The sequence below is a fragment of the Mustelus asterias genome, chromosome 29 (assembly GCF_964213995.1).
Source record: "Mustelus asterias chromosome 29, sMusAst1.hap1.1, whole genome shotgun sequence".
Classification (NCBI taxonomy): Eukaryota; Metazoa; Chordata; class Chondrichthyes; order Carcharhiniformes; family Triakidae; genus Mustelus; species Mustelus asterias.
The window spans coordinates 4,119,787-4,238,062 of NC_135829.1; the positions used below are offsets into that span (position 1 = coordinate 4,119,787).

The following is a 118,276-nucleotide window of genomic DNA, read 5'->3' on the forward strand; positions in this document are numbered from 1 at the left end:
CAACAAGTGTCAGCACCTACAGGAGAGGAAGAAGACTGTTGTGGGTGCGGGAAAATGATGTACAATTATAAAGATCTTGCAACAAAATTGCTTCAAAAACATCAGACTTTAGCAAATGCAACGCCTCTACTTTCTCAGAAGACTAAGGAAATTTGGCATGTCGGCTACAACTCTCACCAACTTTTACAGATGCACCATAGAAAGCATTCTTTCTGGTTGTGTCACAGCTTGGTCTGGGCTCCTGCTCTGACTAAGACCGCAAGGAACTACAAAAGGTCGTGAATGTAGCCCAATCCATCACTCAAACCAGCCTTCCATCCATTGACTCTGTCTACACTCCCCGCTGCCTCGGCAAAGCAGCCAGCATAAACCTAACGTACCCTGGACATTCTCTCTTCCACCTTCTTCCTTCGGGAAAAAGATACAAAAATCTGAGGCCACGTACCAACCGACTCAAGAACAGCTTCTTCCCTGCTGCCATCAGACTTTTGAATGGACCTACCTTGCATTAAGTTGATTTTTCCTCTACACCCTAGCTATGACTGTAACACGACATTCTGCACTCTCTCCTTTCCTTCTCTATGAACGGTATGCTTTGTATAGCGCGCAAGAAACAATACTTTTCACTGTATGTTAATACATGTGACAATAATAAATCAAATCAAATGGTGCAACCTATTTGCTGTGAATATCTGGCCATTGTGATATCAGGCACACTGGTCATTACCTGTGCTACTTTGTTTGAACCTTCAGTTAGTTCAAAGGAAATGAAATGCAAAACTTAAATCTCATTCCGACTCTTTCTAATCAGTACAGTATCAATCATCCTGAACTTTTTTGCATGTAAATGAGATCAGCGCAACGGATTAGATATTTAATCATGAGGTGAAACAGAGAGCTGGAAGAAAGATTAAAGCTATTGGCTCTAAAGAGTACTTGAGGGTATTACATACAATCTAGAGCACAGAAACTGACAGTCGAGAAATTTATTCGCACAGAGAGTGGTGAGTCTCTGGAATTCTCTGCCCCAAAGGCTGGATTGTTAGAAGTATTCAAAGTGGAGGTGGGTAGATATTTGATAGATCGAGGAATAGAGGGCCATGAGGAAATGGCACAGAAAAGGGACAGGCCGGCATAGATCAGCCATGATCGTATTGAAGGGCGGGGCAGGCTTGAAGGGCCGAGTGGCCTAATCCTGCTTCTATCTCTTGTCTTCTTGTGGTTTGGTCCAACTGGTCTGTGCTAGTGTTAATCATAAGTCCCCAACCGCATTTCATTGCGCACCCTAACTGTCCCTCATTATTCTGTTCCCTGCATTTCTTTAAATATTACCTGCTTCAACCATTCCAAAGTAACGTTTATTTATTTATTAGTCACAAGTAAGGCTTACGTTAACACTGCAAGGAAGTTACTGTGAAATTCCCCTAGTCGCCACACTCCGGCGCCTGTTCGGGTCAATGCACCCTAACCAGCACGTCTTTCAGATTGTGGGAGGAAACCGGAGCACCCGGAGGGAACCCCCCACAGACACGGGGGAGAACGTGCAAACTCCACACAGACAGTGACCCAAGCTGGGAATTGAACCCGGGTCCTGGCGCTGTGAGGCAGCGGTGCTAACCACTGTGCCACTGCGCCACCCACAAAATGTTGAATGGTGTGACATGAAAAGAAAGTCCTCCTTAAAGTCTTTGATTTGTTGGTGACTATTGTGTATTTCTACCCACCTTGTCCTGGACTCACCCGTCAGTGGAAATATCCCCACATTTGCTCGATTGGATCCCTCCACAATTTTGAAGACCTCTGTAAGTTCACTCGAGTGTTGTTGGAGCTGCACTCATCCAGGCGAGCGGAGAGTTCTCCATCACTACACACTCTACATGACTCTACATCAATTGCCAGTGAGTTCGAGCTCAGAGCCCCAGTTCGTCAGTGTGAAAATTGAAAAATTGTTACACTGGCCTACTCCTGCTCCTGTGAGAGAAAAGACAGGCTAATACTTTGACTTGATTTATTATTGTCACGTGTATTAGTATACTGTGAAAAGTATTGTTTCTTGCGCGCTATACAGACAAAGCATACCGTTCATAGAGAAGGAAAGGTACATCGATGACTATTTTGGTGCCACTTCATGCTCTCGTCCAGACCTCGAAAAATTCATCACCTTCGCTTCCAGTTTCCACCCCTCCATCGCCTTCACCTGGTCCATCTCAGACACTTCCCTTCCCTTCCTTGACCTTTCTGTCTCCATTTCCAGAAATAGACTATCTACCAATATCCACTACAAGCCCACTGACTCCCACAGCTATCTGGACTGCAGCTCTTCACACTCTACATCCTGCAAGGACTCCATCCCTTTCTTTCAACTCCTTCGCCTGCATTGCAAAAGCTTTGACAAAGGGTCGTCTGTACTAGAAACATCAGCTCTTTATTCTCCTTACAGATGCTGCCAGACCTGCTGAGATTTTCCAGCGTTTTCTCTCTTTGGGAAAGGGGAGAGATACAATAATGCATTAACAACTGGTAAAAATGGCATGCAGAGCAATTTCCCACCAAGCATTCATGTACAAGTTATTAATATCCCACAGAATAAGGTCCTTCTCATAACATAGCTCAATGGGCTGAATAGCTTCCTTCTGCACTGTAGGGATTCTATGGACAGTAAAATCCCTTCAAAGTCCCATTGTTAGCCCTTTCTCCACCTGCTGAACCTTTACCTCTGTGTTTACCACATAGGATACAGGCCATCAGTTCTCTGGTATTGTATTGGGATCAAGTCTGGGAATGAATAGCACGATGAGACGTGGTTTCAAGCAGTTTCCTGTAACTTATTTGGAAACAATCTTGTTTTAAAAAGCAGGAAAGTAAAAATTTTAAAAACTTGTTTTAAAAAGCAGATAAGTAAAGATTTTTTTTAAAAGTTCTGTATTGAAATCCAAAAGCATTTGATGGATTTACCTTCTGTGTTGCACACAAGCTATAGAGTCAGGCCAGGATGAAACTGAGCCACTGCTGACCAATTTCTGCTCAGTCTATATATTCTAAACGTATACTTCATTTAAATAATAGATTAGCACTCTGAAATGCCTCGCATGTATCAATCTTTTGTTTTCCAGTTTGTGTTGTTTCGTGCCACTGGGACACTCCAGGCTCCACCAAACACCTGGGCCAGGGATAAGGCAGAACAAATTAGCCACAAGGAACCGTTGGACCAGGGATGGGAAATATCGCACCGGGGCCTCCCCACACACCTGACTGCTGTCCAGCGACCTCTGAAGTGGAAAGTGTCAGTCTATGAAAATCAGCTGAGGACTCACATGGTTCAATAGCCACAAACTGAAGAGAACATCGAATCCCTACAGTACAGAAGGAGGCCCATCGAGCCTGCACCGACCACAATCCCACCCAGGCCCCATCCTCACAACCCCACTTATTTACCCCCAGCTAGTTCCCCCCCCCCCTGACACTAAGGGGCAATTTAGCATGGCCAATCAACCTAATCCGCGCATCTTTGGAGTGTGGGAGGAAACCCGCGCAGACACGGGGGAGAATGCGCAAACTCCACACAGACGGTTACCCGAGGCCGGAATTGAACCCGGGTCCCTGGCGCTGTGCTAACCACTGTGCCACCGTGCTGCCCCAGACAGAGATCACCTGAGGTGGGGGGGTGACTGATGTCCTTGGAACTAGGGAGTTAAACAGATGGGAGAGGTGGAATGAGAGATAGTATATCTCTAAAGACAGTTAGAAAAAAAAAGCAGAGTGTGGTTTAATTCGGAGATGGCTCAATGTTTCCATCACAATACCAGTTGTTATGTCTCTCTGGTGCTCACAATGTAACAATTACTGGCACAGAACAAACAGTAAGGGACTGCGAGTTTCAATCAAAACCTTGAAAGGATGGCTTTAGATCCTGAAATAATTTCATTTTATGGTCACGATGAACCCAGAAAAGTGGCAGGGTGTTCATTGTACACAAGAATCATAGAATAGAATCCCTACAGTGCAGAAGGAGGCCATTCGGCCCATCGAGTCTGCACCGACAACAACCCCACCCAAACCCTATCCCCGTAACCCCACATTTTAACCCCGCTAATCCCTCTAACCTACGCATCCCCTGACACTAAGGAGCAATTTAGCATGGCCAATCCACCTAACCTGCATATCTTTGGATTGTGGGAGGAAACCGGAGCACCCGGAGGAAACATAAGCAAACACGGGGAGAATGTGAAAACTCCACACAGACAGTGACCCAAGTTAAGAGTTGAACCCAGGTCCTTGGAGCTGTGAGACAGCAGTGCTAAACACTGTGCCACCATGCCACCCTAAGATACCGACAAGATACCGACAGGATAACTAAACATCTATAACTTTAGAAATTGCACCAAACACCTGGGTCAGGAACGGGGCCAGTCCTTCTTACTCAGGAATGGGGACCAGTCCTTGTCCACATGGGTGGGCTGTGAGGCCCCTGCAGTCGAATAGCACCTGCCCCTGAGAAATGGGCAGCATGGTAGCACAGTGGTTAGCGTGGGTTTCCTCCGGGTGCTCCGGTTTCCTCCCACAGTCCAAAGATGTGCGGGTTAGGTTGATTAGCCATGCTAAAATTGCCCCTTAGTGTCCTGGGATGCGTAGATTAGAGGGATTAGTGGGTAAAATATGTAGGGATATGGGGGTAGGGCCTGGGTGGGATTGTGGTCGGTGCAGACCCGATGGGCCGAATGGCCTCTTTCTGTACTGTAGGGTTTCTATGATTTCTATGATAATGCTTCAGAGCACCAGGGACTCGGGTTCACTGTCTGTGCGGAGTCTGCACGTTCTCCCCGTGCCTGCGTGGGTTTCCTCCGGGTGCTCCGGTTTCCTCCCACAGTCTGAAAGATGTGCTGGTTAGGGTGCATCGGCCATGCTAAATTCTCCCTCAGTGCCGAACAGGCGCCGGAGTGTGGCGACAAGGGGAATTTCACAGTAACTTCATTGCAGTGTTAATGTAAACCTTATTTGTGACTATTGATAAATAGACTTAAAGAAAGGACAAGGGTTCCCGCTGTGTTGAAAGTTGACTTATTAACTCCAAGGCTGAATCTTTAGTTTGTTCAAACATCAGTCCAGTGTGTAATGGACACGGGAGGAACCTGTTTGGAGAATATTTGGAGTCATTGCAAAATGGTAAAACTCTTAAATAAAGAAGTGGGAACTCAGGCATGGTCCCGGTTGCTGGGTGAGAGTGATAGCTGCCAAGGGAATGACTTAATTAACATGGAAATATCATTAGAACGCACCTTCCCGGGAGGGAAGGCTGCGAAATGAACTGAACATCAGCTTGGTAATAAAAAATAATTCTCAGTCTGAGTGTGGGTTGGAAAATGCACTCGGTTAGACCAGAGAGCAGTGTGTACACCCGGAGCAGACTGAGAACTAATTGAAGCGAGCTCCACCGCAGCCGGGGTGAGGGTGGAGGATGCCACTGGGTGTTGCCAGCGGCTGGGGGGGGGGGCAGAGATAGCTGGTGATGCCGGGCAGCGCTGAAACTCCAGCCCAAACCAGGAGCAGCAGCGAGCTGCCTGCCAGCACCTGAAGCAGGTAAGGTCCATCTGGAGACAGAGGAACAAGCCAGCACTTGCGACTCAATCTGGTTCATTCCCTCGGCAGCCTTACACCGCGAATCCGGCCAAGTTCCCATCTTTATTCATTCGGGTGCACGGCAGCAACTTATTTTTATTTAACGTGGAGACTCAGTGGGCCAATAGTTCCATTGGAATCACAGGCTATTAAAAATATCTCCAGGTTGCGATGCGTTGTCAGGGTCTGAAGCCAAAAACTGTAAACCGCCCCTCCACTAACATAACATTCAAGGTTAGAATCATAGAATCCCTACAGTGCAGGAGGGGGCCATTCGGCCCATCGAGTCTGCACTGACCCTCTCACAGAGCATCTTACCCAGGCCCTATCCCCCCACTCTATCCCCTTGACCCCGATAGAAGTCTACAAGATTTTGAGGGGCATGGACAGAGTGGATAGTCAGAAGCTTTTTCCCAGGGTGGAAGAGTCAATGACTAGGGGGCACAGGTTTAAGGTGCGAGGGGCAAGGTTTAAAGGAGATGTACAAGGCAGAGGGTGGTGGGTGCCTGGAACTCGATGCCGGGGGAGGTAGTGGAAGCAAATACAATAGTGACTTATAAGAGGCGTCTTGACAAATACCCAAATAGGATGGGAATAGAGGGATACGGTCCCCGGAAGGGTAGGGGGTTTTGCTTCAGTCGGGCAGCATGGTCGGTGCAGGCTTGGAGGGCCGAAGGGTCTGTTCCCGTGCTGTAATTTTCTTTGTTCCTTGTTCTTTTAACCCTACATATTTGCCTCGCTAATCCATCATGAGACACCAAGGGGCAATTTACCTTGGCCAATCCACCTAACCGGCACATCTTTGGGGTGGCGCAGTGGTTAGCACTGCTGCCTCACAGCGCCAGGGACCCGGGTTCGATTCTGGCCTTGGGTCACTGGCTGTGTGGAGTCTGCATGTTCTCCCTGTGTCTGCGTGGGTTTCCTCCGGGTGCTCTGATTTCCTCCCACAGTCCAAAGATGTGTGGGTTAGGTTGATTGGCCATGTTAAATTGCCTCTTAGTGTCAGGGGGATTAGCAGGGTAAATATATGAAGTTACGGGGATGGGGCCTGGGTGGGATTGTTGTCAGTGCAGGCTCGATGAGCCAAATGCTTTCCTTCTGCACTGGAGGGATTCTATTCCATTCCATCTTTCAGACTGTGGGAGGAAACCGGAGATCCAGAGGAAACCCACACAGACACGGGGAGAACGTGCAAACTCCACACAGACAGTGACCCAAGCCGAGAATCGAACCCATGCCCCTGGCGCTGTGAGGCAGCAGTGCTAACCACTGTGCCACCGTGCCGCCCATGCCTTGATTATGGGTCAAGTGCTGGAAAGTGGGATTAGTGTAGATTTAGTGCAGTTTTGTCTTTGCAGGCTCGATGGGCCGAAGGTCCTCTTCTGTACTGTATCACTCCATGACAATAACATGCCCCCTACTCCTGATTCATTGTTCGGTGACAATGTGGCCGGGCCGTGATGCTTCTGTAGTAGAATAGCCCCCATCATTCACCGGGCCTTCGGGATCAGTGGTCATTTCATAGAGTAGAATCATAGAATCCCTACAGTGCAGAAGGAGGCCATTCGGCCCATCAGGTCTGTACCATCCACAATCCCACACAGGCCCTATCACTGTGACCCCACATGCTTACCCTGCTAATCCCTCTAATTTACACATCCCAGGACACTAAGGGGCAATTTAGCGCGGCCAATCAACTTAACCCGCACATCTTTATACGGTGGGAGGAAACCGGAGCACCCCATGGGTGAATGTGCAGACTCCACACAGACAGTGACCCAAGCCAGGAACCGAACCCAGGTCGATTCTGTACAGACCTCTTTGTAATTTTTAAATCCCATTACAATCTTTTAATATTCTTCGGCGAACTAAATCTGCTTTCATTTGCAGATAGTTCATTCAACCAGTCCACCCGTCCCACCCCAAAACCCCTCTATTACTCTGGTTACATTACTGAACTAAAACCCCCTATTACTCTGGTTACATTACTGAACGCTAATCATTGTGTTTTCACTATTGCTGCCCTCACTGTAATTTGCTCATTGCTGCTGAATTGAATCCTATTACACTGGGAGTTTACTCTGAATAATTTCATTTATGTGTCACGGCAAGTTATTTTGTTAAAGATCTTAGGCTGTAAGTTTAGTTATAGCTTTCAAACTAAAATGAGGAGAGATTTAGCCTGAATGGAAATTGTGTGAAACTCCTGTTCACATTTACAATGGAATTTATCGATGTGAATGAAAGGAAGTGTCGCCACAGTTCCAGAGGACCAGAGGCTGCTTTCCCCTTTGAGGGGACAGAGCTGACTGGTGGTGATTTAACATTAGGATCACCACACCTCAGGTGAGGGGAAAGGTCTTTCTCTTTTCTTTTTCCTTGTCCCCTTTCTTTTTATTCTGTTTTTCACCTCACTGCCTCTCTCTGTATCCCTCTCTCTATGTACCTCTCTCTCTGTATCTTTCTCACTCTGGATCTCTCCCTGTATCTCTCTCTCTCTCTGTATCTCTCTATCTCTCTGTATCTCTCACTCTGTATCTCTCTGTATCTCTCACTCTGTATCTCTCTGTATCTCTCACTCTGTATCTCTCTGTATCTCTCACTCTGTATCTCTCTGTCTGTATCTCTCTCTCTATCTCTCTGTATCTCTCTCTCTCTCTCTCTCTGTATCTCTCTCTCTCTCTCTGTATCTCTCTCTCTGTATCTCTCTGTATCTCTCTCTGTCTGGCTCCCTTTCTCTCTCTCATTCTCTCTCTCTGTATCTCTCTCTCTGTATCTTTCTCTCTCTCTGTATCTCTCTCTCTCTCTCTGTATCCCCCTCTCTCTCTCTGTATCTCTCTCTGCATCTCTCTCTGTCTGTCTCCCTTTCTCTCTGTCTCTGTCTCATTCTCTCTATCTCTCTCTGAGTCGTTCTCTCTGTCCCCCCTCTCTCTCAGTCTCTCTCTCTGCATTGCCCCTCACCTCAGAAGGCAGGACCTTCATGAATAACCTCAGCTGGGGCAGGAATTGAACCCGTGCTGTTGGTGTTGCTCTGCATCACCTCTGTAAACATGTCACATTGTGAAATACCCTCCCACCACAGGAGATGCTCCAGTGTCATCACTGGCCGATGGGGTGGGGAGAGGAGGGGGGGGGGGGGGGGGTGGGGGGGTGCTGTAATTGACAGGTTTACATAGGTCACTTCCTTGATAAATATTGATGTAGGAATATACAGTAGAAACAATTTATATTTACATGAATATTAAAACAAAGATAGAATGCAGGATTTTAAACTGGGGACTGAATTATTTCTACATTCCCTGATCGAATGATTCTCTAGTGTCTCACCCGATCACCTCCAGAGAAAATAATTCTCACTCCCCAAATGCAATACCATTGAAGATTAACTAGCTATGCTAAAATTATGATTGATCTGGAATTAAGAGGTTAACTCGACAGGTTTCACCTTATGTACAATCCCCTTTTTCATCCCTTTTTCTCCTGAAAATGGTGATTCTTGCTGGTGTAAAGTTTTGTGGACACCATCTGCTTCCTCTCTTGGCTAACCATGTTTTCATGAGAACCTAAACTGTGATTATTGACAGGCTATTTGACCAGGTTGGGCATCTCAGCTGGCCTTACCCAATGTCTTCTCTCTCTCTCCCAGCTATCTCTCCCCTCTCTTGTCTTTCTCTTTTCTTTTTCCTTGTCCCCTTTCTTTCCATTCTATTTTCACCTCACTCTCTGTCTCTGTATCTCTCTCTCTCTTTTGCTATGTCTCTCTGTCTCTCTGTCTCTCTCTCTCTCACTTATTGTCTCAATCTCTTTCTATCTCTTTATCTCCCTTGCTGTCTCCCTCTCTTGTCTGTCTCTCTCTCTCTTGGTCTCTCTGTCTGTCTCTCTCTCTATTTCCCTTGCAGTCTCTCTCTCTCTCTCGTTCTGTTTTTCTCACTGTCTCGCTCTCTCTCTCTCTCTCTCTTTCTCTCTCTGTTTTTCTCGCTGTCTCTCTCTCTGTTTCTCTCTCTCTCTCTGTTTTTCTAGCTGTCTCCCTCTCTGTCTCGCTCGCTCTCTCTCTCAGTCTCTCTCTCCATCTCTCTCACTGTCTCTGTCTCTCTCTCTCTCTGTCTTTCTCTCTCTGTTTCTCTCACTGTCTCTCTCTCTCTCTCTTAGTCTCTCTCTCCCTCTCTGTCTTTCTCACTCTCTCTGTCTCTCTCTCAGTCTCTCTCTCTGTCTCTCTCACTGTCTTTTTCTCTCTCTCTCTCTCTGTCTCTCACTCTCTCACTGTCTCTGTCTCTATCTCTCTCTCTCTCTCTTAGCCTCTCTCTCTCTGTCTCTCTCTATCTCTCTCACTGTCTCTGTCACTCTCTCTCTCACTGTCTCTGTCTCTGTCTCTCTCTCTCTCGCTCTGTCTCTCTCTCTCTCTCGCTCTTTGTCTCTCGCTCTCTCTCTCTTAGTCTCTCTCACTGTCTCTGTCTCTCTCTATCTCTCTGTCTCTGTCTCTCTCTATCTCTCTGTCTCTCTCTATCTCTCTGTCTCTCTGTCTCTGTCTCTGTCTCTCTCTATCTCTCTGTCTCTGTCTCTCTGTATCTCTCTCTGTCTTTCTCTCTGTCTCTCTCACTGTCTCTGTCTCTCTCTATCTCTCTGTCTCTGTCTCTCTCTATCTCTCTGTCTCTCTCTATCTCTCTGTCTCTCTGTCTCTGTCTCTCTCTATCTCTCTGTCTCTGTCTCTCTGTATCTCTCTCTGTCTTTCTCTCTGTCTCTCTCACTGTCTCTGTCTCTCTCTATCTCTCTCTCTCTGTATCTCTCTGTCTTTCTCTCTGTCTCTCTCACTGTCTCTGTCTCTCTCTATCTCTCTGTCTCTGTCTCTCTGTATCTCTCTCTGTCTCTCTCTCTGTCTCTGTCATTCTCTCTTTTTCTTTGTGTGACTGCAATGGGCGGGACTGGCCAAACAAGGACTGGCAGTAATTTGGGGGGATAAGCAGCAGGAGGAAGAGCTATTGGACAGGAAATAAATGATGTGCTTTGTTTTAAGGAAGAATCACCATCTCTTAGGATGCTAATTAGAGGTCCAGGTTGCGGATGTTACAATGTCACGTTTCAGCCAACTCCAGACTGTCCTGCTGCTGTGTGAGTTATTGGTAACAGGTATGTAAAGAAATAAATTGCACTGATATAACTTTGTAAATTACTTCAGAATGCCCCAAAGTGCTTTACTGCCAGTGAAGTACTTTTAAGATTGTACTCACTGCTTAATATGAGAAATACAACAACCGATTTTCACACAGCAAGCTCTCACTAATAACAGTGCGATAAATAACCAGATAATCTGTTTTAGTGATATTGATTAAGGGATAAGTGATGACTAGTGTTATATTCCAGAAAACCAGTTGGTGAAGATTAGAACCGGAGCCAACCTATACACAGTTTTAGAATCATAGAATCCCTACAGTGCAGAAGGAGGCCATTTGGCCCATCGAGCCTGCACTGATAACAATCCCACCCTATCCCTGTAACCCAACATATTTACCCTGCTAATCCCCCTGACACTAAGGGGCAATTTAGCACGGCCAATCAACCCAACCTGCACATCTTTGGAGTGTGGGAGGAAACCCACGCAGACACGGGGGAGAATGCACAAACTCCACACAGACAGTGACCCAAGCCGGGAATCGAACCCGGGTCCCTGGCGCTGTGAGGCAGAGTGCTAACCATTGTGCCACCTTGCCACCCCATTTTATTTTATTTACTTACAGAGTTACACATTGCAAGCATATGCCTCCCAACCTCCTTGCTTGTGGAAGGTGACTTTGCCCCCTGCTCCTCATTACTATCCACTCACTGGTGCTGGGAAGTGGGTAAAAGGTAAGAGCTTCGGGACAAGAAAGGAATCATTAGTAATTTCCTAAATAAGTCAGAAAGCTGTCCAAACTTGCTGTCAAAGTGGATCAAATACCAAAGCTGGATTTGGGGCGGCACGGTGGCACAGTGGTTAGCACTGCTGCCTCACAGCGCCAGGGAGACAGGTTCGATTCCCGGCTTGGGTCATTGTCTGTGTGGAGTCTGCACATTCTCCCCGTGTCTGCGTGGGTTTCCTCCGAGTGCTCCGGTTTCCGCCCACAGTCCAAAGTGCGCAGGTTGGGTTGATTGGCCGTGCTAAAGTTGCCCCTGAGTGTCAGGGAGATCAGCATGTGAGGTTACGGGAATAGGGCCTGGGTGGGACTGTGGTCTGGGTGGGATGAATGGCCTCCTTCTGCACTGTAGGGATTCTATTCTATTCTATTCTTCTATGGATTGTGCACCTGCAACGAGGAAGGGACAATGTAGAAGAAGCAGGAAGAGAACACAATCAAGTTTTATGACTATTTCTGGGTTATCAAACTGCATTGGCCACCTGTTGGCCCTTTTTTCTGAAAATATTCAGTCTTCTGTATCTGGCCATCTTGTTGACCTGAATCACAATTAGGAACATAGGAAAAGGGGTGGGCCATTCAGCCCATCGAGCCTGGTTCACCATTCAATATGATCATGGCTGATTGGAAACTCCAATGCCTTTTACACCCACTCTTCCCATACCCTTCATGTTAGTGTTAATCAGTTGTGTTGCATTGATATGAAGTCACAGCATAAAATGTCCTGACCACAACCTTCTGCTGTCCAGTGTCTGCTTCTAAGTACCGAACCTGTGAGCCATACTTGGATGCTGCAGAAATGTATCACTACGGATTCTACTGTCCGCGGCTCAACGAAGACCAGGAACACACTTACTGCTGTCGTCAGAGCCAGCAAACCCTGAAATACTGCTGCAATGAGTCTGAGTTTCAGAACACAATGATAATCAACCAGACCACCCACAAAACCAGCTCTGTGTGAGTATCAGCGTGGAACCTGTCAAAGTGCAAGCGCTGGTTGTTTGGTGCAGAGGCCAGGGGGTAATAGTGTGGGTCAGTAAGACTGTGATTTAGCCAGTCATGTCATTGGAGGTGGCGTGTGGGGGGGGGGGGGGGGGTGGTTAGTGTATCTACGAGGGACCCCCAGGTTAAAGGGAAATTGGGGGGGAAGGGGGATGTGAGGAAGGGGGGATGTTGGGGAGAGGGGGTTTTGTGGGGGTAGTGGAGGGTGTGGGGGGGGCAAAGAGTTGTGGAGGGGGATGTGGGGGGAGGGGGATGTGGGGAGGGGGGGTGTGGGGGGAGGGAGGTGTGGGGCAGGTGGATGTGGGGGGAAGGGGATGTGGGGGAAGGTGGATGTGGGGGATGGAGTCTGGGGGGGAGGGGGATGTGGAGGGAGGGGGATGTGGGGGAGGGGGATGTTGGGAAGGAGGGTGTGAGGGGAGGGGGGTGTGGGGGGAGGGGATGTGGGGGATGTGGGGGATGGAGTCTGGGGGGAGGGGGATGTGGGGGGAGGGGGATGTGGGGAAGGGGGATGTTGGGAAGGAGGGTGTGAGGGGAGGGGGGTGTGGGGGAGGGGGATGTTGGGAAGCAGGGTGTGAGGGGAGGGGGGTGTGGGTGAGGGGGATGTGGGGGAGGGGGGTGTGGGCGAGGGGGATGTGGGGGTGGGGGTGTGTGGGTGAGGGGGATGTGGGGGATGGAGTGTGGGGGAGGGGGGTGTGGGGGAAGGGGGATGTGGGGAAGGGGGATGTGGGGGAGGGGGATGTGGGGGAGGGGGATGTGGGAGAGGGGGATGTGGGGGTGTGTGGGTGAGGGGGATGTGGGGGTGGGGGTGTGTGGGTGAGGGGGATGTGGGGGAGGGGAGTGTGGGGGAGGGGGGTGTGGGGGGAGGGGGATGTGGGGGAGGGGATGTGGGGGTGGGGATGTGTGGGTGAGGGGGATGTGGGGGAGGGGGATGTGGGGGAGGGGAGTGTGGGTGGTGTACACAAGCCAATAAGATCACAAAATACACAAACATGAACATTCGGCCCATTAGTAACCTCCTGTTGGAAAGTGCCAGTGCTTCTGGGTAAAGGCGTGAGAATCCTGAGGCACCAACACCAAATATCGTGCCTTGGTTGACGTGGCTGAGGTCAGCTGACTAAAGACAGACCGGGCATCGAGCCTCTGTCCCTTCTAGTCGATGACCTTTGAACCAATTAGATGAGCTGGAATAGGAGAGGTTGTTTTGTTGCTGTTTGACTCTGTGGTTGAGGTTGAGAGGATGAGGTTTTCGAATTCTGTATTGAAGCTATTCTCCTTATCAATCACTAATCTGTTACCGTTTCTGTTCCCTCTCCACTTTCCCTCCACAGTCATTATGGATCTATGATTGCCGTCCTTGTGTACGGTATGTTTGTCGTGGCCCTGTTGTTGACGGACCTGCTTCATTACTACACCCCAAGCCGACAGAATGTCCCGCAGTACAAGCCTCCCTTCCTCCTCGGTGCTTGCTACAATGGTGACCATGAAAACCAAACTCAGGCACAACCCTGAGGCAAGGACCATCATCGCTGGGTCAGGGGTCATCGCTGGGTCAGGGGTCATTGCTGGTCAGTGGTCATCGCTGGGTCAGAAGTCATTGCTGGGTCAATGGTCATCACTGGGTCAACAGTCATCACTGGTTAAAGGTCATGCTGAGTCAACAGTCGTCGCTCGGTCAGTGTCATTGCTGAGTCAATGGTCATTGCTGAGTCAATGGTCATTGCTGGGTCAATGGTCATCGCTGGGTCAGTGGTCATTGCTGCGTCAATGGTCATCGCTGGGTCCAAGGTCATCACTGGGTCAGAAGTCATCTCTGGGTCAAAGATCATCGCTGGGTCAATGGTCATCACTGGGTCAGGGGTCATCACAGGGTCACTGGTCATCGCTGAGTCAATGGTCATCACTGGGTCAACAGTCATTACTGGGTCAGTGGTAATTGCTGGGTCAAAGGTTATTGCTGGGTCAGGGGTCATCACTGGGTCAGGGGTCATTGCTGAGTCAGGGGTCATCACAGGGTCACTGGTCATCGCTGAGTCAATGGTCATCACTGGGTCAACAGTCATTACTGGGTCAGTGGTAATTGCTGGGTCAAAGGTTATTGCTGGGTCAGGAGTCATCACTGGGTCAGGGGTCATTGCTGAGTCAGGGGTCATCACTGGGTCAATGGTTATCACTGGATTAAATGTAATACTGGATCAACAGTCATCACTCGGTCAGTGTGTCATTGCTGGGTCAACGGCCATCACTGGGTCAACAGTCATCATTGAGTCAAAGGTCATCGCTGAGTCAACGGTCATCAGGTGGTTTGGCATTTCCTGCCAGTTAAGGACCCTTTCACTGTTGGACGTGACTGGACAGCGGTTGTGTGCTGCCATTGGAATTGGGGGAAATGCTGTCTCCCAAAGCGGGGGAGAGTTGGCAGCTTCAACATTGCAATCATGGCTCAGTTCCTTCTCATGGGTTGTGTTGAAAGATCCTACAGCAGCATTTGAAGATGAGGAGGGAGTACCCTCTCTTTGTTAATATTAATCCCTTACCCAACAGCACTGAAACTGATTATCTGGACATCATCTCCTTGCTGTTTATGGGAGCTTTCTGTGCATAGTTTGGATGCTGCCTTTCCCACATTACAACAGTAATGTAACACTACAACAACACTTCATAAAGTAATTTTTGATTTGATTTGATTTATTATTGTCACATGTATTAGCATGCAGTGAAAAGTATTGTTTCTTGCGCGCTATACAGACAAAGCATACCGTTCATAAAGAAAGGAAGGAGAGAGTGCAGAATGTCATTTTACAGTCATAGCTAGGGTGTAGAGAAAGATCAACTTAGTATGAGGGAGGTCCATTCAAAAGTCTGATGGCAGCAGGGAAGAAGCTGTTCTTGAGTCGGTTGGTACGTGTCCTCAGACTTTTGTATCTTTTTCCCAACGGAAGAAGGTGGAAGAGAGAATGTCCGGAGTGCGTGGGGTCCTTAATTATGCTGGCTGCTTTTCCCGAGGCAGCGGGAAGTGTAGACAGAGTCAGTGGATGGGAGGCTGGTTTGCGTGATGGACTGGGCTACATTCACGACCTTTTGTAGTTCGCTGGTTGGAAACAGCTTTGGGAGATCCTGAGGTGGGGAAGGATGCTATAGAAATGCAACTCTTTCATTCTTTTTGTGCCTCAGGCTCCAGGCTGTCTCATGGCAGCAATTTTTATTAAGATAGATATCACGCTACCTGCAGGGTGACTGAGGCTTGGCTCAGTTTAGACAACAGAAATGAAACAGATTCCTTTCAGCAGGGGGCATTTGGGATGCGGTATGTGACAGGATGTGTGCAGTGGGTTTGGGAGGAACCCGTGACTTTGGAATAAAAAAATAAAACACTGCAGGTGCTGCAAACCTGAAATAAAAACAGAAAATGCTGGAAAAGGTTCAACAGGTCTGGCAGCGCCTGAGCGGAGACTGAAACAGAGTCAACGTTTCAGGTCCAATATGACTGCTCTTCAGAACTGAACTCAGTGTTGAAGTAGGGTCATGTGGACCTTTTGGGGTGGCACAGTGGGTTAGCGCTGCTGCCTCACGGCTCCAGGGACCCGGGTTCGATTCCAGCCTCGGGTCACTGTCTGTGCGGAGCCTGCACGTTCTCCCCGTGTCTGCATGGGTTTCCTCCGGGTGCTCCAGTTTTCTCCCACAGTCAAAGATGTGAAGGTTAGGTATGCAAATTTTGAACAAGGTGGCATCGGAGCATGGCGACTTCTTGCAAGCTGTGCCCAGCATACCTTCTAATTCTATCTTCTACTCTCATTCCATGCTTCAAAAACTTTACTCTAATTCTTTTACCTCGCATTAAGTTGATCTTTCTCTACACCCTAGCTATGACTGTAAGACCACATTCTGTACTCTCTCCTTTCCTTCTCTATGAACAGTATGCTCTGTCTGTATAGCGCAAGAAACAATACTTTTCACTGTATACTAATACATGTAACAATAATAAATCAAGGAGAAATTTCCCTCAGTGTCCCAAGATGTGTAGGTTAGGGGGATTAGCGGGGTAAATACATTGGGTTACAGGGATAGAGAGGGAAGATGTTCTGTTGAGGAGTCTCTGTGTGGACTCAATGGGTCGAATGCCCTTCTGCTGCACAGTAGTGACTCAAAACATTTACTCAGTTTCTCTCTCTCTCCACACAGTTGCAGCCAGACCAGCTGAGTTTTTCCAGAACTTTCTGTCTTTACTTTATGTAGGTGATTTCAGAGCTATGGTTTTCAAAGCCCTCTGCTATTGGGGGTTTTCCTGCGCTATTTCTAATTGATAGAGGTTGGTCATCATATTAATTAATAACCATTATATCACGTGACGATCAGGGTGATGAACAGAGAACTGAATGGGCTCTTTGCTCTGAGGTTCCTGGGTTCTCACCTTCACTGTTTGCTCTGCGTCAGACTGCGTCAGCTGCTCCAGATGGATTGTAATTCCGGTCTCCCGGGTTACATACAGACGTCTAGCTGTCGAGTTTAGATAGTAACTGGACAGGAACCTAGTACAGGAAAGCAAACTCCCCCCTCCGTAATGCCTATCAGAAAATTATCCCTTCTGGTGTCCTTGTGATTGGAGATGAAACCAACTATTTTCTATGCGTCTCTTTCAATTTTCAACCCTCTGGACATCTCAAGATTCTCTCCGATAATGATAATGCTTAACAAGTGCCAACAACTCCTCCCACAGTCCAAAGATGTGCAGGTTAGGTGGATTGGCCATGCTAAATTGCCCCTTAGTGTTCCAAAGATGTGCAGGTTAGGGTGGATTGGCCATGCTAAATTGCCCCTTACTGTCCAAAGATGTGCAGGTTAGGTGGATTGGCCATGCTAAATTGACCCTTAGCGTCCAAAGATGTGTAGGTTGGCTGGGTTGGCCTTGCTAAATTGCCCCTTAGTGTCCCAAGATGTGCAGGTTAGGTGAATTAGCCTTGCTAAATTGCCCTTAGTGTCCCAAGATGTGTAGGTTAGGTGAATTAGCCTTGCTAAATTGCCCCTTAGTGTCCCAAGATGTGCAGGTTAGGTGAATTAGCCTTGCTAAATTGCCCTTAGTGTCCCAAGATGTGTAGGTTAGGTGAATTAGCCTTGCTAAATTGCCCCTTAGTGTCCCAAGATGTGTAGGTTAGGTGAATTAGCCTTGCTAAATTGCCCCTTAGTGTCCCAAGATGTGCAGGTTAGGTGGATTGGGCATGGGAAATGTGCAGGGTCATGGGGATGAGGTGGGGAAGAGGGCCTGGGTAAGATACTCTGTCAGGGAGTCGGTGCAGATTCAATAGGCCGAATGGCCTCTTCTGCACTGTAGGGATGCTACTATGAACTGTCCTAGTTCCCGCTCTTCATGCAGGAGCCCCGGCAGTCCTGTGATCCTTGATCTCCCATCCGCCCTAGGCTTCCCAATAGGAATCTTGAGACTGTGATCAGAAGCACAGGACCGGGTTTGACACTTTCGGCCCCCCTCACCAGGGCCACTGAAATAGCTTTTACCGAGCCCATCACCTCCCCTAACCCTGTGCCACCAACTGCTGAGGCCAGGTACTGAAGCAGGAGTTTGCTGACTGGAGTAATCCCCTCACCCACTGAACCAGTCCAGTTCACAAGTCTTTAATTCAATTAGCAGCTCAGTGCGGGTGTTTTTCAGGTCAGGGTGAACACGTACTTGGAAGCATCCTCTGGTATTTCACAAACTGTCAAGAGGTGCGTTTAAAATTAGATTTTTAAAATTAATTTTACTTCTTACATTTTAATGAATGTTTTGAATTCGATGAGTCAGTTGTGAATCAGAAGAGTGTGGATTTAAATCCCTCACTTGAGCAGAAAGATCCAGGCTGATATTTCCAATGCGGTATTGAGGGAGTGCTGCCATGTCAGAGGCGCTGTTTTCCAGGTGACACAATAAACCGAGATCCTATCTGCCCTCTCCAGTGGCTTTAAAAGATCACACGGAACTACTTTGAAGAAGAACAGGGGAGTTCTCCCCGGTGTCCTCACCAACATTTATCCGTCAACCAACATCACAAAGCACATATTCTCTGATCATCATCACGACAGTGTTTGTGGGATCTTGCTCTGTGAGAACAGCCACGTTTCATACTTACAGCGGCAACTTATGTTCAGGTGTGACTGTAAAGCCCTTTGGGCAGCACGGTGGCACAGTGGTTAGCACTGGGTTAGCACGAGGGACCCGGGTTCGATTCCCGCTTGGGTCACTGTCTGTGCGGAGTTTGCACGTTCTCCCTGTGTCTGTGTGGGTTTCCTCCGGGTGCTCCGGTTTCCTCCCACAGTCCGAAAGACGTGCTGATTAGGTGGATTGGCCGTGCTAAATTCTCCCTCAATGTACCCGAACAGGTGCCGGAGCGTGGGGGGGATTTTCACAGTAACTTCATTGCAGTGTTAATGTAAGCCTACTTGTGACATTAATAAAAACTTTGGGATATTCCAAGCTCATAAAGGGTGCTGTAGAAACACAAGTCTTTGTTTCTTCCACTCTGATGTGGAGATGCTGGTGTTGGACTGGGGTGGGCACAGTAAGAAGTCTCACAACACCAGGTTAAAGTCCAACAGGTTATTTGGTAGCAAGAGCTTTCGGAGCACTGCTCCTTCATCAGGTGATGGGTCACTCACCTGATGAAGGGGCAACGCTCTGAAAGCTTGTGAGACCAAATAAACCTGTTGGACTTTAACCTGGTGTGAGGTTTCTTCGACTAGTTTCTTCAAGTAATTTTTAGAGACTTGAACTAAAATAGCCTAATTTATACAGCACTGTATTACCTCAAAACTTTTCAGAACCTAATGCATGACTTGCTTCACAAGTGTACTGACTGTTGTTACATAGCAAAACACAACAACCATTCACCACCCATACCAGCACCCCAATCAATGACCAGTTTGTTTGTTTTTGGTGATGTTGGCTAGGGGGTGATGAATACTGGCCAGGACCCCGGGAGGACTCTCTGCTCTTTTTCGAATACTCCCGTTGACCCTTTAACCTCCACCCAAACCCCAGAGCAGACAGTCGGTACTCCAAGCTCAAGAGCAGGTCTGAAGCATGATGCCTCTGACAGGGCAGCACTCTCTCAGTACTGCACTGGGTTATGAAGAAAGGTTAGAGAGTCACAGACTGAGTCAAACCAGCACCAATACTTTGAATATACGTTCTGTAAATTTGATGACTATGCAGGTGAAACTGCAGGATGTTTTTTTATGTACTAATCACTGTTACAGATAATAGAATAAAAATACAATTTATTGGACACTTTATGTCACTGTGGGTTCTGTGCATTTAACAGTAGCAAGAGAGATTTATTTATTTGCCTCACAATATTATCTGTATCTGTATAAAGTGCTATTCATTCAATCACTTTCAGAATAAAGATTGCTCTGGGGCAGAGGTACAGAGCTGAGCAGTGAAGATGATTCCATCAGTGAAGGCAATCTGGATAAGTACATGAAGGAGAAAGGAATGGAAAGATATGCTGACAGGAGATAAGTATCAAAGAATCACAGGATTGTTACATTGCAGACAGAGACCATTTGGCCCATCTTTGTACCAGCTCTCCACCTGGATAGATACATCACAGATACATGAGTAGGCAGGGAATAGAGGGATATGAAGACATTTAGAGGCAAGAAACTATTAGATTAGAGAGGCATCTGTGTCAGCATAGACTTGGTGGGCCGAAGGGCCTGTTCCTGTGCTGTTCTTTGTTCCATTCACCTATCGTCATTCTACCTTCTGACCATAACCCCCCACATTCTCCCTTTTCAGGTAACGTTCCTTTTGAATTCCTTGATTGAACCTGCCTCCACCACACTGTCAGGCAGCACCCTCCAGACCTTACGTACAATGGGAAGGGGCTCATGCGGAACATCAACATTAACATGGGATCGAATGACCTGTTTCTGGGCTATTATATAATTTGTTGTAGATGAATTATTAGAAATAGTTCAGGACGGTGGACTCGTTTACTTTGAGCACAGTAAGAAGTCTCCCAACACCAGGTTAAAGTATCACGAGCTTTCGGAGTGCTGCTCCTTCATCAGGTGAGTGGAGAGTTGGGTTCAAACTCTATAGACACAAACTTAATTACAAGATGATGATTGGAATGCGAGTCTTAACTGGTAATCAAGTCTTTACAGGTACAGACAATGCGAGTGGAGAGAGGGTTAGGCACAGGTTAAAGAGGTCTGAATTGTCTCCAGCCAGGACAGTTAGTAGGATTTGCAAGCCCAGGCCAAATGATGATGGTTACACAGAGTGTGACATGAATCCAAGATCCCGGTTGAGGCCATCCTCATGTGTGTAGAACTTGGCTATCAGTTTCTGCTCAGCCATTCTGCGTTGTCGTGTGTCATGAAGACCGCCTTGGAGACCGGAGGCTGAATGCCCTTGACTGCTGAAGTGTTCCCCGACAGGTGATTGTCGAGCGGTGTCCATTCATCTGTTGTCGTAGCATCTGCATGGTCCCGCCCACCCCAGTCCAACGCCGACATCTCCACATCTTGTTTACTTTGGGAAGAGGAGAGGCCAGGAAAATGCTTTCTAATGTTGAGCCAGATATTGGTGGCTCTATGGTGAGCCACCATAGAGGCTGTGGTGAATAGCTCAGTTATTAAAAGGAAACGCATTAAAAAAGTTTATAAAGTTTATTTATTTATTAATCACAAGAAGGCTTACATTAACGCTGCAAAGAAATTACTGTGAGGGTGAGATGGGGGGGCTAGAGGTGAGGGGAGCTTTTATACTTAGGGGGTCAAAGTCTTTTGGGGGCAAGATATTGGGGAGGGCCATTGGACTAGGAAATAGGAGCAGGAGTAATCCATTCGGCCCCTCAAGCCTGCTCCTTAATTTAACAAATCATGGACAATCATCTATGTCTTTTTCCCCAGTATCCCCATATCCCTTATGATGCGCGATTAATTCACTCGGGAGGCTAGATCGTACCCGGGAATAAAGGCTTTTATTCGCAACAAGAATAGAGCATACTGCTTAACAATACAATCCCAGACTAAAGGGTCACTAGGAAGTGCAGTGACCTTTATACTCCTATAGGAAGGCGGGGCCAACCGGAGTGTACCACAGAACAATACCAACAGGTGGAACACCCCAACCCTAACCCCAACAGTAACAAGAGTAACATATGTACAAGTACCCATAATGGTAACCATCTATGGTTCACCACATTCACCCCTCCTTTAAAAACAAAGGCCAGTGGGGCAAAAAAACAGTACGAACTGTCCATATATTCCAAGTTCAGTCGTATCGGAGGTCCGCACCGTCTCTGCGACCTCCGCAGCACTGGCGGTAGTGCCGGTTCTGGTGACCATGGTGTCCCTCTCTCCAAGGTGGTGTCCAGTGACTCCTCCAGTTCCTCACGCACGGGTGGACCTCGAGGTGGCGACAATCTCCTGGACTCAGGCAAGCTGTACACGGGAGTAAGAGGATTAAGTGGAGGTCCCGATACTGCCCGCGCTGTGTCAGGAGGGGAGAGAATGGGCAAAAGAACCCTAACCAGGGGTGCGGGAGCGACGGGGGTTTCCTGGTCCCCTGCAGGCGCCAGATCTCAGATAGAGACCGTGTCCTCTCGCCCGTCAGGATATGCTACATAGGCATATTGAGGGTTGGCGTGGAGGAGATGGACCTGTTCAACCAAAGGGTCGGACTTGCGGGTCCTAACATGCCGCCGCAGGAGGACAGGTCCTGAGTACGTCAACCAAGACGGCAGTGAGGTCCCAGAGGAAGACTTCCTAGGGAAGGTAAACATCCGCTCATGTGGGGTAGCATTGGTTGCCGTACACAGGAGGGACTGGATTGAATGGAGCGCATCAGAAAGTACCTCTTGCCAACGGGAGACTGGAAGACCCCTAGACCTTAACGACAGTAAGACAGCCTTCCAGACTGTAGCGTTTTCTCTTTCGACCTGCCCGTTACCCCAGGGGTTGTAACTCGTAGTCCTACTTGAGGCAATTCCTTTAGAGAGCAGGTATTGCCTCAAGTCGTCGCTCATAAACGACGAACCCCTATCACTGTGGATATAACTGGGGTAGCCGAACAGGGTAAAAAGACTCCGCAGGGCTTTGATGACCGTGGCAGCGGACATGTCAGAACAGGGAATGGCAAAAGGGAATCGGGAGTACTCGTCAACCACGTTGTCGAAGGAAGGGGGCCCTTGAAATCAACACTCAGTCGTACCACAGAACAATGCTAACAGGTGGAACACCCCAACCCTAACCCCAACAGTAACAAGAGTAACATATGTACAAGTACCCATAGTGATAACCATCTATGGTTCACCACACCTTAATGTCAAAAATCTTATCAATTTCTGCAGGAATGCGCTCAATGATTGAACAGCCCTCCGGGATAGAGAATTCTAAAGCTTCATCACCTTCTGATTAAAGAAATTCCTCCTCCTCTCAGTCTTAAATGGCCTGCTCCTTATTCTGACACTGTGCCCTCTGGTTCTAGACTTCCAGTAAGAAGTTTAACAACACCAGGTTAAAGTCCAACAGGTTTATTTGGTAGCAAAAGCCACAAGTGGCCCCCTTCCTTCCACAAGTGGCTTTTGCTACCAAATAAACCTGTTGGACTTTAACCTGGTGTTGTTAAACTTCTTACTGTGTTTACCCCAGTCTAACGCCGGCATCTCCACATCTAGACTTCCAGTCAGGGGGAACATCCTATCCACACGCACCCTGTAAGAATTGTGTAAGTTTCAAAGGGGCCACCTCTCATTCTTGGAAACTCTGGAGAATACAGGCCCAGTCTCTTCAATCTCTCCTCATAGGGCAATCCCACCATCCCAGGAATCAGTCTTTATTGTATCCTATCGCATCTCCTTCCTTAGATAAGGAGACCAAAACTCTACATAATACTCCAGGTGAAGTCTCACCAAGGCTCTCTACAATTGTGGAAAACCATTTTTACCCAAACCCCCTCGTGCTGAAGGCCAACATACCATCTGCCTTCCTAATTGCTTGCTGCACCTGCATGCCAGCTTTTCGTGACTCATGAACAAGGACACCAGGTCCCCGTGGACACCAACACTTCCAACCTCTCTCCATTGAATAAATACTCTGTCTTTCTGTTTTTTCTACCAAAGTGAATAACTTCACACTTATTCACATTATATTTTGTCTGCCATGTTCTCGCCCATTCACTGAACCTGTTCAAGTCCCCCTGAAATCTCCTTGCATTCTCCTCACAACTCACATTCCCACCTAGTTTTGTGTCATCAGCAAATTGGGAAATATTTCATTTGGTCCCCAAATCATGTACGTAAATCGTGAACAGCTGTGACCTTTGCACTGATCCTTGCGGCACCCCACGAGTAACAGCCTGGGATCCTGAGAATGATCTGTTTATTCCTACTCTCTGCTTTCTGTCTGTTAACCAATTCTCAATCCATATTATCACCCAATCCCCCAAACAGTTGAGGAGTCTGGGTCTATACTCGATGGAGTTTAGAAGGATGAGGGGGGGGGATCTAATTAAAACTTACAGAATACTGAGAAGCCTAGGTAGATTGGACATGGAGAGGATGTTTCCATTAGTGAGAGAGACTAGAACCAGAGGGCACAACCTCAGAGTGAAGGGACGCTCCTTTAAAACTGATATGAGGAGGAATTTCTTCAGCCAGAGGGTGGTGATTCTGTGGAACTCATTGCCACAAGAGGGCTGTGGAGGCCAGGTCATTGAGTGTCTTTAAGATCGGGATAGATAGGTTCTTTATCAATAAGGGGATCAGGGGTTATGGTGAGAAGGCAGGAGAATGGAGATGAGAATCAAATCAGCCATGATTGAATGGCAGAGCAGACTCAATGGCTGAATGGCATAATTCTGCTCCTATATTTTATGGTCTATGGTCTAATCCCATGTGCTACAATTTTGTTTACTAACCTCCTGTGTGGGACCTTCTGAAAATCCAATTACACCACATCCACAGGTTCTCCTTTATGCTACAAGTAACATCCTCAAAAACACTCCAACAGGTTTGTTAACGTGATATCCCTTTCAGAAATCCATGTTGACCCTACCCAATCATATGATTATATTCTAATTGTCCAATTATCACATCCTTTATAACAGATTTTTACATTTCCCTACTACTGACGTTAAACTAACAGCTCTGTACTTCTCTGCTTTCTCACCCCACCCCCTTCTTTTGAGGTTACATTTGCTACTTCCCAGTCTGCAGAAACCTTTCCAGAATTTATAGAATTTTGAAATTCACTATCTCTACATCTGCCTCTGTAAGCACATCTGGTCCAGGGAGTTTATCAACTTTCAATCCAATTACTTTTTCAAGAACTATCTAATTATTTATACCATTTTATTTCAGTTCCTCACTTTCACAAGTCCCTTGGTTCCTGAATTTTATAGAGTCATAGAGTCGTAGAATAATATAGCGCGGAAAAAGGCCCTTCTGCCCAACCGGTCCATGCTGACCATGGTGCCTTCCCAGCTAGTCCCAATTGCCTGCATTTGGCCCATATCCCTCTAATCCTTTCCCATCCATGTATTTATCCAAATGCTTTTTAAATGTTGCGATTGAACCTAACTCAACCACTTTCTCTGGCAGCTCATTCCGTATACGCACTACCCTCTGCATGAAGAAGTTGCCCCTCAGGTCCCTTTTAAATCTTTCCCCTCTCACCATAAATTAAGTTTAAGTTTAAAGTTAATTCATTATTCTGGTAGATTTTCTGTTTCTTCCTTTGTGAAGACAGACACAAGTAAATTGTTTAGTTCCCAAAAGAGGAAATGCTGGATAATCTCAGCTGCCAGGCCTGCTGAGATTTTCCAGCATCTTCTCTTTTGGTTTCAGATTCCAGCATCAGCAGTGATTTGCTTTTATCCACTTAATATAAATTGTTTAGTTTCTTTGCCAGTTCCTAGTCTCCGTTATAAATTCTCCCTTCTTCACCCATACCGGACCCACATTTTGAAGCAGACACAATGGGGTGAATTTTACCGTACCGCCCCGCCACGGGAATCGGAGCGGGCGAGGGGCGGGCCATGGAAAAGTCTGTTGACCTCGGGCGGGATTTTTGGGTTTCGGGGTGAACGAGGCTGGAAAGTCCTGCCCAAGAGCATTCAAATGGTTATTGGATAAATATATGGATGATATTGGAATAGTGTAGATTAGAGGGGCTTTAGATTGGTTCCACTGGTCAGCGCAACATCGAGGGCCGAAGGGCCTGTACTGCGCTGTAATGTTCTATGTTCTAATGGTTAGCTGAGACTTTGTATGCTTATCCACACGAGTGTTCGGAATCTATGGAATTGTATTACAATGAGAAGTCATTGTGCAAAGCTGGAAAAAAAGGACTATTTATAAGATGACGGATTCCTTGCCCCAGTCGATGTTGGTGTCACAGAGGAGCCCCATTGATTGCAGTGGAGCAGTGAGAAGATATAACGTCATGACAATCAATAAATTGATTTTTTATTCTTCCAGAAATATACTTAATTCATAAAGTTTGTAAAAGCCAATACAAGTTTGACATTATGCAAAGTACATCACACAATTGGTTAAATACAGTACAGCACTTATAGAATATAGATATTCTGTAAAATATTTTGATTTATAGAATCATAGAATCCCTACAGCGCAGAAGGAGGTAATTCAGCCCATCGAGCCCGCACCGACCACAACTCCACCCAGGCCCTATTCCTGTAACCTCACATGTTTACCCTGCTAATCCCCCTGACATTAGGGTCAATTTAGCACGGCCAATCCCCCTAACCTGCACATCTTTGATTTATTATTGTCACGTATTTTGGGACACAGTGAAACATCTGTAAATATACAACCTCACTTCAATCACAATGCTGATTCTAGCTACGGTTACATTGCTGATGCAAACAGGGATTTGACACCAGATAAAAGCAAATTACTGCGGATGCTGGAATCTGAAACCAAAAGAGAAAATGCTGGAAAATCTCAGCAGGTCTGGGAGCATCTGCAAGAAGAGAAAAGAGCTGATGTTTCCAGTCCAGATGACCTGCTGAGATTTTCCAGGGATTTGGCACCAGCTGAGTGAATCAATCAGTAGTTACAGAGATAATAAATGGACACTTTTTTTCAAAAGAAACGTCCTCTGGGTTTTTCTATCAATGAATGCAATTGTATTCTGAAGCTAAAGCTGAAAGGTCACAATGCTGGCTGGAGATTTTGGAAGCTCTGTCTAATTGTGGCTGAAGTTGGGACATGAGGTTCCCAACCCTCCAGCCGGGAGCAGAGCCAGGCGTGGCCACGCCCCCTCCGCCTCTGATTGACAGCGCCTCCCGGTGGCGTCATCAGCACGCGACGCCGGACCCGGCCGCAGTCGCCAGGGCAACCGGAGTGAAGATGGCGGAGAGGGTGAGAGGGCCTTGGGCCTGGGGCGGGTGAGAGGGCCTTGGGCGGGAGAGCGGGGCTCGGGGGCGGCTGGAGGGAGCTGAAGCGGGGGGTTTAATTCTCAGGAGCTGAGGGATCCCTGAGATCCCCACCCCCCGATCCTTCAGCAGCATCAATGTCTGAGCCGGGGTGTGGCTCAAACCCCCTCTCCATATAGATCAGTGCATTAGTCACTGTCCCCATCAAACACTCCCAGGACAGGTACAGCACGGGGTTAGATACAGAGTAAAGCTCCCTCTACACTGTCCCCATCAAACACTCCCAGGACAGGTACAGCACGGGGTTAGATACAGAGTAAAGCTCCCTCTACACTGTCCCCATCAAACACTCCCAGGACAGGTACAGCACGGGGTTAGATACAGAGTAAAGCTCCCTCTACACTGTCCCCATCAAACACTCCCAGGACAGGTACAGCACGGGGTTAGATACAGAGTAAAGCTCCCTCTACACTGTCCCCATCAAACACTCCCAGGACAGGTACAGCACGGGGTTAGATACAGAGTAAAGCTCCCTCTACACTGTCCCCATCAAACACTCCCAGGACAGGTACAGCACGGGGTTAGATACAGAGTAAAGCTCCCTCTACACTGTCCCCATCAAACACTCCCAGGACAGGTACAGCACGGGGTTAGATACAGAGGAAAGCTCCCTCTACACTGTCCCCATCAAACACTCCCAGGACAGGTACAGCACGGGGTTAGATACAGAGTAAAGCTCCCTCTACACTGTCCCCATCAAACACTCCCAGGACAGGTACAGCACGGGGTTAGATACAGAGTAAAGCTCCCTCTACACTGTACCCCATCAAACACTCCCAGGACAGGTACAGCACGGGGTTAGATACAGAGTAAAGCTCCCTCTACACTGTCCCCCATCAAACACTCCCAGGACAGGTACAGCACGGGGTTAGATACAGAGTAAAGCTCCCTCTACACTGTCCCCATCAAACACTCCCAGGACAGGTACAGCACGGGGTTAGATACAGAGTAAAGCTCCCTCTACACTGTCCCCATCAAACACTCCCAGGACAGGTACAGCATGGGGTTAGATACAGAGTAAAGCTCCCTCTACACTGTCCCCATCAAACACTCCCAGGACAGGTACAGCACGGGGTTAGATACAGAGTAAAGCTCCCTCTACACTGTCCCCCATCAAACACTCCCAGGACAGGTACAGCACGGGGTTAGATACAGAGTAAAGCTCCCTCTACACTGTCCCCATCAAACACTCCCAGGACAGGTACAGCACGGGGTTAGATACAGAGTAAAGCTCCCTCTACACTGTCCCCATCAAACACTCCCAGGACAGGTACAGCACGGGGTTAGATACAGAGTAAAGCTCCCTCTACACTGTCCCCATCAAACACTCCCAGGACAGGTACAGCATGGGGTTAGATACAGAGTAAAGCTCCCTCTACACTGTCCCCATCAAACACTCCCAGGACAGGTACAGCATGGGGTTAGATACAGAGTAAAGCTCCCTCTACACTGTCCCCATCAAACACTCCCAGGACAGGTACAGCATGGGGTTAGATACAGAGTAAAGCTCCCTCTACACTGTCCCCATCAAACACTCCCAGGACAGGTACAGCACGGGGTTAGATACAGAGTAAAGCTCCCTCTACACTGTCCCCATCAAACACTCCCAGGACAGGTACAGCACAGGGTTAGATACAGAGTAAAGTTCCCTCTACACTGTCCCCATCAAACACTCCCAGGACAGGTACAGCACGGGGTTAGATACAGAGTAAAGCTCCCTCTACACTGTCCCCATCAAACACTCCCAGGACAGGTACAGCACAGGGTTAGATACAGAGTAAAGCTCCCTCTACACTGTCCCCCATCAAACACTCCCAAGACAGGTACAGCACGGGGTTAGATACAGAGTAAAGCTCCCTCTACAATAGTGTACCTCAGTCCCAACTCAGTGCAGTGCACCAATGTGTTACCAATTAGCCTTTTGATCTCTCTGACTAAGTTTACCAATTCAGTCTGAAATCAGGGCCAATTGTTCCCATGAGGAACTAGCTGGGAACACCAAAAGGTCCTGTAGCATATTGGTTGTCACATTCGCATACCACGAGAACGGTCCCCAGTTCTAAAACCAGGCAGAAACATTGCCTAATTGCTCATAATTTGTTGCAGACCAGTGTGGCAGAGCTGCGGGAGGATGGCAACAAACATTTTAAATTGGGAGACTACGAGAGTGCATTGTCCTGCTATACACAGGCAATTGAGCTTTCCCAGGACGTTTCAGAAGGCATGATTCTTCATCGCAATAGAGCAGCCTGCTACCTTAAACTCGTGAGTACAAACAAAAGGACCAAAAACCTTTTGAGAACTGGTTAATCAAGGAATCGTAGTTGTTGCTGATTATTAAATCAGCTCAGTCCTGTGTTTGATTTTGTATGTCTATTTCCATTATTTCTTAGGAGGATTATTCAAAAGCTGAAGCTGATGCCTCGAAAGGTGGGTAACGATCAAGTATAAGTGTTGCCATGTTTACCTGGCTCTTTGAGAATCATTTAATCGGGAAACGGCCGAATATTGTGGGTGTGTGTGCATGTCACCTCTTTGTGAGGCTGATGGGATTATTCCGATTGTATCATGAAGATAAGTACTGGATCAGAAAAAGACTGTTATAAACTTGGCCAGTTCTAGAAACATCTCTCCCACAAATATCTGTCCAAATTATCTCTTGACTCATTCTCTAGTGGGCAGTAGATTCTAACCATTGGTGCCCCTTGTTTAAGGTAGTTATAGCACTTCTGCCTCACAGCGCCAAGGATCCGGGTTCGATCCCCGGCTTGGGTAACTGTTTGTGTGGAGTTTGCCCAGTAAGAAGTCTCACAACACCAGGTTAAAGTCCAACAGGTTTATGTGGAATCACAAGCTTTTGGAGCGCTGCTCCTTCCTCCTGTCCTGGGAGTGTTTGATGGGAGACAGTGTAGAGGGAGCTTTACTCTGTATCTAACCCCGTGCTGTATCTGTCCTGGGAGTGTTTGATGGGGGACAGTGTAGAGGGAGCTTTACTCTGTATCTAACCCCATGCTGTACCTGTCCTGGGAGCGTTTGATGGGGACAGTGTAGAGGGAGCTTTACTCTGTATCTAACCCCGTGCTGTACCTGTCCTGGGAGTGTTTGATGGGGACAGTGTAGAGGGAGCTTTACTCTGTATCTAACCCCGTGCTGTACCTGTCCTGGGAGTGTTTGATGGGGACAGTGTAGAGGGAGCTTTACTCTGTATCTAACCCCATGCTGTACCTGTCTTGGGAGTGTTTGATGGGGACAGTGTAGAGGGAGACTTACTCTGTATCTAACCCCGTGCTGTACCTGTCTTGGGAGTGTTTGAAAGCTCGTGATTCCAAATAAACCTGTTGGACTGTAACCTGGTGTTGTAAGACTTCTTACTCACCCCAGTCCAACGCTGGCATCTCCACATCATGTGTGGAGTTTGCACGTTCTCCCTATGTCTGTGTGGGTTTCTTCCGGGTGCTCCGGTTTCCTACCACAGTCCAAAGATGTGTTGGTTAGGTGGATTGGCCATGCTAAATTCTCCCTCAGTGTTACCCGAACAGGTGCCGGAGTGTGACGGCTAGGGGATTTTCACAGTAACTTCATTGCAGTGTTAATGTAAGCCGACTTGTGACACTAATGAGTAAACCCTCGGTGTGGATCCTCATTGACTGTCAGAATGTTTGCTCCCCAGCAATGATTGTCTTTTTGTCCTCAGTGATTGAGGTGGATGGGAAGGATGTGAAGGCTCTGTTCCGCAGACACCAGGCCCTGCAGGAGCTGGGGAGACTGGACCAGGCATTTGCTGATATCCAGAGATGTGCTGTTCTGGAACCAAAGAACAAAGTATTTCAGGAATCGCTGCGACAAATTGCAACAAAGGTCCAGGAGAAGGTAAGGGCTGGGTGGATAGGAGGGAGGAGTCAGATTGCAGAGCGAGGGGGTGATTGCAGAGCGAGGGGGTGATTGCAGAGCGAGGGGGTGATTGCAGAGCGAGGGGGTGATTGCAGAGCGAGGGGGTGATTGCAGAGCGAGGGGGTGATTGCAGAGCGAGGGGGTGATTGCAGAGCGAGGGGGGGATTGCAGAGCGAGGGGGGGAAGCAGTATGAGGAGGAGCTCAATCAGAATAGTCAGATTGACAAGGGAGAGAAGTGTGTCCTTGCAAGATATGATAGCGAAGATACAGGTCTACGATTGTATTTGTCCTTTTAACCCTGGTCCTCCTGTTGTCAGTATCAAATGGTATGAAGATTGACCAGTTTCTTGATACTGTACAGAATCTGACAAAGGAGCTTACCCGTGCATTCCCTTTGTGTTATCACTGGGTTTAAGTAAACTTAGGGGAGGTGATGGCTGTTGGTATTATCGCTAGACTATTAATCCAGAAACTCAGCTAATGTCCTGGGGACCCGGGTTCGAATCCCGGCAGGTGGTGAAATTTGAATTCAATTTTTAAAAAAAATCTGGAATTAAGAATCTACAGATGACCATGAAACCATTGTCGATTGTCGGAAAGACCCATCTGGTTCACTCATGTCCTTCAGGAAATCTGCTGTCCTTACCTGGTCTGACCTACATGTGACTCAAGAGACACAACAATGTGGTTGACACTCAACTGTCCTCGGGCAACTAGGGATGGGCTATAAATGCTGGCCAGCCAGCGACGCCCATGTCCCATGAATGAATAAACAAATGATAACAGGGCATATAAAATATTCGTGCAATTTTAGAGTCTGTTGTTTCAAAGTTGTGCTGTGTTCAGAGAGAGTTCGTGGAGTTGTTTGCGAGCAGCATCAATATTGAATCTTTAATCAAAGATGCCTATTATCAGCCAGGACAGTTGAGCTTCAGTCTGCTGAGGTGATCTTTTTATTATCCGGGGAATTGTCCTCAGTGTGTTGAGTTTCTTTCTCCATTCCAGGTCCGACTACAATCTTCCACTGATGCGCGAGTGGAGCAAATGTTTAACATCCTCTTGGATCCTGGCGAGAAAGACTCTGACAAGAAACAAAAGGTCTGTGCTTCCCTATTCTCGCGAGAGACAATGTTCTGTACCTGCTACAGGTAGCAAGTGTCTGGATCAGGGCGAGCTGCCCCCTGGCTTTGTAGTACAGTGTAAATGCTGGATCTGCAATGTTTTCATTCTGCATTCACCCTGAACTGTGGAGGAAGAGCCAACAATGTAATAATTGTAGATTCTTTCTTTCAGTGTGTGGGTTGCATCATAATCAGCAGTGTAACATTAGTTAATGGCCAGATAGTTTCTGATCATGTTGACTGAGGGATGAATTCCAGCTGGATATTGAAAAAATATTCCTGCTCTTTTCTGACTCGCATCTTTTACACTCTCTTCAGAAGGCAGGTTTAATAATCTCAACCGAGAATGCTTTCTAGACAGTGCAGCGCTCCCTCTGTACTGTACTAAGGTCACTTTGTGGTCGAGACTTGGCATGGACTTACTGACTCTGAGATAACAGTGCCACCAACTGAACGACAGCTGAAATTTAAATAACAATAGATATTTTTGAAACCGAGAGTTTCCATATAGGGGCGGCATGGCGGCACAGTGGTTAGCACTGCTGCCTCACAGCGCCAGGGACCCAAGTTCAATTCCCAGCTTGGGTCACTGTCTGTGTGGAGTTTGCACATTCTCCTCGTGTCTGCGTGGGTTTCCTCCGGGCGCTCCGGTTTCCTCCCACTGTCCAAAGATGTGCAGGTTAGGTGGATTGGCCATGCTAAATTGCCCCTTCATGTCAGGGGGTCTAGTTAGGGGAAATGCATGGAGTTATGGGGATAGGGCATGGGTGGGATTGTGGTCGGTGCAGACTCGATGCACCGAATGGCCTCCTTCTGCACTGTAGGGACTCTATGATTGTATATTTTGAGATTGATGGTCGTTAATATTGTCTTTCCTCTCCAGGCGGTTCAGAATCTGATTGTTCTTGCTCGGGAAGATGCGGGAGCTGAAAGGATTTTCCGCAGTGATGGAGTGCGTCTCCTCCAGAAGATGTTGGACATTGGGAATGTGGACATGGTGCTGGCTTCACTGCGGACTCTCGTGGGGTTGTGTTCAGGCCATCAATCCCGGGTCAGTCAGGCAGAGAATGTTTGGGGAAAAAAATACCCTCAATTCTTTTCAAATAATATCTTGAACCTTGCTCTGCAAAGCCACGGAGTGACTAGAGGCGCCATCTTGACACTTGATGCAGCAAAATTGAATTGGAAAATGTTAATGCAGAAGTATGCTGAAAAATGGCACAGTTTGTATTTATATAATGCCTTTAGTGTAGTCAAATGCTTCAAGGAGCTTCACAGAAATGCTATCAGACAAAACTTGACTACAGGAAGTAACGTCTCCGGGTAGGAAGTGAGAGCTTGTAAAATATATTTAATATATTTCTAAGTTTAAAGTTTATTTATTAGTGTGACAAGGAGGCTCTCCCAGTAACTCACTTCGAGACACATGGCCCTCTTGTGGCTCTGCCTCAGGTAGGCCAGGCCTGGTTTGATTTTTCCCATCATCCTTTTAAGTTTATTAGTGTCACAAGGAAGGCTTACATTAACACTGCAATGAAGTTACTGTGAAAATCCCCTCGTCGCCACACTCTGGCGCCCGTTTGGGTAACACTGAGGGAGAATTTAGCACGGCCAATGCACCCTAACCAGCGCGTCTTTCGGCTTGTGAGAGGAAACCCACGCAGACACGGGGAGAACGTGCAGACTCCGCACAGACAGTGACCCGAGCCAGGAATCGAAATTGGGTCCCTGGCGCTGTGAGGCAGCAGTGCTGACCCACTGTGTCGCCACTAATTATTTTCGCTCCTGCCGTGAATCTTTTAGTCAATCATCCATCAGTGATGACTGCTAAATGTCATGTTCTATGGCAAACGGTGCTCGTCCATCATCAGAAATGAATCCAGTTTAAGCTGTATCTGTTTTGGTGTAGAAATAATTTGCATTTATAGAACACTTAGTGTTTATCTAAAAGCCTGCGTTTAGCTTTGATTCCTGTTTGCAGGCAGTGGTGATTCTGCATACAATAGGAATGGACAGATTCTGCCGTGTGATGGGCACTGATAATGAGCAGGTTTCCCTGGCAGCGTGCAATGTCCTGCAAGGCATGTTCGATTCACTGAGAGGCGGAATAAAAAGTGACATTCGAGGGAAAGAGGAGGCCCTGGTTCTCGGTGAGTGATGTGACTCTCTGTGTGAGAATAATTCCTCATTATAGCTGGAGTTTGACTGTCACTATCTGCAGCAGAGTACAGTTTTATTATAGAGAACTGGCATTGTCCTTTAGAAAGGGCTCCCTGAGGATGTGTTGAATTGCGGGGAGTGCCATGGAAAGGGTTGCTGGTTATATCGGTTCCACACGTGGAAAAGTGTGAACGTTACTTGAATAGTTCTTCCAGATTACGAAACACTAATTAAGCCACGTTTTCAAATAACAAACATTTTTTTCACTGACCTTTAGAACCCATGAAAGAGTTGAAGATGATGGTCTACCAGCTGCTGGAGATGTTAATTCAGCGCGAGGTTTCCACCCATGGCCGTGACAACTCCACAAACCTCCTGATTAAAAACGTTCCACGGAAATCCTTACGCGACCCCAACAACACCATGACGATCTGGGTAATTGATCAGGGTAAGACATGAACTGAGGGAAGCAGGTGGCAGCATGGTTTGGCCGGTGTCATAGAGAAGCCACTTGCTTTGATTCTTGTTCGCTGTTTGGTGAGGACAGCATTTATCGTTGTGGGTCCAGAGATCAGGTGCGGCCAGACAACAGATTTCCTTCCAAAAAGGCCATTAGTGAACTGAATTGTTGTGTCAATCCAGTGATTACATGGTCACAAATAGTGAGTTGATTTGATCTATTATTGTCACATGGATTGGCGTGCCGCAGGGATCGGTGCTGGGGCCTCAATTGTTTACCATTTACATAGATGATCTGGAGGAGGGGACTGAATGTAGGGTATTCAAGTTTGCTGATGACACGAAGGTGAGTGGGAAAGCGAATTGCGTGGAGGACGCAGAAAGTCTGCAGAGAGATTTGGATAGGCTGAGCGAGTGGGCGAGGATCTGGCAGATGGAATATAACGTTAGCAAATGTGAGGTTATCCACTTTGGAAGAAATAATAGTAAATTGGAATATTATTTAAATGGAGAAAAATTACATCGTGCGACTGTGCAGAGGGACCTGGGGGTTCTTGTGCACGAATCGCAAAAACTCAGTCTGCAGGTGCAGCAGGTGATCAAGAAGGCGAATGGAATGTTGGCCTTTATCGCGAGGGGGATAGAATATAAAAGCAGGGAGGTCTTGCTGCAACTGTACAAGGCACTGGTGAGGCCGCAACTGGAGTACTGTGTGCAGTTTTGGTCCCCTTATTTGCGAAAGGATATATTGGCCTTGGAGGGAGTGCAGAGAAGGTTCACCAGGTTGATACCGGAGATGAGGGGTGTAGCTTATGAGGAGAGATTAAACAGATTGGGTCTGTACTCGTTGGAGTTTAGAAGGATGAGGGGTGATCTTATAGAGACATATAAGATAATGAAGGGGCTGGATAGGGTAGAGGTGGAGAGATTCTTTCCACTTAGAAGGGAAACCAGAACGAGAGGGCACAGCCTCAAAATAAGGGGGGGCCGGTTCAGAACAGAGTTGAGGGGGAACTTCTTCTCTCAGAGGGTAGTGAATCTCTGGAATTCTCTGCCCATTGAAGTGGTGGAGGCTTCCTCGTTGAATATGTTTAAATCACGGGTAGATAGTTTTCTGATCGATAAGGGAATTAGGGGATATGGGGAGCAGGCGGGTAAGTGGAACTGATTCGCTTCAGATCAGCCATGATCTTGTTGAATGGCGGGGCAGGCTCGAAAGGCCAGATGGCCTACTCCTGCTCCTATTTCTTATGTTCTTATGATACAGTGAAAAGTATTGTTCCTTGCACGCTAAACAGAAAAAGCATACCGTTCATTAGAGAAGGAAAGGAGAGAGTGCAGAATGTAGTGTTACAGTTATAGCTAGGGTGTAGAGAAAGATCATGTTAATGCAAGGTAGGTCCATTCAAAAGTCTGACGGCAGCAGGGAAGAAGCTGTTCTTGAGTCGGTTGGTGCGTGACCTCAGACTTTTGTATCTTTTTCCCAACGGAAGAAGGTGGAAGAGAGAATGTCCGGGGTGCGTGGGGTCCTTAATTATGCTGGCTGCTTTGCCGAGGCAGCGGAAAATGTAGACAGAGTCAATGGATGGGAGCCTGGTTTGCGTGATGGACTGGGATACTAGCCTATTATTCCAGATTTTTTTTGATTAACTGATTTTAAGCTCCCTAGCTGCTGTGGTGGGATTTGAACTCATGTTTCTGTATTATTTTTCCAAGCCTCTGGTTTACTGGTCCAGTAACATGATCATTAAGCTATGACTCTGCTGTTCCCCTGCTTTGCAAGGCTGATCGGGTACAAAGTTTAAATTAATGTTAATTGGAGATTTCCTAAGCCACAGAACCTAATTGACGCTGCTCTGGTTTAGGATTTATTTACTAGTGCAGTAACAATGTTAAGAGGAACCCTTTTCAAACCTCGAGTCCCACAAAGGGGGTAAGCAATTAGCAGGAACAGAATTAAGATAAAAACAGAAATGGTTGGAAATACTCAGCTGGTCTGGCTGCATAAATGTGGAGAGGAACGGGCAGTCTGTTAGCTCAGTTGGCTGGGCGGCGATGCAACAGCATGGGTTCAATTCCCGTACTGGCTAAGGTTATTCATGAAGGCCTGCAGTCTCGACCATGCCCCCTTATGTAGTGTACCTCGGGTCTCCTCCCTTTGAGGGGGGAGAGCAGCCTTTGGTCGTCTGGGACTATGGCGACTTTGCCTTTATCTAGGAGAGAGGAACTGAGTTAACATTTCAGGTCGATGACCTTTCATCGCAACAGAATTGGACTACCTGAGTTTTGAGGGTCTGTCTATCTGATCCCATTGGCGGCTGCTGGAGACACCTGTCCCGCTGCTATAATAAAACTAAAATAGAGAGACATTCACAGTAGCTTCATTGCACTGTTAATGTAAGCCTACTTGAGGCCCTAACAAATAAACATTCATTGAGAAGTTCTGTTGTGACGGGGATGTACTGGTGACCAGAGACTTAACAAATATACCTGAGAGTGTTGTATCTGGCCATTGTGAGGTAGAATTTACGGAGCTACTGCAGCGGCATTTAGCCTTCACGGAGAAGCTGGCCTAGTCTGACTCATTTCTAATACCTGAACTAATCCAGTAGAGGGATGAGTGCTTTGAGAAATTCTCTTCACTGCGTATAAGACCAGGCGGTCCTCTCTCTCTCTCTCTCTCTCTCTGTTTCTATGTTTTTCTCCCAGGTGCACATTCTGAGTGTGGATATTCAGCCACTTTCACATTGATTCAATGTGGACATAATCGCTGTGTCCTGCATCTCCCTTCGAAGTGTTAGAGCAAAGAGTGAGGAGAGGCTTTTGTGGGGTGTGTGTATTTGCATTCACAGTGGATGCCATATAATTCAATCTCATTGAAATACATAGGGGTGGATTCTCTGACCTTGCTCGCAGGTGGAATTCTCCCATCCCGCTGCAGTGAGAGCTAAATTCTCCTGGTAGCACAGTTCATTAGCACTGCTGCCTCACAGCGCCAGGGACACGGGTTCGATTCCCAGCTTGGGTCACTGCCCATGCGGAGTCTGCACGTTCTCCCCGTGTCTGCGTGGGTTTCCTCCGGGTGCTCCGGTTTCCTCCCATAGTCTGAATGACGTGCTGGTTCGGTGCCTTGGCCGTGCTAAATTCTCCCTCAGTGTACCTGAACAGGCGCCGGAGTGTGGCGACTAGTGGATTTTCACAGTAACTTCATTGCGGTGTTAATGTAAGCCTACTTGTGACACTAATAAATAAACTAAACCTGCGATGATGGGGGTGTGCACAGCCGGAAGAATTTACAGCACAGAAACTAGTCGCTTGGTCTTATGTCGGTGTTTATACTGTACATGGGCCTCCTTCTGCATATCTCTATCTCACCCTATCAGTGTATCTAATTGTCTTCTGTCTGCGCCCATCAGGAATGAAGAAGATTCTGGAAGTGGCCGGCACGGTTTCGGAAATCCCTGACAGCCTTTCGATAACGGACAGCGGTCGGATGAGCGTGTCGGTGCTGCTGAACAAGCTTTACGACGATCTCAAATGTGACGCGGAGCGAGAGGCCTTTAACAAACTCTGTGAAGATTACGTCAGGTAGTGAATCGAATGAGAAAGGGGACTGGGAGGGTGCAGCTTTAATTCCTGCCCTGTGCTGAGTTAGAACAAAGAACAATACAGCACAGGAACAGGCCCTTCGGCCCTCTAAGCCCGCGCCGCTCCCTGGTCCAAACTAGACCATTCTTTTGTATCCCTCCATTCCCACTCCGTTCATGTGGCTATCTAGATAAGTCTTAAACGTTCCCAGTGTGTCCGCCTCCAACACCTTGCTTGGCAGCGCATTCCAGGCCCCCACCACCCTCTGTGTAAAATATGTCCTTCTGATATCTGTGTTAAACCTCCCCCCCCTCACCTTGAACCTATGACCCCTCGTGAACGTTAGCTGGTAACAAGAGTGCCCCTGTTTCACAGCAAGAGAAAAATCAGTCACGGTGACTCCTGCTGGAACAGGAACGTGTTGAGGCTTGGTCCTCACACTTGTTTAGCATTCGAATCCCCACGTGACCTCTCCCCTCCCTATCTCTGTAACCTGCCCCAGCTTTACAACCGTCTGAGCTCCCTGCGTCTCTCCAGTTCCGGCATCCCTGATTTTAATCACTCCACCATTAGTTGTCATGCTTTCGGCTGCCTAGATCCTATGACCTGGCATTCCCTTAGGACAGTAAGAAGTCTCACAACACCAGGTTAAAGTCCAACAGGTTTATTTGGTAGCAAATACCATAAGCTTTCGGAGCACAGCTCCTTCGTCAGATGGAGTGGATATCTGTTCTCAAACAGTGCAAACAGACACAGAAATCAAATTACAGAATACTGATTAGAATGCAAATCTCTACAGCCAGCCAGGTCTTAAATGTACAGACAATGTGGGTGGAGGGAGCATTCAACACAGGTTAAAGAGATGTGTATTGTCTCCAGACAGAACAGCTAGTTAAATTCTGCAAGTCCAGGAGGAAAGCTGTGGGGGTTACTGATAATGTGACATAAATCCAACATCCCGGTTTAGGCCGTCCTCATGTGTGCGGAACTTGGCTATCAGTTTCTGCTCAGCGACTCTGCGCTGTCGTGTGTCGTGAAGGCCGCCTTGGAGAACGCTTACCTGAAGATCCAAGGCTGATGTTTCCCTTAGGAAACATCTTTACTTCCTTACCTTTCTCCTTTCAGATTCTCCTTTCTAACCAAGCTTCTGGCCACAATATCTCATCGTGCGGCTCTGTAACAGGAGGTTCTGTCTCGATTAAGGAGTAATTTTATTAAGCTGAATTTTTTTTTTTCTGCACAGGGACCGCTTTGAGTCTTCAGGAATGGATGGAAAGCTGCAAGCCATCCAGACCGTGTCCACCCTGCTCCAGGGGCCCTCGGATGTTGGAAACCGGGTGCTGGAGATGAGCGGGATCTTGGAGTGCATGATAGCGTTGTGCAGCTCCGAACGGGAGATCGACCAGCTGGTTGCTGTGGAAGCTCTTATCCACGCTGCAGGCAAGTCGAAGCGGGCTTCATTCATCACTGCGAACGGGGTGACCCTACTGAAGGACATCTACAAGACGAATGAAAGTGATCAGATCAAGATTCGGGCTCTGGTGGTAGGTTATGGCAATTTCATTGGGCAACACTTTAGGATAGAATCCCTACAGTAAAGAGGAGGCCATTCGGCCCATCGAGTCTATACCGACCACAATCCCACCTAGGCCCTAACCCCATGCATTTACCCTGCTAATTCCCCCTGACACTAGGGTCAATTTAGTACGGCCAATCAACCTAATCTTTGGAGTGTGGGAGGAAACCGGAGCACCCGGTTAAAAATATTATTGAGGGAACACTTTGAACTTAAAATGCTGCCCGCATCCTGAAACTTCTCCTTTGACCCATCTAATTACTAGAGGGACGGGTTATTACTGAGATTTTCTACACAGAGATGGCCTTACCAGCTCATGGATAGTATCATTGGATCCCTGCAGTGCAGAAGGAGGACATTCGGCCCATCGAGTCTGCATCGACCATAATCCCACGGGGAGAACGTGCAGACTCCACACAGACAGTGACCTGAGGCCGGAATTGAACCTGGGACCCTGGCGCTGTGAGGCAGCAGTGCTAACCACCGTGCTTATGGATAGCCAAATATCTCATCTTGGTTCATTTCCACTTCCCAAAGTGAAGTGAGGTTAAAAAATGTACTCTCCGCCCCACCACACAGCACCCTGATTGTTCTGGGCTGCAGTAATTTAATGATCCATTGAGTCTGTAATGAGTTAGCCCACCTCTGCCAGACTGGCACAAAGGTGTCTGAATAACCCTGGGATACGTAGGGGTGACTTTGATTGTTACAGCACTGACAATCACATCTGTCTGGATGTTAGATTTTATCTGTGATGCCTCTTATTGTTAAATAATTGCTCAGATTCAGTCTAGTTTCACTTGTGAATAGAGATTAATTGATTTATATACTTTATTCCAATCAGCAGTGCCACCAGCGATGGTGAGGAAGGGGCAGACATGGCTGGAAGTAATATTTGTTAAAAATATTATTTAGGGAACACTTTGAACTTAAAATGCTGCCCGCATCCTGAAACTTCTCTTCTCCTTTGACCCATCTAATTACTAGAGGGATGGGATATTACTCAGATTTTCCACACAGAGATGGCCTTACCATCTCATACATAGTATCATAGAATCCCTGCAGTGCAGAAGGAGGCCATTCAGCCCATCGAGTCTGCATCGACCACAGGCTATATCCCCGTAACCCCACATATTTACCCTGCTAATCTCCCTGACACTAAGGGTCAATTTAGCATGACCAATCCACCTAACACATCTTTAGAGTGTGGGAGGAAACCGGAGCACCTGGAGGAAACCCACAAAGACACGGGGAGAACGTGCAGACTCCACACAGACGGTGACCCAAGCCGGGGATCGAACCCGGGTCCCTGGCACTGTGAGGCAGCAATGCTAACCACTGTGCTACCGTGCCGTTTGCCCAGAAAGTACAAACTTCCTGTGTAGGTTGAGCCTGTGTCATATAACCCCAGCGCTTAATCTGCTTCCTTTTTCAGGGTCTGTGCAAAGTGGGGTCTGCGGGTGGAACGGACTACAGCATGAAGCAGTTTGCTGAAGGTTCGACTTGCAAACTGGCAAAGCAATGCCGCAGGTGAGCTGGTTTCTGCTGCTGCTTCTGGTGTTGTGAGTGCAGTCGTAATGCTATGAATCATCTGAGTGAAAGAACAGGGTCCTGTGCCTTTTCATAGAAATCATAGAAACCCTACAGTACAGAAAGAGGCCATTCGGCCCATCAAGTCTGCACCGACCACAATCCCTCCCAGGCCCTACCCCCATATCCTTACATATTTACCCACTAATCCCTCTAACCTACGCATCTCAGGACACTAAGGGGAAATTTTAGCATGGCCAATCAACCTAACCCGCACATCTTTGGACTGTGGGAGGAAACCGGAGCACCCGGAGGAAACCCACGCAGACATGGGGAGAATGTGCAAACTCCACACTGACAGTGACCCAAGCTGGGAATCGAACCCAGGTCCTGGAGCTGTGAAGCAGCAGTGCTAACCACTGTGCTACAAAAGCAGTTTGCTTTTAACTGAGAATGGGAAAGAATCCGAGGAATCTTGATTATTCAGTAGTTCTGATTTGGTATTATATATAATTCTTGCTTGTGTGGGTTGCTGGGGAACTGAATTGCAGATTTTAAAAAGCACCCTCTACGTTACCCCTAACAATGTGCCTTGGTTCCAACCTCAGGAGACCACCTCCTGCTGCATCACTGTGGCATTTTTACAGTTCCCATCCCGTGTTTTCTCTGGTTCTTCTCAAAGGACAGGTTTCAGTTGTACTTGGATAACCACCAGGGATTGGATTTGGTGGACTCACCAGTTTAAATTGTTGTGACCCTTGGTGCGTTTTTGTGGGTATGTGTTCGCATTCGTGATCTTGCGTCCCAGCCGAATCACACTGCTGCCCTCCAAGTAGCAGTTTTATCGGCCTTCGGAAGATGGATAGCCGTTTGCTTTTAAAAGGTTACGATTATATTCACTGGAATTTAGAACAGTGAGGGGAGGATCTCATAGAAACTTTTAAAATTCTAACAGGGTTAGACAGGGTAGATTCAGAAAGAATGTTCCCAATGGTGGGGGGAGTCCAGAACTAGGGGTCATAGTTTGAGGATAAGGGGTAAACCTTTTAGAACTGAGGTGAGGAGAAATTTCTTCACCCAGAGGGTGGTGAATGTGGGGAATTCAGTCCCACAGAATGTAGTTGAGGCCAAAATGTTGTCTGATTTCAAGAAGAAATTAGATATAGCTCTTGGGGATAAAGGGATCAAGGGATATAGGAGGAAGGGGGAAATCAGGACATTGAATTTGATGATCAGTGATGATCAAGATGAATGGTGGAGCAGGCTTGAAGGGCCGAATGGCCTATTCCTGCTTCTAAAAAGTAAAACAAAAAGTTTATTTATTAGTCACAAGGAGGCTTACATTCACACTGCGATGAAGGTACTGTGAAAATCCCCCAGTCGCCACACTCCGGCGCCTGTTCGGGTACACTGAGGGAGAATTTAGCATGGCCAATGCACCCTAACCAGCACATCTTTGGAGTGTGGGAGGAAACTGGAGCACCCGGAGGAAACCCATGCAGACACGGGGAGAACGTGCAAACTCCACGCAGACAGTGATCCAAGCCGGGAATTGAACCGGGGTCCCTGGCGCTGTAAGGCAGCAGTGCTAACCACTGTGCCACCATTCTAGTTCTATGTTACATAGAATTACACCCAGCCTACAACACAGAACCAGGCCACTTAGCTGGCCGATGTTTATGCTCCCCATGAGCTTCTTCCCAAACCTATTCATCACATCATATCAGCCTTTCCCACTTGTGTTTATCCAGCTTCCCCTTAAATATATCCATAATATTCACCTTAGCTGCAGATAGCAAGTTCCATGTTCTCACCATTCTCTGAATAAAGAGGGGGGAAGGTGGGATCAGGATTTTGAATTTGATGATCAGTTATGATCATAATGAATGGCGGAACAGGCTCGAAGGGCCGAATGGTCTACTCCTGCTTCTAGTTTCTAGGTTTCTCCTGAATTCCATTTGGGTTTTCCACACGTTTTCCCAACGAGTGGAAACATCTTTTCTTGATCTGCCCGATCGGAATTCTCCATAATTGTAAAGAGCTCCGTCAGGTCATCCCCTCAGCCTTGGCTTTTCGAGATTAATGAGCTCCAGATGGCTCATCCTGGTTTATTTTGATTGTTAACTGTACCAGACCCACAGGACTTGAACAATACAAAGAGTCCAAGACAGGGGGGCAATGGGGACAGGAGCTGAAAGTGCAGCTGTATTAACTACTGCTACCGTGGCTGTTAATGGGCTGAACTGAATGCAATGGATGATGCACTGAGGCTCTTTCTAATCACACTGCTGTCCCACTCTTGCCAGGTGGTTATGCAATGACTCGATTCAGTCCAGCACACGGCGCTGGGCGATGGAGGGACTGGCCTATCTAACCTTCGACGCAGATGTTAAAGAGGAGTTTGTGGATGACCAGCCTGCAGTGCAGGCTATGTTTGAACTGGCAAAGGTAAATGGCCAACAGAGTAACCACTAAAGGATAAAGCAGAAGCCGTCTGCTTTCAGTGGTCTGTAACCCAGCCCCTGGCTTTACCCTTTGATTGTTGGAGCAACTGTGACATGTGAACCCTTCACATGTTTGACTATCCATGAGGTTAGACAGAACTAGTGTTCAAGTCCATAAAACCATTGAATATTTACAGCACAGAAGGAGACCATTTGGTCCATCTTGCCAGCTGGAGGACATCCAGGTGCCCTTTCTAATCTCACCTTCCTGCACCCGGCCCATAGCCCCATAGCTTACAGCAGATCCAGGTCCTATTAAAAAGAGTTTAGGGTCTCTGCCTCCACCACCATCTCGGGCAGTGAATTCCAGACACCCATTACCCAATGTGTAATAAAGTTCTTCCTCATGTCCCCTTTACGCCTACTGCCACTTATCTTGAATTTATATCCCCTGGTTCTAGAATTCTCCACCAAGGGAAACAATTCTATCCTGTCCACTCTATCTCTTCCCCTCATAATTTTATACACCTCTATCAAGTCACTCCTCAGCCTTCTTTGTTCCAAGAAAATAACCCCAACCTATCCAATCTCTCCTCGTAGCTACACTTTTCCAGCCCTGGCAACATTCTTGTAAACCTCCTCTGCACTCTCTCCAGAGTAATTACGTCGTTCCTGTAATATGGTGACCAGAACTGCACACAAAACTCCAGTTGTGGCCTCACCAGTGTTTTATACAATTCCAACGTTACATCCTTCCTTTTGTATTCTATATCTCTGCCAATGAAGGAGAGAATTCCGGATGCCTTCTTTACAACCTTGTCTACTTGAACTGCTGTCTTTACTGACCTGTGTACATGTACACCAAAATCTCTCACTTCATCTACCCCAATTAGTATATTCCCGTCTATTGTGTATTCCCTATAACTGTTTGACCTCCCTAAATGCATTACTTCACAGTTCTCTATGTTAAAATCCATCTGCCATTTTACCACCCACTCCACCAACCCATCTGTATCATTTTGGAGATTACAACTATCCTCTACACTTTCCACTACTTGGCCAATCTTTGTGTCATCTGCAAATTTCACAATCGTGTCCCCCACATTCACATCTAAATCGTTAATATATAACACGAACAGTAGGGGTCCCAACACTGAGCCCTGCGGAACACCACTTGAAACAACTTTCCATTTGCAAGGGCATCCATCGATCATTGCCCTTTGTTTCCCATTACTAAACCAACTTTTTATCCAGTTTGCCACATTGCCATGTATTCTGTGGACATTTAATCTGCCTCGCTAAAATCCATGTACACAACATCCACTACACTACCCTTGTCACTTAGAACAAAGAAAATTACAGCACAGGAACAGGCCCTTCGGCCCTCTAAGCCTGCACCGACCATGCTGCCCGACTTGACTAAAACCCCCTACCCTTCCGGGGACCGTATCCCTTTATTCCCATCCTATTCATGTATTTGTCAGGATGCCCCTTAAAAGTCACTACCGTATCTGCTTCCACTACCTCCCCCGGCAGCGAGTTCCAGGCACCCACTACTCTCTGTGCAAAAAATCTGCCTCGTACATCTCCTTTAAACCTTGCCCCTCGCACCTTAAACCTGTGCCCCCTAGTAATTGACTCTTCCACCCTGGGAAAAAGCTTCTGACTATCCAATATAGCATCCCCTTGGTATTGCACCAAGGTATTAAAAACTTTATTATATACTCCAGTCCTGCAATGAGATTTGAACCCACAACCTTCTGACTCAGAGGCAAGATTGCTGCCACCAAGCCAAGCTGACACTTCAAAGAAGTGGGATCTTCTCAAATGGCAGATGGAGTATAACGTTAACAAATGCGAGGTTATTCACTTTGGAAGAAATAATAGCAAACTGGATTATTATCTAAATGGAAAGAAATTACAACATGCTGCTGTGCAGAGGGACCTGGGGGTCCTTGTGCATGAGACGCAAAAACCCAGTCTGCAGGTGCAGCAGGTGATCAAGAAGGCAAATGAGATGTTGGCCAATATCACAAGGGGGATAGAATATAAAAGCAGAGATGTCTTGCTGCATCTGTACAAGGCATTGGTGAGGCCGCAGCTGGAATACTGTGTGCAGTATTGGTCCCCTTATTTGCGGAAGGATATATTGGCCTTGGAGGGAGTGCAGAGAAGGTTCACCAGGTTGATACCAGAGATGAGGGGTGTTGACTATGAGGAGAGACTGAGCAGATTGGGTTTGTATTCATTGGAATTTAGAAGGCTGAGGGGGGATCTTATAGAGACCTATAAGATAATGAAGGGGCTGGATAGGGTAGAGATGGAGAGATTCTTTCCACTTAGAAAGGAAACTAGAACTAGAGGGCACAGCCTCAAAATAAGGGGGGGTCAGTTTAGGACAGAGTTGAGGAGGAACTTCTTCTCTCAGAGGGTGGTGAATCTCTGGAATTCTCTGCCCACTGAAGTGGTGGAGGCTACCTCGTTGAATATGTTTAAATCACGGATAGATGGATTCCTGATCGGTAAGGGAATTAGGGGTTATGGGGATCAGGCGGGTAAGTGGAACTGATCCACTTCAGATCAGCCATGATCTTATTGAATGGCAGGGCAGGCTCGAGGGGCTAGATGGCCTACTCCTGCTCCTATTTCTTATGTTCTTAAATGCCTCGCTAAAATCCATGTACACAACATCCACTACACTACCCTTCTTGTCACTTAGAACAAAGAACAAAGAAAATTACAGCACAGGAACAGGCCCTTCGGCCCTCTAAGCCTGCACTGACCATGTTGCCCGACTTGACTAAAACCCCCTACCCTTTCGGGGACCATATCCCACTTCAAAGAAGTGTCAGCCTGAATTCTTCAAAGAATTCAATCAAATTTGTGAGGGAAGACTTTCCTTTAACAAATCCATGTTGACTATTCTTGACTAGTCCAGGCCTTTCTTCATGACAATTAATCCTATCTCTCAGGATTGATTCTACTAATTTGCCCATCACCGATGTAAAACTAACTGGCCTATAATTGTTTGGCATTTCCTTCAATCCATTTTTAAAAGTTGGAACTACATTTTGCATTTCTCCAGTCCTCTGGTCCCTCCTCTGTATCTGGTAAAGATTGCAAAATCATCCTCCGAGCATCTGCTGTCTCCTCTGTGACCATCTTCACTTGGAATCTATCCATCTGGCCCTGGTGACTTGTCAGCATACTTCCTGTCTTTATGATTATCCCATCCACTATCTCACAGTGTTCCTCCTGGACTACTATATCTGCATCATCCCTCTGTAAACACAGACAAAATATTCATTTAAAATCCTTCCCACAGCTTCTGCATCTACACCCAAGTTCCTTCTTCATCTCTGATAGGTCCCACTTTTTCCTTAACTAACCTTTTACCATTACTATATTGGTGAAATATATTAGGGTTTTCTTAACTTTACTTGCTAAACTTTTTTTCATGCCCTCTCTTTGATTTTGATCTCTTTATTAACTTTTTTACACCATCCCTGCACTTCCTATATTCATCTAGGCTATCTGCAAGTGCTTAGTTCTTTGTGCTTATCCATGAGTGACCTTGTGGGTAAAAACCACTGCACTGCCCCATTTGATTCCTAGCCTGTGCCAGGTTAATCAAGGACAAGAATATAGGCTGCTATTAGTCAGTTAGCCCCTGGGATTGGGAGGAGCCACTGTTCCCACTCCTATTAGAATCATAGAATCCCTACAGTGCAGAAAGAGGCCATTTGGCCCATCGAGTCTGCACCAACAACAATCCCACCCAAGTCCTATCCCCGTAACCCCACGTATTTACACTGCTAATCTTTCTGACACTAGGGAGCAAATTAGCATGGCCAATCCACCTAACCCGCACATCTTTGGACTCTGGGAGGAAACTGGAGCACCCGGAGGAAACCCACGCAGACACGAGGAGAACGTGCAAACTCCGTGCAAACTCCACACAAACAGTGACCCAAGCTGGGAATTGAACCCGGGTTCTGGGTTTGTCTTTAGAAAGATTAAATCTAACGTTTCTACCTTCTGTTTCATAATGAGATTAAAGATCAGTGTTTACTGCTCTTCTGCCCCACCTGTTTTGTGCATAACAATGTTTTGCTTTTGTTCCCATTCCAGTCAGAGGAAAAAACCGCTCTCTTTGCAGTTGCGTCAACCCTTGTAAACTGCACCAACAGCTACGATAAGGAGACACCCGACCCACAGCTTCTGGAACTGGCCAAATACGCCAAGCAACATGTACCAGAGGAGCACCCAAAGGTACAATACAGTTACTGCCCATCCTTACAGGGAATGACGTTTGTTACTGTTGCTCTGCCCATGAGCTAGGTCTGATCCCCCGGTCTGCTGAGTTAGTTGGGACATTATTATTGATCCTCCGTGCTGCTTGTAACAGGGAGAGGAAATCATCACCCTTGCTTCTGTTCTTGGTTCCTGACTCCTGCGAGGATTGTGTTTGTGAGGATGTTGGAGAAAATCTGATCAAACACAACTGTGATTTTCCTGTATGGTCATTAAGTTGACTCCCTGTCTCAGTTCACGCACAAAGAACAATCCATGGGTAGTGGAGAGGAGATGGGGCTGTAAATCTATCCCAGAATAATCCAGCACCGGAACGTCCCTTTTTGTCCTTCAAATCTGGGCGGCACGGTGGCACAGTGGTTAGCACTGCTGCCTCACAGCGCCAGGGCCCTGGGTTCGATTCCCAGCTTGGGTCACTGTCTGTGTGGAGTTTGCACATTCTCCCCGTGTCTGCGTGGGTTTCCTCCGGGAGCTCCGATTTCCTCCCACACTCCAAAGATGTGCAGGTTAGGTTGATTGGCCGTGCTAAATTAACCCTTAGTGCCCCAGGATGCATAGGTTAGAGGGATTAGCGGGGTAAATATGTGTGGGGTTACGGGGATAGGGTTTGGGTGGGATTGTTGTCGGTGCAGACTCGATGGGCTGACTGACCCCCCTCTCCACTGTAGGGTTTCTGTGACCTTTGCAACTGATGATCTCTCCATCTCACCTAGTTTAATTCAACTCCCAACATCCGTTAAAATCCCAGTTACTGCAATCCCACTTTTTAATATTCCACATGGTTTTTCAAACGACTATATAACTCCTTTTATTAAAGTAAAATTGTAGAAACGGGAGGTGACCCCTTGAGTGTGTTCTACAATTCAATTAGATCATGACCAATCTGCTCCTGAACTCTGTACCCACCTTTATTCTATATCCCTTCATTATAGAGGAGAAAGTTCCAGCTGTCAGCCCTTGTGAAGCAATGCTTCCTGCCTTCAGTGAACGTCAGTGGTTTCTGGCAGAGAGTTCCCCTTTCTAACCACCCCATGAGCTTTAAAGGTGGTTTTTCCAACTCGCTCCTCAGTTCTTTTTGAGAGCTGAAAAATGACTTGGCACTGACAATGACACTTTCTGTATTGCAGGATAAACCCAAGCATGTGGGGAAACGGATTGGGAAACTGCTGAAGGCAGGGGTGGTGTCGGCACTGGTGTGTATGACAAAGAAGGAGAGTCCGGCGCTGACAGATTCCTGCAAGGAGATGATCTCTCGGTATGTGTGTGGCCCCCACATTCTCATTAAGCAAACTATTGTTGCAGAGTTTCACACTCAGTGTCTTCATTCGAACCATGACCTGTTATTTAGTAGACAAACTATACTGTGCACAGCAAGATGCCACAAACGGCTACAGGATATCTGAGGGAGGATACAAGAAGGGCTCCCTGCTTTTCAAATAGTGCCATGGGACCTTTTGTTTGCCAGAGTCACTGCAACAGACAGAGAGGGCCTCAGGCTAAAGGATGGCCTCTTTAGCTCCCTCAGCACCACACAGAAAGCTCACTCCAGCCCTGGAACGGGACTTGAACTCACAAAGATGGAAAGACGGCAGTGCAGAACTCCCTCAGTAAAGCACTGAATTACCTCAGTCTCTGGAGTGCGACCTGACCTCGCAACTTTCTGACTGAAAGATGAGGATGCTACCGCGTGTAACACAACAAAACTGGGCCTGTTGTATTGCAGGCTTTACCAATCAGCCTGGTTTATCCCTTCGGAATTGAGAATGCCATCATTCAGCACCAGATAACTCTGTAAGCCAATGATCCTGACTGAACAAGCGGTGTCTGTGCAAATACCTGCGCCAGAATTCTACTGCCCCGCCCGCCACAGAATCGGAGCAGGCGTGGAGCGGACAACGGAAAGGTGCGTTGACCTCGGGTGGGAATTTCCGGTCTTGCTCGAGCAAGGCCATAAAATCCTGCCCCGATCCCTAATCCTTTTCCAATAGGCACATTAAAACTTCATGTTGGAGGCAGACTTGTGTATCCATTAACAGCAAGCAGAGGTTTCTCAGTGGATAGGTTTGAGAAAACATAGGCTTGGTTATAGGATTACCTTCAGTTTAATGTTAAAAAATAAACAGGAATTTTAAATCTTTTGCTCCTAACCTGTCTATGGCTCAGTCTCTGAATGTAATACCCAGATGGCACTGCAGAAGCCCCACATTTAATTCTTGGTTCGCGATGCTGCCACTAAGGGTGATGCTGTCGGAGTAATCTTTACTGCTTGTAGATCTGTCTCAACTTTACCAACTCTAAGCAGCGCTTGTGCTGGTGCCCAGTGCTTCAGAGTTTTCGTCCTCTTCAGACACTCGCAACCAAGTTAAGCAATCTTGTTACTGCATTTACGTAGCAACCCTGTAAGTGGCTGGAAGCGGTATAAAACTGAGAGCTTCAAAACCTTTCTGTATTTCAGGGTGATCCTGTCTCTGGTTGAGGCCCCAGAGGATCGTGGAATCGTGGTCGCTCAGGGTGGAGGCAAGGTGAGTGTGACAGTGAGCGTGTTAGCTCCTCGGCATTTCCCCAAATCAGTGGGCCAAGTGATTTGTGCCTCTTTATAAAGAGCAGAGACAGCGGTGAGAAAGCAGCAAGGTAATCCAAGAACAGTTAGCACCCCTAGGCATTAATTTCCTCATCTGAAAGTACTGTCTGGTGCTAACATACGATGCCATTGGTGCCAGCCGCCCTGCTATATTGTTCACTTTGCCAGAAAGCAAAGCCTTCAATTAAAAAGGGAAGAGATACAAAAGGGTCCAGAAGGGCAATTTTTTCACACACAGGGTGGTGAGTGTCTGGAACGAGCTGCCAGAGGCAGTAGTAGAGGCTTTTGTCTTTTAAAAAGCATTTGGACAGTTACATGGGTAAAATGGGCATAGAGGGATATGGGCCAAATGCGGGCAATTGGGACTAGCTTAGTGGTAAAGACAGGGCGGCATGGACAAGTTGGGCCGAAGGGCCTGTTCCCATGCTGTAAACCTCACTGCTCAACCCAATCTTACATATTCAGAACATGGAACATAAAGCACAGGAATGGACCAACGTCTAGCTTAAAGTTTATTTATTAGTGTCACAAGTAGGCTTACATTAACACTGCAATGAAGCTACTGTGAAATTCCCTGGCGCCTATTCGGGTACACTGAGGGAGAATTTAGCACGGCCAATGCACCCTAACCAGCATGTCTTTCGGACTGTGGGAGGAAACCGGAGCACCCGGAGGAAACCCACGCAGACACGGGGAGAATGTGCAGACTCTGGTCAATGTTTATACTCCGCATGAGCCTCCCCCCGACCTACTTAATTTCACCCTATCAAGCCATCGCTCAATTCCTTTCTCCTTCATGTTTAAGGGGAAGCTCGGTAATCACATCCATGCTATTCACCTCAACTACCCCCAGTGTCCGTGAATTCCCCCGTCTGACCACTCTCTGGCTATTGAAGTTTCTCTGAGTTCCCTATTGGGTTTGCTAGTGAGTACCTTATATTTATGGTTCCTAGTTTTGAATTCTCATGAGTGGTAATATCTTCTCTGTGTAGGAATGAGAGTTGTGTCTAACTCTAATGCTTTCCCTAATGAGGGAGGCCCTTCTGCCCATTGTGTCTGTGCCGGCCATCAAACACCTATCCATTTTTCCAGCACTTGGTCCATAACCCTGTAGCTAGTGCTCATCTAAATGCTTCTTAAATGTGGTGAGGGTTGCTGCATCTATCACCCTTCTGAAGCAGAGAGTTTCAGATTCCCACCACCCTCTGGATGAAAGAGTTTTTCCTCAACTCTCCTCTGAATCTCCCGTCCCAAGGTTATTGATCCCTGAACTAAGGGGAAAAGTTTCTTTCTATCTACCTTATCGATGATCATCATAATTCGGTCAGGTCCCCCCCCTCAGCCTTCTCTGGGACGGCACAGGAGTTAGCATTGCTGCCTCACAGCGCCAGGGACCCGGGTTCGATTCCGGCCTCGGGTGACTGTGTGAAGTTTGCACTTTCTCCCTGTGTCTGCGTGGGTTTCCTCGAACACTCCAAAGGTGTGTGGGTTAGGTTGATTGACCATGGAAAATGCCAGGGAGTACTAGCACAGTAAATGTGTGGGGTTACAGGGATAGGATCTGGTGGGATTGTGGTCGGTGCAAACTCGATGGGCTGAATGGCCTCTTTCTGTACTGTAGGGATTCTATGATCCTCTGCTCTAGGGAGAACAATCCAGCCTCTCCCAGCTAAAACGCCCTAGCCCAAGCAACATCCTGGTGATTCTCCTCTGCACCTTCTTTAATGAGGGAACCATAACTGACCTTTAGAACCTCTTCCACCACCAGACTGTGATCAGATTTACATATTCTGCAGAGCACAAATGTGTTTTGAATAATCACATTTAATAACCTTGTTTATTACTTCCTCTATTTCCACAGGCTCTAATCCCTTTGGCATCAGAAGGCACAGATGTTGGCAAGACCAAGGCAGCCCAGGCATTGGCAAAAATCACAATCACCTCGAACCCTGAGATTGCTTTCCCTGGAGAGAGGGTGAGACCTGAGGATTTATATGAACCACCTTCAGATATTTTTCAAGAACTGCATTAATTTCACGGCTTTAAGGATAGTCTTATTTTCCACTTCAAATTATTCAGCAGATAATTCCATCTGGTGTTGGTCCATTTTAAAGATATTGGTGCTACAATGGCCTTTTTTCCTCTGCAGACTGGGACCAGTTTCATTCCTGAGTAAGGGGATGGATACCTCTCTCTCATAATATAAAGATTCTATGTAAAATTGGTTTGGATAGACTTTAATCCGGTCCCTAGTGAACATGGATCTACAGCTCAAATCCATTCCAATATCGCCATGACCTTCACAAAGGTCTGAGGGTGGTTGATTTCATAAAAAGCCACACTGGATATAGTAGGAGGCACTCTGCTGAGGTTTGGAGGTGTGACACATTATTGATGAGTTATGGAAATGATCACTGAATAAACATTTCTCTTTGCGCTCTTCATTCCTTTAGGTTTATGAGGTAATCCGACCTTTGGTCAGCCTTTTGCACCTTGACCGTACGGGGTTGCAGAACTTTGAGTCGTTGATGGCGTTAACCAATTTGGCTGGGATCAGTGAGAGGCTGCGGTAAGTGACTGGGTGAGAATATGCTGTGGGAAGGGGGGGGGGGGGGGTTCAGAGAAACAAAGAAAGAAACAAAAAACAATACAGCACAGGAACAGGCCCTTCGGCCCTCCAAGCCTGCACCGATCATGGGTTCCTAACTAGACCATCCGTTTGTATCCCTCTATTCCCAGTCTGTTCATGTGGCTATCTAGATAAGTCTTAAATGACCCTAGCGTGTCTGCCTCAACCACCTTGCTTGGCAGTGCATTCCAGGCCCCCACCACCCTCTGTGTAAAATACGTCCCCCGCATATCTGTATTGAACCTTGCCCCCCTTACCTTGAACTTGTGACCCCTTGTGTTTGTCATTTCTGACTTTGGAAAAAGCTTCCAACTGTTCAGCCTATCTATGCCCTTCATAATTTTATAAACTTCTATTAGGTCGCCCCTCAATCTCCGTCTTTCCAGGGAGAACAACCCTAGTTTACTCAATCTCACCTCACAGCTAATACCCTCCATACCAGGCAACATCCTGGTAAACCTTTCCTGCACTCTCTCCAAAGCTTCCACGTCCTTCTGGTAGTGTGGCGACCAGAACTGGACGCAGTATTCCAAATGTGGCCTAACCAACGTTCTATACAGCTGCAACATCATATGCCAACTTTTACACTCTATGCCCCGTCCAATAAAGGCAAGCATGCCATATGCCTTCTTCACCACCTTTTCCACCTGTGCTGCCACCTTTAAGGATCTGTGGACTTGCACACCCTCTCTGTGTTCCTCCAATGGTTCAGTTGGATAAACAGATCCTCTTCTTAAATTGATGAATCTTCACTTTCCCTCCGTAGTAACTGTTTCCATATCTCTTTACCATTGGTTGAAAAGGTTTCTTCACGATACTTAGGGGTAATTAGGGGTTATAGGGATCATGGAGTGGTACTGATCCACTTCAGATCAGCCATGATCTTATTGAATAGCGGGGCAGGCTCGAGGGGCTAGATGGCCTACTCCTGCTCCTATTTCTTATGTTCTTATGATACAGTAAGAAGTCTCACAGCACCAGGTTAAAGTCCAGCAGGTTTATTTGGTAGCACGAGCTTTCGGAGCGCTGCCCCTTCATCAGGTGAGCTTGTGCTACCAAATAAACCTGTTGCACTTTAACCTGGTGTTGTGAGGCTTCTTACTGTGCCCACCCCAGTCCAACGCCGACACCTTCACATTTTCTTCACGATAGTAAGCTACTTCCCAGGACTATCTTACAGTCTTTAATTAGGTCACCGTGATCTCTCTTTAAAAAGAAACCAATCCCAATTCCTTAATGGTTTTATATCTTTGAACCCTTTCTTTGAGTTATTGCCTCTGTATCCTCTCGGGGCACTAATAAACAAAGAACAGGACAGCACAGGAACAGGCTCTTCGGCCCTCCAAGCCTGCGCCGATCACGTTGTCCTATCTAGACCACCCGCTTATATCCCTCTATTCCCCTCTAATAACTTTCCTATGGTAAAGTGACTACATTTCAGAATTATTTAATGGTTGTGAGGTGCTTTCTGAATGTCCCGAACTCATGAAATACACTAGAATCCTAAGTCTGCCTTTCTTAAATGATCAGAGCTGTCAGATGGTCATGGAGCCTGGGTTGGGCGGGTGTGTGCAGACCTGAAGCAAAAAACAAACTTCGAATTTAGGGGAGCCCAAACAGACATCAATCCCTCAGTATCGTGACGGAGCAGTTAGCAAGACCTTGGGTTCAGATTACTTTTGCACCTTGGGGCGCATTAGGGGCGGCACAGTGGTTAGCACTGCTGCCTCACAACTCCATGGACCCGGGTTCGATTCCCGGCTTGGGTCACTGTCTGTGTGGAGTTTGCACGTTCTCCCCGTGTCTGCATGGGGTTTCCTCCGGATGCTCCGGTTTCCTCCCACAGTCCAAAAATGTGCGGGTTAGATTGATTGACCATTCTAAATTGACCCTCAGTGTCAGGGGGATGTCAGGGGGATTAGTAGGATAAATACATGGGGTTACGGGGATAGGGCCAGGGTGGGATTGTTGTCAGTGCAGGGTCGATGGGCCAAATGGCCTCCTTTTGCACTGTTGGGATTCTATGATTCTACTGGAGTGGGCCTTGAACCAGCTTCTGACTTGGGTGAGAGTTCGACCCACTTGGTCAAGGCTGGCACTGATTTACTGATTAATCTCTTGAGTTATTTTTAGCCAGAAGATAATTAAGGAAAAAGCCATTCCAATGATTGAGAGCTACATGTTTGAAGACCACGAGATGATTCGATTGGCAGCTACTGAGTGCCTGTGCAACATGGTCCTGAGTGAGGAGGTACCTTAGTGCTGGAAGCAGAGCTTCCTTTTCACTTCACTGTGGCTGTTACAGTTCCTGTAATGGGTAAATAATATGGTATGAAGCATAGCAATCAGGAAGGGACCAGGTACAAATCCCACTTTGCTAACTCACCTGGGGCAAGAGCTGGGCGAATGACACTTCATTGCTCCTGGCAGGAGGAACACCAGCCCAAATGCCTGGTCATGATCATAGGGGTGGCACAGTGGCTAGTATCATAGTATCTCTACAGTGCAGAAGGAGGCCATTCAGCCCATTGAGTCTGCACCGAGCACAATCCCACCGAAGCCCTATTCCCACAACTCCACATATTTACCCTGCTAATCCCCCTGACACTAGGGTCAATTTCGCATGGCCAATCGACCTAACATCTTTGGACTGTGGGAGGAAACCGGAGCACCCGGAGGAAACCCACGCAGACAGGGGGAGAATGTGCAAACTCCACACAGACAGTGACCCAAGCTGGGAATCGAACCCAGGTCCCTGGCCCTGTGAGGCAGCAATGCTAACCATTGTGCCACCGTTAGCACTGCTGCCTCACAGTGCCAGGGACCCGGGTTCAATTTCCAGGTTGGGTCACTGTCTGTGTGGAGTCTGCACATTCTCCCCGTGTCTGCATGGGTTTCCTCCGGGTGCTCCGGTTTCCTCCCACAGTCTGAAAGACGTGCTGGTTAGATGCATTGACCTGAACAGGCGCCAGAGTGTGGCGACTAGGGGAATTTTACAGTAACTTCATTGCAGTATTAATGTGAGCTTTACTTGTGACTAATAAATAAACTTTATTCTCCAGTGACAGGAAAACAAAGTGTTTGGAAATTGAGTGAGATTAGCTCTCGAGGGTCAAGTGTCTTGCCAGCACTTTGTCTTTTTAAAATTCATTTCTGGGACATGGGCATCGCTGGCTGGCCAGCATTTATTGCCCATCCCTAGTTGCCCTTGAAGGGCAGTTGCTGTGGCTCTGGAGTCACATGTAGGCCAGACCAGGTAAGGACTGCAGATTTCCTTCCCTAAAGGACATTAGTGAACCGGATGGGTTTTTCCGACATTGGGTCATCAGTAGATTCTTAATTCCAGATATTTTTTATTGAATTCAAATTCCACCATCTGCCATGGCGGGATTCGAACCCGGGTCCCCAGAACATTATCTGAGTTTCTGGATTAATAGTCTAGTGATCATGCCACTAGGCCATCGCCTCCCCTGTCTTATAGCTGGAATAGTCACATAGGTGAGGTGCAAGGTCTAAAGTACAGACAGGACTCACTCCCAGCAAGGAGAGCAGACGAAAGCATTTTGAATGTGTAACCAGCCAAAAAAAAGTTAGTTCCTGGGATTATTGTTCTGTTGGGGAGGAGAACTCTTTTTTTTCAGCAGCCTTAACCTTCCCTTCTGTTTGGATCTTTTTTCAGGTACAGAATCTGTTCCTGGCTGAGGGGACAGATCGTCTCAAATTGCTGGTGTTGTACAGCGGTGAAGATGATGAGAAGCTGAGGTGTGCAGCTGCGGGTGCTGTAGCTTTTTTAACATCGCTGCAACCAAAGCTCTGTACCAAGATGACGCAAGTGGTGAGTGACTCCACACTGTTCCTCCCTGCACTGTACAGCACACTGTTCCTCAGTGTGCTGTACCTGACTCATCGCCCTGCCTTCAATTTACTCATTCCTTACCTCCCTTTACCTTCCTTCCTGCTTGCAGTCCGTTCCCCTCCTCTCCCCAGGGCACTAACTCCAGTGGGGAAGCCCCTCTGATATCCAAATGCTTGAGAGCTTGGATCATGTCTTTCAATAGAATGCTCGAATAAGGAGGGCGTCACCAATGAAGCTGAACTTGTTGTCACTTGACTCTCAGTCTGGATGGAATACTGGATAGCAATCAGGAATGGGAACTCCAGCTACAGTGCTTGTTAAGTTCCACAATCCAGAGGTACTGAGGCTCATTATAGCTCCTACTGCCATCGCCATCCCGTACCAGCTCTCGAACAGCACAGTTCACAGCTTAGACCTGTGAGGTTCAGTAATGCACGATGCAGGTGAGGGTGTACAAAATGTTCGGGAGAAAAATAGCAAAGTCAAACAACAGATAAAGAGAACAAAATCTAAAGCTTTTCAACACTCACAAATGGACACCGAGCAGCGACTGGTACTTTGTGTTCAGGCAGTTAGAATTCAACAAATTGTGGCTTTTCATGACTAAGTACAGTTTTAAATTTCAATTCTTGGATGAACCACTAGATAGAGCACCCTGTGATGAGAGTATGTGACTCCTGTGGAAATCCACAGCCAGAACAGATAGCCCTGTCTCTCCAGACAAGATGTGATGTCCACCGCTAGCCTTTGTGGGATTAAAAGTGGGGTGAAAAACTGTGAATATCACAGAAAATATATGATGCTTAAATGTGCAGCTCTTTTTATTACAGGACAGGGAATTCCCCGGTTAAAGTAAAGTTAAAGTTTATTTATTAGTCACGAGTAGGCTTACGTTAACACTGCAATGAAGTTACTGTGAAAATCCCCTAGTCGCCACACTCCGGCGCCTGTTTGGGTACACTGAGGGAGAATTTGGCATGGCCAATCCACCTAACCAGCACGTCTTTCGGACTGTGGGAGGAAACCGGAGCACCCGGAGGAAACCCACGCAGACATGGGGAGGACATGCAAACTCCACACAGACAATGACCCAAGCCGGGAATCGAACCTGGGTCCCTGGTGCTGTGAGGCAGCAGTGCTAACCCACTGTGCTACCGTTTACTCCCTGCTGTGCAAAATCAGCTGATCTCAGCCAGAGCACCAGTTGTGGTGCTTTGATTGGCCTTGGTGTCCTTAGCTGGGGCAGGGATGGGGTGAAAATCCCTACATTTGGTCACAACCAAAATACCATGCTGAAAGCCTAAAGACATCCAGTGAAGAATAGAAAGAAAAACAGAAAGTGCTGGAAACAGCGGGTCTGGCAGCATCTTAGGAGAGAGAAACAGAGTTAACATTACAAGTCCAGTGTGACACTTCTTTGGAACCTGAGTGAAGAAACAGGGTGGGCACGGTGGCACAGTGGTTAGCACTGCTGCCTCACAGCGCCAGGGACCCGGGTTCGATTCCCAGTTTGGGTCGCTGTCTGTGTGAAATTTGCACGTTCTCCCCGTGTCTGTGTGGGTTTCCTCCGGGTGCTCCGGTTTCCTCCCACAGTCCAACGATGTGCAGGTTAGGTGCATTGGCCATGCTAAATTTTCTCTGTGTACCCAAACAGACACCGGAGTGTGGCGACTAGGGGATTTTCACAGTATCTACAATAGAAACATAGGAGATAGGAGCAGGAGGAGGCCGTTTGGCCCTTCGAGCCTGCTCCACCATTCATCACAATCATGGCTGATCATCCAACTCAATAGCCTAATCCTGCTTTCTCCCCATAACCTTTGATCCCATTCGCCCCAAGTGCTATATCCAGCCGCCTCTTGAATACATTTAATGTTTTGGCATCAACTACTTCCTGTGGTAATGAATTCCACAGGCTCACCACTGTTTGAGTGAAGAAATGTCTCCTCATCTCCATCCTAAATGGTCTACCCCGAATCCTCAGACTGTGACCCCTGGTTCTGGACTCCCCCACCATCAGGAATTGCAGTCTTAATGTAAGCTTACTTGTGACTAATAAATAAATAAAATAAAACACTCGCATTTACAAACAGCAATGAGATAATAACTAGATAATCTGTTTTAGTGGTGTTGATTGAGGGATAAATATGGGTCCAGACATGAGAGAATGTTCTTTAAAGTAGTGTAGTGGAATCTTTTATGCAGATTAATGTTTTACCTCGAGGAGTACAGCACTCGTTCCATACTGCAGTGGGCATGCCAGTTTAAACTAGGTACCCAAGTCCCTGGAGTGGAATTTAAACCCACAACCTACAGACTCCAGAGGTTAAAGCTACCCAAAGCTGACACTTGGGTTGTATTAGCTCTTATGGTTAAATAGCTTGCAGAGACGACATCTAGGCTCACGGTCGGAGAATGGTCATTAGGAGAGCAGAGGTGCTGTCAAACTCGGCAGAAACTATATGAAGAGGGATAGTTAGCATAGTTCTGTTCTCTGCCCCGCCTGTTTCTTTTGAAACAAATTTGCACTGTAGCTGGAAGTTACATCTTTGTGCTTCACTCTCTTTCTCTCTCCCCCCCGACACCCTGACAGACAAGCCACTGGTTGGAGATCCTTCAGGCACTCGTGCTGAGCTCAAACGTTGACCTGCAACACCGAGGGCTTGCCATCACGCTCAACTTAATGAACGCAGAGCGGGAGCTCGCGGCCCTGCTCATGGAGACGGAGATGTTGGAAATCCTGTCTGCTTTGAGCAAGGACGGGGATGAGAAGAAAGGCAAAATGTCGGCTGTTGCCAAGGATTGTCTTGCCCGAGCAGTGGAGTACGGACTAATAAAACCCACGGAGGAGGAGACCAGCCCTTAGTGGAAGCCAACGCAGAACATTCCAGGAACACACGGAGCAGCTAGCAGGCGAGAAACACTCTCACTATGCGTCACGCTGCTAACTACTAACCTTTGGATAGTAAACCACCCTGCACAAGAGTGCCGCATCTTTCAATCACAGTATTTTGCTACAAGGGACACCATCTCCACCAACAGGACTTGGCTCCTGACATATTGAATACTTAAGGTACTGAAGGAATTTCCTGGAGTATCAAAATCACTAAGGAAAAGAGCCGTCATGGTTCAGAATCCATCTTTTTTTCTAATGCTCACCTCTCCATCTTATGCTAGTTTTTTAGCTCAGTCCCATGGCTGCCCTGGCCTTCTGATCCCTGGTCCCAGTTGACCGTTCTTTATCTCTGGTCCTGAACAGTGAAAGTTAGTGGGCTAATTGACTACGGAGGCCACCGTAGACCAAGTATGATCTTAACCTCAGCCACTCGATGGGAGTGGGGGGTGGTGTGGTTCTAGCCAATTTCTTCCCCCCCGCCCCGACCTCGGGGATGCTGAGGGCCAATTTCACCTCCCTGGCTGGGGTCCGTTAACACAAATGGGGGAATGCAAATTGGGCAGTTTTTAATGCAACTAGATGGAACGTAAACACGAGTGGAACACAGATATAGATCTCCTGCTCTGGCTGGGGAAGATGTAATTTTTGATCAGAATATTTCAGTGAATGCTGGTGAATGGTGAAACCATTCTAATATTTTACACAATGTTTGCAGCACTTTCATTATTGGGTTTGAAGGTCACATCATGATGTGATTGTCCAAGTTGTGCTGCTACTGCAGGGTAGGAGTTTAGCAGGACCCTTGTTGAGGGGAACACAGGAGATCTGATTCAGTTTTGGACTCAGTTTGAGAATTGATACCTGACTTTCACAAGAGAAGCTGCAACGCATCAATACTAGACTTGTAGTGTGGATTCAGACTTTGTAGCATTCGTAGCTTTCTGCAAACCAGCTGTGTAAAATGAAAGGTGATGAATCTGTTCAATTATCAAAGTATGTTTTGTCTACATTGTACACCTTACACATTCATTTAAATGAAGATTGACTATCGTCCATATCGATGCCTTGTGTTTAATTACAGTAAGAGTTTTAACAACACCAGGTTAAAGTGCATCTCCACATTGTGTTTAATTAACCAGAACCATTCAAAGCTTCGTCTGCGAGTTGGTTATGCCAGTTGCCAGCTCGTGCCTTTTATATTTAGGGTGAGACACATGTGACAGATAAGAAGACTAATTGGTCCATCACACCTGCCCCAACAGCCTGATATTTGGTTCATCAGGACAAAATATATATTCCCTCCCCTCCCACAGCCAGGTAATCTCCTGAGAGAGGCAAATAATAGCCAAAGCATAGACCCAGGGCCAGTAAGGGAAGAAACTAACCCGGCCAATTCCTCTCCGACCAAATCAGTCCAGGAAATGACACGGACCAAGTCTTACCAAAGACGCCTACTTCTGATGATACGACCTCTGTCCCAGTCAGGAACTAATCCAACTCCCTCTTGAAGGTGTGCAGAGATCACTAGCCACCACCAGGTGGCAACTTATCCCGGAGGCTCACTGTCCTTTAGGAAAAGAGGAACACTCAACATCCAGACTATTCCTACTGATAGCCAGTTTAAGCTATACTGGTTCAACGCTGATGGGATTTCACCGAATGCCAACATGTTTATAATCTGCATTCAATGCATCCAAACATTTAAGTGTAATTCAAGGTGTTAGGTTGCTCGACCAGAACCCTAAGGTACATTAGGAAGCCAGATTAGACCCTAACAATTTTTCTTTCTGGCACAGATATGAGGATAGGATCTCTCCAGGAGTGATTCCACTGACAAAGTATGGATCTTTTATAGTAAAATGAACTTTATTTAATAATACAGCTTAAATATAACTCTAACAACTGAGGCAGTTTAATGATTAACAGTTGAACAATATTTAAAAATGAAGGGAAGCAATTTTACTTTATGACTGTTCCTGTTCCAAATAAGCCACAATCATGCATAGATCAGAACCACTTTCAAATGAATAGTTAGCAACCCTAGGCATACTTGCTATAAATTATGTTATCAGTCTTGAAGCTTTCACAAAGGTTTTGTGGAGAGAAAGAGTTCTCAGGAATGGCCTGCAAGTGCCTCTGACTTTAGCAGAACTCCAACTGCTTAGTTTTTCTCTCTGCTACAGACCCAGCTCTGCACATTATCACATGACCCTGTCAATTAACCTAATCAAAAACCCCAGGGGAAATCTTCATCTATAAACAAAACTCCATTAGCTCTAACCTAAGTCAATGTTACATGACTAAAATGAGAATTACCCTGCTCTCCCAGTATTTGAACTGCATTCCTTCCAGACATACCGACTACCTGTAAACTAAAGCTGAATTTCTTAACATTCACCTTAAACATATATATATTTATATGTATATATATAAAACTATATCTATATCAATTGCACTAATATCATCACAAAGAGGATAAAATCCCACTAGTTGCTGGGTCTAAAATCCAAGTGTAATACCAGTGACTCGACTGTGTCAGAAAAGTAGCAGAAGAAAAGGATTTACTTGCAAAACAAACAAAACCACACATGAAAATGGTCGCTTAACTGAGATCCATAAAAGCTGCTAAGTGCTGTTGAATAAAAAAAATCAAAGTCTTCAAGAGAAACATAGAAATAAAGGCAGTATCTAAAGAAACAAGAAGATTGCTATTTTAGATAGGAATGTTCCATTTTAACTACGTTTTCACCAGAATTATGCTTCATAATTACTGTACAGTTCCCATTAATATTACACCTAAGTAAAAGCCAAGTAGCATTAATGTTTAATTGTAGGAAATTTTGCCTCGTTCCAAGAGATAGTGGAAGCGTTGAGATGTACGTACAGAATCTAATAGTGCATCCTGCACGTCTAACCTGCTACACTGTGCAGGAAGAGGTTCAATGACCTAATCTGGTGGTCAAGGTAAATCATGTTACTGACATTGCATCACCGATATGGCTCATTGCCACACCAGGTGAGGCATTCATCCACGGAGCCTCCAGCTCAAAATTGCTTTTAAAAAACACGGTAGAAGTTTACAACCCAGAAAGAGGCCCATCACATCTGTGGAGAGGGGGTTTGCTTCTGTACATACGGAAAAGATCACCATCGTTGTGTGCATTTCTTAAAATTGACTAATCCCTCAGGGGGCAATAAGATTTTAAGGCTGAGGAATTTGTGTGTTAGGCTGTTTTTGTGGCTAAGTGTGAATGTGTGTCCTTGAATGTGGTCCAGCTTTGGTGACCCAGTGTTGTATCCGATTCTACGTTTTATTATAGTCTGTATCATTCCTGAACTATAGCTTTTTAAAAACAAAACTTGTCAATTATGCTATGAAGTGCAAACATAATGTAAGCATCACACTTCTATGTATAATCCTTCCTTGAACCAATGTAGTGCTGCAATTCTATAAAGAAACGAATAAAGTCACTTAATTTCATGTTGTGGCTGTAGTGACTGGAGCCACTTGTTCACCTTGGGTTCAATAGGGTATAGCGCAGTGGGTTCTGGGGGTGAGGTCGGATTTCCGCGCGGTGCTTGCAGGGGGTGAGGTCGGATTTCCGCGCGGTGCTTGCTGGGGGTGAGGTCGCTGGGGGGCAGGCGGTTGCTGAGTCTGCGCAGGTTTGAATTTGGCGGCCTCGGGAATGGCGGGGCCCGGCCGCTGGTTCGGCTTCGGGTTTAACCGGTTCGGGCAGACTGTGAACCGGAGGGAGGACGGAGCGGACGGGAAAGTATTGGAGCCCCGCCCGGTGACTTTGCCCGACCAGGGGCCGGGGAAAGGCGAGGCGGAGAGGCAGGCCTGGGGCAGTGAGGGGGCGCTGGGCGGCGGGAGACCCCCTCAGATCAGCCCCGCCTGGAGTCACACCGCCTACCTGACAGGTCAGTGCCTGGCAGCCTGGGGCAGGGGGCAGCTCAGACCAGGGGGTTACCCCAGGCCAGGGCACCTTGGAATCCCTACAGTGCAGAAGCAGGCCATTCAGCCCATCGAGTCTGCGCCCAACCCAATCCCACCCATGCCCTATCCCCATAACCCCATGCATTTACCTTAGCCAGCCCCCCTAACACTAAGGGTCAATTTAGCATGGCCAATCCACCTAATCTGCACATCTTTGGACTGTGGGAGGAAACCGGAGCACCCGGAGGAAACCCACGCAGACACGGGGAGAATGTGCAAACTCCACACAGACAGTGACCCAAGTGGGAATCGAACCCAGGTCCCTGGCACCGTGAGGCAGCAGTGCTAACCACTGTGCTACCTCTCCAGATTGAGGATGCTCCTGTATACTCTATGAACGGTATGCTTTGTCTGTAAACCATAGAATCCCTAGTATAAAAGGAGGCCATTCAGTCCATTGGGTCTCCACAGACTCTCCGTAAGAGCATCTTCCCAGCTCTGCCCCCCCACAAACCCGTGCATTTCCCATTGTTAATCTATCTAACCTACACATATTTTTTTAAGTTTATTTATCAAAATCAAGGCTTATTTATTCACAATTAAGGCTTACATTAACACTGCAATTAAGTTTCTGTGAAATTCTCCTAGTCGCCACAGCCCGGCGCCTGTTCAGGTCAATGCACCTAACCAGCACATCTTTCAGAATGTGTATTAGTGTCACGGGCAGTCTTGCATTAACACTGCAATGAAGTTACTTGAAAATCCCCTAGTCGCCACACTCCAGCACCTGTTTGGGTACACTGAGGGAGAATTTAGCACGGCCAATACACCTAACCAGCACATCTTTCGGAATGTGGGAGGAAACCGGAGCACCTGGAGGAAACCCACGTAGACACGGGGAGAGCATGCAGACTCCGCACAGACAGTGATCCAAGCCAGGAATCGAACCTGGTGCTGCTAACCACTGTGCCACCATGCCGCTCCTTTGGAGTGTGGGAGGAAACCGGAGCACCTGGAGGAAACCTGCACAGACATGGGGAGAATGTGCAAACTCCACATAGAACTATAGTGCGCAAGAAGCAGTACTTTTCACTGTATACCAATACATATAATAATAAATCAATCAACCCTCCATTGTGTTGTGTGTGGCATCACCAGTGCTAAATGGGATAGAATTCGAACAGATCTTGTAACTCAAAACTAGGCTTCTGTGAGGGGCTGTGGGCCACCAGGAAAATTGGTGCAGTTATTTCACACTGGGTTGAGTTTAAATTACATTTAACACCGGTTTTAAAACTCACTGAGGAACCAACAAGAGGGAAAAATATATTTGACCTCACTCTCTCCAACTTGCCTGCTGCAGACACATCTGTCAATGATAGCCTTGGTCGGAGTGACAACAGTCCTTGTGGAGACAAAGTCTCCTCTTCACATTAATGATACTCTCCATTGTGTTGTGTGGCACCACCAGTGCTAAATGGGATAGATTTCCAATAGATGTAGCAACCCAAGACTGGGTAAGCGTGAGATGCCGTTAGCAGCACCAGAATAGTACTCCTCCACAATCTGTAACTACATGGCCTGGCATATCCCCCACTCTACCATTACCACCTAACCAGGGGATCAACCCTGGTTCAATGAAGAGTGCAGGTGGATGTGTCAGGAGCAGCACACCCCAAAAATGAGATGTCAACCTGGTGAAGCTGCAACACTGTACGGCTTGCGTGCCAAACAGCAAAAGCAGCATGTAGTAGACAGAGTTGTGATCCCACAACCAATGGATCAGATCAAATCTCTACAATCCTGCTACATCCAGTTGTGAATGGTGGTGGACAATTGACTCGCTGGAGGAGGAGGCTCCATGGACATTCCTGTTATTAATGATGGGGAGCCCATCACATCTGGGCAAAAGCCGAGATTGAAAGACCTTTGCGGCAATCTTCAGCCGGAAGTGCCAAATGGATGATCCATCTCAGCCTCCCCTTGGGATCCCCGACATCACAAATGCCAGTCTTTAGCCGACGGCAGCAGAGAGGTGATGCTGATTGGCTGCCGGGGTGAATATGCATCGGCGCAGTCCCTGCTTCCAGAAGGAGGACCTCTGTAACAGGTTTATTTGAAAAGAATACACTTGCCACATCAATAAGTAACCTCACAGTGTGATTATGAAAGAAACAATCAGACAGGTTGTCTTGAATTTAACAATTTAGCTCTGTGCTGAGCCCTCACAATTGACATCAATGACTTAGATGAGGGGAGTGAAAGCATGGCAGCTGAATTTGCGGACAACAAAGCTTGGTCGGAAAGTACGTTACGTAGAAGACAGACAGAGTTTGCAGATGGTTATGGATAGGTTGAATGGGCAAAAGTCCGGCAGATGGAGTAGAATGTGGGAAAGTGTGAAATTATTCACTTTGGCAGGAAGGATAAAAAAGGAGTATTAATTAAATGGAGAATGACTGCATAGTGCTCAGGTGCTTAGGAATTCAGGTGTTTGTGCATGAGTCACAAAAAACAGGTGTAGCAAGTAACCAAGAAGACAAACAGAATGCTAGCTTATGAGAGGAATTGAAGGTAAAAGTAAAGATGTTATGCTTCTGTTATACTGGGCATTGGTGAGACTGCATCTCAAATACTGTGTCGTTTTGGTCTCCTTGTTTAGGATGTAAGTGCATTGGAGGCTTCATTTTGATTTGATTTATTATTGTCATGTGTATTGGGATATAGTGAAAAGTATTGTTTCTTATGCGCTACACAGGCAAAGCATACTGTTCATAGAGAAGGAAAGGAGAGAGTGCAGAATGTAGTGTTACAGTCATAGGGTATAGAGAAAGTTCAACTTAATGCGAGGTAGGTTCATTCAAAAGTCTGACAGCAGCAGGGAAGAAGCTGTTCTTGAGTCGGTTGGAATATCTTACGAGGCGAGGTTGGAAAGGCTGGGCTTGTTTCCATTAATGTTTAGAAGAGTGAGGGGTGACTTTCTTGAAGTATTTAAGATCCTTAACAGTATTGACAACGTGGATCATAAGACTATGGACATGGAAAGGATCTTTCCTCTTGTCGGTGAGTCTAGAACTAAGGGGCGCCGTTTTAAAATTTGGGGTCGCCCTTATATGATAGAGGGTTGTGCGACTTTGGGACTCTCCGCGTCAGAAGGTGGTGGAAGCAGGGCCACTGAATATTTTTGAGTAGATAGATTCTTGTTAGGCAAGCAAATCAAAAGTTATTGGGGGTAGATGGGGAATGTGGAACTCAACGCAAGCAGATCAGCCTTGATCTTATTAAATGGTGGAGCAGGCTTGAAGGGCCAATTGATCTATTTCTGCTCCTATGTTTCATAGTTTCGTAGACAAATACATTTGGGGGCGGCGAGATTGGTGAGTCAAGTGGATTCTTAACTCGTGTTGGTTTTCTGTCACAACCCACTCTGGCAGTTCTGTCCTTCAGGATTTGATCAGCTATGGTGCTACTGAGCCAATTTTGGTGATGGATATTGAAGTGTATCAGAGTACGTTCTTTGTCCTTGCTACAAGTGGTGTTTCTTCCAAGTGGAGTGCAACATGGGGGTGTATTGCTGTGGCTGCGTGAGTGTAGTAGGTGCTAATCAGCAGCTTTTGATGCTCGTGTTTGATCTGATGCCATGAGACTTCATAGGGACTGGAATCAATTCTGAGGACCCCCCGGACCACACCCTCCCAGCTATACTGTGGGGCTACCATACTCCCTCAGGGATGGTGTTTTTGGTATCTGCCTGCACACGGGTTTAGTTTAGGCAGCATCGTGATTGGTGCAGGCTGGGAGGGCCGAAGGGCCTGTTCCTGTGCTGTACTATTCTTTGTTCTTTACTTCATATCTCTTGACACCTAGACTAACAAAATTGATCAATTTGAGCCTTCCAACAACTTATCTGCCTTGTTGTACTTCTGCTATTTCCTGCATCATAGAAACTGTAGCGCAGTATCGCATCTGTGCTGGAAAGAGCAGTTCTTATATTCAGATGAAATATGGTCCATTGGACAAAGTATTGGAGTGATGCTAGGACCAGTACCTTCAGGAGAGGATAAAAGTACAGGTTTATAGATTAATATCACTGAGTAATTTTATGGCCAATTCTACTCTTGCAGGTCAAACTGAACCCCGTAGAACACGTTCCATCTTATTAACTTTGTTTCAGGTGATGGATCTGTTTATTTATTCGGTTTTGTTGATGGTTGCCCTTGGCATCAAGTGTGTATGAGTAATCGAAGCCGCGAAGGTTGCACAGACATCCTGACCTCTGAGAAATATTCGCTAATGTTATGGCAGGACAGAGTGGAAGGCTGGGATATCCAAAACCTCACTGCCGGAGAGGCCGTCGGTGATGCGACTTGGACGAGGGAGTTGAAGGAGGAAGAGAGGCCATGTACAGGTATAGTAAATTATAATGCAGTGCCGGGTCTTCACTGGATCCTAATCCTACAGCTCCCCTTTGCTTTTTATAACCTCACATGCGGCACGGTGGCACAGTGGTTAGCACTGCTGCCTCACAGTGCCAGGGACCCGGGTTCAATTCCATCTTTGGGTGACTGTGAAGTTTGCACGTTCTCCCCATGTCTGTGTGGGTTTCCTCCGTAAGAAGTTTAACAACATCAGGTTAAAGTCCAACAGGTTTATTTGGTAGCAAAAGCCACACAAGCTTTCGAGGCTCTGAGCCCCTTCTTCAGGTGAGTGGGAATTCTGTTCACATCTTGTGTCTTGTCTGGAGACAATACACATCTTTTTAGCCTGTCTTGATGCTCTCTCCACTCCCATTGTTTTGTTTCTTAAAGACTGGATTAGTTGTAAGTATTCGCATTCCAACCATTATTCATGTAAATTGAGTCTGTGTCTTTATAAGTTCTGTTTGTGAACAGAATTCCCACTCACCTGAAGAAGGGGCTCAGAGCCTCGAAAGCTTGTGTGGCTTTTGCTACCAAATAAACCTGTTGGACTTTAACCTGGTGTTGTTAAACTTCTTACTGTGTTTACCCCAGTCCAACGCCGGCATCTCCACATCATGGGTTTCCTCCCACAGCCCAAAGATGTGCAGGGTAGGTTGATTGGCCATGCTAAATTACCCTTTAGTGTCCCAAGATGTGCCGGTTAACGGGATTAATGGGGTAAAGACATGGAGTTACGGAGATAGGGGTCTGGGTAAGATGCTCATCGGAGAGAATAGGTGCAGATCCAATGGGCCAAATGGCCCGCTTTTGGACGTTTAAGGGGATTAGCGGGGTAAATACATGGGGTTACGGAGATAGGATCTGGGTAAGATGCTCTACCAGAGAGGTGCAGATCCAATGGGCCGAATGGTCTGCTTTTGCACTGTAGGGATTCTGATTCTTCTATGATTTTCTGCCTTTCTGGGCTATGTTCCCTTGCTGTGTGTGTTTGCACAGGTATCACTTCTTCTTCACTAAGCCCATGTGGCACAGTGTTATTTGGAGGTGCGCATTGCCCGCATCTACTTGTACCCATCTAGATACAGTTACTGGGTTTGGACCTGGTACCCTGACCCTTTTTTTCAAAACATGCCTATTTTTTTCTCTCCTTTTACAGGCAGTTTGGTTTAAGTCAGTTGTCACAACCCCTGTCAAATGAGACCAACTCAGTCAGCAGAGATATGGTTGAGCTTTTGAGTGTGTGTAGCTTAGCTACTAGATACTGTAACCGAGCTAATAGTCTTGCAGTCAGAGCTCATTGCCTTTTACCTAGTGTTTCCTTAAGCATTGCGGGTTTCCAAATAGTTTCTTACAGTGAGAGTTATACACAGTGTGGCGGGATGGTGGCTATTGGAATTGGATAGTGGTGGTTCACATTTACACAACCTCCTAGTTTATTTCATTGAAGTAATAATCATCTGCTAAAGCTTTGACCTTGGTGATTGCAGTATGGCTGTCAGAAGACTTTTTTGATTTGATTTATTATTGTCACACATTTTTTTATCAGATCAGCCATGATCTTATTGAATGGCGGAGCAGGCTTGAGGGGCTAGATGGCCTACCCCTGTTCCTATTTCTTATGTTCTTATTAGCATACAATGAAAGGTATTGTTTCTTGTGCGCTATACAGACAAAGCATACTGTTCATAGAGAAGGAAAGGAGAGGGTGCAGAATGTAGTGTTACAGTCATAGCTAGGGTGTAGAGAAAGATCAACTCAATGCAAGTTAGGTCCATTCAAAAGTCTGACAGCAACAGGGAAGAAGCTGTTCTTGAGTCGGTTGGTGCGTGACCTCAGACTTTGTATCTTTTTCCCGATGGAAGAAGGTGGAAGAGAGAATGTCCGGGGTGCGTGGGGTCCTTGATTATGCTGGCTGCTTTGCCGGGCAACTTGCTGCTGCTTGTGTGTTTTAGTCTCCATTCATAACCATTGAAACTTTGTTGTGCGGCTCGAGCTTAGGATCTGACATTGTTCCCTCACCAGGCCTGTACGGTGAATGAGGCATTCCCGTTTAAGGTGACACTGTGTAACCTGTTAAATTTGTTTTTTCTCTCTATCTCCGTGAGGGAAGGTGATTGGCTTCCAGTGTTATTACTGACATCAGCTAGAAAATTACAGGGACATACCTATGTCCCATTATTGTAATAATATATTTGTTGAAGCAGTTCTTGAGTAAGACATTGGTAAGATTGTAATCCTTAGTGCTGTTAGTCAATAGCATTGCTCTACAACAACCCCACTGAACTAGCTAATGTTTTATTGAGTGCTTGTAACTAAAAATAAGTGAATACTTTCTGACTGAATTAATATCCATTGGGATAGTACATATCAAGGAAAAACAGTTTAGTCTGACAGTGTAGTCTGTCAACTCCTGTAGATGTAAGCTGGGTACAGCAGCCAGCAGAAAATCCTACTGCTGTGAGCAATATTTAATCTATATAGATAGCGGAATGTGATAGAGGAATGGTTATTCAATTGCTTATAATCTCCCAGTAGAGCAGCTGTATTAACATCCCCCACAATGAACTTGATTCTGCTGTACAAATGTTCTAATACCCTGCACAGTACGCACTGCAGAATTCACGTTTTCTATTGTGAGTCAACCAGGAAATTGAATGGGAGTTTTTTAGTCAAGGGAGCACTGAGTGGTTTGTATCCCAATGTAAATCAGTAGTCAATGAGTTAGCGCTCCCCTCTTGGTGCCCAAGGTAAATGACTGATTTATGCATCGACATTAATTTGCTCATCAAAAGAAGAATTGAACCTGACTGGGGCTTGCAGCTCAAAAGATATGGCTGAGATTAACGACAGGACATATAGCCCCTGACAGTCTCTGATGCAATGCCAAAGATGGTAGGGGTTCTAAACTTAGCCTCACTCTCCCTAATTTAGGAAGCAAGAATAAAACCGGAACATGCTGGGAAAATGTAGCAGGTCTCCCAGTATTTCTGAAGGAAACACCCAATACAGTATCTTAAATTTGTCTTACTGTTGCTGAAAGATCTATGCGTTTACAGCTTTATGATGTGTTGAGAATGGGATCACTGGATAGTGATGAGGAGGAAGGAGATTGGGCTCAGTTACTGCTCCGTAAGGTCACAGAGGTCATCAGAAATATCTTGTTGTAAATGCGGATGAATGTGTTAACTCGGCACAGACCCTGAATCAAACTTTGGATCTTTTCTAATTGACTCTAAAGAGACTGAGTAGACCGGGGCTATACTTATTGGAATTTATAAGAATGAGGGGGGAATCTGATAGAAACATATAAGATTGTGAAGGGAATAGATAAGATAGAAGCAGGGAGGTTGTTTCCACTGGCGGGTGAAACTAGAACTAGGGGGCATAGCCTCAAAATAAGGGGGAGCAGATTTAGGACTGAATTGAAGAGGAACTTCTTCACACAAAGGGTTGTGAATCTGTGGAATTCCCTGAAGCAGTTGAGGCTACCTCGCTGAATGTTTTTAAGGCAAGGATGGATAAATATTTAGAACAGTAAAGGAATAAGGGTTACGGTGAGCAGGCGGGTAAGTGGATTTGAGTCCACGAAAAGATCAGCCATGATCTCATTGAATGGCGGAGCAGGCTCGAGGGGCCAGATGGCCTACTCCTACCCTTTGTTCTTATGTTCTTATGACTCAACGCTGCTTTCCTTTAATTACCAGCGAATAGCGGAAGTAAAACATTTACTTTCTCCCTCTATTTTCTCCCTCTCAGCACTTCCGTTGATCGCTGATGGCTATGTTACAACATCTCCTCCATTTTACAAACCGTTGCCACTCCAGCTTCGTGCAAGAAAGCTGGCACTGGGCAGTGAGCATGCTGTCTTACTGAGTTTTGATTGGACAGTGCATTCCTGGGGCTCTGGACGGTAAGGTTTATTCAGTAGCTGTGAGTATGCCGGCACATTAATGACCCACGTTCTGGATTGTAGACTCAGTCTATACACTTGTTAAAGGATTCATAGCAGTCAAGTTTGAGGTTTGAATCTAGTCACTGAAATGTGTTTTTGCATCTGATCTTGAGGGATCGGAGTGGCACCCATGTGGGTTAAAACATTGTTTTTCACCTCAGTTGGAACAGATGATTAAATTCTCATATCTCACAACAAACTGATGCAAAAATAAGAAAATAATTTCCTTCTAAGGCAGCTTTTGTCTCTGCCTTTTAACTACATTAAATGTGCTATATATATGCATGTTGTTATTTTAGAATCCATAGAATCATAGATTCCTTACAGTGCAGAAGGAGGCCATTCAGCCCATCGAGTCTGCACCGACCACAATCCCACCCAGGCCCTATCCCCATAACCTCACATATTTACCCTGCTAATCCCCTAACGCTAAGGGGCAATTCAGCATGGCCAAAGCTGTTTTAACCCTATTCTGTAAATATCTCCACCATTCCCACTTCTCTCACCTTTCAGAGCATCCTGTGTCAAGCTTTTCTCCTATGCTGCCACTCCCATTATTGTTTTCTGTTTCTTCTCTGTAAACCCTCTTGGGACGTTTACTTTGGTAAAGAACTTGAGGTGGTAAATATCCAAACAGTGCTTGTTTTTCAGCAATGTGATATTTTTACAGGCATGGTCAGTTGGGACATGGTACTGTTGAGGATGAAGTGGAACCGCGTATCGTGGAGGCGTTACACGGGCTAGCAATGGCTGAAGTAGCAGCTGGGAACTGGCATTCTGTGAGTGCAAGTGGTAAGATTCATCACTGCAACCACATCGTATTTGTGCTTTTTTACTGACACTCCTCTCATACACAGTTCTCCAACACTGGGTCTCCTGCTGTACTGGAGACAAATAATATGTGGAGTTTATCTACTTCATTGGAAAACTGCATCAATATCCTCACTGCTGCCTGCTGATAAGGTGCACTTATCTCTATGCTCTGAAGGCAGGCCCTGCTGTTAATTGTTTATTGAATACTTACGTCTGTTCAGATTGTGGCCTTTAACTGGGCATTCATTTGTTCTCCTATGTATAGGAGCAGACCAAAACTGTGGCATTTGGCATCAGTTTTCCATCCTTTACCTCATGGCTGTCTGAGTTTGAGTCACTGTCGCATCTGCTAGTCTGTGCCAAAGCAACCTCTCCTCCAGCTTCTCCTCTTTGCCTCAAACTGGGGCGTCGCCTGCTGCCCAATATCTTGTCCAAGTGGCCACTTTCTTGTGAGCCTAAACATTGAATGACAGCAGGTTATTCAACTAGGAAGGCCATCCCACCTGAACCTGATCTTATCCTTGTCTAAATCCAGGGGTGGGCATTCTCTAGCAGTAGTTTTAGGATAGTGATCATGAGTAGAAACACTGGCTTCTGTGTCCTCGAGATCCATCTGATGACTTTACTAAGATCAGCTAACTTGGGACAGAGCAAGGATCAACTATGGGACTCCCTGCTCTGTGTACTCTATGATGTGGAGTTGCCGGCGTTGGACTGGGGTGGGGACAGTAAGAAGTCTCGCAACATCAGGTTAAAGTCCAACAGGTTTATTTGGTAGCATGAGCTTTCAGAGCGCTGCCCCTTCATCAGGCGACTCATCTGATGAAGGAGCAGCGCTCCGAAAGCTCATGATACCAGGTAAACCTGTTGGACTTTAACCCGGTGTTGTGAGACTACTTACTCTGTGTACTGTCGTACAACACTATGCATTTACCCAATTTTAGTCGTTTCTAATAGTGTTTTTGTTGAGGACCCATTAATAGTCTGCTGAGTGACATACTGTGGTTGTTTAGAATTCTCAATAACTGAGAAACCATCGGAATCTAAAACATCAGAGAAAATCAGAGAAACCCTACAGTACAGAAAGAGGCCATTCAGCCCATCGAGTCTGCACAGACCACAATCCCACCCAGGCCCTACCCCCATATCCCTACATATTTTACCCACTAATCCCTCTAATCTACGCATCCCAGGACACTAAGGGGCAATTTTAGCATGGCCAATCAACCTAACCCGCACATCTTTGGACTGTGGGAGGAAACCGGAGCACCCGGAGGAAACCCACGCAGACACGAGGAGAATGTGCAAACTCCACACAGACAGTGACCCAAGCCGGGAATCGAACCCAGGCCCCTGGAGCTGTGAAGCAGCAGTGCTAACCACTGTGCTACCGTGCCGCCCTTTGTAACTTTGATAAAAGCTAAATCAATTTCTGCCATGAGTTAAATATAAAAATCTGGTTTAGCAATGTATTTCATTATAATGTGTCATTATTAGAGCTTATTATTTTCTTTTTTCAAAATCCTTAGCATCAGGAGACCTGTACGTGTGGGGATGGAATGAGTCAGGACAGTTGGGACTGCCAACAAAGTCATGTTCAGAGGAACATCAGAAACCTTCTCAGCAGAAGGGGCTCGAGGGAGAGGGTAAGGCGATGTTGTGTTCCTTTGAGAAGTAAGAATATTTGCAACAACAATAAGTTGCAGGATTTGTCCTTAAAGAGCTACACATTCCCTGGTTACATTGACGCACTGCACCCTCGATAGGCACTAGTGTATGGTGTGACTTAGGAAAATGTTTGTTATGTGTGTAGTGCGGAGACTGACTCAGTCACTTTATTAGTTTTGAAGAGTCTGTTATCCCTCACAAGCAAAAGTGGGTGGCACAGTGGTTGGCACTACTGCCTCACAGCACCAGGGACCCGGGTTCAATTCCCAGCTTGGGTCACTGTCCATGCGGAGTCTGCATGTTCTCCCTGTGTCTATGTGGGTTTCCTCCGGGTGCTCCAGCTTCCTCCCACAGTCCGAAAGATGTACTGGTTAGGGTGCATTGTCCGTGCTAAATTCTCCCTCACTATACCTGAACAGGCACCGGAGTGTGGTGACTAGGGGATTTTCACAGTAACTTCATTGCACTGTTGATGTAAGCCTACTTGTGACACCAATAAATAACTTAAAACGTTTAAACTTAAAGTGTACATTTTGCCACCTTGCTAATCCATAGAATCCCTGCAGTGCAGAAGGAGGCCATTTGGCCCATCGAGTCTGCATTGACCACAATCCCACTCAGGCCCTATGCCCGTAACCCCATGCATTTACCCTAGCTAGTCCCCCATGAACAAAGGGACAATTTAGTACGGCCAATCCACCTAATCCGCACATCTTTGGACTGTTAGTGATAAAATCTGCGTGAGTTCTTCACTAACAATAGGCAGAGGAAAATACTACCTCTTTAACTGTGTTTCATATTCCCCTTTCCCTCTTTGAAACAGTGTGTGTAATGGTCTCCTCTTGTTACACTGTGAAAATATGGTGAACATGGGTTGCCCCTTTTGCATAAAATATGGTGTATATTCGTTAAGTCTTGTGTAGCCTTTGATTATATAAGAAATACTTTGTTGTCGTTTGTACTTTTTGTTGGAAATATTCTTTCTAATTTTGTTGCAGAAGGTATTTACACTATTACGGAATACTAAATGCCACTGTGTTACTTTGTAATCAGAATAAGGAACATAGCTGAATAAATAGTCTTTACTAGCAAACTGCATTGTAATTTCGCCAATTCACGGTATTGTCTTTTTCACCACTCCTCACCTAAAGGCATTTGTAAGAATACGATTCCACATGTTCAGCTTGCCCTCCAGAACCTCACCTGTGTGATTATTCTGAGTTTACACAGTATATTTCAGCAGTTTTTGCTGTGAAACACTTCGGAGCGGACCCTGATCTGGTGTACATTTGCATTTTCAAGCAGGGATTGCTTGATAAAATTCAGGAATTTTTCTCTTCCGAAATGTAGGACGGTTGAACGCTATTGCTGAGTCAAAGAAGAACAAAGAAAATTACAGCACAGGAACAGGCCCTTCGGCCCTCCAAGCCTGCACCGACCATGCTGCCCGTCTGAACTAAAACCCCCTACTCTTCCAGGCACCGTATCCATTTATTCCCATCCTATTTGTCCAGACGTCCCTTAAAAGTCGTTAGAACATAGAACAGTGCAGCACAGGAACAGGCCTTTCTGCCCACGATGCTGTGCTGAACATGACACCAAATCCCTTCTGCTCTTGGTGCATATCCCTCTATTCCTTGCATTCCTTACTACAGTTCCATTAACTAACTCCATTGACTGACCGTCAAATCTGAAACCATCCTGGTCAGTATGACTCAGCTACTCACTGTATTATCTGCCTGCACTTTCCAAATGTCCAAGTGTTTTAAGTATGTGCTGACTCAGATTCTGTCATGCCCCTTTGTGTTACAGTATTGTCTCTCAGAGCAAGTCCAGCATCAGAGGCAGACAAGGCACTGATGCCATTGGAAGTAGCAAATCTGGGCCAGAATGGTGACTTCTCTCTCTGCCTTGAACCAAAAGCTCTCAATAGCAATTTTTAAAATTGTGCCAGCCTTTTTGGCGTTCCCAGCATGTCGCCACAGGACGGCAATGTGGTTTCCCTGCAGATACTGCAAAGTAGCAAAATTGGTTTTGCACTAACTGCATTTGAGAGATTAGCGCATGTGGAATAGTGTTATGAGTTATTCAGAGCAGCTAGATATCTGTGATCCTTACACTCGAATAGTTGTTGCAGAGTCTGCCCCAACATAGAAAGGAGACAGATTGAGTATCAAAAAATCACAAAAGGTTGGTTTGCAGGTGCAGCAGGTAATTCAGAAGGCAGATGGAATTTTGTCCCTCATTGCTAGAGGGATGGAGTTCAAAAACAGTGAGGTTATGTTGCAGCTGTATAAGGTGCTGGTGAGGCCACACCTGGAGTACTGTGTACAGTTTTTGTCTCCTTACTTGAGAAAAGATATACTGGCACTGGAGGGGGTGCAGAGGAGATTCAGTAGGTTGGTTCTGGAGTTGAGAGGGTTGGCTTATGAGGAGAGACAGTAGACTGGGGCTATACTCATTGGAATTCAGAAGAATGAGGGGAGATCTTATAGAAACATATAATATTATGAAGGGGATAGAAGCAGGGAAGCTGTTTCCACTGGCAGGTGAAACTAGAACTAAGGGGCATGGCCTCAAAATAAGGGGGAAGCAGATTTAGGACTGAGTTGAGGAGGAACTTCTTCACACAAAGGGTTGTGAATCTGTGGAATTCCCTGCCCAGTGAAGCAGTTGAGGCTACCTCAATGTTTTTAAGACAAGGATAGATGCATTTTTGAACAATAAAAAAATTAAGGGTTATGGTGAGCGGGCGGGTAAGTGGAGCTGAGTCCACAAAAAGATCAGCCATGATCTTATTGAATGGCGGAGCAGGCTCGAGGGGCCAGACTCCTGCTCCTAGTTCTTATGTTCTTATCAATGGGGAACTGGCAAATTACTCTATTACTTGTTCTCATTACATGTGATTCATTAAATGGCCATCACATTTAATGAGAGTATTTATTTTATAATAAAAATGCAGTTTTGTAAGGATTAGCTGGTGTTTATATATTAATGTTAAACTGAACCTCTAACCTCAATTTTACACACAGCCACATCGTCCCCGAGTGATGGACATTACACGGTTATAAAATCCACAAACAAAAGAGAAACCATGGGAGATTCGAATGTGTTCATCTCAATCCAGGCGTTTCCTGCACTGCTGGATTTGCCGGAAGAGTCCGAAGTCAGCAAGGTCAGCTGTGGGTCACGGCACACTGCGGCCATCACCAGTATGTAACAGTGGCTCCTGCGTACCGGTTACATTTCTCTTAGGTAAACTGGTCTGAACAGAACTGGTTTTGTTTTGATATTTCTCAGTGTGTAATCACTAAGCCCCATCGTAAAACTAGTCACTTCAATGCTGTACTAATGTGGAATTTTAACAGAAGTAAAAGGTCTTGCTGTTTCCTTCCACACTGTCCAGGTGGAGAGGGAGGCGATGGCCTAGTGGTATTATCACTAGACTATTAATCCAGAAACTCAGCTAATGTTCTGGGGACCCGGGTTCGAATCCCGCCACGGCAGATGGTAGAATTTGAATTGAATAAAAAATATCTGGAATTAAGAATCTACTGATGACCATGAAACCATTGTCGATTGTCAGAAAAACCCAACTGGTTCACTAATGTCCTTTAGGGAAGGAAATCTGCCGTCCTTACTCGGTCTGGCCTACATGTGACTCCAGATCCACAGCAATGTGGTTGACATCTGAACAAGGGCAACTAGGGATGGGCAATAAATGCTGGCCAGCCATTGACGCCCACATCCTGCCAATGAATTTAAAAAAATGTGATTGAAAACTCTAGTGGGTGTATTATGTCATTCCTGACTGGGATTTGGGTTTCCTAGTAAGAATGCAAGATGTGATAATTACCAGATAATCTGTTTGAGGGAATAAAACGTTCAGGACACCAGCTGTCACGCTTTCCTTCAAGCTAGTCCTGTGGATCTTTTCTGTTCACCTGAAAGGACAGATCTCAAGCTCATTTTAGTTTCACACACCATTTATAGTGATTATAAAATATCCCAAAATGAGAAAACAGAAATTCAGGAATGAAAAAAAATTACCTGGAAATATACAACAGGACAGGGGCAAGAAAACTGAGTCGCTATTTCTTTTTTGTTCATATGATGTGTGCGTCGCTGGCTGGGCCAGCATTTATTGCCCATCGTTGACTGTCCTGAGTGAATTGCTAGGCCATTTCAGAGGGCATTTAGGAGTCAACTATGTTGCTTTGGGTCTGGAGTCATATGTAGGCCAGACCGGGTAAGGATGGCAGATTTCCTTCCCTAAAGGACATTGTGAACCAGATGGGTTTTTCTGACAATGGTTTCATGGTCATGGACTTTTAATTCCAGATTCTTATTAAATTCAAATTTCACCATCTGCTGTGGTGGGATTCGAACCTGGGTCCTCAGAACATTACGTTGGTCTCTGGATTGCTAGTCCAGTGACAATATCACTATGCCCCCGTCTCCCTGAAAACCTGTCTTAAGATGTTGATGTGGTTTCTATTAATGACACTGTTGTGTCGTTTGTGAACTGTGGAAGCAATTTCAGCCAGGGTGTTGCTATTTGAATACATTGTTTGAAAATTTCTTTGGGATAAATTAGTGAATATTAGTTTATTCTTAAAATAATTGAATTTATTTTCATTTCTTTCATGATGTGGAGGCATGAGTTACTGAGATATTGTGATCATTGATTTAATTGCTAACAAGCCTTAGAACTTGAATTTGCATTTGAAATTCAATTTATAGACTTGGAAAAATGTGACCTAATCTTCATATTTTATACATATCTCTATATAATAGATTTTAACATTAGAACTTCTCAGAGAAAACTCTTAAGTAGTTTTGACATACTTCATTTTTGACAATGAAACCGTAGGAACATAGACTTAGGAGCAAGTGCGGGCCATTTGGCCCTTTGAGTCTGCTCTGCCATTCATTAAAATCATGGTTGATCTGATTGTGGTTTCAACTACATCTTCATGTCTTCCCCCCCCATAATCCTCGACTCCCTTGTCTAGCGAAAATGTATCTAACTCTGTCTTGAATAAATTCAATGACCCAGCTTGCACTGTTTTCTGGGAAAGGTACATAGACTAGGAACCCTCTGAGAGACACTATCCACCCTATCAAGTCTCCTCAGGACCTTTAATGTTTCAATAAGATCACCTCTCCAATGAGATAGGCCCAACCTGTTCAACCTTTCATCATAAGATAAACCCACTCACCCCAGAAATAAGTGGAGTGAACCTTCACTGAACTGCTAATACATTTCTATCCTTTATCAATTAGGGAGCCCAAAAGTACACAGTACTCCAGATGTGGTCTCACCAAGGCCCTGAACAGCTGCAGTTAAACTTTCCTATTGTTATATTCCATTCCCCTTGCAATAAACAACAACATTCCATTTGCCTTCTTAATCACTCACTGTACCTGCATAGTAATAACTTGTGATTCACGTACCGTATCAGGATACACAGACCTATCTGCACCACCGAGTTTTGCAATCTCTCACCATTTAACTAGTAGACTGCTTTCCAATTTTTTCTGCCAAAGTCGACGAGTTCACATTTTCCCACATTATATCGAAACTACTACAATTTTGTCCACTCACATAACTATCGATATCCCTTTGTAGACTCTATACCTCCTCTTTACAACTTACTTTCCTTCCTGTTTTGGTGTTATTAGCAAATTTAGCTGCATTGAGTGCCTTGATCCAAGCCATTGATGTTGATTGTAAATAGTTGAGGTTCTCGTGCTGATCCCAGTGGCATTTCACTAATTATTAGCTTGCTAATCTGGAAAAGACCCATTTATCCCTAACCTCTGCTTCCTGTTAGCTAACCAATATTTTATCAATGCTACTCCCTACACCAGGAGCTCTTATTTTGCACAGTAACCTTTGATGTGGCAACTTATTCCCTGTGGCCTAATGTCTTTTGGAAATCCAAGTACATCACATCCATGGAGCGGCACGGTGGCACAGTGGTTAGCACTCGTAGCTCCAGGGACCCGGTTCGATTCCCAGCTTGGGTCACTTTCTGTGTGGAGTTTGCATGTTCTCCCCGTGTCTGCATGGGTTTCCTCCAGTTTCTTCCCATTGTCCAAAGGTGTGCGGGTTAGGACCATTGGCCATGCTAAATTGGCCCTTGGTGTTCCAGGATGCGTAGATGAGAGGGATTAGCGGGGTAAATGCATGGGGTTACGGGGATAGGGCCTAGGTGGGATTGTTGATGGTGCAGACTCGATGGGCCGAATGGCCTCCTGCACTGTAGGGATTCTATGATTTCTACAGGTTGCCCCTATCCACCTTGCTTGCTACCTTTCTCAAATAACTCTAACAAATGATTTTCCTTTCAAAAGATTGTTGACTTTACTGTATCCCATTATGATTGAATAAGTATCCTGCTATAACCTCCTTAAAAATGGATTCAGCATAACCCTGTCATTTTGCGCTCTTTTCTAGGGGGAGGTAAACTCTTCACCTGGGGCTGGGGTAAGTATTAATCAAATTTGTGATTGAAATGAGCTTTAGTGTTGATTTTGCTGGCCTTCTCTGGACGAGAAGGTTATGAGTTTGAGTTCTTAACCTAGCCTGCCAGTCATGTAGTATTCAGCTTTGTGAGAGACATCATCTTTCCAATCTGTTTCTGTTCTGTTCTGACAGATGTTGAAGATGTCATGACTATTTAAAGAGGGTGCCACAGTGATTAGCACTGCTGCATCACAGCGCCAGGGACCCAGGTCCGATTCCCGGCTTGGGTCACTGTCTGCGCGGAGTCTGCACGTTCTCCCTGTGTCTGCGTGGGTTTCCTCCGGGTGCTCCGGTTTCCTCCCACACTCCAAAGATGTGTGGGTTAGGTTGATTGGCCGTGCTAAATTGACTCTAGTGTCAGGGGGATTAGCAGGGTAAATGTGTGGGGTTACGGGAGTAGGGCCTGGGTGGGATTGTGGACAGTACAGACTTGATGGACCGAACAGCCTTCTGTACTGTAGGGATTCTATAATTCTATATAAGCGGGCAGTTCTCCTAGTGTCCTTTAGCCCAATCATCACCAAATCAAACAGATTAATTAAGCAAATCATCTCAGGTATTAGTTATGAGGTGATGCTGGTGTAAAGTGGGGACTGCATTTCTTGTATAACAGTCACTGCTTCACAAACAATTCATGTGCGAAGTGCCTTGTGACTTTCTTTGATTTGATTTGATTTATTATTGTCACATGTATTAACATACAGTGAAAAGTATTGTTTCTTGCGTGCTATACAAAGCATACTGTTCATAGAGAAGGAAAGGAGAGAGTACAGATTGTAGTGTTACAGTCATAGCTAGGGTGTAGAGAAAGATTAACTTAATGCGAGGTAAGTCCATTCAAAAATCTGATGGCAGCAGGGAAGAAGCTGTTCTTGAGTCGGTTGGTACGTGACCTCAGACTTTTGTATCTTTTCCCAATGGAAGAAGATGGAAGAGAGAATGTCTGGGGTCCTTAATTATGCTGGCTACTTTTCCAAGGCAGTGGGACGTGTAGACAGAGTCAATGGATGGGAGGCTGGTTTGTGTGATAGATTAGGCTACATTCACTTTTCTAGTTTCTTGCGGTCTTGGGCAGAGCAGAAGCCATACCAAGCTGTGATACAACCAGAAAGGATGCTTTCTATGGTGCATCTGTAAAAGTTGGTAAGAGTCGTAGCTGACGTGCCAAATTTCCTTAGTCTTCTGAGAAAGTAGAGGCGTTAGTGGGCTTTCCTAACTATAGTGTCGGCATGGGGGGACCAGGACAGGTTGTTGGTGATCTGGACATCTAAAAACCTGAAGCTCTCGACTCTTTCTACTTCATCCCTGTTTATGTAGACAGGGGCATGTTCTCCTCTACACTTCCTGAAGTCAGTGACAATGTCCTTTGTTTTGTTGATATTGAGGGAGAGATTATTGTCGCTGCACCAGTCACCAGATTCTTGTATGGACGCAAGTGTATTCACAGTAAAATTTACATCATGTTTGTTTCTATTTCCCAGGTGCCTACGGGCAACTTGGCCACGGGCAGACTGATAGCTCTGATCTTCCACGGCTTGTGAATTACTTTGTACAAAACCACCTCTCCGTTTTGAATGTTGTCTGTGGACCTTGGAACACTTTTGTGTTTGCACGGCAGGAAGAATTTTAAACCCTGGATGAAGGCGGGTGCTGTTAGTCACCGGAATGGAGTGTTTAAGATTGTGTGGAAAATCAGCACAGTGAGTAATCATGTACTGAACCACATCAACCGGAATTGTTGGTTCTTGATTCCCAATCGATGCTGTTATTACCTGTCCTGGGGCATTAGTTAGCTTACTCATGGGATAGGAAGGAGAGAAATGAGCTGTGTTTCCTGCTGCTGATTTGACCTGTACTTGAAGCTGTACACGTGCAGACACCTGCTGAGGGCAGAATTGTGGATATTTCTGTAATTAAATTGGCCTGCTGACAATATTTATCTTGACTTTTGAGAAGAATGATCACACGGGTGAATTATTGGAGAAACTAACATGCTCACAGGACTGTGACACTGCGGGAGTTAGCACTTTCAGGAAAAAGAAGTGCTGCAAAACTTTGGCATCTGAACATGATTGATATGGGAACGATGATTAGGATCAGAAAATGTTTATAAAAAGACAGCAATAAGCTGGGGACTTTGTTAACTTATTAATTGCTATTGATGCAGCAAGTGTTGTGTACAGATCAGATTTCCTGCCGTACTGCTCAGTTTTACATGAAAATTGTTGTAATGTTTCAACTCTGGTCTACTTTGATTTCCCTCACTATCTCCCCCTCCATTTTGCCTCATCTCCCACCTTCAAAAAACCTGTTTGATTACCTTGCCTTAAGCTGCTTCCTGTCACTCTTTCTCAACTCATAGACAATGCCTGAACCCTACTGTGTACCTAAATATTAAAGTGAAATATTTCATATCAATGGAAATGTATTTTTATCAACACCTAACATTCAAACTAAACCAACATTTCATTTTCAGTCGACTTAATTGAGACATTTAACTTTTCTGTGAATTAGTTTGCAAGCAATATTTATGAATCACTCACTGATCAATTCTGTACCGAAATTTGTTGCCTTGTGGACTGAATCCAATGAGCTTTTTTTACCCAGCCTGTGACTCACTCCTTCCTTCTATATTTGTGCATAACGCTGACTTTGTGAACAGCCTAAAGGTTGTTGGCATTTTCACCTCCATTTTATGTTGGTTATTGGGACTTGCAACAGGTATTCTGACTAGAGTGTAGATTTAATTGACATTGTGTGGAGTTTGCACATTCTCCCTGTGTCTGCGTGGGTTTCCTCCGGGTGCTCCGGTTTCCACCCACAGTCCAAAGATGCGCAGGTTAGGTGGATTGCCTCTTAGTGCCAGGGGGACTAGCCAGGGTGAATATATGGAGTTATGGGGATAGGACTTGGGTGGGATTGTTGTTGGTGCAGACTCGATAGGCCAAATGGCCTCTTTCTGCACTGTAGGATTCTATGATTGGCTCAGGTAGCTCCTGCTAAAGAATCCCCCAAAGATTAGATTTTGTCAGATTCTGCAACTACTGCAAATATATAATTTTGCTTTCTTCCTCATTAGCATTGAGGCTAATTGAGTCCTTGCTTTGTGTATGTTTTCTGGACTAGTCCTTGTTTTGTGTATGCTTTTGCGTCTCTGAAGCTTTTTCCCCATTGTTTGAGGTCTCCAGATGCTGTGTACACAGGCTGGATAGATAAAACCCGAGAACTGAGATGCTGCACTCAATTCTTGATCCTAAGTTGTCTTTTAGTCTGTGGCTAATCAGGGACTGGACCAGAGTTGACTTTGTACAATGAGGAATATTCTCCGGCTGCCTCTCGCCTCATTCCCCAGAGGATTCTGCTTTGTTCCATTCTGACTGGCAGGTGATGTCATTGATGTGCGTTGTACAAACCATGTTTATCTTCAATGTTAATCCCATGAATTTATCCCTTTTTGGATCTTGACCCTTGCTGCCAAAAGTTATCCTCAGATTTGCTTCTTACATTATTCCCTTTTGCAGTTGGGATGAACTGATTTTCTGGAGTTCAGAAATTCGTCATTATCATGCTTGTGCCCCCAGATCTTGCAAGTATCCCTGATGCTTTTCTGAATCAAGGTAGGTGGAAACAGATTCGGTAGTAACTTTCAAAAGGAAATTGGATAATGCCTGAAAGAAAAACTTTGGGGAAATGAACGGGATTAAGTTGCCCTTTTAACGAGATGACACAGGCATTGGTGGCAAAATGATTAGGAATCAGAGTTTATGGACAGCCCCCAGTCATCAGCAAGAACTCAACAATCCTTATTATTGAATGTTATTGACAACTAGATTGGGGGAGACAGTGGTGGAGTGGTAACGTCACCAAACTAGTAATCCAGAGATAAATGCAAAATACTGCGGATGCTGGAATCCGAAACATAAACAGAAAAATGCTGGAAAATCTCAACAGGTCTGACAGCATCTGTGGAGAGAGAATAGAGCCAAAGTTTCGAGTCTAGATGACCCTTCGTCAAAACAACTCTACAGATGCTGTGTGCACAGGCTGACGAAGAACAGCTCTGACGAAGGGTCATCTAGATTCGAAACGTTGGCTCTATTCTCTCTGCACAGATGCTGCCAGGCCTGCTGAGATTTTCCGGCATTTTTGTCTTTGTGTGTAGTAATCCAGAGACCCAGGCTAATGGTTTGGGAACAAGGGTTCAAACCACCGTGGCAGCTGGTGGAACTTAAACTCAATTAATAAAATCTGGAATTGAAAAGCTAGTCTTGTTATCATCCTATGTGGCTCACTAATGTCCTTTAGGGAAGGAAACCTGACTCTGAACTGTGTCAGTGGCTGACAGATCGCTCAATTCGTGGGCTATTAAGGCTGAGCAACACATGCCGGCCTTGCCAGTGACATGAAAGAATAACAGGGGAAAAAAAATCAGGAATCAGATGATCAGTGGAATTCTCAACATTCAGGAGCATCCTGGTGGAAAGTGTTCCTTTTCACACCCTCTGCCAGGAAATTTAAAATCCAATAGGCAACTGTGCCCTTTAAGGATACTCTCTGGTGTTACTGGTGGTGCTTCCTCTCTTTGATCCCGGCCCGACAGACTGGAGTGGAATACCAGTGTTCTGGAGTTATTATTGAGACAGAATGTGATGACTTTGTCCAGCACCATCCAAACAGCTCAGCCGAATGAGATTGGTAATCACAAAAATCTTTTAGTCTGATTTGTGGACCATGTTTTACAATTCATTTTATGCTCCCAGCACCTTGGGAATTAGCCCAGCATCAACAATTTGGTGAGGACCTCAGCTGCTGGGACCATTATCTCCCAAGTGTTTTCCTGAGCATACACCTTTAGTGACAGAGTAGTTTCTCCTGGGGCTCCCTTACCACATGCTGTGATACCCACAACAACAATTACCCAGGCCAAGATAAACTGTGTGATTACAGTCCATTATTCTCTGGGTTCCTCACAGAGGTGGAGATGCCGGTGTTGGACTGGGGTAAACACAGTAAGAGTTTTAACAACACCAGGTTAAAGTCCAACAGGTTTATTTGGTAGCAAATATTTGCTACCATTTAAACCTGTTGGACTTTAACCTGGTGTTGTTAAAACTCTTACTGTGTTCCTCACAGAGGTCATGTTTAGAACAGTTCTGGGTATAGAGTCATAGAATCCCACAGTGCAGAAGGAGGCCATTCGGCCCATCGAGTCTGCACCGACCACAATCCTACCCAGGCCCTATCCCCATAACCCCATGCATTTACCCTAGCGAGTCCCCCTGACACTAAGGGGCAATTTAGCATAGCCAATCCACCTATCCCGCACATCTTTGGACTGTGGGAGGAAACCCACGCAGACACAGGGAGAATGTGCAAACTCCACACAGACCCAAGCTGGGAATCAAACCCGGTGCTGGCGCTGTGAGGCAGCAGTGCTAACCACTATGCCACCCGTTATGTGTTGGAACCTAACAATGCGCTTCTTTTTCCAAGGTGTTATTGATTTTGATTTGGCTTGATGTGATGAGGCGGCCTTTGTACCTTCAGCTTTTCCCAAGTCTGTCTCTGTCCTGTAGCCCAAGGTGCAGATTTGATGTGTTCCCACTTGGGTGGTATCCTGTAGCATCGCAAATCTGTGAATTGTATGGACCTGCTCTCATTCATACTTGCAGAAAAATTCCAACCATTCTTGGCATTTTGAGGAGTTGTCAGCGTCTTGGCTGCCTGTCCCCATTTAGCTCGAGCTAGCTGACATCAACTGGGGGTAAAACCTTTTGTAAAATATAGCGTGCGGTGGATTTGAAGAGAAAAACGGCAGATGGGACTTCAGATCCCTGCAACATTTTAGGTAGCTAAAAATTGATGCAACTTGCACAGCGAGTGCTTAGAATGAAAATACTTTTATTGCACAGTAAAAATGCTCAGTTTCAGTCATTGGAAGCATTCTAGTTAAAAAATATAAAATTGATTTTCTTTCCCTCCCTGGTGTAAATCAAACATGAAAATATTTGGAAGCATGATTATTCTGAATACTGTAACCGTGGCTTTAGAAGTTGAATACAGATGAAAAATTCCTCATCAGAGATCTCCCCCCGCCACTCCATGATTATTAAAAGCTGTCGGTTGCTGGGATCAGGAGAACATCGATCTGTTCCACAGGGCCAAAAGTTCCAGGGAGGTGAGATGTCTTTTCCCAGCACAGATGACGCGCAATTATCTTATAGCACAATCTTAAAGGAGCTGAAAGGCAAACAAACTCATCAAAATCTGTAAAGAGAGAAATCAGAACTGGAACTATTTTTACTAAGGGGGGGTTGGGGAGGGAGACTAGCGAAGCTTTGAAGGGGAAAAAAGGGCACAGTGGTTAGCACTGCTGCCTCTCAGCGCCAGGGACCCAGGTTCAATTCTGGCCTCGGGTCAGTGTCTGTGTGGTTTGCACGTTCTCCGCATATCTGCGTGGGTTTCCTCCCACAGTCCAAAGATGCGCAGGTTACGCTGATTGGCCATGCTAAATTGACCCTAGTGTCGGGGATTAACAGAGTAAATGCGTGGGATTACGGGAATGGGTGAGATTGTGGTCGGTACAGACTTGATGGGCCGAAGGGCCTCCTTCTGCAGGGTAGAGATTCTATGATTCTTCCAGGCCTCACCTGGCTGCAGCACAACACCTACACCGGGATAAGGGTGCAGCACACACTGCATTTGTACCTTAAAAATGACAGCTGGTGTTTCACGTGTGCCTTCTCATCTGAAACAGGGAGGCACTCTGAGGACATGGGTGAAAATAGCCAGAGTGCGGCACTGCTGCCTCACAGCGCCAGGGACCCGGGTTCAATTCCGGCCTTGGGTCACTGTCCGCATGGAGTTCGCACATTCTCCCCGTGTCTGCGTGGGTTTCCTCCGGGCGCTCCCACAGTCCAAAGATGTGGACTGGCCAATGCTAAATTGCCTCTTAGTGTTAGGGGAATTGGTCATGGGAAATGTGTGTGGGGTAATGAGGATGGGGCTGGGTACGGTACTCTGAGTTGGTGCAGACTTGAGGGGCTGAATGGCCTCTCTTGCACTGCAGGGGTTCTATGATTGAATCAGGGTGCCAGCTTAGCAGGATACTTGCTCTGTCCAGCATAAAGTGGGCTTGCAAGCTAAAATTAGTTTGTGTGTCCTCGCAGGTAATTCACACACGCCCATTTCTCACCAGAGACTCAATTACAGTTTCCGAACTGCTGGCCCAGTCATGCTTGCTAAAGCACCGACTAGAAATCAAAACCGGTCCCTTGATAAATTTAGATTTAGTCGTTGCAATGGTGTTTCATTTTTCAAAAAAACCATGTATCTGACTTAGTGTCCCTTTGTGCTCCTGCTCAGGTTATAGATGTGATTAAATTGTGTTTCAGTTAGAGTGTGCGTTAGCGAAAGCAGAAGGGCCATTAAATTCTGTTCACCGTACCTCACAAAGTCAGGCGATCTGGAGATGACGTGCTGAAATTCGGAGAGATTCACAGTCCCATCTCTATCAATATCGGCCTCCTCCAAAATCTGGGTGACAACAGTAAGTACATTCGAAATATTTTAAAAATGGACCAGGCATACACTCACTACACTCCCTGATGCTAAAGTGGCAAAAGAATCTTGAGGAGAATGAAAGCTAGTTATTTAATTCTGGATTTTCCCAACCTGCATCTTGAAATCTATAAGACCACAAGACATAGGAGCAGAATTAGGCCATTCGGCCCATCGAGTCTGCTCCGCCATTCAACCATGGCTGATATTTTTCTCATCCCCATTCTCCTGCTTTTTCCCCATAACCCCTGATCCTCTTATTAATCAAGAACCTATATAATGGAATTTAACACCAGTAACATAAGGCCTAGATTTTCAAACTAATTGCTGCACCCAACCAGGAAACTAAGCATCTATTTTTAAACTAGCCCATCTTTCCTAGCAGGTAGGGCTTGATTTATGTGACTGCCCCACCGAGCTGTCTCCTAGTTATCCACAAACTTCCCCTTTTGTTGTAAACCGTGACCTTTAATTAAATACTTGTGATACCAAGGCAGCCAGCATAATTAAGGGACGGCATAGTGGCAGTGGTTAGCACTGCCTCACAGCGCCACGGACCCGGGTTTGGGTCACTGTCTGTGTGGAGTTTGCACATTCTCCGTGTGTCTGCATGGGTTTCCTCCGGGTGCTCCGGTTTCCTCCCACAGTCCGAAAGACGTGCTGGTTAGGTGCAGCGACCCGTGCTGTAGTGTGGCAACTAGGGGAATTTCACAGTAACTTCATTGCAGTGTTAATGTAAGTCTTTCTTGTGATTAATAAATAAACTTTAAATAAGGATCCCATGCCCCCCGGACATTCTCTCTTCCACCTTCTTCCGTTAGGAAAAAGATACAAAAGCAAGGTCATGTACCAACTGAACAGCTTCTTCCCTGCTGCCGTCAGAGTTTTGAAAGGACCTACCTTGCATTAAGTTGATCTTGCTCTACACCCTAGCTATGACTGTAACACTACATTCTGCACTCTCTCCTTTCCTTCTCTTTGAACGGTATGCTTTGTCTGTATAGCACGCAAGAAACAATACTTTTCACTGTATGCTAATACATGTGACAATAATAAATCAAATCAAATTAGATTTTGAAACTATAGAATCAAGGCCAACTACTTGTCAAACCAAGGGTATTAGAATTAATTAATACTACTAACTGCAACAAAACTAACAGACCAGTGTCCCAGACACAGAAGCCTCTCTCTTGTTTTGCTGAAGGATCATCAATCCAGGGGTGATATGGTGGTTAGCACTGCTTCACAGCACCAGGGACCCGGATTCAATTCCAGCCTCGGGTCACTGTCTATGTGGAGTCTGCACGTTCTCCCCGTGTCCGCGTGGGTTTCCCCCGGTTGCTCCAGTTTCCTCCCATAGTCCAAAGATGTGCGGGTTAGTTGGATTGGTCATGCTTAATTGACCCATAGTGTCAGGGGAATTATTAATACGTGGATTATCAGGGTAAATACATGGGGGATAGGGCCTGGGCGGGATTGTTGTTGGTGCAGACTCGATGGGCCAAATGGCCTCCTGCACTGTAGGGATTCTATGAACCCGAGGCTCTGTTCCTCTTCACTGATGTTGCCAGACATTCTACGTGTTTCCAGCATCTGCAGTATTTTACTTTTGTTATAGTTTCATTCGAGTTTTTGATGGGGGGGGCGGGGGAGGAGGGGGTGCGTCTAGCCTTTAGTATGTCCAATGATCCAACCATTAGACCATATTTAATTCTTGGGAGGATTGAATTCATATACAAAATTAAAATTATTTTGCATCAGAGCAAACCACGAGGAACTCCCATGAAATGAATTGCTGTAACTCGTGAAATCCCAGCCAATGTTCTTACTGAGGCAGTGAATGATTTGCTGAATTCTGTCCTTCACTGACACAAACCTCCTGTAGGTTACTTGTTCCCTGTACAACTGTTGTTCATTGTAAAACAGAAAATGATCTCCAGTTAAATATCATGGTTATCAGTAACTCTGCGAGGCTTCAATATCAACAAGAAAAGTAATCAATAAATAACAGCAAAATACCACAGATGCTGGAAATCTGAAATAAAGACAGATAATTCTGGAAAAACTCAGCATGTCTGGCAGCATTTGTGGAGAGAGAAACAGAGTTGTCGGTATGACTTCTTCAGAAAACTAGTCAGTTTCTGCTGCCAGTGACTCCCATTGAAAGGGCGTACGTGCTGTTTGGACAAAGGTCTAGCTTAGATTGTGAATGTCAGCAGGCTATGCTCTCAAAGAATGGATGTCTGGGCTAGGTGCTGGAGACTTGTATACCCTAACCCCAGCTACAGTCTGCAATTATAGCATCCTACAGTGCAGGAGGAGGCCATTCGGCCCATCGAGTGCACCAACAACAATCCCACCCAGGCCCTATCCCCTATAACCCCATGCATTCGAAGAAAATTACAGCACAGGAACAGGCCCTCCAAGCCTGCACCGACCATGCTGCCCGAATTAACTAAAACCCCCCTACCCTTCCGGGGACCATATCCCTCTATTCCCATCCTATCCATGTATTTGACCAGACGCCTCTTAAAACTCACTATTTTATCTACTTCTACTACCTCCCCCGGCAGCGAGTTCCAGGCATCCACCATCCTCTGTGTAAAAAAAACTTGCCTCATACATCTTCTTTAAACCTTGCCCCTCACATCTTAAACCTGTGTCCCCTAGTAATTGACTCTATCCACGCCCCTCATAATCTTGTAGACTTCTATTAGGTTGCCCCTCAACCTCCGTCGTTCCAGTGAGAACAAACCAAGTTTCTCCAACCTCTCCTCATAGCTAATGCCCTCCATGCCAGGCAACATCTTTTCAGCTCCCTCTCCAAAGCCTCCACATCCTTCTGGTAATGTGGCGACCAGAATTGAAGACTATATTCCAAGTGCGGCCTAACTAAGGTTAGCTAGTCCCTAGCCAGTCCCCCTGACACTAAGGGGCAATTTAGCATAGCCAATCCACCTAATCAGCACATCTTTGAACTGTGGGAGGCAATCGGAGCACCCGGAGGAAACCCACGCAGACACGGGGAGAACATGCAGACTCTGCGCAGACAGGGACCCAAGCCGGGATTTGAACCCAGGTCCCTGGCGCTGTGAGGCAGCAGTGCTAACCACTGTGCCACCCTAATTGCAGAAGAGGGAGAAGATTCAGACAAAATGGGAGAGTAAGGAAGTTTATTTATATCCAGCAAATATGAATAAGCTGATAAGCCTACGTTTGTGGCTATTTAAAGACCCTATAGAGTACTTCCTTGAAGTAACTGTTGTATTTTGATATTTGGAATACCCTGTGCCAAAGGTGCGGTTACACTCGAAAAGATCATGAAATATTTAGATACATTACTGTCTCCTGGCTCCAGCTCCCCATTCACGGAGACATTTTCAGAAACCAAGGAGTAGGTTATTGGCAAGATCGGGGGAAAATTGATGCATAAAGAGTGATGAAACCAAACTAAATTATAGATGAAATAAATAGTGAGCTTGATTTAAAATAGCACCTTTCGTGACCCCCCAAGGCATAGGAAAGTACTGCATGGTTGAATGAAGTACTTTTTAAAGTGTAGGCATTATTATAATATGGAAAATGCAGCAGCCAATTTGCACAAAGCAAATTGGGATTAATATTTACTGTAATATCTCCCTTTCCTCCCAAGCTATAAATGAACAGTTCTAGTGCTCTAATCTAAACTCTCACTCAGCTCATTTCATTGCCTCCGATTCTAATTATTTCCCAGCACCCAGTAACTCTCTCCTTCCTCGTAAGTCTGCAGGTTTGGGAGGAGGAAGGGAAGACTGATGGAAGCAAGCAGTTCCACAGTTGATATTGCTGTCTTCCCATTCTTGAGTGTGTACCCAAGTTTCCAATTATAAAACCATAAGACATAGGAGCAGAATTAGGCCACTCGGCCCATCGGGTCTGCTCCACCATTCAATCATGGCTGATATTTTTCTCATCCCCATTCTCCTGCCTTTTCCCCATAACCCCTGATCCCCTTATTAATCAGGAACCTATCTATCTCTGTCTTAAAGACACTCAATGACCTGGCCTCCACGGCAAAGAGTTCCACAGATTCACCACTCGCTGGCTGAAGAAATTCCTCCTCATCTCTGTTTTAAAGGATCGTCCCTTTAGCCTGAGGTTTGTGCCCTCTGGTTCTAGTTATTCCTACTAGTGGAAACATCCTCTCCACGTCCACTCTATCCAGGCCTCGCAGTATCCTGTAAATTCCAATAAGATCCCCCCATATCCTTCTAAACTCCAACGAGTACAGACCCAGAGTCCTCAATCGTTCCTCATACGACAAGCTCTTCATTCCAGGGATCATTCTTGTGAACCTCCTCTGGACCCTTTCCAAGGCCAGCACATCCTTCCTCAGATATGGGGCCCAAAACTGCTCACAATACTCCAAATAGGGTCTGACCAGAGCCTTACACAGCCTCAGAATTTAAATGAAGTATGCTGTAAAATGTGCAGTTTTTTAATAAGAGATTCCCTTACATTTTGAATGAGCTGGTTCATCTCTGCCTCTGTCAGCTGTGTTCCAGATGTGCCTCCTGTCAGACAATTCACCAATTTCTTCAAATCCTCTTTATCTAAAGTGCCATCGTCATCAAAATCTACAAAGAGAATAAATGTTTTAAACATGGCTCTGCATTAAGTCAGTGTTACAACCCAGATCCACAATCCTTTTTTGAGAAGCCAACCCTCAAACACTCCCATCATCTTGTACAGCAAATACATGCCTCAGTTCTGTACCCATAGTGTACTGTGCTCTCCATTTTAACCCACCATGCAGAGGTCAGTTTCCCTGCAGGGACAGGATCAGGGAGCGATAAGGACTACAATCCATTTCTGTTGCTGAAATCCTTGACTTTGATGTGATCAAAGAATCCCTACAGTTCAGAAGGAGGCCATTTGGCCCATCGAGTCTGCACCGACAACAATCCCACTGCAGGACCTACCCTCACAACCCCACACATTTACCCCACTAATCCCTCTAACGTACACATCCCAGGACACTATGGGGAATTTAGCATGGCCAATCAACCCAACCCGCACATCTCGACTGTGGGAGGAGAAACCGGAGCACCCAGAGGAAACCCACACAGACACGGGGAGAATGTGCAGACTCCGCACAGACAGTGACCCAAGCCGGCAATCGAACCCAGGTCCCTGGAGCTGTGAGGCGGCAGTGCTAACCATCGCGCCGCCGGCCATCCTCCAGCGTGGTCAATTCTGCTTTTTGAGCGTACACAGTGAGTGTTCACAGTTTATATGGATGTTAGTGAGGAAGGTCACAGATAACCACACTTATCCAACATACACATTACCAACAAGAGTCAACGTACAGCAATCGGGAACATGAGGGGTGAATGCCCTTCACCATATTCCGATTCCTAATGTGTCCAATTATCATTCCCCTACTCAGTACCACTGCACTAAAACAGGCCACAGTATCTGTTGTACTAACTCCACCAAGAAGATCAGACTAACCAAAAATTCTGAAAGCGTAGTGAGACTTAATCTCATGTGTTGCTGAATCACTGAAAGCACTGAGCATGTCCAAGAAGTCCTCGAAGGACATACTGCCATCCTTTTCAATCGCAGTCGAGAACACCAGACAGATTCTTTCTCGGAAAGGGTTAGCCTACAATCAAAACACAAAAACAAAGTAACTTAAAATAGTCTACTGCCTTTGTAACTTATCTATGTAATTCTATCGGGCGGCACGGAAGCATGGTGGTTAGCACTGCTGCCTCACAGTGCTCGGGACCCATGTTCGATTCTTGGCTTGGGTCACTGTCTATGTGGAGTTTGCACATTCTCCCCGTGTCTGCGTGGGTTTCCTCCCACAGTCCGAAAGACGTGCCGGTTAGGTGCATTGACCCGAACAGTTGCCGATTGTGGCAACTAGGGGAATTTCACAGTAACTTCATTGCAGTGTTAATGTAAGTCTTACTCGTGACTAATAAATAAACTTTACTTTTCACTTTTAGTCTAGTCTTGACGGAGGGTGGTGTTGGTCACCTGTCTGTGGAGGAGATCACAACCTAGACCGATTCTGTTCTAAATCATTGGGGGAGTGTTGGAGGCGATTTAGAGAAGGTTTACTAGGCTAATATCAAGATTGGACAGGTTATCTTGTGAGGAAAGAATGGACAGGCAAGGCTTGTTTCTGCTGGTGTCTCTAAGAGTAAGAGGCGACTCGATTGAAACATGCAAGAAACTGAGGGGGTTTGTCAGAGTGGATGCGGAATGGACTCTTGTGGGAGAATCTAGAACAAGGGGTCACCTATTTAAGACCAAGATGAAGGGAATGTTTTTCTAAGAATCGTGAATCTTTGCAACTCTCTTCACTGTAAGGTGTTGGAAGCAGAGCTAGATCGATTTGTGCTACAGGAGGGGGTGAAATGTTATCAGGAGTAGGCAGGATTATGGAGTTGAGATTACAATCAGATCAGCAATAATCTTATTTAATGGTGGAGCAGGTTCAAGGGGCTGAGTGGCCTACTCCTGCTTGTAACTCGTATGTTTTTTATCGGCGAGCCTGGACCATAGTGGCTGTTCTAACATAAGGGCCAACACAGCCAACATCAATCCTCTTCCCACCCATTGTTTACAGAGGCTTATTCCAATAGATAATGAGAAGCAATCCAGACTTTTCCTCTTCTAGAACCCAGGAAACTTTTGACACTGACTCGTTTGCTTACACAGAATCCATTTCTGAGTCAGTGCCAATGTGATGCACTAGCATCCTAGCTGGAGGCTTTTCCTATTTCAAACTATTGGAGCGAAAGGAGACAAACCATTACAATTACAGGAATTGGGAGTTGGTTAGCTCAGTGGGCTGGTTTGTGATGCAAAGCCAGCAGCGTGGGTTCAATGCCCGTACCGGCTGAGATTATTCATGAAGGCCCCCCCTTCTCAACCTTGCCCCTTGCCTGAGGTGTGGGGATCCTCAGGTGAAATCACCACCAGTCAGCTCTCTCCTAGGGGAGCAGCCTGTGGTCATCTGGGACTATGGCGACTTTACTGTCTTTTTATTACTGCAATCCTAGAAACTGCATTGAGATCTTTCGTACCTTCAACTCTGGCAACTCGCAGATTCTGTCCTTTGCAATTCGCGTGTTTTGGAAGTCAACCAGATCATTTGCAAGCATCTCCTTGAATATTTGACAAGCACTTTGTAGATAGAAGAGTTACATGGGTGTCACTATATTAAACTTCACCTTTGAAATGTTACTAAGCAAGCTATGAACATTTTAAAACCAGAGCTACAGGTTACAATACAATGTGTGCGAATGTCTAACGCAAGACAAAGAGCTAGTTATTCTTCAGCATTTGTGTCCACTGGAATATGCATCAGTTCAGTTGATGAAGATGGGGAAATTATTCACACCCATATCATGAAATGATCACCATTGATACAAGCGGCTGATTTTATCATCCATCACGGTGGCACCGTGGTTAGCACTGCTGCCTCACAGCGCCAGGGTTCCGGGGTTCGATTTCTGACTTGGGTCACTGTTCTGTGTGGAGTCTGCACGTTCTCCCCGTGTCTGCATGGGTTTCCTCCGGGTGCTCCGGTTTCCTCCCACACTCCAAAGACATACGGGTTAGGTGGATTGACCATGCTAAATTGACCCTTAGTGTCAGGGGGACTAGCTAGGGTAAATAGGTGGGGTTCCGGGAATTGGGCCTGGGTGGTGCAGACTCGATGGGCTGAATAGCCGTCTGCGCTGTAGGGATTCTATGATTCACCTATAGTGTTAGCTCCTTTCTGAGGTATAGTACCACACGTACAAAACATCATCTGTTACCTCACCCAAGCTATTCCTATGTGAGCCTGCTGGCTATTTGAGAGTGGAGGTCTCACACGAATCCCGTTATTCTCACTACAACTACGCATGTATAACATGTCACTCTGCGGTAAAGAGGAAGCAAGAACTCTGGCTGATGTTTTTTTCCTCCCTCTCGGGGAATGAAGCACCCAATTGCAGTGTCCTCGCTGCCAACTTTGCTGAGAGCAGCATAATTCAAGGACTGAATCTTTGACTATTACTGTTCTGGAAGAGCTATTGCTACATTGGGAAGTGTATTTAGCGAGTAAGCTACAGAGCTCCAGCAATTGCTGAGGTGTCAAATCCCATTGTGGTGATTTGATGAACATTTTTAAAATTCTCCAAGAACAAAATATAAAATCTTCTACTTACTGCAGAATGTCTTGCTTTGTTAGAAACGTTAGTTCCTAAAATAAAAGAGGGGGGGAAAAAAGTACTTCAACATTGCTGCCACGGACATTAACCATTGTTACAGTGTGAGGACGCTCAGGCAAGCCAAGCTATTTAAGGTAAGTGTTCTTGGTCTTTGCTGTACAAGGGAGAGAAATGCCTTGTATACCTCCTCCAACACAGACACACACACACACACACACACACACACAGACACCAGACACACACACAGACAGACAGACACACACAGACAGACACACACAGACACACACACAGACACACACACAGACACACACACAGACACACACACAGACACACACACAGACACACACACAGACACACACACACTTCTTCCAATCACAATTCAATTAATCATCACAGAAAACGCTGTATAAACTCAGCAGGTCAGGCGGCATTAGTGGAGAGAGGAGCTAACATTTCATGGCAATAACTTAGTGTCTCTCTCTCCATAGATGCTGCCCGACCTGATTATTTTCAACACTTTCTGCTTTTATTTCAGATTTCCAGCATCCACAATATTTTGTTTTTCAAATAGTTATCAGTTTGGCTGAGTTGTTGACCTCTTTGCCTCGAGGATCGAGCCCCACTGCAAGGCTGACCCTCCGTGCAGCATTGTCGAGAGGTACTGACTGTCAAACAACATGTTAAACTGTCAGCTTGTTTAGGTGGACACAAAGGCTCCTAGAGAACTGCCACAAAGGAAAATATGGAACTCCAGTGACCTGGTCAACATTGCTCTGCCCTCCTCAATTAACAGTCAAAAATAGATCAACTGATATTTATCTATTTGTGAAATCTTACTGCTTGCTGCGATTACACCAAGGACTTCACTTCAAAATGGAGTGAATGCGATGAAATGCATTTGGGGATGTCCTGATCATTTCTATTTATCTTTCATGGGACCATTTTCTGCTCCTGACACACTTACTGATATTGTTTCTGTAAAGCCTTATTCTCTTGGCCAAGACAGGAGCAATGGGAACCAACATCTCATCCCAAATATTAGAGATGATGAGACTTTGATCCGATATTGAACTCAGACTGGAATGACAGCGATTATTGAAAGAGTTGCAATAAAATACTTTGGACTTATTCTTGGAAGATTTATTCTTAGAAGATCTACTCTTAGAAGATTTATTCTTCTAAGTACGCAGAATTACCGTTTAATTTGAACTTATGCCAGGCTCTGACTGGGGGAAAACCTTTGAGTTAAATTTTATTTTCTCACCTGATATTCTGAAAGTTGCTCCTTTGAGAGGTGACTAGCCGATCCACCCATGTTCCCAATTTGACCCCACTGACTCCAAAGTTTGAGCTCTGGATCCCCTGGGAACAAGCACCCTCCTGTGCTGCCCGCAGTCTCTCTCAACCCTTGTGTAACCGTTTCAATTTAATTAGAATTGGACCTGAAAAGAAAACATAGGTTAACATAGGTTTTGTTCTCACTGCAACTTCGGAGGTTGAGGGGAGACCTGATAGAAGTCTACAAGATTATGAGAGGCATGGACAGAGTGGATAGTCAGAAGCTTTTTCCCAGGGTGGAAGAGTCAGTTACTAAGGGGGCACAGGTCTAAGGTGCGAGGGGCAAGGTTTAAAGGAGATGTACGAGGCAAGTTTTTTTTACACAGAGGGTGGAGGGTGTCCGGAACTCGCTGCCGGGGAAGGTGGTGGAACTAGATACGATCGTGAATTTTAAGGGGCGTCTGAACAAATACATGAATAGGATGGGAATAGAGGGATACAGTCCCCGGAAGGGTAGGGGGTTTTAGTTCAGTCGGGCAGCATGGTCGGTGCAGGCTTGGAGGGCCGAAGGGCCTGTTCCTGTGCTGTAATTTTCTTTGTTCTTGGTTTGTTCTAACATGGGGTGGCACGGTGGTTAACACTGCTATCTCAGCGCCAAGGACCTGGAATTCGATTTCCGGCTTGGGTCACTGTCTGTGTGGAGTTTGCAGGTTCTCCCCGTGTCTGCGTGGATCCCTGGCGCTGTGAGGCAGCAGTGCTAACCACTGTGCCACCGTACCGCCCACCATGCCCGATTTACACACAGAGACATTTAGGACAATTCCTCCTTCAGGACATTGATATTTCACATTAAAACATTCATTCGAAATTCTGGGTTTGGGGCGGAGGGGAACAAGACTGATGAGCTATATCTCTGACTCTTAACCACTTTGCTATACATATCTTCATGTATTATAAATCAGGCCATTGAAGGTTTGGGATCTTGTTACAATATAATGGAGCATTTCCAATGTCAATTCTTCCGATAATGAAACATAATGCACTGTGCTGAAATAGCTCATCTTAGCTAGAACTAAGGCTGTGAAGATAACAATGTAGAGGGTGGGGAAAAGAGGTAAGATTCCTGTATCTGTTTCTGTTAACCTGTGTGCATCAGAAACCATTAGGAAAGAATCTGCTTTAATCCAGTGATTCCCCTCCCCATAAACATATAAACTGAGATCAAGAGTTTATTGAGTTTTAATGCTTTTTATTTTTACTGACAAGACAGATATTGGTAAGGAAAGTCATTAGGTTACTTTAGCTCCTTTGTCAATAGAATCCTTTATTGCAACATCCAACATGCTTCTGAATACATTCCAGGCTTTTACTTGCCCTACCACACATAGAACCCTATCCCATGTGTTGGTCTGCCTGTTTGTGAACTTTTTTCCCTAGCTGAATTCTCTAGTTTGAATCCCTAATATTCTACCATCGGTCCTCTTTCATTGAAGATGGGAGATTTACTGTATGGCTTGAAGACATCATTCTTGACCCGTTTCTTTATTATTTAAGGACTGAATAAAAGGAAGTCTTGCGGGGCAGTGCGTAGCGTTCCTGCCTCTGAACCAGAAGCTCCAGGTTCAAGTCCCCCAGGACTTGATGGCCAAGGAATAATGTAGTTAAATAGGTTGAGGATCAACTGATAAATCCTTCCAACAGATGCTGATGGAAGGCAGTAAGAGCCGGAGAGATTCCTGGTCAGCCATGTGATGGAAAGGACATTGGAGCTTCTACCATTATTATTCATAGCAACCCTGTCTCCTTGGTGCTTGGTTGGCTGGACAACCCGTCATGGATTATAGAGATAGTTGGGTGCAATATAGATATTGGGTGGGAGCTTCGCTGATCTCAAAACTGTAAAATCCCACCCGAGGTCAACAGACCTTCCCATGGTTCGCCCCTCGCCCGCTCTGATTCCCGTGGCAGGCAGGGCGGCAAAATTGCAGCCATTGGATAGAATTCATAAATAATTAGGGCGTTATATTTTAGAATTGAATAAATGGTTACAGGCAGAAGCTAACACACAACCGCACTGGCACATACACCAGAGATTGGAGGGGGTGGGTAGTGTGGGGGATTTGTGACAGCACTGAATTTAATTCAAGACCGATGAACATTTCTTCATGTTTGTAAATACACTGGAATTTTAGAAAGACCTTTTTTAGACACAGAATTGATAAGGACGATCTTTACACAATTTTTAAGTGCTTTATTCTTTACCAAAGGAACGTTCATAGAATCAGAGAATCCGTACAGTGCAGAAGGAGGCCATTCGGCCCATCGAGTCTGCATTGACCATAATCCCACCCAGGCCCCATATATTTACTCTAGCTAGTCCCCCGACACTAAGGGGCAATTTATCATGGCCAATCCGCCTAATCCGCACATCTTTGCACTGTGGGAGAAAACCGGAGCACCCGGAGGAAACCCACGCAGACATGGGGAGAATGTGCTGACTCCACACAGACAGTCACCTGAGGCCGGAATCGAACCTGGGTTTCTAGAGCTGTGAGGCAGCAGTGCTAACCACTGTGCCGCCCTGGTTAACATAAAGGAATGTTAAAAAGGTGATGTAATATTCAATAATGATAGATTCTAGTAAGAAAGGATTCTTAAAATCTAAAGTTTAAAGTTTATTTATCAGTCACAAGTAGGCTTACATTAACGCTGCAATGAAGTTACTGTGAAAATCCCCGAGTCACCACACTCCAGCGCCTGTTCGGGTACACAGAGGGAGAATTTAGCACGGCCAATGCACCTAACCAGCACATCTTTCGGACTGTGGGAGGAAACCTGAGCACCCGGAGGAAACCCACACAGACATGTGGAGAATGTGCAAACTCCACACAGACAATGACCCAAGCTAGGAATCGAATCCGGGTCCCTGGCATTGTGAGGCAGCAGTGCTAACCCACTGAGCCACTCCAAGCTCAGATATCATGAAAGACTAGTAAACTTCTAAGAGTCAGAATTGAACATTATCAGCCATCTTTTACAAAGGATAGATGCTTTAGGAATGTAGCCTTTAAATGACCCAAAAGGAAAAAAAAAATCTTTAAAAGGTGGACGTTTCCATTTTAAAATTATTTGTCTATGGGATATGGCTAGGCCAGCATTGTCCATTCCGAGTTTCCCTGGTGAAGGTGGTGGTGAGCTGCCTTCTTGAAACACTGCAACTTATAAATCACGATGGAAGTATAGAAAGTGAAATGAATGAAGGTTGACATTAGAACACATTGCAAACATTTATTGACCAGCTAAATGCTCACAATGTTCACGTAATAAGGCAATATTCAACAAAATAAATAAGTGAATGATAAAAAGTTAATCAAAAGGGAGAAGCTTAAACAAAGAAGTAATCCCCTTAGGTACTAAGGATGACTGAAATTTAGTTCAGTGGGATATAAGATTTGAACGGTATCTCAGAAGTATTGAGGACAAACATTAAACCTATGCTTCTCAAAGTGTTGAAGAGCTGGACACTTTAATTGTGTTTTTTTTCTGTGTCCTGCTAGTCAGACAGCTAAACCACTCGGGGATTTAAGGTAACACTTTGCTTTAAATATTTAACGGCTATCCTAAGTGATTTTAGCTTCTATTTATTCGTTTACGGGATGTAGGCTTCCTTGATTGCCCGTGAGAAGGTGGTGGTGAGCTGCCTTCTTGAACCGCTGCAGTCTGCATCAGTTTAAGAGTTTTTATTGGATTCTATATTAGAAGCAAGATTACATTTTCTATCTTTCTAGTTTTCAATGTTGTAATGCACTTATCGACTTATTGTATATTACAGTTCTTTAATACACTTGTAAATAATTGAGTAAAATATAACATCACACACACTACTCTATGTGCAACTTTAATGGCCCTCTCCCCTTGTTTATTCCTAAAGTAGGGAGTTACAATTTTTTGAAGAGGCAGACCCTCCACCCTTATAATATCTGGGTAATTATATATACCCCAGCTGATAATGATTTAAAAAGGCTATCTGGAAGAAGGTAATATGTTTTGGTTATCTTTCTTGAGGGAGAAATGGTTCATAGAATCCCTACAGTGCAGCAGTAGGCCATTCAGCCCATCAAGCCTGCACCGATGACAATCCCACACAGGCCCTATCCCTATAAACCCACATTTTTACCCTGCTGGGCGGCACAGTGGTTAGCACTGCTGCCTCACAGCGCCAGGGACCCGGGTTCGATTCCCGACTTGGGTCACTGTCTGTGCGGAGCCTGCATGTTCTCCCCGTGTCAGCGTGGGTTTCCTCCGGGTGCTCCGGTTTCCTCCCACAGTCCGAAAGACGTGCAGGTTAGGTGCACTGGCCATGCTAAATTCTCCCTCAGTGTACCCGAACAGGCGCCGGAGTGTAGCGACTAGGGGATTTTAACAGTAACTTCATTGCACTGTTAATGTAAGCCTACTTGTGACACTAATAAATAAACTTTAAATCCCCATGACACTAAGGGCAATTTAGCATGGCTAATCAACCTAAGTTGATTTGATTTATTATTGTCACATGTATTAGTATACAGTGAAAAATATTGTTTCCTGCGCGCTATACAGACAAAGCATACCGTTCATAGAAAGAAAGGAGAGAGTGCAGAATGTAGTGTTATAGTCATAGCTAGGATGTAGAGAAAGATCTACTTAATATAAGGAAGATCTATTTAAAAGTCTGATGACAGCAGGGAAGAAGCTATTCTTGAGTCGGTTGGTAGGTAACATGAGACTTTTGTATCTTTTTCCTGACGGAAGATGGTGGAAGAGAGAATGTCCGGGGTGTGGACACACCTACACATCTTCGGGGCCAAAACAAGCGTCTGCAGCAAGTGACTTTTAAATTCAGGTGAAGGTGATTATTAAGACGGTGCTCCTTATCCGAGATGGCTTCGAAAGGGGGTTCAGCTTATAATTCACTCCGTGTGATCAGATTGGTGCCAACAGCATGTTCTGGCTGGGTGGATTCAGGACCTGTCTTCTGCCTTTAACCAAGGTGGCGATGTTGGTGCTGTGGGATTTGCCTTTGGGCCAAGAACTGAAGAAGAAGCTGAATAAAGTACTTGTAGAACTTTCACAAATGAACATCAGCCCCAGTAAAAAAAAACAAACAAGGCGCTGAAGTAAAGTTACCCAAAACAGAACTTACATCACCGTGAGTATTTAAAGACTGACTTAAGGGAGCAGATCTGCTCTACAAAAAGGGTTTGAACTCCACTGCTCAGAGATTTCAAATATCTTAGTGAGGAGCTGGCACAGACCGAGTAATTTTATTTTTCTTTAATATAAACAGAAAATGCTGAAAGAACTCAGCAAGTCTGGCAGCATCTGTGAAGACAGAAACATTGTTAAGGTTTTGAGTCGGTATAGAAAGATAGGAGCAGGAGGTGGCCATTCGGCCCTTCGAGGCTGCTCCGCCATTCATCACGATCATGGCTGATCGTCCAACTCAATAGCCTAATACTGCTTTCTCCCCATAACCTTTGATCCCATTCGCTCCAAGTGCTATATCCAGCCGCCTCTTGAATACACTCAATGTTTTGGCATCAACTGCTTCCTGTGGTAATGAATTCCACAGGCTCACCACTTTTTGAGTGAAGAAATGTCTCCTCATCTCCGTCCTAAATGGTCTACCCCGAATTCAGTAAAAAGTTTAACAACACCAGGTTGAAGTCCAACAGGTTTATTTGCTAGCAAAAGCCACACAAGCTTTCGGCGCCCCAAGCCCCTTCTTCAGGTGACTCACCTGAAGAAGGGACTTGGGGCTCCGAAGGCTTGTGTGGCTTTTGCTACCAAATAAACCTGTTGGACTTTAACCTGGTGTTGTTAAACTTCTTACTGTGTTTACCCCAGTCCAACGCCGGCATCTCCACATCATGACTACCCCGAATTCTCAGACTGTGACCCCTGGTTCTGGACTCCCCCACCATCGGGAACATCCTGCATCTACCCTGTCTAGTCCTGTTAGAATTTTATAAGTCTCTATGAGATTTCCCCTGAACTCCAGCGAAAACAATCCTAACCTCGTCAATCTCTCCTCACACATCAGTCCCGCCTCCCATATATTTGGAGAAAGTGAAATCCTACAGTTAGGCATTGGGTTTAGTACATTAAAAGCCAAACACACAGCCAGTATCCATGTTTATGGTCACTGGACAGGCTGCAAAGATAGGATGACAGGAATATTAGATTTGAATTACTGGAAGGCTCTCGCAAGGTACAGGATATAAAACAGCGAGACACTAAAACGCTGTATTGAACCAGCACGATTTTACCCGGAGGAGCTCTCCTACACCCTTCCCAAGTTGAAACTTTTAAAAGATAGGAACTAGCCAAAGCACCGCTCGGGATATTAAGGCAGAAGGAGGAATTAAAACAGCAGCGAACTCTGAACGAGGCAACAGCCCAACAAAGGGACGTGAAATTTCAAACCACATCCTGCACAAAGCAAAGCACCTTGTAAATAAATCAACCATTTTCCCCAAAGGGGAAAAACAAGTGCCTAGGTGTTACAAAAGCCCGTCAAAATTCAGTCCAACTCATATCCAGGAGCCAAGAATTCAAAGCGACAGGGAAACTCACCCAAAGAAGAAGATGCGGACACGAGAGGAAAGGCAAAAATGATTGCTCACTCTTCAGCAAGAACTGCAGGAATTAAAAGACTTCGCCAAAGCCAAATTCGAACTTAAATACCCCAAACATCCGAGTGAAACAGATCATGCTAGTATTTGTTCTCAGACACCAGCGTCGGAAACATCTCCAACCCAACTGACAACTCACAAAGGCAGAGAAAGTTAGAAATGTCCAGCAAGCTTCCCCTCGGCTGTCGCTGTCTGATCATAGTCCTAGTCAGGAACTGCCAGAGCTCCTCCCAGAGGGAGGGCTCATATTACCAAAACCTCCAGGAGTAGGCATTTCCCGCCTTGTGTCTTCTCCTGAAATAATTCCTCTAGAAGAGGGTCACAATTAATGTCGACCAGCAATTGAATATTGTGCCCCTCAATCTAATTTGTCACAAAATTGACACAAACGTCTCAGGAAAGTCAGGGGAAAAGGCTTAGGGGGAATTTCAGACTCAACAGCATCCTTCCCTGGTGCTAAACACCAAATAAATCCCTGCCTTTCCAAAATGTTTTGCAATCCCGAGATTGAAAACATGCTGGGAGGCTGTCAACCCATACAGGTTAAGAGTAAACACTTAGACAGGAGTCAAGGAAAACATGAGTGGTATCCAAAGGATAAATCCAAGTCACTTCACGGGCTGATGGCAAGATCCAAGATATTCCCAACAGATAAACCACAAGGGGAAATCTATTTACATGAAATCATTTAAATAATTCTGGTAATGGTTCAATAAGGAAAGTTAGATGGTGTCTTTGAATTTGGAGGTATCTGGTTGCCAGTTTTCTACCAAATACATTGATCCCCGCTTTGACTAGATTTATTATTGTCGCATGTATTAGCATGCAGTGAAAAGTATTGTTTCTTGTCCCCTATACAGACAAAGCATACCGTTCATAGAGAAGGAAAGGAGAGTGCGCAGAATGTAGTGTTACAGTCACAGCTAGGGTGTAGAGAAAGATCAACTTAATGCGAGGTAGGTCCATTCAAATGTCTGATGCCAGCAGGGAAGAAGCTTTTGACCCACCTGCATTATCATCTCCTATTATTTCCCGGGATGAACCTTCTGCTACTGTGTTAACAGCTTCTCGGCCTTTTGGCTAAGCTCAAGTGTAGTATCAACGTCCTGCACTTGGTTGAAGTCATGAGGTTACATTGACGCTTCATTTGAAGCAATTTTTCAAAGCGGCATCTCGGCCTTTTGGCTAAGATGCAAATACGATCCAGCCTTGGAGACGGTGCTATGCCTGCTCCAACCAGCTTGGATCATGTAGACCAAGCCCAAGGCAGGAAGTGGGAAGCCTGTCTTGTTAGCTTGGATCGGGAATGTCTCACTTGCTATGACTTGGTATTGGACTTCGATTGGATTGAATTGGATATATAAACAGCTTCAATATTCTTGATTTTCCTCTTTAGTGTCAATCCTCACTCCTAAGCATTTTAAGTATTTTAACTCATTCCCTATTTACTGGACCCTCTGTACATGCGACAAGTGAATTTTTTTTACTTGTTCCAAATCTCACTCCAATGGCCCAAGAATGTAAATCTCACCCTCTTTGCTACTCCTACAGCCATGGATTGTATCTTCCTCTACCTGACCTGTGCATTTTGTGGCACATAACCAGGTCAGAGATTACCCTCCTCTGGTCTTGTTCTTTACTCCTATCTAATTCCGTAAATTTCGTCTGAAAGACTTCAGATAAACGTCTATTTCATTGGACCCAACATGTGTTTCTTTGACTGCTTTCCCTCACATCATGGAGGTTCTATAATTCCTTCACCCTGGCAGCATAGAGGAAACATATTCTATCAATGATGTGGAGATGCCGGCGTTGGACTGGGGTAAGCACAGTAAGAAGTCTCACAACACCAGGTTAAAGTCCAACAGGTTTATTTGGCAGCACAAGCTTTCGGAGCGCTGCTCCTTCATCAGGTGAGTGAGGAGTTGTGTTCACAAACAAGGGATATATAGACACACATATATATCTTGTAAATTGAGTGTGTGTCTATATATGTCCTGTTTGTGAACACAACTCCTCACTCACCTGAAGAAGGAGTGACACTCCGAAAGCTCGTGCTACCAAATAAACCTGTTGGACTTTACCCTGGTGTTGAGAGACTTATTACTATTCTATCACTAATGCCATTCTCTTGTTAATGTAATCCATCTGCAGCCAAACCTCTACTGGTGGCACTCTTACCTCTGAAGTTATGGATTCAAGTCCTACTCGTGGACTTATAGAATCTACAGTGCAGAAGGAGGTCATTTGGCCCATCGAGTCTGCACCGACAACAATCCCCCCAAGGTCCTATCCCCATAACCCCATATATTTACCCTCCTAATCCCCCTGACACTAAGGGGCAATTTAGCATGGCCAATCCACCTAACCCGCACATCTTTGGACTGTGGGAGGAAACCCTGCGTGTAGGCAACAGTCAACAAGTCTCGTGGGCCATAGTCAGAACCCTGATGGGCCACATGCGACCCCCGGACTGCAGTTGCCCACCACTTTTTTAAAATTCATTCGTGGGACATGGGCGTCGCTGGCTGGCCAGCATTTATTGCCCATCCCTAGTTGCCCTTGAGAAGGTGGTGGGTGAGCTGCCTTCTTGAATTGCTGCAGTCCACGTGCTGTGGGTTTACCCACAATGCCATTAGGGAGGGAATTCCAGGATTTTGTCCCAGCGACTGCGAAGGAACGGTGATATATTTCCAAGTCAGGATGGTGAGTGGCTTGGAGGGGAACTTGCAGGTGGTGGTGTCCTCACGAATCTGCTGCCCTCACGAATCTGCTGCCCTTGTCCCTCTAGATGGAAATGGTCGTGGGTTTGGAAGGTGCTGTCTAAGGATCTTTGGCAAGTTGCCACTTGTAAAGTCCCACCAGAATCAAACTGAGCTTATCATTACTTATCGAATAAAAAGCTCTCATCAATTCTAGGCCTGAAACTTCAGTCCAAATGTCCCGCTAGCGCTGATTTCTGAATTTGACAAAACTTCCTCCTTTAAATCACAGACTTTATCCTTTCACCCAAAATGAAACACAAGTGGCCATTTATTATTGCTGGAGACAAGGTGAGAATGCAGTATTGAACTGTACTGAAGGAATAAGCATGCAGGTTCTGACCTGCCCTCGGTCCTGCTTGGAGACTCGTTTTTGCAAATTATAGAAACATAGAAAACTACAGCACAAAACAGGCCCTTCGGCCCCACAAGTTGTGCCGAACATATCCCTACCTTTTAGGCCTACCTATAACCCTCCATCCTATTAAGTCCCATGTACTCATCCAGGAGTTTCTTAAAAGACCCTATTGAGTTTGCCTCCACCACCACTGACGGCAGCCGATTCCACTCACCCACCACCCTCTGTGTGAAAAACTTCCCCCTAACATTTCCCCTGTACCTACCCCCCAGCACCTTGAACCTGTGTCCTCTCGTAGCAGCCATTTCCACCCTGGGAAAAAGCCTCTGAGAGTCCACCCGATCTATGCCTCTCAACATCTTATATACCTCTATTAGGTCTCCTCTCATCCTACGTCTCTCCAAGGGAGAAAAGACCGAGCTCCCTCAACCTATCCTCATAAGGCATGCCACCTAATCCAGGCAACATCCTTGTAAATCGCCTCTGCACCCTTTCAATCTTTTCCACATCCTTCCTGTAATGAGGCAACCAGAATTGAGCACAGTACTCCAAGTGGGGTCTGACGAGGGTCTTATATAGCTGCATCATTATCCCCGGACTCCTGAACTCAATCCCTCGATTGATAAAGGCCAATATAGCTGAACTACTGAACCTTAGGAGGAAATCTCAGCAGTCATCCACTTTTAAACCTTGTGAAACTCCTCTCACCTACTAACAAGATAAATGACTCCTGGGAACAGGGCCAATAAAACATTCTTACTAAACTATAACTAATCGTACTGGAGTTTGAAGTCTACATCAGTGTTTCATCATAAACCAGCTTCCTGGGTGTTATATTGTACTCAAACAATACAACAGAATGGGGGGACAGAGGCCACTGCAGCCAGAGTCTGGTCTTATCATGCAGATTTTCTTCTCATTAATAATGTTCATTGTGTCATAGTTCATGCTAAATCTGGATCTGTTTTATAAAGCCTATGCCCTAAAGACGCAAGGTGACAACAAGAAACGTTAGAAGTAGAGACATGAATATGTCTCAGATCTGCTTTGCTATTCAGTAAGATCATGGCTGACTAATCTTAGCTTTAACTCCACTTTACTGCTATCCCTGTAACCCTTGACTCCCCTAGCATTCAAGGATCTGTCTGTCCATCTCAGCCTGGAATACATTCAATGACCCAGCCTCCACTGCTCTCTGAGCTAGAGAATTCCAAACTCTAACAATCCTCAGAAAAAATTCCTCCTCATCTGCATCCTAAATCCTTATCCTGAAACTCTGCTCCCTAGTTCTAGATTCCTCAGGAAGGGAAACACCCTCTCAACATTTACCCTGTCGAGACCCTTCAATGTCATAGAGGCAATTGTGTCTCTGTCTATATATGCCATGTTTGTGAAACCTACCTCTCCCTCACCTGATGAAGGAGCAGCGCTCCGAAAGCTCGTGATTCCAAATGAACCTGTTGGACTTTAACCTGGTGTTGTGAGACTTCTTTAAAAGTTTAAAGTTTATTTATTAGTCACAAGTAAGGCTTACATTAACAGTGTAATGAAGTTACTGTGAAATTCCCCTAGTCGCCACACTCTGGTGCCTGTTCGGGTCAATGTACCTAACCAACACGTCTTTCAGAATGTGGGAGGAAACTGGAGCATTCAGAGGAAACCCATGCAGACACGGGGAGAACGTGCAAACTCCACAGAGTCAGTGACCCAAGCTGGGAATCGAACCTGGGTCCCTGGCTCTGTAAGGCAGCAGTGCTGACCACTGTGCTACCGTGCCGCCCTTTAGAGGTCTACAGCACAGGAAAAGGCCCTTTGGCCCATCGCGTCTGCCTAACTATTCTAATCCCATTTTCCAGCACTTAGTCCATAGCCTTGTATGCCTTGGCATCGCATGTGCAGATCTAAATACTTCTTAAATGTTATGAGGGTCTCTGCATCCACCACCCTTTCAGGCAGTGAGTTCCAGACTCCCACCACCCTCTGGGTGAAAAATCCTTTTCTCACATCCTCTCTAAATCTCCCTCCATCCAGGATTCAACCCGGTGAACATTCCCTAAACTGCTTCCAATGCAAATATTGAAATCTGACCCATCAGAATGGCTTTAGGATTGTGAGAACACATTTTCTGATTAGTGTTTGTCTAAATAGATAATTACTGAAATCCTCCCACTGCTTTTGCTTAAGGGAGAGTTTTATATCCTTTATAGACTGAATAAAAGCAAAAGGCTGAAATTAAAACAGAAAACGCTGGAAAAACCTCAGCAGCTCTGACAGTGTGTGTGGAGAGAGAAACAGCGTTTGGAGTCCATTTGACTGCAGATGCCGCCACACCTGCTGAGTTTTTCCAACATTTTCTGTTTTCCAGAACTAGGGGTCATAGTTTGAGGATAAGAGGTCAATCTTTTAGGACTGAGGTGAGGAGAAATTTCTTCACCCAGAGGATGGTGAATGTGTGGAATTCACTACCACGGAATGTAGTTGAGGCCAAAACATTACGTGATTTCAAGAAGAAATTAGATATAGCTCTTGGGGCTAAAGGGATCGAGGGATATATGGGGGTGGGATCAGGATATTGAATTCGATGATCAGCCATGGTCAAAATGAATGGGGGAGCAGGTTCGAAGGGCCGAATGGCCTCCTCCTGCTTCTAGTTTCTATGTTTTTAATTGCAAATTGTGAATAGTTGCTGCTCTCAATTGCCACCATAGCTGGTTGAAGCAACATTTAACAATGCTGAATACAGACAGGGTGTCAAATAATTTGCACATGGACTTGAAGAGGGTAGCCCGATCCAAGAGTTATAAATCATAAACAAGTTCATAAACTGCCCCTGACAACAGTAAGATGGTGAGCAGGCTGTGGGTAAAGGAGGCATTTCATGGGGAACTTGGGAGTGGGCAGTGCCTGCTCATAGAATCACTACAGTGCAGAAGGAGGCCATTTGGCCCATCGAGCCTGCACCATCCACAATCCCACCCAAGCCCCGCTCCCGCAACCCCACATATTTACCCTGCTAATCCCCTAACCCTAAGGGGCAGTTTAGCATGGCCAATCAACCTAACCAGCACATCTTTCGTGGGAGGAAACCGGAGCACCCGGAGGAAACCCATGCAGACACGGGGAGAACGTGCAAAATCCACACAGAAAGTGACCCAAGCAGGGAATTGAACCAGGGTCCCTGGCACTGGTTCGCCAGGGTGCCACCCTAGTGGGGTTGGGTCTTTGGAGTCTAGATGACCCTTCATCAGAACTGAAGGTCATAAACTAAGGGTCATCGAGACTCGAAACATTGGCTCTATTCTGTCAGACCTGCTGAGATTTTCCAATATTTTCTGTTTTTGTTTCAGATTCCAGCATCCACAGTATTTTGCTTTTATTTTAAGAGGTTAGAGAAGCTCCGGCAGTGTGAGGTTGGAGTCGAGACTCAAGCAGCGAGCAGTGAGTGAAGGGAAATGGGAGGAACTTGGTGGGGGATTGCGAGAGAAAGCTTCCTTCGTCCCAAGGAAAATAACCCCAACCTTGTCTAACTTTACCCAAAATATTCTCCAGGATTCCAGCTACGAAGAGCAGGGTTAGACAGGAGGAAGAAGCGAGTAGATTCAGTAAAAGGAATACAGCCAATGTCTACTAAATGTGGGGTTAACTTATTTGGGATTTTTAGTACCTTCCAAACCAAGGGCAGAAACTGGGGAACAAGCATTTCAAAGGGTATTTGCAGAGGTATTTGTCGAGGTTCATCCCAAGCAGTTCCGTGACGCAGGACTCTGCTCTACGGGCTGTTCCCAGGGACTCACACCGAGACAAATATCAACTGCTGCTGGAGGGTCGTCAACTCGGTGAAGGACACCCTTTGGTCCGCCCGAAACTTGCTGATCTTCCAGTGCAAAGATTTGTCCTCGACCAAGTGTTGCAGACTGGCACATTCCAAGGTCCAGGACTACGTGCTGAGGGACGCTCTCAAGCTCGGGGCAGCCGCCGCAAAGGCACAATGGGGAAAAGGCCACCGTTTAAAGACTTCCAACCGAGTCAGACAGAGGGCCCAGTAACTGTAAAGACTGTGTACAACTCTGTAAAAACAGCACACAGTGAAATGTGAGGAATGTACGTAGTTTGTTGAAGAACTGAACTGTAATAAATGTAATGTCTTGGAACAGAGCACCCTAAAGTATTGTAAATATGACTGTCTTTTTTTGAACTGTTTTTATTGGAGATGTTGTTTTGCAATGGTTTATTTCAGAGTATTTATGAATAATGTTTATTTTTGGAAATTTTATTTAACCCTGCTCTGTTTCCTGTTACTGGCCCCGGATTTTCTGCTCTCTCTCTCTGCGCTGCTCCTCACCCTGTCTGCCTGGGTGGTGTGTACATTTCTCCAGCTGGGTTGTGGGGAGATCCCCGGGGCCGCTCCTTTTGCAGGAAGTGCCATGGCGGGTAGCGATAACTCAAGGCAGGGTAGAGAGAGGGGGGCCTGGACCGGCCAGTGGGAGTGGGATACGTGAAAGAAATCGGAAGTATTAAAAGTTTTTTTTTTAAAAGTTCATTAAAATAAAACAAGTTACAAAACTTCACTGACCTGGAGTACAACTCACACGGAAGTTGGGGCCGGCGAGAGAGGTTCCAGAGAGTTGCTCTACAGAGCCGCCTGTTGCTGCAGTTACAACCCCACTGAATAGGAACACATAGAACACTACATCCTGATTCAGAGATCAAGACAACCTCTAACCCCAACGTGGGAGACAGCCACCAACTCAGCAGAACTAGTGCAGGACAGTCCAACAATAAGATATGATCATGATATGGGCAGCACAGCGTTAAAGTTTATTTATTAGTCATAAGTAAGCTTACGTTAACACTGCAATGAAGTTAATGTGAAAATCCCCTAGTCGCCACACTACGGCGCCTGTTCGGGTACACTGAGGGAGAATTTAGCAAATCCAATGCACCCTAACCAGCACATCTTTGGACTGTGGGAGGATTAGCACTGCTGCCTCACAATGCCAGAGACTCAAGTTCGATTCCGGCCTCGGGTCACTGTCTGTGAAGTCTGCACATTCTCCCTGTGGGTTTCCTCCGGGTGCTCGGGTTTCCTCCCAAAGTCTAAAGATGTGTGTGTTAGGTAGATTGGCTATGCTAAATTGCCCCTTAGTGTTAGGGGGACTTGGGTGGGGATAGGGCTTGGGTGGAATTGTGGTTGGTGCAGACTTGATGGGCTGAATGGCCTCCTTCAGCACTGTAGGAATTTTATAATCACACTTGAGAGGGTACAGAGGAGATTTCCGAATGGAGAATTTTAACCATCAGGAAAGATTGGATGAGATTGTTTTCGTTGGAACTGAGGAGACATTTAATTGCAATGTATAAAATTATTCAGGCCCTAGTTCAAGTAGAGAGGAAGGACTTGTTTCCCATAACAGAGAGGTGGATAACCAAGTTAAGGCAAGAAGGTTGATTAGGTGGAAGAAATTTCTCTCTGATCCCCAGAGGGTGGTAGGGAGTTGAACCTCATTATCTGACAGACTGGTGGAGGCAGAAACCCTCATCACTTTTGTTAAATTTACATATGGACTTCTTAAAAAGTTTTTAAAAATTCATTTACATGATGTAGGTGGCACAGTGGTTAATACTGCTGCCTCACAGCACCAGGGACTCTGGTTCACTGTCTGTGCGGAGTCTACACATTCTCCCTGTGTCTGCGTGGGTTTCCTCCAGGTGCTCCAGTTTCCTCCCACAGTCCAAAAGACGTGCTGGTTAGGTGCATTGGCCGTGCTAAATTCTCCCTCAGTGTCCCCGAACAGGCGCTGGAGTGTGGCGACTGCGGGGATTTCACAGTAACTTCATTGCAATGTTAACGTAAGCCTACTTGGACGATTAATATCTTGAAGTGTTTTTTAAAAAAACTCGTTCATGGGATGTGGGCATCGCTGCCCGTCCCTGAGGGCATTTAAGAGTCAACCACATTGCTGTGGAGTCACATGTAGGCCAGACCGGGTAAGGATGGCAGATTTCCTTCCCTAAAGGACATCCGTGAACCAGATGGGTTTTTATGACAAATGCAAAATACTGCGGATGCTGGAATCTGAAACATAAACAGAAAATGCTGGAAAATCTCAGCAGGTCTGACAGCATCTGTGGAGGGAGAATAGAGCCGACGTTTTGAGTCTGGATGACCCTTCGTCAGAGCTCTGACAAAGTGTCATCTAGACTCGAAACGTTGGCTCTTATTCTCTTTCCACAGATTTTTTATGACAATCATTTCATGGTCATCATTAGACTTTTTAATTCCAGAATTTTATTGAATTCAAATTTCACCATCTGCAGTGGCGGGATTCGAATCCGGGTCCCCAGAGCATTAGCCTGGGTCTCTGGATTAACTAGTCCAGCAACAATACCACTACACCACCAGTGAGTAGGGGGTCACCCATTTAAGACCAAGGTAAGGAGAATTTCTTTCCCTCAGTCATGAATCTCTAAATACCTTTTAGATTGATTCTTGATAAGCAAGGGGGTGAAAGATTATTGGGTAATTTATAAACTTTATTTATTTATCAGTCACAAGTAGGCTTACATTAACACTGCAATGAAGTTACTGTGAAAATCCCCTAGTCGCAACAGTCCGGTGCCTGTTCGGGTACGCCGAGGGAGAATTTAGCATGGCCAGTGCACCCTAACCAGCCCGTCTTTCGGACTGAGGGAGAAAACCTACGCAGACAAAGGGAGAACGTGCAGACTCCACACAGTGACCCAAGCCGGGAATTGAACCTGGGGTCCCTGATGCTGTGAGGCAGCAGTGCTAACCTCTGTGCCACCTCGGGTAGATGGGAATGTGGAGTTGATCATATTGAATGGTGAAGCAGGCTAAAGAGGCCTTCTCCACATGGGTGGCACAGTGGTTAGCACTGTGGAGTTTGCACGTTCTCCTCGTGTCTGCGTGGGTTTCCTCCGGGTGCTCCGGTTTCCTCCCAGTCCAAAGATGTGCGGGTTAGGTTGATTGGCTATGTTAAAATTGCCCTTAGTGTCCTGAGATGCGTAGGTTAGAGGGATTAGCGGGTAATATGTGCAGGGATGTGGGGGTAGGGCCTGGGTGGAATTGTGGTCGGTGCAGACTTGATGGGCCGAATGGCCTGTTTCTGCACTGTAGGATTTCTATGTATCTGCTGCCTCACAGCGCTAGGGACCCAGGTTCAATTCCCGGCTTGGGTCACTGTCTGTGTGGAGTTTGCACGTTCTCCCTGTGTCTGCGTCAGTTTCCTCCCACAGTCCAAAAGACGAGATGGTTAGGTGTTTTGGCTATGCTAAATTCTCCCTCAATGTCCCCGAACAGGCACCAGAGTGTGGTGACTAGGGGATTGTCACAGGAACCTAACTGCAGTGTAAATGTCAGCCTACTTGTGACACTAACAAATAAACTTTAAACTTCCTGCTCCTAATTCATATGTTCATCTGTATGTCATAAATATCATTCACTCAGTGTTATAAATTCTAACCATTTAATAAGAAATTGTACCAGTAAACATTTAGATTTCACCGAACATCATACATAAAAGTGCAATTGGAGGTACCCAGTCCAACCTACATTTTGACTCCTTTAATATTTTTCAAGTGTTTATCCAGTTTCCTGTTCAATGACATGGTCGATTCTTTGGCCTTTCAGATTAGACTTTAAACAAAGTCTTTTCTCGGATGAGTGTAAAACGGTCCACAGCCGCTATTGGAAGAGCAGGGGAATTCTCCCCAAAATCCTGAGCCATTATTGAACACTCAGCCAACATCACAACAGGTGAAGCAGACCCATAGCAGAGTGCTGTTTCTGGGCACTTTCTTTGTGCAAATTGGCAGCTGCGTTTCGTACATTACTACAATGCCCACATTTTAAAAGTACTTCATGTAAAACACTTAGCGATGTCCTGAAGTGGCAAAAGGCACCAGAAAAAGGCAAGTCTATTTCAGGAGCCCACTGCTGGAATGTATCCCATACTCGAAGACCATTGTATGGGAATTTTGTTTTCTCTAATTGCCCATCATTGTCATTTGTCCACCTTGAATACACTTAATGCAACACCACACAGAAATCAACGACTTTAATAACTTTCACAATAGTTTAGAGTCACATTTCTGAAACATGAGACTTCCTTTTCAGTTCTGGGGAAGGTAGGAAGAATGATTAATCTCTTCTGAAAACATCGGACAGTTTGTAACAATCCCATTCTCCAGTTTTTACGTAAAATTTCACCGAGTCAGTGACATATTATCCCGATCGTGACTTCAATCAACACTCAGGTTTCAGAGAAAGTTCAGTACGGGTGGCTTCTAGATGTCTTTGGAGCTATTCATCTCCAACTCATTTACCTTCCTGCTGTTTTGCAGCTTTTTATATTTCCAAATGTTGATTAAGGTTTTCTGATGGGATCCACATGTTTCTCAGTGACTCCAGTTGTTTTTGAGCCATGACAAAGATGTTATTGGACGTAAGGAAGCCTCTTGATGTGGGGCACAGTGCTCATCTTCTGGAACACAGAATTTCCTCTTCCCCTCCAAAGACTCTGACTCACGCTCACTGTGCTTCACTCAGCTGACCACTCAAGCAGCAGCTTAACTTAAATCGTCAGGCCGTTCTAGGATGGGGAGGAGGGTAACTGTAATGCCAAGCTCATCCAGCCTTCCACCAGACGTCCACGTTCATATCTTTTCCCAAAGCATAGATAGATCAAAAACAAATGCCTCTGTCCCTTGTAAACATTTAGCCACTGGAGCACCAGATGCATCACAATCATTTAAAGAAAATGGCACACTCAATTCCCGAGCTTAAATACAAAATGTTCAAAATAAAGATAAATGTAAACCATTGAACATGAGGGTCCAGCCAGTGTTTCGCTATTTTTCTGTTAGTCTGCGTGGGTTTCTTATCATAGAATTCCTACAGTGCAGAATAAGGCCATTCGGCCCATCTAGTCTACACCAACCACAATCCCACCCAGGCCCTATTCCCGTAGCCCCACATATTTACCCTGTGATAGGAAACCAGAGCACCCAGAGGAAACCCACACAGACACGGGGAGAATGTGCAGACTCCTCCGCACACAGTCACCCAAGCCAGGAATCGAACCCGGGTCCCTGTTGCTGTGAGGCAGCAGTGCTAATCACTGTCAAAGAGGAGGTTTTCACATCAATGGCGCAAGAAACAGAATGAAGACATCCAGAGCAAAATACTATGGATGCGGAACTACCTGATATAAAAACAGAAAATACTGGAAATACACGGCAGGTCTTGGGAGTGTTTGTCAACCTACACTCTGAGCTGAGAAGAATGACTGCTGATCTCATTGGAACATACAAAATTCTGAAGGGGGTTGACAGAGGATCTTTTGCCCTTGCTGGGTTAATTAGAACATGGGGCAACAGTCTCAGTATCAGGGGCCGATCACTTAGGACTGAGATGAAGAGAAGTTCTTCACTAAAAGTGTTGCTCCTTTGTTGAACATATTTAGTGTTGAGATTGACAGGTTGGGTGGATTGGCTATGCTAAATTGCCCCTTAGTGTCAGGGGGATTAGCTAGGGCAAATGTATGGGGTTATGGGGATAGGGCCTGGGTGGGATTGTGGTCGATGCTCGATGGGCCGAATGGCCTCCTTCTGCAATAGGATTCTATTTCTGGTCATGCGGGGAATCAAAGAGTAGATGGGAATGTAGAGTTGAGACATATTGAATGGCAGAGCAGGCTCATGGGGGCATGTGGTCTATTTCTGCTGTTAACAGAGTTGAGGTTCCAGATTTATTTCCTCACAGCAGATGCTGAACGTTTCCTGTATCTTCTGCTTCTATTTCAAATTTCCAGCAGCTGTAAAGTTTAACGTTAAATGTGACATTGCTGTTACAGTCTGGCCATGTCCAGAGTTGGTGAGAACAACATCTGTTCTCTCTGCAGGGACATCTGGCTGTGGATACAGCTGCGGTAGAGGGGCAGACAGTTGGGTTGGACGATCCGGATTGCCCACTGCCTGGACTTGTAGATGACAAGCTTTGCCAGGGATTTAAAATGCCTCTTAGACAGTGAATGAATAGCTATTTGTTTTAGATTTAAAATGCACCTTAGA

General features: G+C 45.9%; 3 protein-coding genes across 7 annotated transcripts; 2 read left to right on the top strand and 1 right to left on the bottom strand.

Annotated features, from left to right (window-relative positions):
* Positions 1-26,843: 26,843 nt before the first annotated feature.
* On the top strand, positions 26,844-63,465 carry LOC144480479 (protein unc-45 homolog A-like). The gene is made up of 20 exons (XM_078199961.1): positions 26,844-26,893; positions 29,074-29,232; positions 29,361-29,397; positions 30,662-30,837; positions 31,865-31,957; positions 32,864-33,031; positions 33,962-34,130; positions 34,418-34,588; positions 38,016-38,187; positions 39,431-39,731; positions 41,199-41,293; positions 43,600-43,741; positions 47,869-48,009; positions 49,179-49,306; positions 50,507-50,573; positions 52,494-52,607; positions 53,086-53,201; positions 55,395-55,512; positions 56,941-57,096; positions 59,711-63,465. The coding sequence occupies exons 1-20, from the start codon at positions 26,882-26,884 to the stop codon at positions 59,981-59,983; spliced, it is 2,808 nt and encodes a 935-aa protein (XP_078056087.1). The 5' UTR covers positions 26,844-26,881; the 3' UTR covers positions 59,984-63,465.
* Positions 63,466-63,646: 181 nt separating this feature from the next.
* On the top strand, positions 63,647-83,752 carry rccd1 (RCC1 domain containing 1). 4 transcript variants are annotated; one of them, XM_078199983.1, is made up of 8 exons: positions 63,647-63,934; positions 68,125-68,358; positions 72,128-72,281; positions 72,994-73,115; positions 74,666-74,782; positions 77,837-78,016; positions 81,268-81,297; positions 82,818-83,752. In XM_078199983.1, exons 1-8 carry the CDS (start codon positions 63,700-63,702, stop codon positions 82,964-82,966), a joined length of 1,221 nt encoding a protein of 406 aa, XP_078056109.1. In that variant the 5' UTR covers positions 63,647-63,699; the 3' UTR covers positions 82,967-83,752. The 4 variants fall into 4 exon arrangements, 3 of the variants coding, with proteins under 3 accessions (XP_078056109.1, XP_078056111.1, XP_078056110.1); XR_013495670.1 differs by having other exon boundaries at positions 63,653-63,934; positions 77,837-78,059; XM_078199984.1 differs by having other exon boundaries at positions 63,653-63,934; positions 77,837-77,979.
* Positions 83,753-87,217: 3,465 nt separating this feature from the next.
* Positions 87,218-112,880, bottom strand: cib1 (calcium and integrin binding 1 (calmyrin)). 2 transcript variants are annotated; one of them, XM_078199995.1, is made up of 8 exons: positions 112,758-112,880; positions 98,377-98,554; positions 97,110-97,144; positions 95,979-96,078; positions 94,390-94,543; positions 93,394-93,512; positions 88,784-88,872; positions 87,218-87,576 (listed from the first exon to the last, which is right to left on the bottom strand). In XM_078199995.1, the coding sequence occupies exons 2-8, from the start codon at positions 98,425-98,427 to the stop codon at positions 87,555-87,557; spliced, it is 570 nt and encodes a 189-aa protein (XP_078056121.1). In that variant the 5' UTR covers positions 98,428-98,554; positions 112,758-112,880; the 3' UTR covers positions 87,218-87,554. The 2 variants fall into 2 exon arrangements, with proteins under 2 accessions (XP_078056121.1, XP_078056122.1); XM_078199996.1 differs by lacking the exon at positions 112,758-112,880 and adding an exon at positions 105,006-105,074.
* Between the last annotated feature and the right edge of the window lie 5,396 nt (positions 112,881-118,276).

Bases quoted from the DNA above. Each gene is read 5' to 3' on its own strand.
- cib1 (XM_078199995.1), bottom strand. From the start codon at position 98,427: ATGGGTGGATCGGCTAGTCACCTCTCAAAGGAGCAACTTTCAGAATAT. The intron at 97,145-98,376 runs GTGAGAAAATAA...CTTTTATTTTAG, and splicing joins AGCAACTTTCAGAATATCAG to GAACTAACGTTTCTAACAAA. The intron at 96,079-97,109 runs GTAAGTAGAAGA...CTATCTACAAAG, and splicing joins ACAAAGCAAGACATTCTGCA to TGCTTGTCAAATATTCAAGG.
- LOC144480479 (XM_078199961.1), top strand. The intron at 53,202-55,394 runs GTAAGTGACTGG...AGTTATTTTTAG, and splicing joins GGGATCAGTGAGAGGCTGCG to CCAGAAGATAATTAAGGAAA. The intron at 55,513-56,940 runs GTACCTTAGTGC...ATCTTTTTTCAG, and splicing joins ACATGGTCCTGAGTGAGGAG to GTACAGAATCTGTTCCTGGC.
- rccd1 (XM_078199983.1), top strand. From the start codon at position 63,700: ATGGCGGGGCCCGGCCGCTGGTTCGGCTTCGGGTTTAACCGGTTCGGG. The intron at 73,116-74,665 runs GTAAGATTCATC...CAAAATCCTTAG, and splicing joins GCATTCTGTGAGTGCAAGTG to CATCAGGAGACCTGTACGTG. The intron at 81,298-82,817 runs GTAAGTATTAAT...TCTATTTCCCAG, and splicing joins ACTCTTCACCTGGGGCTGGG to GTGCCTACGGGCAACTTGGC.